The 107,509-nt window shown below is 45.3% G+C and overlaps 4 protein-coding genes and 2 non-coding genes across 7 annotated transcripts; 3 read left to right on the forward strand and 3 right to left on the reverse strand.

The window, feature by feature from the left end:
* Nucleotides 1-8,920: 8,920 nt before the first annotated feature.
* Nucleotides 8,921-26,042, reverse strand: UBR7 (ubiquitin protein ligase E3 component n-recognin 7). Its single transcript, XM_055418419.2, has 11 exons — nt 25,836-26,042; nt 23,801-23,934; nt 23,139-23,199; nt 22,330-22,425; nt 21,217-21,270; nt 20,740-20,845; nt 18,623-18,831; nt 18,299-18,448; nt 17,633-17,795; nt 16,003-16,064; nt 8,921-11,173 (listed from the first exon to the last, which is right to left on the reverse strand). Exons 1-11 carry the CDS (start codon nt 25,983-25,985, stop codon nt 11,081-11,083), a joined length of 1,278 nt encoding a protein of 425 aa, XP_055274394.2. The 5' UTR covers nt 25,986-26,042; the 3' UTR covers nt 8,921-11,080.
* A 142-nt stretch (nt 26,043-26,184) lies between these two features.
* On the forward strand, nt 26,185-107,289 carry GON7 (GON7 subunit of KEOPS complex). 2 transcript variants are annotated; one of them, XM_055418418.2, is made up of 2 exons: nt 26,185-26,447; nt 106,048-107,289. In XM_055418418.2, exons 1-2 carry the CDS (start codon nt 26,240-26,242, stop codon nt 106,095-106,097), a joined length of 258 nt encoding a protein of 85 aa, XP_055274393.2. In that variant the 5' UTR covers nt 26,185-26,239; the 3' UTR covers nt 106,098-107,289. The 2 variants fall into 2 exon arrangements, with proteins under 2 accessions (XP_055274393.2, XP_055274392.1); XM_055418417.2 differs by lacking the exon at nt 106,048-107,289 and adding an exon at nt 32,838-33,255.
* Nucleotides 45,117-46,817, reverse strand: LYSET (lysosomal enzyme trafficking factor). The gene is made up of 2 exons (XM_055418415.2): nt 46,353-46,817; nt 45,117-45,941 (listed from the first exon to the last, which is right to left on the reverse strand). Exons 1-2 carry the CDS (start codon nt 46,430-46,432, stop codon nt 45,530-45,532), a joined length of 492 nt encoding a protein of 163 aa, XP_055274390.1. The 5' UTR covers nt 46,433-46,817; the 3' UTR covers nt 45,117-45,529.
* Nucleotides 46,484-57,274, forward strand: LOC148774495 (uncharacterized). The gene is made up of 3 exons (XM_088829861.1): nt 46,484-46,596; nt 46,649-53,095; nt 53,487-57,274. The coding sequence occupies exons 1-2, from the start codon at nt 46,484-46,486 to the stop codon at nt 47,418-47,420; spliced, it is 885 nt and encodes a 294-aa protein (XP_088685987.1). The 3' UTR covers nt 47,421-53,095; nt 53,487-57,274.
* TRNAK-UUU (transfer RNA lysine (anticodon UUU)) lies at nt 81,088-81,160 on the forward strand. The gene has a single exon. It is a non-coding gene; the product is annotated as a tRNA-Lys (tRNA).
* LOC129550848 (U6 spliceosomal RNA) lies at nt 87,505-87,612 on the reverse strand. Its single transcript, XR_008684969.1, has one exon. It is a non-coding gene; the product is annotated as a U6 spliceosomal RNA (small nuclear RNA).
* Nucleotides 107,290-107,509: the final 220 nt, after the last annotated feature.

Genomic DNA, 107,509 nt, shown 5'->3' on the forward strand with positions numbered 1-107,509 from the left:
AACAAAAGTAACTTGCACAGGGGCCTCCAGAGGAATTTCAGCATTCAAAGCACGTGAACCCAGCACCTGGAATGAGTCTGCACCTGGAAGGGCTGTGCTGAGAGACACAGATACACCCCGAGATTCCCAGGCCTCCGAGTGCCAGACATCTGGCTTAGATTCAGACTCCAGGCGTTAATTAGTATTTTTCCGTTTGAAAGGGAAATGATGTCATGATCTAGAGCCTCGTTTTCTGGGAAAAAAAGAAAATGTAAAATAGAAAGCTTTCCAATTTGCGTTTTGTTAAATCACTAAAACTTTTGTTCATTTCAGTAATAAGTTCCATCCTAGCACTTCACCCTTTGTTCCTCACCATGGCAATTCTCACAATGTTTTATAACCATCTTAGGTTTAACGGTGGGGTATCAAGATAAAACCTAAAGTTCTGGAGGTGAGCTTCTTCAAATTATAAAACAGGAAATCGAATAAGTCAGCTTTCACTTCTGTTCTTGTGATTCGCCTGGAAAAGTGAGTCCAGGCCAGCTTCCCAAGCCGCTTCTAGCCTTAACCTCTGTTCAGTGCAGCAAGTGTTGAGTCCACTTTTCCCGGGGGACTGTGGAGCAGCAGACAGGATACCTATTCTCAGAAGCCTTAAAGTAGCTAGAGAGACAGCCGGAGCAGTACATCGCGACTGAGGGGAAAGCTGGCTTACCACAGGTAGGAATGGAAGGGAGGAGAAACACACTGAACTCAGTGCAAAGCACTTGATTATTTTTTCCTGTAATTAGTGATTTAGGTATTTGTTTTATTTAATTCTCTGTGAATCATATACTATTATTAGTGACTAGGAGAAGAGGGCAAGAGAGGATGAGATGGTTGAATAGCATCACCGACTCAATGGACATGAATCTGAGCAAACTCTAGCAGATAGTGAAGAACAGGGAAGCCTGGTGTGCTGCAGTCCATGGGGTCACAGAGAGGTGGACACGACTTGGCAACTGAACAGCAACACAAATGAGAAAACCAAAGCACAGAGATACTGAATGGTTTATCCAAGCTCACACAGCTAGTTCATTGGCAGAGCCTGAGTTCAAACCCCAGGCATTCTGGCTCCAGAGCCCAAGTTCTCAACCACGGTGTTGTACTGCACACCAGAAAGCACGGATTTGTGTCTTCAAACATTCACCCAATGAGCATCTTCTACCTGCCAGGCTCTGCTGGGCCCTGAGGTGACAGGAATAAACAAGACGGTCACAGTCCCAGCCGTGAGAATGTTAGGGTCTCAAGGGGAAAAAAAAACGGAGGATTAGAGAGGTAAGCCTGGGGTTCTGATTGGTGCCAGGACTGGGAAGCCTTCCAGGTGGAATCAAAGTGCAGGTGAAGGAAGAGTCCCGGGATGAGGAGGAGCCAGTTGCCAGCAGTTTCCAGGGCTGAGCACTGGGGAAGCCAGGGTTGGCCGACAGGTGGGTTGGCCCATCTTGTTAGCCCTTCCCAGACAGGCTGAGGATTTTGAAATTGATCCTCAAAGCAACAGGAAGTGCTGCAGCGTTTTCAACAGGGACATAAATGTAAGCAGATTGGTATGTTCCACATCACAGGACTGAGGAGCAGGTGTGGATCAGGAAACGAGACAGGAGGCTGGCGCAGCCTCCAGGGGAGAGCTTGAATAGGCAAAGAGCAGAGAGGAATATGGTTCGGGAGTAGTATCTGCAGGACTTGGGAGTTGCTTGGGTGTGGGGAGAGAGTGGGAGGAGTCAGGTCGAGGGGAAAAACCATGAGTGTAATGTTGATCGTGTTCACTTGGTGCTTCCATGTAAGCCGGGAACTCAGAAGCAAGGGCCACGCTGGAGGTGCTGTGGGCGTTTCCACATGTACGCATGCGTGTGTGCCAAGTCGCTTCAGCCGCTGTGACCCTATAGACCGTAACCCACCACATACTGGGTGGCAGTGAAAGCCTCAGGAGTAGATGGGGTGATGTAGGGGGATGGTTTAAATGAAAAGAAGGCCAACAGTGAACTTTGAGGAATTCCCACCTTTACAGGTCAGCTTGAGGGAGCTGCCGACCAAGGGCCGCCTACCAGGTACAGAAAAAACCAGTGTGGTTCTCAGAAGGGCAGGAGGGACTGTTCAAAACGGGTGAAACGTGATCTTCAGAATGAATGAAGTGAAAAGCCAAATACAAAACAGGGCATATGGACACCCCCAGTTGTGGAGAAGATGAGAAAAAGGAGCTGCAAGATAAATTTTATATTCATAAAAACGTCTGCGAAAACCCATGAGAACATCTGCAAGAGCTAGCCTCTGGAGAGGGGCACTGTAACCAATGGGGGGCCTAATTGCATGCTTTCTGTCCTGGTTGAATTTTTAAACTGCCTGCACGTGTTTTCTCAAGTTAACAGTTAAGAGAGGAAGGAGCAATTCCACCCCTCTCCCAAAGTTAACTTAGTGGTGGCTGCTGCTCAGAGATTTTTAGAAAATCAAGCTCATAAGATGACTGGGGTCAGCACCATGGAGAAGGTGAGTGAGCTTGGCAAGAGCAGTTGGGTGGCAGGATAGAGAGAGAAGCCAGGTGCGGTGGGTGGGAGTCCGCATGGGATGCGTGGAGACGGCCTGGGGGAGGCGCTGGGGCAGAGACGAGTGCAGAGAGGACAGAGGTGAGGCAGTGGCGAGGTGTCAGGGGCCACCGCCAACCCCCACGTGTCCGTCAGGAGAGGCAGTCACGCTCAGATGCAGCCCAACGGGGGTCTATCCCTCATGGAAGAGGAGGAGGCCAGCTCAGCATGGTTTGTGTTCTTAAAAGACTTAGTTCTTGGACTTTCCTGGTGGTCCAGTGGTTAGGATTCTGCAGTCTCAATGCCAAGGGCTGGGGTTCAAGCCCTGGTCAGGGAACTAAACCCACAAGCTGTGTAGCCTCCCCCCCAAAAGAAAACCTCTTAGTTTCTAATCACAGCTGCCTTCCCCAAGTATCAGCAATCATTCAGCAGTAGCAAAAGTTCATTTTCGAATCCCCTAGAGAACCCTGTGAAAGTGCCTGTCCTTAGTTACCAGAACCTGCCGTCTCCCACGTAACAGGACCAAAGCAGATGACTTGAGACCTGTGGTCATTTCCAGTACTGGTCTAGTACTGATGCTGAAGCTTAAGCTCCAATACTTTGGCTCCCTAATTCAAACAGCCAGCTCATTGGAAAAGACCCTAATGCTGGGAAAGACTGAGGTCAAGAGAAGAGGGTGGCAGAGGATGAGATGGTTGGATAGCATCACCAACTCACTGGACATGAACTTGGGCAAACTCCAGGAGATAGTGAGGGACAGGGAGTCCTGGCGTGCTGCAGTCAATGGGGTTGCAAAGCATCAGACACGACTTAACAACTGAACAAGCCTTGGTCATCTGTCCTAATGCCAGGAACACAAGAATTCCCCAGAAGGGACCGGCCTGCTCCCTGGACCCTCCCAGACCCTTGTCTCCATGTTTGCTCACCTGTCCGGGTTTGAGGGATGCTCCCTGCACAGAAAGGGTCTGCTCTCCATCCCCCACTAAGCCTGCATGAAATGTCCCAGCTCCAAACGCAGCTTACACTTGACAGGGAGAACAACACTGGCATCATGGGCGTCACCTTGGTCTTCGCCTCGACAACTCATCGGTGTGTCCCTCATCTGCACAACTCTGGCCCCTTTTTATTTGGCCTCTAAAACCCCCAGAGCTCACCATGCTGAACAGCCCAGACACGGCCCTGAGGCTTAAGACGTCCTCCTCTGAGGTCTGCCCCAGAGTGAGCCTCACATCTTGCAGAGCCTCGGATGTGGGGGCGTCACTTGTCTGTAAACTTAGGTGGACATCTGCAGCCACAGGGTGTACTAGTCCAGACATGCTTGTGACCACCGCTGGCTGGTGGGAGAGTGAGGAAGCCAAGGTGGGGATCGTCACCGGGGTGCCACCTCATCCACCTCAGCCTGTGTGTCCTCATCCTTAAATGGGGCCACAGTAGTTCACTGTCTGAGCTCTGTGTGGACTTCTCACATTTTGGCTCTTAATCCTTGAGTCATGCTGCACTGTCTTCCTGTTCTCGGGTGAAGAAGCTCTTCAATACCCCTGGCAGGCCCTCTGTGAGTGTCTGTGGGCAGCTCTTGCCTTTTGCACTCTCCTGCTGAAATCCCTCACCTTAAACATCCTCGATTTCTGGAACTTTCCAGCAGATGAACCAAATACCTCGCCACCCTCTGTGACTGAACTACAACCATTTGTTCTTATGTCTCCACGTCTGGACAGATCCACCCACCCTCTGGTCAGGGCAGGTGTGGGGCACCCCGAGAGGCCCGAGTGCCCTGGCTTCCCACCACCGCCCAAGGGGTTGCCAGTACTGTGCTCTTTGTAGCGCTGGGGTCAGCTCTCCCCCTGGACCTGCTGTTTCCCCTCTCCCGAGTCACTTGCACAGGCCCCTGGACTCCTCCCATGATCCAGCTCCCTCCCGGATTCCCACGGCCCTCCCCTGACCCCGTCCCCTGCCCTTCCTCTGCAGTGGCCTCCTTCCCACCGTCTCCTCACCTGGCCTTTTCCTCAGCTGAGGCCCAGCCCTCCTCCCACCCTGCAGGCCTCTCCTGGGAACACTTTGCACACCTAAGGGTCAGGGTGAGTGGTGTGTGGCCGCCCCCCTGTGTTGCACCCCGGCATCCCTGCAGCTCCCCCATCTGCCTGTCCCACCCTCAGCCTTGTGACTGTCACCCCATCCCTCCTGTCACACCCCGGGGCCTCAGCTAAGCCTCATGTTGGCCTCTCCACACAGGCCCAGCCATCAGCCTGGGGAGCAGCCGGGATCACCCCCAGCCGTCTGCTCTACCAGGAATCTGCCACCCACTCCACCACCCCGCCCTTGTCCCCAGAAAGGCTCCACCTTTGAAACCCTAACTCACTTCCTGCTCTCAGGCCACCGCGTCCCAGATGACCCCCCCAGCCTCCCGCTTCCTCTGGACCTCTGACCTCTTTACTCCCCTCTCCCCTGAACAGCCCAGCCTCCCTAGGCGTCGGCCTCCTCAACCTGCTCACCTTGTTTTCTGGCCAGATTCAACCCATAAATAATAGATATGTCCATCTCCTGGATCTGGAGCCAGCTCTGCGGGACAGCTGCAGACAGTCGTCCACCGCGGTCCCCACAGTCCGCAGGCTCCCGGCCACTTTCTGTCCTTGCCTCCTCTCACGGGTGCCGCCCTCCAGCTCGCTGCTCAACCTCAGGGGCAAAATAGGCTGCCCCCAGTTCCCTCATCTCTCCTCTGTGACACTTCTGGTGAGCAGAGGCACCTCTTACTCCCTCTAGGGTCACCGTCTGTCCCCAGCCTCTTGCTTGGGCACGCTGCGCTGGGCTTGTGTTTCTTGGAAGGCATAGGAACCCCTCCATGGAGTGGTTTAGACGCTGGAAGACAGTCCAGCCCTGTCGTGTAGTGAATTTACCAAAAGAAAACCCAGAAAAAAGAGTCAGGGACCTTCCTGCCTCAGGGCCAAACACAATAGATCGTGATTTAGGTAAAAGCTGTCAGCATCTTCCATCATGTCTGCCCCGAGATTCTTAACTGTTTCCAGTGCCCCAAAGTGAACGAGGCTGGACTGTGGAGTGAAATGAGCCAGGAGTCACCACTGATGAGCTGTGGACCCCCGGCTTCTCATCGCCTCAGTTTCCACATCTGTAAAATGGGGACAGGCAATCCTACTCTGTGGGCCACTGTGGGCAGGAGAAGGAGATCGCGTGCACAAGCGCATGCAGCCCACGGCCGTGCACCCAACAGCAGGGCAGGCAGCCCCACGTTCCTGCCCTTTAACCATAAGTCGGAAGGATGGACCCTGACCTCGAAAAAGTTACCGTTTAGTGGGGAGAACAGATACCAAGCAAATAAACCCACAAATATATCATTGCTGACCGGGATGCATGCTGTTACAAAGTAAAACAGCGATGTGAATATTAGCCACACGGCGGGGCCTCTCCATTTATAATAAAGAGGTCACAGAAGGGAGGTGAGGCCGGGCAGGAAAGAGAGAGTCCGTCACGGCAGCTGGGTGACCTGCTGAGGCGCCGAGAACAGAACCTGGGGGATGAAATCCGTGCTGGCTCTGCAGCCTTGCGAAGAAACTGGTGGGGAAGGTGCGTCTGTCGTTCCCATCAGGGCCTCTGTCCTCAGCTGCCGCCCCGTTCTATTCACAGCTCCAGGCCTGCCAGCCGGGGTGGGCTTTCCTGATGGGGTGGAGAGCCCCGTCCCACCGCGAGTGGGGTGCTGAGATCCCAACGTGGTCACCCCGCTGTGTGCCTCCGCGAGCCTCTTACCACCGGAATGGCCTGAGTGGCACTTGCAGCGCCGAGGATGTAAGGACAGCCAGCGCACGGACTCATCCCTCCAGACCCCAGCGGCCTTCCTCACTCCCCAAGCGCTGCTCGGGGTGGAAGGAAACAAAGAGGCGGGTCAGTTGTTGTGAGGGCTGATTTTCTGTGTCAACTTGACTGGGCAGTGGGGTGCCCAGACCTCTGGCTAAACATTATCGTGGTGCATTCTAGGAGAGCATTTGGCATCTGTACCTGTAGACTGAGTAACGCGGATGCCCCTCCCCGAGTGGTGGCATCATTCAATCCGTTGAAGGCCTGAATAGAACAAAACTGTGAGGAGAGGATTTACTCTTTGCCTGTTTGAGCTCAGACACTGGGACACTTACATCATCCTCCAGGACTGGGACACTTACAGCATCAGCTCCCCAGGTTCTCAGACCTTCAGGCTTGGACTGGAACCACCCCACTGGCTTTTCCTGGGTCTCCAGCTTACAGCTGGCAGATCACAATCACATGAATCAATTCCTTATTTTATAGACCTGGGGAGAGTCGGACACGACTGAAGTGACTTAGCAGCAGCAGGTAGAAAGGTAGGTGTGTATATCTCCTGCTGGTTCTGTTTCTCTGGAAAACCTAATACAGTTGTGTTGGCGTGTTTCTTAGTCGCTCAGTCCTGTCCGACTCTTTCGACGCCCCATGGACTGTAGCCCACCAGACTCCTCTGTCCATGGAATTCTCCAGGCCAGAATACTGCAGTGGGCTGCCATTCCCTTCTCCAGGGGAACTTCCCAACCTGGGATCAAACCCAAGTCTCTTGCACTGCAGGTGGATTCTTTACCAGCTGAACCACCAGGGGAAACTCAATACAGTTATAGAAAGTTTCACTTTGGCTCATTACAGCTCAGCTGCATCCAGAAGCCTGAGGCAGAGAGGCAAGAGAGGGAAGCCAGGAGGTGGGGATGTGAGTGAGAAAAACCGAGTAGCGTAAGGCCTCAGCCCACACAGGGGAAAGATGGCTGAAGAGAAACCCAGGTGGGAGTCTCCAGGTGGGGGGAGTTGAGACAAAGCTGAGCAGGGGCTGGAGAACACCAGGAACAACCTAGGAATCCCTGGGGAAAGACCAGAACAAAACATTGGATGGGAGGCTGATGGAAAAGTCCAGAAGTGTCCAAAAGGCACCAGCCCTAGGAGAGTAAGGGACAAGTGCCATGTGTGGTAGGGAGCACTCTGTCATGGGCTGTGCTCAGGAGAAGATGCTAGGGAACTACAGAGGTGTTCTTTGCTGCAGTGGAGTCCACGAGCTGCAGACCACAAGCTTCAGACCAGACTACTCCAGTGGCTGAGTGCCTGAATCACACCAAAGGCCTGGATTTTGACTCCTCTCTGCCTTCCAGGGTGTTGGCTTCCTCCCGAGTCTGGCCCCCCGGTGCTCACAGGATTTACGCCAGCAGCCAAGAGAGAAGAAAGGCCGAGTGCCCTCATGTCACCTGGCGCTGCCCCAAGAGCATGGAGGCACAGAGGCCAGGGGGCTGAGACCAGCACAGGACCCTGTCCCGAGAGGTGAGGCTGGGTGGCTTCTCAGGTCCCTTCATCCCAGGGCTCCTGTGACCCTAAGTATGGAGCACTCACCTAGTGCCCAGTGGTCCAGGGCACAAGTGAGGCACCAGTCTGGCTGCAGCCCGGATGCCCCCTTAGACCAAGGCTTGCGTCTGGTAGCTGCTTCAAGGTGGACTGACTGGGAGGCAGCCTCATTGGCTCCTGGGGGCTCTGCTGGGTTGATTTCCGTTTCCTGTGCTTCCCACATTCTCAGCACACACTCACCTTCTGTGGGAGCTGAACTAGGTCCCTGCCAAGGTCCGGTTATCACTTGGCTTGCTCTTTCAATTTTCTGCTGTTGCACTAGGGTCCTTTCAGGGAGCTGGGAGGTGCGCTGTTTTCCTGGCACGGACAGTTCTGTAATCCTGAGTGTCCGAGGAGAGCAGTTCCAGGCTACGGAGAGCACTTTATTCACTGCGCTTAGCTTATCACAGGTGATGACTGCAACTGTGAATCATTTCCAAGGAAGCAAGAGCTGGGGGAAGGCCACAAATGGGCCTCTTCACGGGCTTCTTGGTTTGGTCTCACATTTACTTTTGAAGTACTGGCTCCCATGGAGGTGGACCGCATCTCTCCCTTGGCCTGTGGGCTCCTGGCTCTCTCCCCTGTACAGAGCAAGACCTGAGCACGCTGTGATTCATCACAACCCCCACCCATCCCTTTGTTCTCTGGTCACCGGGATTTATGGACCCTATCTCCTCGGAGGCATTGTAAAGTGGGGTGTATATGTGTGTGTTCCTCAGAGGTGTTGCAAAGCTGTGTGTATATGTGTGCACGCTCCTCAGAGGTGTAAAGCCAGGTGTGTATATGCGTGTGCATCCATGTGTGAAGGAGCTCTGCTGGCAAGACCTGAGATCTGGGGGGGGTGTGTGTGTGTCCTGGGATCAGGCCACAGCGTGCTGGGGAGACAGGAGCCAGCCTCTCCGCTGGAACAGGCCCCAGGGCAGGTGGAGCTGCCACACTGGACTCGCACGGTTCCTGTTTCTGCAAACGGAGACCGTATACATTTAAATGTGACGAGAAACCATCTGAAAAGCCACTATTTTGAATTGATTTATTTAAATTTTTACAGAAACCTGATTAGAATTAAGTATGTAATTATAAGTCCAGTAACAATTCTACAAAAATGCACATACAATGCCAGAACTCCTTAAAAGTAACTAATATTGTATTCTTGTTTTGCATAAAACATGCATCAATATCAACTGCCACATGTTGGCCAAAATCAGTCTCTACAAGAAGAGACGGTCCAATACAGTCAATGAGAAAACTAGTTGTGAACAACAGGTTTAAAAAAGAAAGAGAGAGAGGTTTTCTGGTTAATGGGAGAGGAACAGTACCTTTCCTAAAACAAGCCCTTCAGCACTGGGGGTCTGTCATGCTACACAGTGATGCCAAGACTTGGTCCTGACCTGTCGTGAGGAAGGAAGGAAACTTCTGGTGGTAAAATCATATGCCTGAGATAATAGAGCCTTTCAGGCCATAATGGTACACAAATATTATCACCTTGCAGAGAGGGCTTCAAAATCCTCAGGCTCAGAACAGAGAGCTCCCAAGCTGGGGGCGGTGGCCCTCTCAGAGATGCCCGGAGCTCTGGCCCTGGCCACTTCAGGCTCCCACAAGGCCAGCTCAGAGCACACACGCCTCTCCTGTGGCCACGAGATCTTCCCGCTCCACACATCACTCTTCCTGGGGATCTGTAATTAGGAGGTCTGAGGCAGAAAAACATGAACTGTACTATTTCTTGAAGGCCTTTGCCTTCTGTAGGCCGAGTTTACCATACTCAGGGATCGGTGGGTACTTGTGACTGCTGGACACACAAAAAATACTGATATACACTTGTGGCCCCAAAGCCTCAAATGCTTATAGTCACACACCTCAAGTGTGTCATCTACCATCAGGAAACATCATGCTCCTCCAGAGGGAGAGAGCAACTGAGGGCTCTTGTTTATTGAAAGGTGTTTTCCACACAGACTGAGGGGCTTTAAAGACACTTCAAACCAACTGAAAGGACATCCCCTCAAATACGGGCTTTTATATAACATCCCATGAGGTTCTTCAAAAGATCTCAGTCACTGGGGACTCAGCTGCGGACTGACATTAGGGACAATACTTCAAGCTCATTGTCTGTGTGGCCTGGGGCCTTGTTTGGGATCTCTTCCAGTCTGCCTCTCCCAAAACAGGGCACTCGCTGTTCCTGCTCCTTACCAGTAGGCTAAGCCAGTATGTTTCTTCTTCAGCACAGATTTAAGGGGGAAATAATTTACTGGGGTTCTAATAACATTTTCTTAACAGAACAATATCAAAATAGGTCTATTTTTAATATATGCTTATGAATATCCCTGATAATATAAAGAAACTCGGAGGACTTTGTAAGCCACCAAGATTTCACAGGGTCATACCCGGTCTATTTTCTAGGCAGCAGAGAGGGACTAGTCTTGATATAATGGCAGATTTTCTCCAGGAAGCCCTGTGAGCACTACAGTACTGAAATTCTAATATTCTAGTGTCAGTAGATTTGTGAATGACATTTCCACTTTAAATTTATTAGTAAAATTTGTAACAAAGGTAGGCTTCCTCAATCCTGCCATCAGCCAACCTCCTTGCCTGTGACACACATCTAGAACCAAAAAGCTGCAGTCCTGGCTAACTCCGGAGGGTCAGCCTAGATGAAGCAAGCTCTGAGATCCCTTCTAGGCCATGACCAAACCTCAGAAAACAGGGCCAAGAGAAAGAAGCAGACCAGGCTTGAGGAAGCTTTGACCCAAGGCACCAGGATCAGAGGGTGAGGGGACCTGTGGAGCTGACAGGAGGGCTTCTGCAACGCTCCTCAAAGCAGGTCCTGGAAGACAGAGGCTGTGGCAGAGTAGACACACTTGGGAGTTAAAAGAACAAATCATTAGCGGGGGTAAAAAAGGATGAGTTTACTTTTTCAAAACCAAATCAAACTTCTTGAAACTTCTGAACAAATAACCCTGGCTAGACTGGGGTGGGGAGGAAGGGGCTCAAGTCTGTGGAATGAGTTGCATTTAGCTGAGTCAGAAAGAAGAATGCTGGTTGTGAAATCAGCATAAACACTGTGGATACTGTCGTTAAGGAGAGTAAAGGAAGCTCAACGCTGGAGGAGGAGACGGCCTCTTTTATTCCTGGAACAGGAAGTGGGTCTTCCTCGGCCTGGATAGAAGGCGCCGCGCTCCTCTCTAGCTGCAGTAATACTGCATCCCGTCCACTCTTCTTCTCTTTTTTGACTGAAATTCTTCAAAGAACTGCTGGATGTCCTCTCTCTTAACCACCTGTGGATGGAAAGCAAAGATCAGGAAAGGCAACCACATTACAGAAGAGCTGTAACAGTCACAGTCAAGTCCAACAACATGGGTGATGAGGGTTATTTTAGTGCCTAGTTATCCTTATCTCCGCTGTACAGACGAACTCATCCAGGCGCAGAGACCGGCTGGGTCACAGTCGCATAGTAGGCACACAGCACACTGGTGCTGAGTGTGGGTTCCACCGCCACCCTTGGGTTCCTCATTGAAATGAGATGAAAGGGGTACTTCCATGTGGTCCAGTAGGTTAGGGATCTGTCCTGCAGTGCAGGGGATGTGGGTTCAATCCCTGGCCGGGGAACTAAGACTCCACATACTGTCTGCCACTAGGCCCGAGCGTCCAGCCAAATAAATAATTTTTTTTTAAAGGGAGAGATGAAAGCAGTACCCATCTAACAGGACCATTTGAAGAGCAGACGAGATGTAATGCCTGTGAAAGCCCTGCCTGGCGCAGAGTAGGCTCTCCATGAATACTGTCAGCTGAAAAGAGAAGTGACAGAACCAGCATGAACACTGAGGGCCCCGAGGTCTCCGGAAGACACTGTGCTCCCTCGAGACATGGCTGTCCTGGGAATGTCCCTCAGTTCCGCACAAGCTCACCAGTAAACAAAGGTGGCTTTTTTGACACTTGTGCTTTCTCCTTTATACTGAAGAAAAAAAAAAAAAGAAACCCGAAAACTTCCCTCTTTCAGGAGTCCACAATTAAAGACATTTGCTAAATAAACAGAAAAATTAATTGGCAAAAACTATGGAAGTAGTACTCTCAGTCAATGGACTATCCATATTGTTAAACAATAACAATGAGAAATTTATCTTGAATTTTATTGGAAAAAGGATTAGAGCATCACACAAACGTGTTTATGATTATCAGCAAAATAGAACATTAAAAATAAGAAAATAAGGGGGAATATGGATTAAAAAAGTAAACCGGGGTGACCCTGAAGGAGTTCCTGCTTATTCCAAGAGGGAGTTTGTGCCACAATTGACAGGTTTGTTAATGTGGGTTTTATTTTTTATTATTTATTTATCAGGATCCTAGTTCCCCGACTGACCAGGGATTGACCAGGGGATAGAACCATGTCTCCTGCTTTCAGACAGGAGTCTTAACCACTGGACTGCCAGGGAAGTCCTGATGAGATGTTTAATTGCAAAGGCAGCACACTGTTAGCAACATGATGCTTAATTTTTTAACACATCCTTATTATCACGAGGAAATAAAGGCGGGGAATGGAGAGGGAAAGAGAGAAAGAAAGCTCTGGAATGCAGGGACCAAGAGGAGAAAGAGAAGGGAAAGAGAAGACAGACACTTGTGTGTAAAGTGAAAACCTCCCTCTCCTCCCTGCAGGAGTGAGGGTACAGACATCCCCAAGTGGCAAAGCCAAATGAATAACTCACTGGGGTAAGATACTGATTAATCCTTGAGAGAAGTTCGCATTTTGCCAGTATTCTGCCAGACTGGTAGCTGACACTGGCCTCACAGGCACTGAGAATAAGCTGGAGGTCAACCAGTGGGAGTGAGAACCCCTCACAGACTCGAGACGGAGATGGCCAACACACACTGAGATCACCGCAGCTCAGAGCTCTGAGCCACTGGGCTTGGGAATGTCCACCTACAAATGCTAACAGGATACTAGGGAGTTCCGATGTGAAGCCTCTGTCCCTAGCTTGGATCACAGACATTAAACACTGAAAGGCAATGCAAGGAAACCATTTCTCTGGCAAGAATATAGTAGGAGGAGACTTAAGAGCCCACGAACTATAAAGTGTGTCATTTTTAGTTTCCAGACATCCTCAAATGGTCACAGCCAACATAAAGAGTAGAAATGTTAAAGAATAAATGTTTATTAAGTCACTAAGTTGTGTCCAACTCTTCTGCGACCCCATGGACTGTAGCCCACCAGGTTCCTCTGTCCATGGGATTCTCCGGGCAAGAATACTGGAGTGGGTTGCCATTTCCTTCTCCAGGGGATCTTCCTGACTCAGGGATTGAACCTACAGTTACGATATTGGCAGGCCAGTTGTTTACTGCTGAGCCACCAGAGAAGCCCTAAAAATACTTGGGTCCAATAATAAATCATTTTATTGGTTTGTCTCAGAAAATGTGTCGTTTCTAAGTTTCTTTTTTAAGTCAGACACAAACATTAAATAAAGGGCAGGCCATTATTTGACAACATCTAGACCTTATTATGAAAAAGAAAAAAAAAAAGGAAACAAAAAATAGACCATATTATGGACAAATACAACCAAAGCAGACAAGCTTTATGACAACTTAAGGTGTTTGTTTGTAAAGATCTAGTGAATAATGTTGAAAACAAACAATAAAAAATATTTTTTCTTTCAAATCATCACATAGGATTTAAAAATTACCTCGGACTCATTAAGAATGGCTCCAGTGATAACCAAGATCCATATGTTGAAGACAGGTGTGAATACTCTGGATAAAATTGTTTCAAATGTGAAAAGCAAAAGACACCACACCTACTTTTTTCTTGTGTGTAATTTTAAGTGTGTGTGAAACAAACTCAATAATGAGCACAGCAACCACAAACTACACAGAAGCAGAGGCACAAGTGCACGCTCAGACACGCTGACTGACATAGCTGCAAGACCTGGAACGGCCACTAACAGTGCAGAGCTGAAAACAGTTACACCCGTGGACACTCGGAGTTCCAGTGAGAGAAGGCGGAGGCCGCATTAAGCAGAGGACAGCCTCTGCAACAGAAACGAGAATAACTGACAGTTAAGAGCTGCTGGGAAACAAAAGGACATCCACAGTGACAATGAGGAACGCTCTCTAAAAATGAGCAAACCATTTCAGAAGGCTCTTTACCCTCAGACTCCACAATTCATTCCGCCGCAAGGCAGCAGTGCCAGTTATCCAGGCAGCTACAAGTCCTTCCCATGTTTATGAGAAAGCGCTCAGCCTGCAAAGACTTCTCCCAAGAAAGCAATTCTCAGGGCACGTCGTGTCTGTCAGATCCAGGTCTGACTTCGTTAGTCTGTCTAGAGGTAGCAGAGCAGAACATTTACTGTCCAGAAGGACAACTGTAGGCCATGAAGAGAAAACTTAAGTTTTATTTTATATCTCCCTTTCGAAGATAGAAAGTATTTTAGAAAAAAATTCCATCATAAACACATAGGAGTAGTAAAGAGCTAGAAAGTATTTGAAAATTCATCTGGAGAACTGTTTTAAAAGATTAAACATTGTAGTGACTCCCCTAGTGGTCCAGTGGTTAAGAATTCGCCTTCCAATGCAGGGGAAGTGGGTTTGATCCCTGGTCAAGGAACTAGATCCACATGCCCACGTGGGCATCTAAGCCCACGTGCTGAAACTAGACAAAAGTTGCCCTGCTTCAACTAAAGACCTCGTATATCACAACTGAGACTGACAGAGCCAAATCAATAAATAAATGAATTAAAAAAAAAAAGATTACGCATTATAGAGTTAGTGTCGCTCTTAAAAGTTGTTAGACTCTCCTAAGCAGCAAGACAAATGTTTTAGCCCCCAATTATCAAGTTCTTTTATTCTAAACTATAGAACCCCAAATCACAGAAAAGAGGTCTGGCTTAAATTTTTTTCCTGACTGGTAATTTTTGCTTCCTCCTCCAAGAAATCCTGCTGGAAGATCAGGACTGGGAGAATCAGTATGGCCAATCCAATGGCCCCTCCTAAGCTACAACTGCTCTCTCAAGATCCTGGGTGACTGTTCCGTCCCTCATCTGGAGGCTTGGGCAAGTTCCTAATGTGGCCAGTCTGGTGGTGTTTCACTACTATTCGTTTCTCTTCCCTCTACCTGTATTACACTCTCAGTCATCTTTTTCATCAGAGAAAATGAACTATGGAAAATAGTATGGAGGCCCCTCAAAAAAAGAAACAGAACCACCATACGATCCAGTTAATTACTTCTAGGTATATATCCAGGTTTCCCTGGTGGCTTAAACAGTAAAGAATATGCCTGCGAAGCCTAAGACCTGGATTTGATACCTGGGTTGGGAAGATGCCCTGGAGAAGGGCATGGCAACCCACTCCAGTATTCTTGCCTGGAGAATCCCCAGGGACAGAGGAGCCTGGCCGGCTACAGTCCATGGGGTCACAAAGAGCTGGACACGACTGAAGCAACTCAGCACAGCACAGCACATAGGTATATATCCAAAGAAACCAAAACACTAATTCAAAAAGATACATGCACCCCAATGTTCACAGCAGCATCATTTGTAATAACCAAGATATGGAAGCAACCTAAGTGTCCATCAAGAGATGAATGGTTAAAGACGCTGTATGTATACACACACAGACAGACACACACACCATGGAATATTAGCTTTGAAAAGGAATGAAATTCTCCCATTTGCAACAACACAGATGGACCAAGAGGGTATTACTGTGTTTAGTGAAGTAAGTCAGAGAAAGACAAATACTACATGTTATCACTTATGTGTGGAATCTAAAAAATACAACAAAGAAATCAACAGAACAAAAGAGAAACACAATTACAGACGCAGAGATCAAACTAGTGGTCACCGGTGGGGAGAAGGACGGGAGGGGGCCAATCAGGGGAGGAGGCGCAGAGGCACAAAGCACAAAGCATAAAACAAGCCACAAGGGCACACTGGAAGCACAAGGGAATAGAGCTGATATTTTATGATGGTTTAAAAGGAGTATAATCTATAAAAATGTTGAATTATTATGCTGCACACTTGAAAGTAACACAAAACTGTAAATCAACTGCACTTCAAAAAAAAAGAAACTTCATTCAAAACATACAGGGCTATGATTAAAATTTGTTAACTCTACTTACTGTGCCTTCATCAGCAAATCTCTTGAGATAGTCTTTGAGCTCAGTCTTCAAGTCATTGTATTCTAAATCAAAACAACAAAGCAAAGGACATAAACTTTAGACAATCCATTTGCATTTAGGAAGAAAAGATTTCCTGACCATTAACATTTGAGTATGTTAATAGTTTAATCTACATTTTTCAAGTGAAATCTGCATAGCAATTTGTTCTCAATTTCTCCCCAATTCCCTTACTTTGACATCTGGGAACCCTTTTTCATTAAATAAACCCTCGAGGAACAGACACTCCCACTCCCAAAAAGACTTGTTTAGTTGCTATGTCTTATTCAACCCTTTGCAACCCCATGAACTATAGCATGGCAGGCTTCCCTGTCCTTCACTATCTCCTGGAGCTGGCTCAAACTCATATCCATTGAGTCAGTGATGCTATCCAATTATCTCATCCTCTGTTGCCCCCTCTCCTCCTGCCTTCAATCTTTCCCAGCATCAGGGTCTTTTCCAATGAGTCGGCTCTTCACATCAGCTGGCCAAAGTATTGGAGCTTCAGCTTCAGCATCAGCCCTCCCAGTGAATATTCAGGGTTGATTTCCTTTAGGATTGACTAGTTTGATCTCCTCACAGTCCAAGGGACTCTCAAATCTTCTCCAGCATCATGATTTGAAAGCATCAATTCTCTGGCACTCAGCCTGCTTTATGGTCCAACTCTCACATTCATATATGACTACTGGAAAAACCATAGTTTTGACTATACGGACCTTTGTCAGCAAAGTCTCCACTTTGAAATATGCTGTCTAGATTTGTCATAGCTTTTCTGCCAAGGAGCAAGCGTCTTTTAATCCTGTGGCTGCAGACACTGTCTGCAGTGATTTTGGAGCCCAAGAAAATAAAATCTGTTGCTACAGCTGAGAATTTTTTAAAAGGTTTCCCATCTGTCTGTAATTCTAGTGCTAAAGTATCTTGGAGTTGTCAAATATTAAGTTTTAAAACTCACTCACTTAACAATTTGTATTATATACATGGGAACTTCAGGGTTATATCCCTCAAGTTATAGCCTCTATCCCCAAAAAGCTTTTAGTCTAATAAAGGCAAAAGGAAATTAATCAAATAGTTACATATGCAAGACAGAAATAACCACTATCAAAAAAGGGGTACAAAAGTGGTGGCATCTGAGTAGAAACTGTCTAGGACAGAAATCACGAAGATAAGTTGGGCATGCTGGGGGAAAAATGTAAAAGCCTGCAATTAAGGGTTAGGGAATATTTTCCCCTCTAGTGGGTTTCCTGTGAACCACTGAAGCATCTCAAGAACTGTCAAAAAGATGGCATTTAATGTTCAATGAAAATTGTTTCAATGGATGGAAAAAGAAATTGATTTCCTTTTATTCTGTACTTATACATCTACTCTTAATCAAAATAGCATGTTACTCTCAAGCATGCAATTATTCTAGCATTTAACCCTGACTCAATGGAAATAGTAGCTAAATACTCAGCAATGTTACAATCAAGCAAGTATAAGTGACGCTTACTATACAATTCCAAATTTAAACCATTTTTAGTTGTCCTCCATCTATAAAATTTTTTTAATGGTGAAGAAAACTTCATGAACTTTATGAATTTTCACAAACAGTATTTACCACAAATGAGTTCCACTTGTTGGACTCTGTTCATGCTGTTAAGGGTGTCCATTAGAGGGTCTCTCCTGTCAGTTGCCTGATCAACCTTGCCTTTGTTTTCATAAGCCAGAACTGTGTCATATTCATCTGTCAGGAACAGGACATCTAGATCGCCATACATTTTCTTTAAAAAATAAAACCAGTTTCCCCATTAGAACTGAATGTCATTCTCAGAAAGTCGACCTCATGAGAATCACCAAAAATTTGTTTAAATTTTCTAATACCCAGAAAAACCTCAGTCTTTCAGCAGAGTTGCTTGAAGGATTTATTCTTTCTGCCCAAATTTCTCTTAGAAATCTCCCAACTTCCAGTGGATGCTGCATGTTCTAAGAGATTTTTATTTAAAAACCAACTTACTGTAATTTTCAAGAAATTTGTGTTTTCAAGTAATTCTATGATACAGAAAAGCTATTTTCCACTGAAATGAAGATAAGTAAATAAGAAGTAGTGCATCATTCCTAATTGCTTCCATAAACATTCAGACTGCAAACACTAATTCATAAATTTGCTTAACATAAAAAAAAACTTACATTCCCTATATCAATTTCATAAATAAACTTTCCAGGTGTTCTTATTTTAGGCATCTGTCCACAAAACACTTAAAGTTGAACAGGATCAGGTACTTACCATACAGTCTTCACAGGTACACAACTTGCTACGCCAGTTCAGGGGCCAATAGGTGGCAGTGTCTTTCTTTATAAACTGCTTAGCTTTAAGCTCCTGAAGTTTGCAGCCAGAGTGTGATTCTGTGTTGAGATGCTGATTCTGAAATGCTTTCTGAAATTAAGTTTCGAAGTGTGTATTTTAAACTATCATCGTTTTCAAAGTTTAGATTTTGTAAAAGGATTTCTTTTAGGCAAAACGTACAACTGAAATCCAAAGCTACATAGCTTACAGAATTAATTTTGCTTAAGTTTTATTTCTTTTACAGCTCAGATTTCATTTTGTTACCTGGAGATCAGATTCAGAACTAGAGCTGGTACATGGTTCGTTTGTCTGCTCTGCTTTAACTTCCTTCACAATAGCCTTTCCATGTTCTGGAACGTCCTCTTGGAGGGCATTATCGTGATGAGCTCCATTTTCAGTTTTGAGAACTTCTTGATCGCCTGCTCCATCAGCGTTCAGCACCAACCCACCATCTTCAGCAGTTACTCTGGTTACTGTATGTTCAATGAACACACACACACACACACACACACACACACACACCAGTGAGACAATGAAATCACTCAGTTTGATAAAAAAATACTTTAGAATCTGGAAAAGGAGAGAGTTAACCTTAATCTCTGGAAAAATGAGAAAGGAAATAACACTTGTTTAGGTTATGCCTGCCTATTCTTAAGTGTCAAATAACAGAAAGTTTAAAAATATCAATCACTGGTGGGAAGGGTGGGTTCAAAAGGGAAGGGATATATGTGGATCAGTGGTTAAGAGTCTGTCTGCCAATGTACGAGATACAGGAGATGCAGGTTTAATCCCTGGGTCAGGAAGGTCCCCTGGAGGAGGAAATGGCAACCCACCCCAATATTCTTGCCTGGAGAACCCCATGGACAGAGCCTGGCAGTGGGGTCACAAAGAGTCGGGCATGACTGAGCAACTGAGGACACACGCGTGTGCAACAGCCATTGTAGACGCACTCACGGCTGGTTCACTTCACTGAGCAGCAGAAATCGACACGACACTGTCAAGTAATTACACTCCAGTAAAAAAACAAAATGGGAACCAAGAACAGAAAAGAACCCATCCGGAAAAAAGAGCTAAAAAATATATATTAATCACTACTTAAACATTTTATATGTAAATGAGAAAGGAAAATACTATAGATGTTAAAGACCCAGGGACACCACAAGAAGCAAGAGGCAATAGGAAGAGATTTAGCTGCAAACACAGGAGAAGGGTAGTTTTGCAAAAACAACAGCTTTTCTTTATGCGAGGAGGAAATTAGAAAGGACGCTTGCAGAAACAGAAATGACAGAGCAGAGAAATGACAAGGGAACTCACACTGCAGGATGGCTTTTCAGTTTATTAGGAAATGAGGCCATCTGCTGACAGGGAAGGACATGAAGAAGGGGCAGAGGGGAAGGGTTAAGAAAATCCAGTGAATGAGAAAAAGATTCGGGTCCAGCAGAAAGTGAGACATAATTGAAAAGGATATGAACAGGCTGACTTGTGCTGATGTATGGTAGAAACCAACACAGTAATTATAAAGCAATTATCCTTCAATTAAAAATGAATAAAATTTTAAAACACCACACACAAAAGCATATGAACAGAAAGAGGACACACCAAGTACAAGAACTTTGAGACAAAACAAAAACATAGGATGCTGCTTGAGGTTTATATGGTAAAGTGTTCCCTAAAGGTGAGAAGGGCCAGAAATTATGAGGCCGGAACAACAGATACTATGAATTACTACCATTTAAAAAACAAACACATATAGCATTAAGAGTAAAATTAAGTATTTCATACTTAAGAACATTCATTACTAATTAGTGGTTTGGGGTCAATTTCTTAGAGTACAGTAAAAGCATTAGATGACAAACTGTCACCACCTCCTCCTCAACCAATAGCATGTCTTATATTTAAGAACAACTTGTTTGGGTTCTGTTATCTTTCAAAATCCCCTTAAAAACTGCTTTCTCCATTTTCTCCAATTCTTGTCTCATCCATATTCTGCATCATGCCATTGAAGTACAAATTGGTTCTTGGCAGTCTCCCAATCTATCTATAAGCACCTTGTGGAGAAGGAACAGATCTTATACTTTTTTCTATACATCAGAGTCCCTTAAAAATGGAACTCTGTTCTACATTATGTGGGAGGAGAGTTTGGGGAAGAACAGATACATGTATATGTGTGGCTGAGTCCCTTTGCTGTTCACCCGAAACTATCACAGCATTGTTGGTTAGCCACACCCCGATACAAAATAAAGCTTAAAAACAAACCACATAAAATAAAGTAAAATACACAGTGAAAGACATAGTAGCTAACACTTAGATACTGAACAAATTGTACTGATTTGTACTGTAGACCCAGGTTGGAGGGATGCCAACTCCACAGAGACTCTTACCTGCCAGCTGTGCAGCATAAGCCCACAAGAAAGAACAGCGCTTCATGCAAGCCTGGCACACCATCTCTTGGAAATCCCCACTCTCAGGAGGAATGGTGCCAAGATGCTGTGAACACAGAAAACCAAGTTATTTTCCTTGTGATAACCAAGTTGTCCAAAAAGTTCATTATTTTATAAAATATTGCAACAGTACATTGATCATATCTCTGCAATATTTTTTTAGAAGAGTAGTGATATTGTGAAATATAATTTAATTCCAAAAGACAAGATCTTTTTGGGACTTCCCTGGTGACCCAGTGGCTAAGACTCTGTGTTTCCAATGCCAAGGGCTTCGGCTCAGTCCCTGGTTAGGAAACTAGATTCCATATGCCACAACTCAGATCAGACTCAGCCAAATAAATAAATATTAAAAAAAAACAGACAAGATCTTTTCTTTTTGTAAAGACAATGGGTTTCAAAGGTCAAAGCTCTCCTTACCCTTCCATGGAACCAGTCTTCACAGACTACACACTGGATCATCTCATCTGGAATCTAACATAGAAAAGCAATTTGTTTGTTAATGATTACAGTGAATTCATGGGGTTCTCAAGACAAGAACACTGCCATTCCCTTCTCCAGGGAAGCCCGTTATGCTGCAGTCCATGGGGCTGCAAAGAGTCGGACATGACTGAGTGACTAAACTGACTGACAATGAACTCTGGAATTTCAAAGTAAATCTGGCACACATTAGAATCAGATATTAAATAATTCTCTACCAATTCTGTAAGGCCACTATCCACATGCAAAAAGTCAAGAAGACAGGGAGAAACAACGATTCAAGGGGTCAAAGAAGTTCTTTCTCCATGAACGGGGATTACAAAAGGACTACATTGAGATAAGCACTTTGTGAGTAATTATCAAAACTTTCATATCAGTTACTTACTATCTGATTCCCACAAAACTTTATGAATAAGTAATATATTTTCATTTCACACATAAACCCAGGACCAGGGCGGTAATGTGAATTGTAGCAAGTCACACAGTGAATTACAAAATTTTGCCTTTGTCAAAAGAAAAGGAAACTAGAAATTAAAGCAGATATTCACTCACTTATATGTGCACAGAAAAAGGTCTAAAGATATAGACACCAAAAGTGTTAACAGTGGCTATGTCTGGGAGGTAAGAAGGTACAGGAATGAGGAAGAATAAAAATTCTTTTAAAATTTTGCATACACCTCTAACTGAAGTTTTTAAGAGAATCCAGTTTGTGCACCCTATTTTCTTTCCTTAAGGGAATGAGAGAAGTTGAAGGTCATTTTCTGGAAAGTGTTCAGAGAAAAGGAGCAAACAGGCAGGCAAAGAGAGGGAAGAAGGAAAAAAGTTCTGGCCTTAATAAAGTCCTGTCCAATATTTCTCATGATGTAGAAAGAGAAAAATAGTTGGGTCCTGTACTACTTGTAGCTTCAGGTCAGAGTCACAAGAAGGGATAAATCTAGAATACTTTCACAATCCCCAAATCCCTGCTGAACAGCTAAAGGGCCAAATATGACAAGAGGCTGGGGAGTGAAGGCTGGAGATGACAGTCCTGCTGCTGACCTCCAAATCTCTTACCTCATCTTCAGGATCAGGGTAAGGTCTCTTGCAAACGCAGTACAATCCAAAAAAGTTGTCATTGTACTTATTGCCAGAATTTATCTTTGCTTTGTCCTGAAAGGTATTAATTTCAATATAAAACATGGCCTAACTTTATAATTCCATGCACCATGGATTTATGCATTCAATAAATTTGTGCACTAAGTATCTGTACCCCTTCCCTCCCCTGGAAGCTAGTCTTCAAAGTACAAGGGAAAAAATTCACCCTATAAAGTAATCCTTTCTCCAGGATACAAGGAAAAATTAAAATTTATTTTCTATACCTTCTTTGAAGGGGGGAAAGAGAGCACGATAACTTTACCAGTTATGATTGAATACTGTAAAGTCCCTTATTTTCTGTTTCATTTTTGTTATTTCACTGAAAGTTATTGTAGAAGATAGTCTTTATTATCCAAAAAGCAGTGAAAAACTTCAGTGCACATAACCCATGCTCATTATTGCCCAGTTTTATTTATTCAGTTTTAAAAGTCAAATCCTTTTCTTTAAAAAGCCTTAGAGCATGAGCACAATCAATACAACTAAACCGGAATCACTTTAGGGCACTATCCCCAAAACCTCTCATATTAATTACAATCTACAGGTAGGCTCTCAACAGGTTACTTAGTTTTCCAGCAAATAAAAAATGGGGTACAGTCTAATACTGATTTTCTCATTTGCAAAGAAGAAGCACAGAACTTCCTTTTTGAAAATTCTTGGTTTTTATCCCCTAGGACAAATACCAATCTTAGCTACTTTTCATGCATTTATCGTTTACTGTGCTTACTTACAGGAAATAATTTGCATTCCAAATTTTTAAACTTGCTGTTTCCACAATCACAACGAAAATTTCTGAAAGAAAGGAGGAAGAGCCAATTTTAAGTTTTCTTCTAAATCTAAAGACTACTCTTTACATTCATATCATAATCTCTTCCCTTTCAACTGGTTTCCAGGATCTAAAAATTGGACTTGGTTGTTGTTCATGTATCCAATCCGCAATTTTCCCAGGCACATTACAATAAAAGATTTAATAATTCTATAAATTAACATGTGTGTGCTGTGTGTCCAGTCGTGTCTGACTCTTCACAATCCCACGGACCGTAGCCCACCAGGCTCCCCTGTCCATGGTAATTCTCCAAGTAAGAATACTGGAGTGGATTGCCATTTCCTGCTCCAAGAAATTAACATGCATAAAGACAAATATCTGTATCTCACACACACACAGAAAACAGTGGCAGAACAGCAGGAGTAGTCTGAGTTTGCCCCTTAATTATATTTTAAAAGGTCCCCTGGAAAAACTGTTCTTTCCAACTATATTATATAAAACAGTTGCATTAAATTTTACCAGGGCACAACTACTTTGAATGCAAAAACATGATTAAGAAAAAAAGTGCAACTGGAAAAGAATCTAAACATTTGAAATGCATCCGGCATCAATCTCTGACCCTTTTACCTTTTTGTGTATAGCTCAAATAGTTTATGACTTCCATGACATTCGTAACTGCAAGCCAGGCAAATTCCTGCTGGTTCTTCTCCCTCTGGAGTGCAGGTACTGCAGGCATACAGTGCTTGTCTCTTTACTGAACCCTAAAAGACAGCCCCCAAATGGAAAAAGACAGAAAATTGATGAAACATTGGCAGAGTGACCTAATGCCCATACTATGATCTGAGAAATAACTGAAATCAGATTATCTGTGGTCAAGATCTTCCTGTAAAAGCCACTGAGACTAATAAAAAAGCATATGCAATAGAATACCAAAACACTGTTGCAGGTTTCATACACATGTTTCATGTAACTTTTTCTCAGAGTGATAGAAGCTAACATTTTCAGTCAGCTGTGAATAAGCCGGTCTGCTTAACTATTTTAACACATGAAAATACAGGAGAATGTGTGTAAGCTTATGTAAGGAATAATCATACTTTAATTCTGGAAAATGCTTGTGATTCCACCAAAAAGAAAACCAATGCATTCAATGAATCCCTTTGATTTTAAGATGTATGCTGACATATTTAGAGTTGAAGTGTCATGGTCTGAAATTTATTTTCAACTGGTTCAGGAAAAAAAAAAAGTATATTACAGTGAAGAAGTAAAAGATTAAACAAATGTGGTAAAATGTTAAAAAGTGAATATATGTGAAGGTACACAGGTGTTCATTAGTTTTTTTCATTTTAACTGTAGACTTTAAACGTTTCAAAATAAAAAGTTGAAAGGAAAGCAAATCCTGATAATGGCTGCCATCTTCTGGGAAGAAGGGAGTCCCAGGAAAGCTTCTGTGATGCTGGTAATGTTCTCTTTCTTGATCTGGGTGGTATGTACCTGAACGTGTTTTTGGTTTTGCTTTCCCAAGACTTATACATGATTTCTGCACTTTTCCACATATTTTACAACAATACAAAAAAAATTTTTAAGGAAGTCTGTTTTAAAAATCTAACTACGTTTCAAAAATAACTTATGAACAGGCTTTTTTTAAAAAAAGGCAAACAGAAAAAGTTGTTTCAGTGGCGACCAAAGGTTTTAAAATATCAGCCAACATTAAATACCTCTGATACCAGGTGTATTGAAAAAAAATCTAACCCCTTTGCAGTGTAAACTCAACTGGTCATTGATGACAACTGGTATTGTGATCTCAGGCCACACCACATAAAGACCCTACGTCTCTCTCCCCATCCTGCAATGTTCCACTCCAACGGCCTGGAAGGTAACCTTCTGTTTCCTATCAAACATCATCTCTCATTAGTTTTCTTCCACCCACCTTTCTCCATTTTTAAACCTAGAAACATAGGATGAGTCACCAAACACTACGTCACACCCCCTCCAGTCCCTGTTCCCACCATCTTCCGAATGCCATCTCTCCTCCCCTCCTTTCCTTTGCCAGTGCCACCAGCTGTTCGGGTTCCGGTTGATCCCCCTGGGGAGCCGACTGCAGACAGACGTGGTACTTGCTTCCTCTCGCCAAAAACCCAGCTAGCACTTGTCAAACTAAATTGCAGAGGAACCAGCTGTCCAGCAGTCCAGCCTACGCGGAGAGGTTTTCAAATCCAGAGCTCTCTCTCCTTTAACTCTGGTTTGACTCTCCCGTTTAGTACCCAGCAAATACTCTGAGGATGGGAAAAGTAGGGACAAAGATGCTCAGGATGTGAAAGGTCACGGGGTTGGTTTGATGAAAAGCGGCAGGGGCACCGAGAAGAGACGAGGAAGGAAGGAAAGAGCAGCTGCTCCGGAGCCAAAACCGGAGAAACGTCGGGGGCCGGACAGAGGAAAATCGAGAAAGGAGGGGCGTCCTGCTGGCCACAGGTTAGGAAGGGGGCTCAGGAGACTGCGGGAAACAGGGCACCTGGGCCTGGGATGGGGAAGCCTACGACCAACAGCTGCGCCGGACAACCACGGGGTGCTGGCCGCGGCCGGCGCGAAGACAGACGGTACGGCTGGTGGGGAAAGGGAGCTTCAGGGGAGCCCGGGGGAGGCGAGGCCCGGGCCGCGCGCCCACCTGCGAGTAGGAGCACTTCTCCGAGTCACTGCCGCCCAGGACGGCACAAGCCTCATTCTCCAGCTCCTCGTCCTCCTCAAGTACATCGACCAACGATACCACGGGCTCCAACTCCGACTGCCGCCCAGCTGCCTCCTCGGCCCCGGCCATCCTCAACTGTCACCCGGACCGCCGATCGGCCCCGGCGGAGGCGGGAAAAACGTCCGCGAGGGGCGGGGCCGGAGGAGGCGGGGCCTCTGGGCCAGGCACCAATCACAAAGGCGGGGAGCGAAGGAAGGGGGAGGGGCTACTTCCGACAAACGGAAGTCACGCCTCTCCCTTCTCCGCGCCTGCGTCCGCGGCGGGCTGGTTTCCGTTTCCGGTGGCGCCTCACTGTGGCGCGCTCCTGAAGCGTAGCGGTCGCTATGGAGCTGTTGGGCGAGTACATCGGACTGGAAGGGCAGCGACAGCAGCTACGGGTGCCCTGTGAGGCGCCGGGCGTCACCGACCCTTTCCAGAGCTTGTTGTCCGGTGTGGCTCAGATGCGGGACCTGGTGACTGAGCTCTTCGACTCTCAGGTACAGCAGAAAGCACAGGACCGGGTGACGGCGGCTCCCGACGAGGCCTTGGACGGTGAGCTCTGAGACAGTTCTGGGAGCGACAGGAGGGCGGGCAGGAGCGCTCGGAGTGGGGGAAATCTGCTCAGGGAACCCGTGTAGAGCGATAGATTTGGAGAAGGTGAGCCTCGGGGGAAGAATTCCAAATGAAAATTTTTAGCTATTTTTGCCATATTTGGGCTGTACCTGGACTCATTTAGCAGGACTGCTTTTCACAATTCTTTTTTCATTTATGTCACACAAAAAACGTACTGAACGCCTACGACCCTGTGCCGGTCACTGGGCTGAACTGTGGAGAAAGAATGAAGTGAATGCGACTCAGTTCCTGTTCTTGTGGAACTCTGTGGGAGGTTAGACAGACAGACATTCTCATTAAAGGCAGAAGGAATGACCCTAGGCTTCTCTGTAACTATTGCAACCCTAGGGAACCCAAGAAGGCTTCAGAGAGAGCGTGACTTCTAAGCTGGGCTTAGAAGGATGGAAAGGAATTTTCCCAGGCGTGAACTTACAGATATGTTTGGAAGACTGCCATCTATTACAGAATAGGAACAGGTTCTGAAGATTGGAGTAGATTTCAGATAAACAAGGCTTCACTGTTAGGGACTCCTTTCATTTCCCAGTGTGGTAGGTGCAGTTTGAAAGCAGAAAGGGAAAATTTAACTGTATTCTTAAGTCTTGTCTTGAATACCCTGAGCTGAAGAACCTAAGAACTAAATATTGGAATTAGGGCTTACTTCCCCTGTTGTTGTTGAGGTTCAGTTGCTCAGTTGTGTGCAACTCCATGGACTGTAGAACACCAGACTCCTCTGGCCTTCTCTGTCTCCCAGAGTTTGCTCAAATTCATGTACATTTAAACTGCAGTGCCATCCAGCCATCTCATCCTTTGTCTCCCCCTTCTCCTGCCCTGAATCTTTCCCAGCATCAGTCTTTTCCAGTGAGTCAGCTCTTTGCATCAGGTGGCCAAATTATTGGAGCTTCAGCATCAGTCCATCCAGTGAATATTCAGAGTTGATTTCCTTTAGGATTAACAGATTTCACCTCCTTGCCATCCAGGGGACCCTCAAGAGTCTTCTCCAGTACCACAGTTCAAAAGCATCAATTCTTCGGCACTCAGCCTTCTCTATGGACCAATTCTCACATCTGTACATGACTACTGGAAAAACCATAGCTTTGACTATACAGACCTTTGTTGTCAGAGTGCTGTCTCTGCTTTTTAATACACTGTCTAGGTTTGTCATAGCTTTCCTTCCAAGGATCAAGTGTCTTTTAATTTCATAGCTACAGTCACTGTCTCCTGTGATTTTGGAGCCCAAGAAAATAAAATCTGTCACTGCTTCCACTTTTTCCGCTTCTATTTGTCATGAAGTGATGGGACCAGATGCCATGATCTTTGTCTTTGAATGTTGAATTTTAAGCCAGCTTCTTCACTCTCCTCTTTCAGCTTCATCAAGAGACTCTAGTTCCTCTTCACTTTCTGCCATTAAGGTGGTATTATTTGTGTTATTGATATTTCTCCTGGCAGTCTTGATTGCAGCTTGTGCTTCATCCAGCTTGGAATAAGCAGAGTGACAATGTACAGCTTTGATGTACTCCTTTCCCAGTTTTGAACAAGTTTGTTGTTTCATGTCTAGCTCTAACTGTTGCTTCTTGACCCGCATACAGTTTTGGGATTGGAATAAAAACCGACCTTTTCCAGTCCTCTGGCCACTGCTGAGTTTTCCGAATATGCTGACATATCAAACAGCATCATCTTTTAAGATTTTAAATAGCTCAGCTGGAGTTCCGTCACCTCCGTTAGGTTTGTTCATAGTCCTAAGGTCCACTTGACTCCAGACTCCAGGATATCCAGCTCTAGGTGAGTGACCACACCATTGTGGTTATCCGTGTCATTAAGACCTTTCTTATGTAGTTCTTCTATGTAGTCTTGCCACCTCTTAATCTCTTCTGCTTCTGTTAGGTCCTTACCATTTCTGTCCTTTTATCATGCCCGTCTTTGCATGAAATGTTCCCTTGGTGTCTCCAGTTTTCTTGGAAAGATCTGTCTTTCCCATTCTATTATTTTCTGTTTCTTTGCATTGTTCATTAAGAAGGCCTTCTTATCTCTCCTTAATATTCTTTGGAACTCTGCATTCAGAAGGGTATATCTTTCTCTTTCTCTCTTGCTTTTCACTCCTCTTCTTTCCTCAGCTCTTTGTAAAGCCTCTTTGACAAGCACTTTACCTTCTTGCATTTCTTTTACTTTGTAATGGTTTTGGTCACTGCCTACTGCACAGTGTTACAAACCTCTATCCGTAGTTCTTCAGGCACTCTGTCTGCAGATCTAATCCCTTGAATCTATTTGTCACTTCCACTGTATAATCATAAGGGATTTTATTTAGGTCATACTTGAATGGCCTAGTGATTTTTCCCTACTTTCTTCCATTTAAGCATGAATTTTACAGTAAGGAGTTCATGATACGAGCCACAGTCCGCTCCAGATCATGACTATGTGGAGCTTCTCCATCTTAAGTTACAAAGAACATAATCAGTCTGATTTCAGTATTGACCATATAGTGATGTCCATGTGTAGAATCGTCTCTTGGGTAATTGGAAAAAGGTGTTTGCTACGACCAGCATGTTCTCTTGATAATACCCTTAACTTTTGCCCTGCTTCATTTTGTACTCCAAGGCCAAACTTGCCTGTTTCTCCAGGTATCTCTTGACTTCTGCTTTTGCATTCCAGTCCCCTATGATGAAAAGTACATCATTTTTGATATTAGTTCTAGAAGTTGTAGGTCTTCATACAACCAATCAACTTTAGCTTCTTCAGCATCAGTGGTTGAGACATGGACTTGGATTACTGTGGTGTTGACTGGTTTGCCTTGGAAATGAACTGAGATCATTCTGTCGTTTTTGAGATTGCACCCAAGTACTGCATTTCAGACTCTCTTGTTGACTATGAGGGCTACTTCATTTCTTTCCAAAGGATTCTTGACCACAGTAGTAGATATAATGGTCATCTGAATTAAATTTACCCCTTCCCATCCATTTTAGTTCACTGATCCTAGGATGTCGATGTTCACTCTTGTCATTTCTTACTTGACTGTGTCCAGTTTACCTTCCAGACATTCCTGGTTTCTATGCAGTATTGTTCTTTACAACATCAGACTTTATTTTCACCACCAGACACATCCACAGCTGAGCATCATTCCTGCTTTAGCCCAGCTGCTTCATTCTTTCTGGGGCTATTAGTAATTGTCCTCTGCTCTTCCCCAGTAGCATATTGGACACCTTCCAACCTGAGGGGCTCATCTTCTAGCATCATCTTTTTGCCTTTTCATACTGTCCATGGGGTTCTCTAGGCAAGAATACTGGAGTGAATTGGCATTTCCTTCTCCAGTGGACCATGTTTTATCAGAATTCTTCACTCTGACCCATTCATCTTGGGTGGTACTGTGCAGCATGGCTCACAGCTTCATTGAATAACTTAAGCCCCTTCACCATGACAAGGCTATGATCATGAAGGTGTAACTCCTCTGTAGAAGAGCTTAAACTGTACTGTACTTTCCTCTTTTTTCCATCTTGTTTACATCTTGATAGTGCCAGATAATGGGATGGAACCAACTCAGAGTATTATGTGAATTTCAGATAGTAAATTGTTTCCATTAGCATGAAGTCCTGGTTCTTGGCTCCAGAAGATCCTCTCTAAACCGCTGAAAATGCTGTCATTGGAATAAGGACAGGTATAGATGGAGCTATTTAAAAAATGGCTTGCTGGAAAAATAACTTCTACCTTTTCTGCTAATAGTGGGTCAGTAATATCTTCATATAAGAGGACATGCATTTGTATGTTTAACGAAGTCCCCAGAGAGTTTCAGTTTGAATTTCCTTTGTTGAAAGTGGTAGAGGGACTTCCCTAGTGGTCCACTGGTTAAGACTGTATGCTTCCACTGCAGGAAGCACGGGTTTGATCCCTGGTTGGGGAACTAAGATCCCTCATGCCCTGGTGCAGCCCAGGAAAAAAAAAAGTGTGATAGAGATTAAAATGATGAATTTTATCTTACATGAATCATATCTCAATTAACAAGTACAAAATTTTTTTTAAAAAAATTACAAAAGTGATAGAATGCAATACTAAGATGACAAATGGTGGTCATTTTCTGTGTACAGAAATATCGAGTCATGGTGTTGTACACCTGGTACTAACAGTGTTGTGAGCCAGTTATACTTCAGTTGAAAAAAAAGTCATCATCATGACCAAAAAAGACAATCCAGTTGCCAGGTGTGCAGAAAACTTGAAGAGACAGTGCTCCAAATAAGATACACAAATGGCCAATAAGCACATGAAAAGATGCTGAACATCACTGGCTTTTAGAGAAAGGCAAATCAAAGCCACAATGACATGGCGTGTCATACCCACCAGGAAGGCTATAATTACAAAGAAGAGTAACACGTGTTTAGACTAGGATGTGAAGAAATTGGAGCCCTTGTACGTTGCTGGTGGAAACGTAAAATGGGGTACCTTCTTTGGAAAACACTTTGATGGTTCCTCAGAAAAGTTAAATGTAAAATTATCGTTCGACCCAACAGTTCTAGTCCTAGAGATTCTTAGTTCCACTCTAAGTTCTTCCAAGACAGCTGGAAACATGTTCCCATAAAAACAAATGCACACGTGTTCATAGCCGCATTATTGATAATAGCTAAAAAGTAGAAATAACACAAATATCCATCATCTTATGAGTGGATATACAAAATGTGTATCCATACAGTGGAATATTCCTCAGCAACAAAAAGGAATGAAGTACTAATAAATGCTGCATAATGTAATTGAACTTTGAAAGCCTAAGTGAAAGAAGACAGACACAAAAGGCCATATATTTTGATTCATTTGTATGAAGTGTCCAGAACAGACAAAACTGAGGGGGTAAGAAAATAGATTTTTGTTACTCAGTTGCTCAGTCATGTCCAACTCTTTGTGACTCCTTGGACCGAAGCATGCCAGGCCTCCCTGTCCATCACCAACTCCTGGAGTTTTCTCAAACTCATGTCCATTGAGTCGATGATGCCATCCAACCATCTCATCCTCTGTCGTCCCCTTCTCCTCCTGCCTTCTATCTTTCCTAGCATCAGGGTCTTTTTCAACGAGTCAGCTCTTCTTATCAGGTGACCAGAGTATTAGGGGCCTAGCATCAGTCCTTCCAATGAATATTCAGGGTTGATTTCCTTTAGGATTGACTAGTTTGACCTCCGTGCAGTCCAAGGGACTCTCAAGAATCTTCTGCAACACCACAGTTGAAAAGGATCAATTCTTTTACACTCAGCCTTCTTTATAACTCTTAAATCCATATATGACTACTGGAAAAACCATCGCTTTGACTATATGGAACTTTGTTGTCAAAGTGATGTCTCTGCTTTTTAATATGCTGTCTAGGTTTGTCATAGCTTTCCTTCCAAGGAACAAGTATCTTTTAATTTCCTGATTTTGGAGCCCAAGAAAATAAAGTCTCAGTTTCCATTGTTTCCTCATCTATTTGCCATGAAGTGATGGGACCAGATGCCATGATCTTCTTTTTATTAATGTTGAGTTTTAAGCCAGCTTTTTCACTCTCCTATTTCACCTTCATCAAGAGGCTCTTTCGTTCCTCTTCTCTTTGTGCTGTAAGGGTGGTGTCATCTGCATATCTGAGGTTATTGATATTTCTCCCAGAAATCTTGATTCCAGCTTGTGCTTCATCCAGCCCAGCATTTCTCATGATACATTCTGCATATAAGTTAAATGAGGAAAGTAGATTAGTGGTCGCCAAGGGCTAAGGGGAATGGGAAGTGAAAGTGCAAGTCGCTCAGTCGTGTCTGACTCTTTGTGACCACATGGACTATACAGTCCATGAAATTCTCCAGTCCAGAATACTGGAGTGGGTACCCTTTCCCTTCTCCAGGGGATCTTCCCAACCCAGGGATCGAACCCAGGTCTCCTGCAATGCAGGTGGATTCTTTACCAACTGAGCCACAAGGAAATCCTAGGAATACTGGAGTGGGTAGCCTAACCCTTCTCCAGCAGATCTTCCCCACCCAGGAATGGGGAGTGACTGCTAATTGGTATGAGATTTCTTTCTTGGAAGATGAAATGTATTCTAGAATTAGTGGTGATGGTTTTATAACCTAGTGACTATTTAAATCAATAATCTGTACACATTGAAAGTGAATTTTTTGGTGTATGAGTTATGTCTCCAAAAAAATGTGATAGAAGGGAAAGGTTTTAAGCATCATAATTCCTGCAGTCTTTTTAACTGTACATATTGCTGATTTGATATGTGCATTGTTTTATTAATCCCTGAAGTAAAATGGTCTCATTATCAACCATTTTAGCTATCTATATTTCTTTCAACCACTGAACATATTGTCATACAACAAATATTTGTTTTAAAAGGTGATGATGAAGATGATTCAGAAGATGAAAATAACACTGATAACAGAACTAATTCAGATGGACCATCTGCAAAACGGCAAAAAACACCATCTTAACTAGCTTTTATGAAATTTAAAAGACTGCTACCATATTTTATTTACCACACACTGACGTTTAAGGAAGACTTGTGCTCTAATTTGGAAAGCGTTTGTTTTTTTCCACTGGGACAGTTTTGTCAAAGAGGAAATTTTTCTTCTGTTTTCATCAAAGAAAGACATAAGTGCATAGAAATGAATCCCTTTTCTTGGGTGAGAAGTCAGTTTCAGATCATGGAAATAAAGTACACATTTAATAATGTATAATATCCAGTAAGTTGGCAACTGAATTCTTACTTTATACTTTTTAAATACCCGTTGGATTAAATTGTGTGGTGTCTGCATGTTTTAGCTTCTGCCTCTGTTATAAAAATATATGTCAAGGTTTATGGACAATAACATTTCAAGGAACTGACATGAGCAAGTGATGAAAATGAGGTGTTAAATTTAAAAATGTCAGGTGCTTCCTGAGTAGTCAAGTGGCTAAGACTCTGCATTCCCAATGCAGGGGCCTGGGTTCCTTCCCTAGTCAGGGAACTAGATCCTGCATGCTACAGCTAGAGTTTGCATGCCACAGCTAAAGACCCGGCATGCCGAAATGAAGATGGAAGATTCTGCACACGCCACAACTAAGACCTGGTGTGGCCAAATAAATTTATTAGTTAATTTAAATTTAAGAATGTCAATTCCATGTAAGTAGAAGGAAAATGGGAATAGTGAGAAATACTGAAGGGAAGGAGAGCCCTTGAGAGAGACCCAAGAAAACCTTGAATCCACACCTGAACTCAATATACAGACTTCTGGAGATGATACCACTCAACAGATAGATGTTTTGCTGCTGCTGCTGCTAAGTCACTTCAGTCGTGTCCGACTCTGTGTGACCCCATAGACGGAAGCCCACAAGGCTCCCCTGTCCCTGGGATTCTCCAGGCAAGAACACTGGAGTGGGTTGCCATTTCCTTCTCTAGTGTGTGAAAGTGGAAAGTGAAAAGTGAAAGCAAAGTCGCTCAGTCGTGTCTGACCCTTAGGCGACCCCATGGACTGCAGCCTACCAGGCTCCTCCATCCATGGAATTTTCTAGGCAAGAGTACTGGAGTGGCTTGCCATTGCCTTCTCCGGATAGATGTTTTACTTACACCTTAAGAGAGTCCCATTGGGGTGTGCTTTTATGCTGGTAATATGCTGTTTATGTTAACACGGATATAAGTCTTTAGGTAAGCAACCTGTGTTGACTGTAACTTAAGATATTTCATGTCATTCTGTAGTCAGACTTTGATTTTGCTTAACAAGGAACTATCAGATCCTATGAATACATATATGTATATATTCCTAAAATGTGTGTGTATGTATTCTTTTTCTGCTTGTCAGAGGGACTAAGGTATTTTTCATTTACTACACATATAAATGTTTCATGATTCATTTTGATAGCTAAACTACAGAGAATAAAATCAAGTAACAGGTACCTATTGAAACACAAATAGTCACAGAATTTTAGAGTTGGACGTAACCTTACAGATTATATGATTTACTCAGAGATGCATTGAATCTTAGGTATTTTCCCTGAGTTACAGAACTTACTGGCAGAAGTGGGTTATATCAGTCAGTCAGTTCAGTCGCTCAGTCGTGTCCGACTCTCCGCGACCCCATGAATCACAGCACGCCAGGCCTCCCTGTCCATCACCAACTCCCGGAGTTCACTCAAACTCATGTCCATCGAGTCGGTGATGCCATCCAGCCATCTCATTCTCCGTCGTCCCCTTCTCCTCCCGCCCCCAACCTTTCCCAGCATCAGAGTCTTTTCCAGTGAGTCAACTCGTCGCATGAGGTGGCCAAAGTATTGCAGTTTCAGCTTTAGCATCAGTCCCTCCAATGAACATCCAGGATTGATCTCCTCTAGAATGGACTGGTTGGATCTCCTTGCAGTATAAGGGACTCTCAAGAGTCTTCTCCAACACCACAGTTCAAAAGCATCGATTCTTCGGCGATCAGCCTTCTTCACAGTCCAACTCTCACATCCATACATGACCACAGGAAAAACCATTGCCTTGACTAGACGGACCTTGGTTGGCAAAGTAATGTCTCTGCTTTTTAATATACTATCAAGGTTGGTCATAACTTTCCTTCCAAGGAGCAAGCGTCTTTTAATTTCATGGCTGCAATCAGCATCTGCAGTGATTTTGGAGCCCAAAAAAACGAAGTCTGACACTGTTTCCACTGTTTTTCCATCTATTTCCCATGAAGTGACGGGACCAGATGCCATGATCTTTGTTTTCTGAATGTTGAGCTTCAAGCCAACCTTTTCACTCTCCTCTTTCACTTTCATCAAGAGGCTTTTGAGTTCCTCTTCACTTTCTGCCATAAGGGTGGTGTCATCTGCATATCTGAGGTTATTGATATTTCTCCCGGCAATCTTGATTCCAGCTTGTGCTTCTTCCAGCCCAGCGCTCCTCATGATGTACTCTGCATATAAGTTAAATAAGCAAGGTGACAATATACAACCTTGACGTACACCTTTTCCTATTTGGAACCAGTCTGTTGTTCCATGTCCAGTTCTAACAGTTGCTTCCTGACCTGCATACAGGTTTCTCAAGAGGCAGGTCAGGTGGTCTGGGATTCCCATCTCTTTCAGAATGTTCCACAGTTTATTGTGATCGACACAGTCAAAGGCTTTGGCATAGTCAATAAAGCAGAAATAGATGTTTTTCTGAAACTCTCTTGCTTTCTCCATGATCCAGCGGATGTTGGCAATTTGATCTCTGGTGCCTCTGCCTTTTCTAAAACCTGCTTGAACATCTCGGAGTTCACGGTTTATATACTGCTGAAGCCTGGCTTGGAGAATACACAGCCTTTAAAAGATTACCATAGTACTTTCGCAGTTACACATTCTGAAATCTGTAGCTTACAAAGTACATGGTATTAAGGAAATTGAATTTACTCACCTTTTTATATGTTTAAAGTATTTTTTTACTGAGAACATCAGGCTTCTACCAAGTACTCTTATGTAATTAAAACAATACCAACTAGGAAAAGTTACAAATAGTCAGAAATTACCTTGTTTGTTTAGTTTGTGATATGTCTCTACTATTGGAACTACAGGTCAGTTACTGATTTACAATAATCTTTTATCTTTATACATTCCTTAAAAAAACTTGTGACTTCCCTGGTGATCCAGTGGTTAAGACTCCAAGCTCCCAGTGCACGGGGCCTGGTTTCAATCCCTGGTCAGGGAACTAGATACCACATGCTGCAACTAAATATCCGGAGTGCTGCAACTAAGACCCGGCACAGCCAAATTAAATAATTTTAAAAAAACAATGTAACCTGTAAAATTAATATAGTTAATAGTTTTAAAGTAATACCTGAACTTTGTTCCTGAACATTTTATCTCCTTTGTTTAGTAAATATGTTTATAAAGAAGAAATACCAAGATATTCATCCTTGTGGTCTGGTGTTTGGAGGTCTGGGTTATACGTCTGATGGATCTTTTTCTGATTCTAATACTGTCTTCATAAGTGAGCCACATGAATGACAAAAAAGGTTTTGAAGGTGTGAGGGACTAGTTTGAAGAACCAGTAGAAGAGAAATGCCTTGCTGATTTTCTAATCTGCTGCCCTTGAAAGGTAATAACAATAGCCACAGGCATACAGGACACAGTTAATGTCTGAAACAGCCCTGCAACTTTACTTTCATACAAGAAAGGCAACCCCACAGTCCTACCTAAAAATAAGCTTGAAGCTAGTAGACTGAGATAATCTTTTAAAATATGAAATACGAAGTTCTAAATGTGAAATACATGGGCATATACAAATAGATGTGTGTTCTAAAAGTAAGTGGAACTTATGTAGACCTGGGGCGAATTCATGTCAATGTACGACAAAACCAACCAGTATAATATTGTAAAATAATTTGCCTCCAATATAAAATAAATTAATTAAAAAAATAAAAAAAATAAAAATAAGTGCTTTGTGTCACATTAAGAAATACTTCAGTAAAGTTCTGTGACCAAGGACAAGAACTTTTACTCTTTTATAATAGGTTGTTGTTGCTTGGCTACAATATTAGTTAGGAAGTTTGAACATTTAAACATTTCCTCCAGCGGAACTTTCTTGGCTTCTGAGATGTTAGGCCTCACACTACATGTTTCTGTGGAGCCTAGCCCCCTGTACTGACTCCCTCATGTTATAAAGTGTACTTTATTAGAATTATTTCTTCAAGCTGCTCAATTTTTAAAAAACTTTTATTGAGAAGACTTGTAGTTTTTTAAGAAGACAGCGTTTATGTTTTCTTCCAAATGGGACAATCGGTTGGAGACATATGTGGCTCTTTAGTTTATTTTGTAGTCCTTTTATCTAGATCCTATTTAGCCTATTAAAGTTACACCTATTCCTCAGTAGAATTAATTCATTTTACAAATATAGTGTATCATTTTTTATACACTAACATACTACAATTAGTGATATGATGACATATAACATACTGCAGTGAGGCGCATACACAAAACATCCTGAAAACATAGGCTTTTTAACTCACTCTCAACCACTATGTTGTGATAAAATGATTACAGTAAATTCCTGTTTGAACTTACCCTGGTGGGCAGCTGAGCACCACAGTTAAAACTGTACTAGAGTTTGCAATTATGTAACTGTGGTAGTTAAAAAGAACATGTTCGGGGAAATTATGATCATTTTGTGATTTCATCTTGCATATTTAAGTATATAATAAGATTAGCATGTAGAATTATTAAAGAAATTGGAGGATATTTGTAAAATAACAAATGAGAAACAAGTTGGTTAGTTTTTGTGATAAAGTTGGGTTTTCTCACTACTTTGAACATAATTTCAGGTAGATTCAAGATTTTTAGTGTATAAAATAATATTAGAAAAAACACAAACTCACAGAAGTACTAAAAGAAAATGGACTGGGTTTTTTTTTTTTTAATAGTATCAGAGTGAGTAAGGATACCTAAACAAGACTTTTAGAAATCCACACACTGTGATAGAAAAGATTAATAAATACATTTATATGGTAATAAGCATTTCTGAACATTCTGTAAATGAGGTTAAAAGACAAAGTAGGGTAAAGTATTTAGTGTTTTCAACAGAAATGACCAAGAACTAATATGCCTTTTATAGCTCTCACGTGTACCAGTCAGAAAGACAATAGAAATTTCACTTCAAAGAAATGAAAATTAAAACCACAACACAGTATTATTTTTTTACTTTTCAGACCAAAAGCTCAAAAGTTTTGATGCAATATTCTTTGTTGCTTCACAGCATGTGGGCTCTTCCTAGATCAGGGATCAAACCCGTATCTCCTGCATCGACATACAGATTCTTTACCACTGAGCCACCAGGGAAGCCCCCCATGCTTTTTTTTAAAAAAATTTATTTATTTTAATTGGAGGCTAATTACTTTACAGTATAGTAGCGGTTTTTGCCATACATTGACGTGAATCAGCCATGGGTGTACATATTTACCCCATCCTAAACCCACCTCCTACCTCCCTCCCCATTCCATCTCTCAGGGTCATCCCAGTACACCGGCCCTGAGTATCCTGTCTCAGGCATCGATCCTGGAGTGGAGATCTGTTTCACATATGGTAATATACATGTTTCAATGCTATTCTGTCAAATCATCCCACCCTCACCTTCTCCCACAGAGTCCAGAAGTCTGTTCTTCACATCTGTGTCTATTTTGCTATCTTGCATGTAGGGTCATCGTTACCATCTTTCTAAATTCCATATATATGCGTTAATATACTGTATTGGTGTTTTTCTTTCTGACTTCACTCTGTATAGTAAACTCCAGTTTCATCCACCTCATTAGAACTGATTGAAATGCATTCTTTTTAATAGCTGAGTAATATTCCATTGTGTTTATGTATCACAGCTTTCTTATTCATTCATCTGCCGATGGACATCTAGGTTGCTTCCATGTCCTAGCTATTGTAAACAGTGCTGTGATGAACAATGGGGTACACGTGTCTCTTTCAATTCTGGTTTCCTTGGTGTGTATGCCAGGCAGTGGGATTGCTGGGTCGTATGCCCCCATGGTTTTTAAACAAGGGCAGTTCAGCCACATTAACAGCTTAAAACATTGTTGTGTAAATAATTCAGGCCAGAAATTAAGCAATCCAGGCTTAAGAATGTCCACATTTCCCATTTGACTACTGTTATGTCAGAAGGGGAATAGAGTTTCTAAAGAGGTTAGGAGAGCTGAGCTAAATACGAGATAGGGTAACTTTAATAAAAGAGGAGGTATTTCTAAAGCTGATGGGACTAGCTGTAACCCTCTATTGTTCAATTGTGTCTGACTCTTTCCAACCCCATGGACTGTAGCACGCCAGGCCTCCCTGTCCCTCACCATCTCCTGGAGTTTGCCAAAGTTGATGTCCATTGCATTGGTGAATTTATACAGTCCATTACAACTGTATAAAAAGCTGTAACCCTCTAGTGAGTGCATTATTCTCAAAGTATAAAAAGAATTTCCCAGTGTTACTGTAACTATTCCAGTTCTCAGGTGACCTTTGGGATCAGAATTGCTCTATTTAAAGACATGGTCCAGGAAACAGTGAATGCTAGACAGTAAGCCTCTATTTATATCTTTTAAAAAGTAGCAGCTCACATTGGAGCAGCACAAGGCTATTAGGTACAGTTTTAAATAGAAATTTACTCTCATGCCAAAATTCTGCTGGGAATAGAAGTAACTTCTAGAGGCACCATTACTAGTTTAAGTGAGTGTTTTTTAGGGCCAAGATATTGCCCCCTGATACCAGAGTACCAAAAGTGTACTCTGTAGCTTTAAGAGGTTGTCAAGATACTTGCTGCATTTGTTTGGTGGTTTAGGAAACCATTGTCTTCATGATTGTAATTTAAGAAATTCTAAGTGGTGACTCTGAAAACCTTGTTTGTGAATGTGGTCTTTGTTTTTCTTGCATCAGTAAGAAAAATCCCTAGACAGCCAACATCGCAAGAATCGTTGGCAAAACTAAATTGGGAGACTCATTTTAAATCTTGGCCTTGAAAAGAAATTATCCCCACATGCTGAAACCTGAAAGAGCTTAATAACCAAACTTACCTAGAACATGTGACACATTATGCTATGCACTTTGTTTTTGTTTGGAAAGTGTTAGTCCCTCAGTAGTGTCTGACTCTCTGCAACACCATAGACTGTAGCCTGCCAGGTTCCTCTGTCCATGGAATTCTCCAAGCAAGAATACTGGCATGGGAAGCCATTCCCTTCTTCAGGGGATCTTCCCGAGCCAGGGATTGAACCCAGGTCTCCTGCATTGCAGGCAGGTTCTTTACCATCTGAGCCACAAGGGAAATCCATGCACTCAATAACCTCTGGAGAGCGAAGTAGATTGTTTTGTAGCCTAGTGAGAGAGTTGTCGAGTGGCAGTAAAAATCATTCATGTAGTAAGTAATTACTAAGCACCTACTAGGTGCCAGGCACTGTTCTGGGCATAGGCTGCATGACATGAACAGACAAGTGCCTGCCCTTATGGAATTTAGATTCTGACAAAATGTGTAACATGTCATATGATGGGAAGTGCTCTGGAGAAAAGCAGGGGAGGCAGATGGTTGATTTTAAATAGGGTGGTCAGAGGCAGCCTCACTAAGCTGAGGGTTGAACAGAGGTCTAAAGAACATGATGGGGGTGGTCAGAGTCAGCCTCACTAAGCTGACGGTTGAACAGAGGTCTAAAGAACATGATGGAGCTGGTCAGAGCTAAGCACCCAAGCAGAAGCTACACCGAGCCCAGAGGCCCTGAAACATGTTTTTCTGGCTTGTTCTAGAATCAGCTCGAAGACCAGTGTGGGTGGCATGGAGCAAGGGATGGAGGGGGTAGTAGAAAATGAAGTTAGGAACCACTTAGAACTTTGTGTGCCATGTTAAGGACTTTGACTTTTATTCTGAAAAGGGAAACAGTAGAAGGATTTTTGAGAAGAGTAACATTTTTAAATGATCCCTCACCGCATGTTTTAAGTAGGTTAAATTGCAGGTGCCTGGTAAGATACCTTAGTAAATATCAGGTAGGTGGTTAGCTATTCAAGACTGGAGCTCAGGTTAGAAATTTGGGTTTTAAAGCCATGAGCCTGGATAAGATGACAGGGGAGTAGAAAAGAGAACGTGGGCATGCCATCTGTTAGAAATTGAGTAGGTGCCCCAAAGAGGAACTAGCAAAGGGCATAGGAAAAGCTAGTGAGGCAGAAGACTAATAGAAAAGTATCTAGAATTGGGCTATTTAGCCACATGTGGCTGTTGAATTAAAATGTAAAATTCAGTTCCTCAGTCACACTAGCCGCATCTCAAGGGCTCTTTTCCTGTGGCTTCTGTCTTTTGACAGGAACAGGACAGATAGAGGACATTTCCATCATCACTAAAATTCTATTGAGCAGTACTGTTCCAGAAGCCAACAGAAGAAAATACTTCAAGGACAAGGGAGTGTGTCCAAAAGTAATTTGAGGGGGAGTTCCCTGGTGGTCCAGTGGTTAGGATTCCATGCTTTCAGTGCCAAGCGTGTGGGTTCAGTCTCTGGTCAGGGAACCAAGATCCCCCAAGGAATGGCATGGCCAAAAAAAGTAATTTGAAGACTTGAGACTTGACCACTGGGTTTAGCTATATGTAAATGACTGGCAACCTGTTGACAAGAGAGTGACTTTGATAAGAGTCAGAGACAAAAACCGTCAAGAAGCGTATTCAGGATAAATTGGACAAATAGGAATCAGAAAATAAAGACTCATTCCCCACCATGAGCTTGCGCTGGCAGCTGTCTGCAGTCTACCTGGTGTGGTCCTGTCTACACTGACATCCCTGCCACTGAGGGTCCTGACATGCCCGGCCTGCAGCTCCCAGTGTCCTGTGCCCAGATCCATTCCAGACCACTACAGGAGCAGCTCAGGACCGTGGATGTTGCCACTTGGCTCCCCTCCTGCTTCCTGTTTGCTCCTGCCTGGGCCTGGACCTTGCCACACCTGGAGAATGACAAGAAGCAGGAGTCCTCTCCTTTATCTGTAACCTGACCACTCCCAGCCTGAACTGATCATGTCTACTGCATTCCTGGCTGGCCTCCCCTAGAACTTGGCCCTCAGTTACAAGGACCTTCTGCATCTGACCTTCATGACCTCTCTCCATGGCTGACATCCTGGGACCACACATATTAGTTTATAAGGCTCTGCTCAGTAGGGCCCCTTGTAACAAGTGTATTTAAACCTTGGGAAAAAAATATTTTGAAAAAGAATATATAGACATCTTTAAGATTTGCAGAATTCAAACAGCTGGCATGAGCTTACCATGAAATGTTTGTTAATGCTGTTCCAAAGAGAGCTCTCAATGAGTAAACAGTTGAGGCTTTATGGTGCATAAAAACCCCTGGCCCAAAAGAAATAAAACAACAACAGTCCAGCCCAGTGACTCTCAACCCTAACAGACTTGCTTGAAGAGCTCTCAAAACATGATTGCCTTGGCCCCTCTCTTGGGGATTGATAGCTGGGAAGGGACCCTGGCATTATTTATATGAGGAGTTTTGCACTTTATTTCCTTGAGTGATTCTAATATTCAGACACAGTTCAAGATCCACTCAGTGCCTTAGACCAGAATAAAAATATCAATGCATGATGATTCCCAACCATGGCCTAGAATTATGTAGAACATTATAAACGTATTGGAGAACTTATAAAGTATGGCACTTATTTGATGCAAAAATGAGTCATGTGGTATTGTGGTAACCTTTTCTGCCAGTGGTTTAGAGATTCAGAATGTTATCAACAGTAGATAATTTTAACAAAGACTTTAGCACAACTCATGGTGAACAAACATACACGTTTGATTAGTCTCTGGGTGCTGTCACTTCAGAGCACTTTATCTGATGATTCCACTTCCCCAAAGAAAAGCTTTTTAATTATGAAAGCTTTTTTTGAAGTAGAATCAAATTCTAAGAACTGTATTGTTTGTTATTTTTTTAATGACTTTATCTCTTTATTTTTGGCTGTGTAGGGTCTTCAGTTGCTGCATGGGCTTTTCTCTAGTTGCGGCAAACAGGCTACTCTCTAGGTGCAGTATGTGGGAGAGTTGCGGTGTGTGGGCTTCTCATCATGGTGGCTTCTCTTGTGGAGCACAGCCTCTAGGGTGCGTGGGCTTAGTAGTTGTGATTGCAGGCTCTAGAGGGGCCTTTGGCAAGTGCCTTAACTTTCATGGGACCGTTTCCTTCCCTCAGTCATGTCTGACTCTTTAAACATGACCCCATGGAAGCCAGGTTCCTCTGTTCATGGGATTTCCCAGTCAAGAACACTGGAGTGGGTTGCAATTTCCTTCTCCATGTAGTGTCTTTAAAACCAGAAAATGTCCCCAAATTCCCTGGCAGTCCAGTGGTTAGGACTCCATGCCCCTACTGTAGGGAACACAGGTTCAATCCCTGGTTGGGGAATGAAAATCCTGCATGGTGCTCTGCATGGCAAAAAAAAGGGGGAAAAAAGAAAAAGCGATGGACTGTTTACTTAGCAAATTCCAAAATACCAAAATTTTAAGTCTAAGAAAGTCTACCTCAATAAAATAAGGAATAAAGTAAATAAGGAATTACTACTTTACAAGACAAATAGCAAACTCACAAACAAAAAGTGATGGAAATAATGTTCATCTCTTCTTAAACAATTTCCAAACTAGCACTGCCTCAGGACAAATCAAATAAATAAAACAAGAAACTGTGCAGTGACTTTTCTTAAATTATGTCCTTTTTTTGATAAGCAGTATAGTAGAATGATATAGCTGGAGGTCTGAAGCCAGATATACTGGGTTCAAATCCTGGCTCTTCCACTAGCGGTGTGACTGACAGCAAGTATTAATTCTGTGTGCCTCAGGCTTCCGTGTTTTCCTTTTCTGTGAAGTGGTACTAGTACCAACACATACTTGCATCGTAGAACTCTCACGCAGCATGAATGTGTATATCTCAGGGATCTGTCTGCAGCCATGCATACTTTTAGTAAGTACTCAAAAGATGCAAGTGATTTGGTTACCTGACCCTTGTAAAAACACGTATTTCACACTGTTGCTTAATTTGAAGACTCAGTGTATTAGTGTCTTGTAGCAAAAAACATTTCAGTAACTAGACCTTTGGAAGTAGTAAAGGAGAGAAATGGACTACTGGAGAAGAATCTGACTGTGCCTCTCCTGAGTTACAAGGGCACCTGCTTTATCTTTCAAGCAAAAGCTTCCTATGGAATGCCCAGCCTTCCATTCTGGTCAAACCTGACTTGAAGCTGCTTGGAAACTTTCTGGTTTTCAGTAGCTCATACAAATTGAGAAAAACCTTTCTTAGTTCTTCTCCATTTATTAGCAAGGTTAGGCAGACAGTACCCAGTGCTGAAACGTCTGTCACCTGTGAGAAGCCCTACAGCTCAGGGATTAGGAATGAAGGCATCAGATGCCGGGTTAGGCTCTGGCTTTGCTTCTTGGCTGTGTGACCTTCGGCAAGTTACAGAACTTCAGCTCACTGTCATTATCTGTAAAATCTGGATAATAATAACTTATCTCATAGGGCTGTTGGAGGACTACATGAGTTGATTCATGTTAAAGCTCTTAGAATAGAGCCCAAGAGAAGCACAAAAAAATGTTATGATTCTTATTAAAAATCAGTGTAAAACATTTATCTGGTATTGATGACATAACTATAAAAATATATCTTGATCTCACCCAGAAAAAAAAAAGAAAAATTCCTAAAATCTAGTTTTCCATTTTTCAGTTATTTGTATTGTTACCAGACATGAGGTAGTGAGTACAAATGCAAAAGAGGCAGTACAGGGATCACATCTTCATGCAGTTAACCTATCGCCTGAAGACTAGACTTTAGGCAGAAAAGAAAATCAGAGGGATGGTGACTTGAGAGCATTGTTTAGGTAGCACACATCTGACAGGGATTGGACTATTTTCATTGAACACCTTGTTTCCATTTCTATGTGTTAGATTGCTCAGCTTTCAAATAGTCTTTTCCCAAGTAGTTTTTTTTTTAAAGTTGCATTAATAATTCTAGCTAATGAATAGCGCCCGTAGCATTACCAAAAGGAAGATCACATTTTGCTTCTCAAGACACCCATCACCTCAATAATTTCATACCAATTTCTCACAAGCTGATAGCAAACGAGCATAGTGCCTTAGCTACATTGGGATGAACTGGTGTTTTAGTTTGAAGAATTTTAAAACAAGCCAAGTAATTGTATAAAATTTAAATTTTATGACCATGTTTGGACCATTTTACATTAAGCACAATGGAAATGTTCATATTCATTTTTCCCCCAAAGGAAAATTTTCTGAGTTATCACTATGTTGCACAGTAAAATAAAAATATGAGTCCAGGTACTTATTCAAGTTTCTAAGGAATGCAAATAACAGATGAAATTTTACTCGTAAAATCTGAAGTCATCCACATGATTTTGTAGTACTGATTCTCAGTCTTTACCTAAAAATTCATTATTCAGATAAAGTTAGCCCCCTAGCCACATTCTTTAAAAAGCTTCTGCCCCACCACAACTTCCTGAGATCTGTGAAGAAACTGCAGTCTTGTGATCAGGCTCCATATCGTACTGGCAGTTTTGTACTTGTAAGGAAAAAACGATGACGGATTTTATGTGTCAATCAGTTGTAGTCTGCTGATCTGATTAGAAGCCTTGACAAATGCTTGGTGGCGATTGCATATAACTGCCAAGCATATGGGAATAATACAGTAGCCCACCGTTTTGGGGTCAGCTCTTGTACAAGAGTAAAGGAATAAAAACATCTGTAAGTAAGGTATCAGAAAAACAATTGTCCAGAACCAAAAAGGCAGGGAGAGTAACCGAGTTTTCAAGGAGTGTGTCCACGTGGTTCCTTCAAGGGGCTCTTCTGGGTGCTGTTGAATGTGTTCCAAGGCCAGCCTGTTGTAAGTCTCATTGATTTCAAAAACGTAGTAAAATGCTGCTGCACTTGCTAATAGATACAGTCCCACTCCGATCCATCCCATCCGCTGACGGAAATTCATCATTCTCCATGCTCTGTGCCTTCCAGTTAAAAACAACAACAGTTAGGGTCTAGTAATGCTGTCATGGCAACTATTCCAAATGTACTTAACTTTTTCCCCATAACATATTTGAGGTTTTAAAAAACTAAATTTGCATCTATTAAGAAATGTAAACAACTTGCAGGTTGTTTTAAGTAATAGATATAATAAAGTTTAATCATATATTGAGCATGCTTTTTGTTGAAGCCCACAGACAAATCACTATATCTGACTTAAACAGGTCCAGCACCCCGCCCCTTAAATTGTAATTAATTTCCCACGGAACATTTCACTGTTAACAGTTCAAATACTTTCTGATTTAACAGTATTGCTGCAGACATGAACGCTTGGTTTTTCAAGTCAAACCTATGTCGGAGCCCCCAAGTTAAGACAGTAACTCTTAAACACTTACAGTGGTCCCGAAAATCTTCCTGTTCCCACGGCAAGCGTTAAAGAGTCACTCAGTTCTGAATAATCGGGTGGCTTTGGCATTTCAGAGAAAAAGCCACCATAAGAAATCCCCCGGGGTCACCGGCTGGGAGAATGGTGAGCACGGCCAGCCTGGAGCAAAGACTAAGTGTGATTAAGCACAGCGTGACTGCAGCCGGTCACGCGGCGGGCTGGCCCCTGTCGCTGCTGCCCGAGCCCCAGCCGGTGTTGCTCGGCCCGGCCGGGAGGCTTCCCCCGACACGCGGGCCTTCCCTGCAGCTGGCCCCGCCCCCTGTCGCGCAGCAGGGACCGCCGGCCGCGACCAGGGCTGCGCAGGCGGCGCCAGACCCGGGCCTCTCCGCCGTGCAGCGCCGAAAGCCCAGCGCCGGGCAGCGGCCCCCGGCCGAGGCTGCAGAGCTGGGCAGGTCCCGGGCCTCACCTCCGGTCCGGGTTGGCCCGCCCGCCGTCCCGGATGCTGCCTCACTCGGGGCTTCCGGCTCGGGCCGGAAGCGCGCGTGCCCCGCCCCCGAGAGACCCGGCCGTGTCGGCGGCGTCCGGCCGCGGCACCGCCTCCTCCGGCGCGCTCCGGTCGGCTCCCGCTGGCTCGCTGGCTAAAGTGGAGGCGCGAGTCGGGGCAGACCCCCTTCTGGTGGGCGGCCGTGCGAGCCTGGCCGCTTCAGCCGTCCTCGAAGCTTCGCCCTGGTGCTTCGCTCGCGGCTCTGACCCCCCAGCTGCTCCGCCCCGCGGAAAGCCCCGCAGCGTCGGGCGGTCAGCTGCTCCCCCGGCGCGCCTCTGGTATCCCCCTCGGGTGCTCAGCGAGCGGAGGAGAGGCCGCCCCTCGCGTTCCTCGGGCCTGGCGGTCCGGGAAGCGTCGCGAGCAGGCCCTGGTGCTTCGGCTGCCGGCGATGGACTCACACCGACAGCTAGACCCGAGGCCCCGAGAGGCTCCGGTGACTGCTTGCCGCCGAGGGGCTGGCCGCAGACGCGGGTGCGCGGGCCTTCTCCGGGCTCGAGTCTCGGGTCATTCAGCGACACCTTCAAGCTGACCTGACTGCCTCGTCCTCGCAGCCCGTCGGAACTCCGGACGTTAACCAGACTTAACTCTGGTACGGCGGAGGAATACTGTGAATTGCGGTGGTGTCAATGGTGTGGGAAAAATGGGAATTTAAATCTGGTGTTTGGGGCACCATGACGCTGAGGCTCTTAGGAGACTGGTGTAGGGGGATGGACGTGAACTCGCCGTAAGCGCCGTTGGTTGCGGGCATCGCCCAGACCTGTCATGTGGCAGAAATCTATGAGCTGGTGTAGCCCCCTTGGGGAAGTGCCGACTCCTCGAGAGGATGTCCCGGAGGGATGAGATCAGGAATGTAGCCTTAATAGGACTTTCTGAGGAGACAAGTCTTGCTCTGGTCCCTAAGGAGATACCCGGAGGCGGGGGTGCCTGTAGAGTGATCATTAAGCCCCCGACCCAGATAGTGAATTTTTAAGCAGATTAAATGAACTCTTAGAGGGGGAGGGCGTGACACTGGGTAAGTTTACCAGAGCTCTTGCTACGGAAACGACCCTTTGATCTAGACTAGGATGTGATTCTCGGAGAAGGCAATGGCACCCCACTCCAGTACTCTTGCCTGGAAAATCCCATGGACGGAGGAGCCTGGTAGGCTGCAGTCCATGAGGTCGCTAAGAGTCGGACGCGACTGAGCGACTTCATTTTCACTTTTCACTTTCCTGCATCGGAGAAGGAAATGGCAACCCACTCCAGTGTTCTTGCCTGGAGAATCCCAGGGACGGGGGAGCCTGGTAGGAGGCCGTCTATGGGGTCACACAGAGTTGGACACGACTGAAGTGACTTAGCAGCAGTAGCAGGATGTGATTCTAGGAATGCAGGCCCTTTTGTTGGCACAGGCAGTCCATTAGGCTCTTCAGCCTGTTCTGCAACACCTGAAATACAAAAAACTGAAAGTTTTCTCAGGCAGTGATCCTCCAGAGCCAGAAGAAGAAGAGTTTGAATCCTGGCTGTTTCATACTACTCAAATGCTGAGGATATGAAAGACGTAAGATGTTGAAAAAATAAGGCGATTGCTAGAGAGCTTCAGAGACCCAGCATCCGGTGTCATTCTTGTTCTCCAGATAAACAATCTAATCACAACTCCTGATTGCCTGCAGGCTCTGGGAGTTGCAGGTCAAATACCTGACCACTTACCAGCAGGAGGGAGAAAATTATCTGCTTAGGTACTAAGGCTGGAGCCTTTACTCAAGAAACTGGTAGAGAGAGGAGACTTTGAGCCTGGAGCAGGTCTTTGCTGGAGCAGTCCACAGAACACCGTGAAGGCAGGCTTCTTAGAGTTACACTAATAAAGGATGAAGAGCAGCTGAAGAGGAGGAGGCTGCCCTCCTCCAGGCAGGACTTGAGGGACATTTCACCTGAATCGCGGGAAATCAGGAAGGGCTATCTGCAGTGAGCATAGCATGGAGGCAGAACAGTCTGAGTGCTCAGTGATAGACATTAACCTATCTTGTGCTGCCAAGTAACTGATGTTTGTACAGTGCTTAGTATAATCCTTTGTCATTTCTGTGCCCATGTAATGTCTCCTAAATGTCTCTAGTCATTGACTAGAAGGATGTAGTTCGGCACTGGTATTTCTATATTTATATTCACCCATGAGTTTGTTTTTTAATCACTCACAGTTGCACAGAAAGTTTCATCACTACACTGATGTGATACTCTGAGAGGACGTCCAGGCTTGGCTCAGGTGCACATGCTGATCAGGTCTCGTTCAGATGTCGGCTTGTGTGATAATAGGGGGCCAGCGTAGCTGTCCCATGTGATGATGCGTCATAGGTAGTTTTTAGGTGTGCATGTGTGTGTTAGTCACTCAGTCATGTCCGACTCTTTGCAACCCCATGGACTGTAGCCCTCCAGGCTCCCCTGTCCATGGAATTCTCCAGGCAAGAACATTCCCTTCTTCCCAATCTAGGGATTGAACTCGGGTTTCCAGCATTGCAGGCAGATTCTTTACCATCTGAGCGACCAAGGACGTCCACTTAGGTATGTCTGGCCCTATATTAATCATGAAGAGCATGAGCGGTGGTTTTTATTTTCTCTGTGAATAGGAATTTTATTGGTTCTATGCCATCAAAACAAGAGGCAGAATTCAACTCTGTGGTTGGCGAGTTTGCAGCTGCCATCTCTAACCCCAGATTTCTCATGTGTGTCATCAAAGCATCTAGTTGTGAATGTCATATTAATAGGTTGCATTCAATTATAGATTGAATCAATTATAGGTATGAATTTATAAAATAATGTGAATAAAATGACCTTGTAAACTATTTTGTTTATACCAAGTTTCCAAGAGTGATTTCACTTGAACAGAGTGTTCCAAAAGCATGAATCTGAAAGCCACTGAATTTGCAGTGTTAGTCCTTTGGGCAGTTAGTCCCTTGGACACTTTCCTCCTGGTGCCCAGGGGTAGGGAGTAGTTTTCAAACTGAGAATGCTGGTGGGACCTTCTCCTGAAGCACGATGGAGTGAATTGAGACTGCACGAATGAGTGCAAGTAGCAGGTCCCAAGGCATCACTGTGTTGAATCTGGAGGGTGAAGGAAAAACGGGATCATTGCACACCTCTGGGTGGCAGACTAGACTAAATGGTCCGTGTACTTCCTCACTTAATCCTTACAAAAATCTTGCAAAGTGGGGAAACAACTAGTTTCAGAATTCTGTCATCTGCCTTACTGCAAGACCTGTGTTCTTCCCACTGCCAAGAAAGAGGAACAGTCCTAAGGGTGTCTGGACCCAGCCTCACAAGGGAAGTCAGGTGGATTGTTAACAACATTTAATAATTAGTATGGACTACATCTTTCTTTTTTTAAAACGAACGAACATATTTATTTGGCTGTGACCGGTTTTAGTTGCAGCATGCAAAATCACTAGTTGTGGCACTCAGGATCTTGTTTTTAGTTGTGGCATGTGGGATCTAGTTCCCTGACTAGGCATTGAAGCCAGGCCCTCAGCAGTGAGAGCACCAGGAAAGTCCTTAGACAACATCTTTCTTAAGCACTGCTGCCAACTGGATGCTGTGATGAGTATGAGAACCTGTAAGACCAGTGGGCAGCAGGGGGTTGGATATGGGCTAGTGCTTTGGTCTCAAAATAAAAAGGGAGAAGGAAAGCATGAAGGCTGAGAATTGCTGAAAGATCACACTGAAAGTCTTTGATAAAAATACCCCCAAAGAACCAGTTTGGGGATGTACACTTCTGGGTTTAGATACAAAGTCATAGTATAATGTTTCTGTTATGAATAAATACCATGGTTTCATTCTTTATAAATTCACATGTGTTCCCCCTGCTGCTGCTGCTGCTAAGTCGCTTCAGTCGTGTCCGACTCTGTGCGACCCCATAGACGGAAGCCCACCAGGCTCCCCCGTCCCTGGGACTCTCCAGGCAAGAACACTGGAGTGGGCTGCCATTTCCTTCTCCATGTGTTCCCCCTACAGAAGGTTAAATACATGTCAAACCATCTCGTTGTACCTCCTTCCGTTCCGTTCCGTCGCTCAGTCGTGTCCGACTCTATGCGACCCCGTGGACTGTAGCCTACCAGGCTTCTCTGTCCATGGGATTCTCCAGGCAAGAGTACTGGAGTGGGTTACCGTTTCCTTCTCCAGGGGATCTTCCCGACCCAGGGATCGAACCCGGGTCTCCCGCATTGGAGGCAGACGCTTTAACCTCTGAGCCACCAGGGAAGCCCCTGTACCTCTTTAAATGTATGTAATTTTAACTTGTCAAATACAAGTGTGTAATAAAAGTGTGTTTGTCACTTAGTTATGTCCAACTCATTGTGACCCCATGGACTGTAGCCAACCAGACTCCTTTGTCCATGGAATTCTCCAGTTAAGAACATTGAAGAGGGTAGCCATTCCCTTCTTCAAAGGATCTTCCCGATCCGGGGATCAAACCCGATTCTTTACTATCTGAGCCACCAAGGAAGCCCAAAAGTGAGGAAAAAGAAGCTAAACAGGAGATGACACGTAGACTCCGGATAAAATCAGAGATGTAGCTCTGATCTTGTTTATATGCGTGTAGTCATTTGTCCGCCACCTTAGGAAGTGGTGTCAGCTGTGTTTTGCTGACAGCCATTGTGAATGTGTGCACACACAGGCGTTAATAAATGCTGCGCCCCTCCTGTATGGAGGCGTTGAGATGGAGGGGTTGACTGTGTACTTAAAGTTAGGTTATAAGCCCAGCCATGAAGATCTACCCAGAGTCAGTAACAATAGCTGACTTTGAACACTTGTGTGGACTAAGCACTGAACACCACTGAATGCATTTTGTCCTCCAACAATATTGAAAGCAAAGCTTTTTGTTTTCCCACTTTACAGATGAAAGAGAGGCAAAGAGAAATCAAGTACCTTGCCCAGGGTTTGCTAACCAATAAGTGGCAATGTCAGGATTTATACTGAGGCCATCTATTTCAAGTCCTTGATCTTAATCAACTGTGCGCTGCTTTGTTAAGTTTTGTGAAAAACATATCATCACTTCCTCTCTTTTACAGATGAGAGGATTGAGACTCAGTGACCAGGGGGTGGGGGAGGCACAAAATCTGCCTCCAGAGAGCTTTTCTTAAGGTGTTCTGACATATGCATCTGATAAACACTACATAGTTGGAAAAAAATGGCAGTCATGTTTAAGAAATCATGTGCAGTAATGAAGCAGATATTCTTTAAAAGCTATATTTCAAAAACGTGAACACCAAAATGCTAACCAACTGTGTCAAAATGATGAGATTATAAGGATAATTTAGGTTGCTTTTGTTTCCTAAATGGTTGTTTTTTACATGAAAAATAAATATGCAAAAAATGTTTCTGTGGAGCAAAAATCCGTTGGCGACAGGAGCCACCCTGAAAGAGCTTCCCCCTGGCGAAAGCCACAATTTGGGGAACAAACTGGATAGGGTAATATGGGGTTATAACCCAGAGTACCAAAGAAATATCCATGAGTTCATTGTACGTAAACGTGGGAGAAAAATCCATGTTTTCTTCAGAAGAATTTCAAATCATTTGTGTAACTATTACCCCCTTTAGGAGGTGGAATTTATTCCTGTCCCCTTTTAAATGTGGGCTGAATTTAGACATAGAATATGGAAAGGAAAAACAGGAACTTTTCAGTGAAGAAATGTGGCAAGGACTACCTTGCTCGGTCAAGGTTAATATCAGGGGTCAGTCACGTTGATGGCATATATCTTTGATAGGATGTAACGACAAGGGTGCTTCACATCCTCAGAACCCATAATCCAGTCTAGTCTGAGCAAAACACCCGGTTAATTCACACTGAGGGACGTTCTACAAAAGACCTGACCAACACTCCTCAGAACTGTCAAGATCGGGAAAAACAAGAAGAAACTGTCGAAGACCAAGGAGAGTAAGGAGACCCGGTAGCTAGATGCAGTGTGGTATTCTGGACAGGCTTTCGGGACAGACAAAGGGTCTCAGTGGAAGAGTGAAACCCGAATATGCTCTGGAGTGTCGTGACTAGTAACATAATCAAGGTTGGTTTCTTGGAGGTGACAAATTATCAGGGTAATGAAAGCTGTTAAAAGGAGAAACTGCGTGAGTATACACAAAGTCTCTGAACTGAGAAGGACAAATACCGTATGATATTGCTTATATGCAGAACCTTAAAAAGATACAAATGAACTTATTTACAAAACAGAAATAGACTCCAGGCTTCAGTTCAGTTCAGTTCAGTCGCTCAGTCGTGTCCGACTCTCCGCGACCCCATGAATCACAGCACGCCAGGCCTCCCTGTCCATCACCAACTCCCGGAGTACACTCAAACTCATGTCCACAGAGTCGGTGATGCCATCCAGCCATCTCATTCTCCGTCGTCCCCTTCTCCTCCCGCCCCCAACCTTTCCCAGCATCAGAGTCTTTTCCAGTGAGTCAACTCGTCTCATGAGGTGGCCAAAGTATTGGAGTTTCAGCTTTAGCATCAGTCCCTCCAATGAACATCCAGGATTGATCTCCTTTAGAATGGACTGGTTGGATCTCCTTGCAGTATAAGGGACTCTCAAAAGATACAAATGAACTTATTTACAAAACAGAAATAGACTCCAGGCTTAGAGAACCAATATTATGGTTACCAGAGGGGAAGGGTAGCAGGGAGAGATAGTTCGGGACTTTGGCTTTGACATAAACACACTGCTATATGTAAAATGAGTAGCTAACAAGGACCTACTGGATAGCACAAGGGGAAAAAAATATCTATAGCTAAAAGACATCAGCAGCTGTTTGGCTGCTCTAGAAATTAAAGAAACATAAATAAAAATGATGAATGTCTAAAAAGACAAGAAACAAATTCTCTTTACTATCTTTGTAACTCTTCTGAAAGTATTAAACCATTTTGAGATAAGTTGTCTGTTGAAATATATACATAGGTACTTACATATATACTCAAATAGATAACAAATGACCTGGGAATTAAGTCACTAGGGAGTGAGTAACTTGAGGGCGAGTCCTTCCCCAAAATGGTTATTCATCTACAAACCACCAGGTGGCGGTAAGGACTCAGGTTAGGCCTTGGCCAGGCCAAAGGAGGGAATGGGATTATTTCTTACATAAGTGGCATCATGCCTGCCTCCTTCAAAGACTGGAAAATTTCTCAAGGCTTTATGTGAAAAAATATTTAAATGCTCATTCTGGAACTGTGACTTCCTCTCTAGGCCCATGACCCTTCTAGAAATCTTTTTTTTTTTTTTATGTGAAGTATAATACTGGGGCTTCCCTGGTGGCTCAGCAGCAAAGAATCTGCCTGCAATGCAGGAGAAGCGGGTTTTAGTCCTGGATTGGGAAGATCCCCGGGAGAAGGAAATGGCAAAGGAAATGGCAACCCACTCCAGTGTTCTTGCCTGGAGAATTCCATGGTCAGAGGAGCCTAGTGGGCTGCAGTCCATGCGGTTGCAGAAAGAAATGGACAGGACTTAGCAACCAAGCAACAACAGCATAGTTGATTTACAATGTTCATTTCTGCTGCACAGCACAATGATTCAGAATTGCTGCTTTTGAACTGTGGTGTTGGAGAAGACTCTTGAGAGTCCCTTGGACTGCAAGGAGATTGAACCAGTTAGTCCGAAAGGATATCAGTCCTGAATATTCACTGGAAGGACTGATGTTGAAGCTGAAACTCCAATACTTTGGCCCCCTAATGCGAAGAACGGACTCCTTGGAAAAGACCCTGATGCTGGGAAAGACTGGAGGCAGGAGGAGAAGGGTATCCCCAGTGATGGTTGGATGGCATCACCGACTTGATGGACATGAGTTTGAGCAAGCTTCAGGAGGTAGTGAAGCACACCGGGAAGCCTGGGGTGCTACAGTCTATGGGGTCACGAAGAGTCAGACGTGACTGAGCGACTGAACTGCAATGGACTGACCAGGAATTGAACCTGACCAGGGCCACCTTGGTGAAAGCGCCAAGTCTCCTAACCACTGGACTGCCAGGGAACTCTCTGTCACAGGACACTGAATACAGTTCCCTGTGCTATACAGTAAGACCTTGTTGTTTCTAGAATCTCCTACATTGGCAAAGAGGCCTGGCCATGACAAATGGAATGATCCATCTGTACAGATAAAAAACATCTTCAGTGGGACTTCCTGGTGGGGCAGTGGCTATGACTCTGAACTCCCAATGCAGGGAGCCCAGGTCAGGGAACTAGATCCCACAAGCTACAACTAAAGAAACAGCATGCTACAAGGAAAATAAAAAATCCTGCATGCTGCAACTAAGACCTGGCACAAGCCGATTAAATAAATATTAAAAAAGAAAAAACATTCTTAATGATTCCTCTTCACTCCCAGTCAGAGCATTTCACAAATTGGAAAGTAGCTGGTTTCAGAGATCACTTTCTGAAAGTCTCTTAAAGAGAATGACATGTAGGCCAGCAGTACTAGCAGTACTAATGTTTAGCTGTCATAGGTTTCCCATACACTTTCCTGCCTCTGCTACCAGCAAACTGTACCGTGCTCTCAGAGGTCTTAGTTTTCTTATGTTCATGGCGTATGTTAGTTGCTCAGTCGTGTCCGACTCTTTGCAACCCCATGGACTGTGGCCTGCCAGCCTCCTCTGTCCATGGGAATTCTCCAGGCAAGAATACTGGATTGGGCTGCTTGCCCTCCTCCAGGATATCTTCCTGACTCAGGGATCGAACCCATGTCTCCTGCATTACAGGCGGATTCTTTACCGCTGAGTCACTGGGGAAGCCTAGTATGTTAAATAATTCAGTGTAAAATAGGGTAGTCAGGCTCTTAGTCACCACCCAGAGAGGTGGTTTGGAAGTTGGAAGGCTGGGGTCTAAAATAGAATATTGCCAGTGAGGCAAGGGCGCTCAGAGAATGTGACTGGTTTGCTCAAGAACACACACTAGTTAGTGTCAGAACCCAAACTTGAGCCCAAATCTGCGCCTGCTTCTCGTTTGCTCTATGACCTGAAGTAAAAGCGCTTAATTCCTCCGGACTTCAGTTTATTTTCCTACAAAAGCTGTGATCCCTTGGTTTAGTTGAATTCCTCCTGGACTTCAGTTTCAGTTCAGTTCAGTTCAGTTGCTCAGTCGTGTCCGACTCTCTGCAACCCCATGAATCACAGCACGCCAGGCCTCCCTGTCCATCACCAACTCCTGGAGTTCAAACTCATGTCCATAGAGTCGGTGATGCCATCCAGCCATCTCATTCTCTGTCGTCCCCTTCTCCTCCCGCCCCCAACCTTTCCCAGCATCGGAGTCTTTTCCAGTGAGTCAACTCATTGCATGAGGTGGCCAAAGTACTGGAGTTTCAGCTTTAGCATCAGTCCTTCCAATGAACACCCAGGATTGATCTCCTTTAGAATGGACTGGTTGGATCTCCTTGCAGTACAAGGGACTCTCAAGAGTCTTCTCCAGCAGCACAGTTCAAAAGCATCGATTCTTCGGCGATCAGCTTTCTTCACAGTCCAACTCTCACATCCATACATGACCACGGGAAAAACCATAGCCTTGACTAGACGGACCTTGGTTGGCAAAGTAATGTCTCTGCTTTTTAATATACTATCAAGGTTGGTCATAACTTTCCTTCCAAGGAGTAAGCATCTTTTAATTTCATGGCTGCAATCAGCATCCACAGTGATTTTGGAGCCCAAAAATAAAGTCTGACACTGTTTCCACTGTTTTTCCATCTATTTCCCATGAAGTGATGGGACCAGATGCCATGATCTTTGTTTTTTGAATGTTGAGCTTCAAGCCAACCTTTTCACTCTCCTCTTTCACTTTCATCAAGAGGCTTTTGAGTTCCTCTTCACTTTCTGCCATAAGGGTGGTGTCATCTGCATATCTGAGGTTATTGATATTTCTCCCAGCAATCTTGATTCCAGCTTGTGATTCTTTCAGCCCAGCATTCCTCATGATGTACTCTGCATATAAGTTAAATAAGCAGGGTGACAACCTTGACGTACTCCTTTTCCTATTTGGAACCAGTCCGTTGTTCCATGTCCAGTTCTAACTGTTGCTTCCTGACCTGCATACAGGTTTTTCAAGAGGCAGGTCAGGTGGTCTGGTATTCCCATCTCTTTCAGAATTTTCCACAGTTTGTTGTGATCCACACTGTCAAAGGCTTTGGCATAGTCAATGAAGCAGAAATAGATGTTTTTCTGGAACTCTCTTGCTTTCTCCATGATCCAGCGGATGTTGGCAATCTGATCTCTGGTGCCTCTGCCTTTTCTAAAACCTGCTTGAACATCTGGGAGTTCACGGTTCACATATTGTTGAAGCCTGGCTTGGAGAATTTTGAGCATGACTTTACTTTCCTACAAAAACTGTGATTCCTTGGTTTAGTTGCTAAATGGTATCTGACTCTTGCAACCCCATGGCCCAAAGCCCACCAGGCTCTTCTATTCATGGGCTTTCCCTGGCAAGAATACTGGAGTGGGTTGCCGTTTCCTTCTCCAGTTATATGATCCCTTATAACTCTAAAACGGTGTGACTCAAAAGACATTCTAATTATCTTTATTTGAATATCCTTAATGAATGAGATGGATGGATGGCATCACCAACTTGATGGACATGAGTTTGAGTGAACTCCGGGAGCTGGTGATGGACAGGGAGGCCTGGCGTGCTATGATTCATGGGGTCGCAAAGAGTCGGACACGACTGAGCGACTGAACTGAACTGAACTGAATGTAAAAAGTGTCTCTAAATTCTTAATTTAGACTTAATTTAGACTCTGCTGCTGCTGTTAATAAGTCACTTCAGTCGTGTCCGACTCTGTGCGACCCCATAAACAGCCTCCTACCAGGCTCCCTCATCCCTGGGATTCTCCAGGCAAGAACACTGGAGTGGGTTGCCATTTCCTTCTCCAGATTTAGACTCTAAATGCCTAATATTTGTCACTTAACATGTGTTCTCAAATATTATCAGGGTATCTTCTGATGAGTGTGCTAACTCCCTAACTAGATTCTATGTTTTCCCTGATATCAAGGTGCATTGTATTCTCAAATAGGCCCAACATGGTATTTCATACTTTGAAGGTTATAAATATTTCTTAATTAATCATAGTGCTATGATGTAATAATACATAATGATAAATTGTAATGTATATCAGTCAGTTCAGTCGCTCAGTCGTGTCCGACTCTCTGCGACCCCATGAATCACAGCACGCCAGGCCTCTCTGTCCATCACCAACTCCCGGAGTACACTCAAACTCATGTCCACAGAGTCGGTGATGCCATCCAGCCATCTCATTCTCTGTCGTCCCCTTCTCCTCCCGCCCCCAACCTTTCCCAGCATCAGAGTCTTTTCCAGTGAGTCAACTCATCGCATGAGGTGGCCAAAGTATTGCAGTTTCAGCTTTAGCATCAGTCCCTCGAATGAACATCCAGGATTGATCTCCTTTAGAATGGACTGGTTGGATCTCCTTGCAGTATAAGGGACTCTCAAGAGTCTTCTCCAACACCACAGTTCAAAAGCATCGATTCTTCAGCGATCAGCCTTCCTCACAGTCCAACTCTTACATCCATACATGACCACGGGAAAAACCATTGCCTTGACTAGACGGACCTTGGTTGGCAAAGTAATGTCTCTGCTTTTTAATATACTATCAAGGTTGGTCATAACTTTCCTTCCAAGGAGCAAGCATCTTTTAATTTCATGGCTGCAATCAGCATCTGCAGTGATTTTGGAGCCCAAAAATATAAAGTCTGACACTGTTTCCACTGTCTTTCCATCTATTTCCCATGAAGTGATGGGACCAGATGCCATGATCTTTGTTTTCTGAATGTTGAGCTTCAAGCCAACCTTTTCACTCTCCTCTTTCACTTTCATCAAGAGGCTTTTGAGTTCCTCTTCACTTTCTGCCATAAGGGTGGTGTCATCTGCATATCTGAGGTTATTGCTATTTCTCCCAGCAATCTTGATTCCAGCTTGTGCTTCTTCCAGCCCAGCGTTCCTCATGATGTACTCTGCATATAAGTTAAATAAGCAAGGTGACAATATACAACCTTGACGTACACATTTTCCTATTTGGAACCAGTCTGTTGTTCCATGTCCAGTTCTAACTGTTGCTTCCTGACCTGCATACAGGTTTCTCAAGAGGCAGGTCAGGTGGTCTGGGATTCCCATCTCTTTCAGAATGTTCCACAGTTTATTGTGATCCACACAGTCAAAGGCTTTGGCATAGTCAATGAAGCAGAAATAGATGTTTTTCTGGAACTCTCTTGCTTTCTCCATGATCCAGCGGATGTTGGCAATCTGATCTCTGGTGCCTCTGCCTTTTCTAAAACCTGCTTGAACATCTGGGAGTTCACGGTTCACATATTGTTGAAGCCTGGCTTGGAGAATTTTGAGCATGACTTTACTAGCGTGTGAGATGAGTGCAATTGTGCGGTAGTTTGAGCATTCTTTGGCATTGCCTTTCTTTGGGACTGGAATGAAGACTGACCTTTTCCAGTCCTGTGGCCACTGCTGAGTTTTCCATATCTGCTGGCATATTGAGTGCAGCACTTTCACAGCATCATCTTTCAAGACTTGAAATAGCTCAACTGGAATTCCATCACCTCCACTAGCTTTGTTAGTAGTGATGCTTTCTAAGGCCCACTTGACTTCACATTCCAAGATGTCTGGCTCTAGGTCAGTGATCACGTTATCGTGACTATCTTGCTCGTGAAGATCTTTTTTGTACAGTTCTTCTGTGTATTCCTGCCACCTCTTCTTAATATCTTCTGCTTCTGTTAGGTTCATACCATTTCTGTCCTTTATCGAGCCCATCTTTGCATGAAATGTTCCCTTGGAATCTCTGATTTTCTTGAAGAGGTCTCTTGTTTTTCCTATTCTGTTGTTTTCCTCTATTTCTTTGCATTGATCACTGAGGAAGTCTTTCTTATCTCTCCTTGCTATTCTTTGGAACTCTGCATTCAGATGCTTATATCTTTCCTTTTCTCCTTCGCTTTTCGCTTCTCTTCTTTTCACAGCTATTTGTAAGGCCTCCTCAGACAGCCATTTTGCTCTTTTGCATTTCTTTTCCACGGGGATAGTCTTGGTCCCTGTCTCCTGTACAATGTCACGAACCTCCGTCCAGAGTTCATCAGGCACTCCATCAATCAGATCTAGTCCCTTAAATCTATTTCTCACTTCCACTGTATAATCATAAGGGATTTGATTGAGGTCATATCTGAATGGTCTAGTGGTTTTCCCTACTTTCTTCAATTAATGATATATATAATGCTGTATAATAATTAATACGATGGCATTTATAATGTCATTTGTTAAACTCTTCCTATGTACCAGTCACAGGGCTTCCTTGGTGGCTCAGTATTAAAGAATCCGATGGCCAATGCAGGAGACACAGGTTCAGTCCCTGGGTCAGGAAGATCTCCTGGAAAAGGAAATAGCAACCCACTCCAGAATTCTTGCCTGGGAAATCCCATGGACAGAGGAGCCTGGCGGGCTGCATTGCATGGGGTCGTAGAGTCAGACATGACTTAGAGACTAAACAGCAAGAGTAACATCAGTGTGTCAGGCATTGGGCTAAAGGCTTTACATTTGTCACCTCATTTAATTCTGACCACAGCCCTTATTGGTGTATTTCTATGCTTAACTTCAAAGAAGGAAATAGGCCATTGGATAGGTAAAATGACTCACCTGGAGTCACACAACTGGAAGCTACCAAGATCTGTTTGTTCTAGAGCCAGGATCTTTTTTTTTTTTACCAGTTTTAACCTACAAAGAATGTTGGATCTTTGTACATTCTGTTTGAGAGGATCTGTAGAGCCAGGATCTTAACCACTGTGCCAGAGGGCCTCCGGAGTATCTTGGCTCTGAATGGAACTAGCACTACTTCAAGAGTAGATATGAGAACATGAATATAATCACTGGGAAAGCAGGTTCTGACCACATACCCTGAAGCCCTATCCATCACCACTCCCTGCTCCCTCCCTCCAAAATAAGTAATAATGCAACCAGCTTAGGCTGCAGCAGAGACAATAGTTAGCTACCAGCCAGCAACCACTTTACAGAACTGTGAACTTCAGGGGAAACCGAGCTTTTCTCTAGTCCCTGCAGGCGGTGGAGGTGGTAAATCTTGATTTAGTTTAAGATGATTCAGTCCTCCTTTCCAAACTGCTCTTTTCAGCCACGGGCAAGTAATGCAGTTCTATCCAGTGAAATTTGAGCAGCAGTTTTAAGTGTGACTCTGGTCCCTGAGTACTTCAAATCAGATTCGAGCTTCACCATTTTCTAACTCGATGGGTTTGGGCAAGTTTACTGACCCTTTCCTGGACTTCAGGTTCTTCGACTGAAAATGGGAATAATTGTGGCACTCACTCAGAGTCATTGTCAAGACTCATAATGCTATGTGCAGAGAACTATATCTGATGCATAGTAAGGGCTCAGCAAGCAGCTATTGTATTTGTTCTCCTTTGTGGCACAACTAATTGCCCCCAGATTTAGAGGCTGAAAACAGTTGATCGGTGGATGAAGAATCTGGGAGCGATTGGGAGGTTCTGGCTGTCTGACAGAGGTGTTGGTCAGGGCTGTGGTCGTTGCCTGGGAAGTCTTCCAGGCTCACCCATGCAGGCTTCATCACATAGCTGCCTGTGACACAGCAGCTGACGTTCACTATTTCCACAGAAGCAGGCGATTCAAAAGAGACAGCACCCAAGACGGAAGCCATGGTCTTTTTTTATGATTTTTATCTCCAAAGTGGCACCCTATTACTTCTGTCAAATTCTACTCATTAGAAGCAAGGTAGTAACTCTAGCCCATTTTCAAGGAGATGAGATGGCACAAAGGTGTGACTTCTAAGAAGTGAGACTACTGGGGGCCATCGTAGAGGGGGTGACAGCTCCTGGTTGGTTTCTGTGTTTGTTTGTTTTACAGAGTCTACACTTTTGTTACTTCTCCTTTATACCTTCCCTTTAAATGAGACAATTCCTCTATTAGATCCAGGTTAAAAAAAAAAAAAAGATCCTCCATGACATTGCTTGTCTCCAATTTAACTCTTTCATATATCAGAGTAATAAACAGATTTGTTCTTTGTCCCTTCTAAAACCTGCCACGGGTCCTCAGGTTTTACAACGAGCATGTGTTCAGCATTTTAGAGTTAAAAGCATAATTGCCTCCTTAGTCTCTTTCTACTCCAAGCAGTAAATACCAAGCTGCTTCCCTGTCTCTGATTTCCTTCTGATCTCACCTTCTTCCCTTTAGGGAGAAGCAATATCCTCCAGGGCCCCTAACACTCCCATCCTCCTGGGAGTGGAGAGGAGACTTTGACCAGCCAGCTCTGGCTTCTCAGAAACTATTCCTCCAGTATGCAGCGAAAGCACTTTTCTTTTTTGTCACAAGCAACAGGAGGGATCTTGGTTCCCCAACCAGGGATGTAACCCACACCCCTTTGCAATGGAAGCTCAGAGTCTTAACCACTGGACCACCAGGAAAGTCCAAAAAAAGCTTTTAAAATGTGCATTCTTTTGTGGTTAGGGATAAATTGGTAGATCGGAACTGACATATACACACTACCATATATAAAATAGATAACTAATAACAACCTACTGTATAGCACAGGGAACTCTACTCAGCACTATGTGATGATGATTATGGGATAAGAATATAAAAAGGAATGGAGGGACTTTCCTGGCGGCCCAGTGGTTAAGACTCCACGTTTCCGCTGGAGGAGGCACAGGTTGACCCTGGTCAGGGAACTAAGAGCAAGTAGCATGCCCAGGGGTGTGGCCAAAAAAAAGAAAAAGAGAGAGAAGTAATATTATTTTAAAGAGTGGACATATGTATAACTGATTCACTTTGTTGCATACCTGAAACTAGCACAACATTGTAAATCAACTGTGCTCCAATAAAAACTAATTTAAAAATAGTAAAATGTGCATTCCTTTAATGAATTCCATTTATAGAAATGTATCCTAAGATACTAAGAATGGCCACAAAGAATGGTTTTCCATTGCAATAATTTTTAATCATTGTAAAAAAAATTGGAAACTAAATGCACCAATAAAAAGTCATGTGCATGTCTGCGTGCTCTGTAGCTTCAGTCGTGTCTGGCTCTTTGTGACCCCATGGACTGCAGCCTGCCAGGCTCCTCTGTCCATGGGGATTCTCCAGGCAAGAATACTGGAGTGGGTTCTCGTTTCCTCCTTCAGGGGATCTTCCTGACCCAGGGATCGAACCCATGGCTCTTATGTCTCCTGCATTGGCAGGTGGGTTCTTTACTATTAGCACCAAGTTGAGTACATTAAGCCATGTGCAAAGGGCTATAGAATCCGCAGTGATTAAAACAAAATCGTACTGGGTGAAGCCATATGCAATTGTTTTTGTAGTTCAAAACTGGTTAAATTTTGGTAATTCATATGGTTCAGCCAAACAGAAGAATATGTTTTGATATACAAATAGATTTACAGCCTACTGAGTGAAAAAAAGTTGAGTACCACAGTATTTATGGAACGATCTCATTTTTGTGTTGACAAACACACACAAATATATTTGTAAAGAAAAAAATGTGGCAAAGCACACATCAAAATGTTAACAGTAGTTGTCTTTGGGTGGCAGAATTATCCTTGTTCCAAAAATGAAGTTTCTGCTTTTTTCCAATCAATACTTCCTATTGGTGTAATGTTTGCTGCTGCAGCGTCACTTCAGTCGTGTCCGACTCTGTGTGACCCCACAGACAGAAGCCCACCAGGCTCCCCCGTCCCTGGGATTCTCCAGGCAAGAACACTGGAGTGGGTTGCCATTTCCTTCTCCAATGTGTGAAAGTGAAAAGTGAAAGTGAAGTCGCTCAGTCGTGTCCGACCCTTAGCGACCCCACGGACTGCAGCCTACCAGGCTCCTCCATCCGTGGGATTTTCTAGGCAAGAGTACTGGAGTGGCTTGCCATTGCCTTCTCCGATATAGTCACTTACAGATTCGTAAATGCTCAAAAAAGCATAAGATGCTAAACTCCAAGAGGCCAACCCTACAATCTTATTTTTCATAGTAATGGGTAATGCATTAAGCACAGCAGAAGCTAAATAGCTTTTCCGCAGGGAGCGGATGTGCCAGGCCCAGTCGGCAGGAGTGGTCTTCCCGTGCAGGGATGGCCAAGCCTTGGATGCTCCAAGGACAGGCTTCTTCTCTAAGTGACTGCTTCCGGTTTGGGAAAGCAGAGAGACAGAAGAAATGTGCATGTCCCCCAGGACTTCTGTACCGCGTTTGCTCTCTCTTCTTCCAGCCATAGTCCGGGTTTTGCTTGGGGATTCTCTCCGCCATAGCTTAGCCATAGTCTAGGGGTGGATGCGTGACCCAGACTTGAACTAAGCAGCGAGTCACATTCGTGCAAGGTGAGCACGTGACCTGAGAGAAGCCGCGGAAAGATGAACCCCAGCTCCTCAGCGCCCTCTGCCGGCCTTTCTGTTGAAGTTTTCTTTATCCTTTATTTTAACAAATTTTAAAATGGACGCATAGTTGGCGGCGGGTCTTCCCTGGTAGCTCAGTTGGTAAAGAATTCCCCTGCAATGCAGGAGACCCCAGTGTGATTCCTGGGTTGGGTAGCCGCTGGAGGAGGGCATGGCATGCCTAGAAAATCCCCATGGACAGAGGAACCTGGTGGACTACAGTCCATGGGGGCGCAAAGACGCGACTGAGCAACTAAGCACAGCACACAGCTGTCGGCTCAGTGGTCAAGAACTCGCTTACCAACGCAAGTTCAATCCCTGGGTGGGGAAGATCCCCTGGAAAAGGGAACGAATGGCTACCCACTCCAGTATTCTTGCCTAGGAAATCCAATGGACAGAGGAGCCTGGCGGGCTGCAGTCCATGCAGTCACAGAAGAATCGGACACTGAGCAAGTAAAACAAGTAAAACAATAGATGGTCGATTTACAGTGTTGTGCCTGTTGAATTTTAAATTCCGTTATATCGCATTACTTTCTTCTCACTCACCCATACTGTGTGATTATTCCACTTTTATTCATTTTCTATTCTTATTCCATGACTGTATTACTTTTACTACAATGATCTATTCCTGCCTAATTAATCACCTCGAAACCTAGTGATTTGAAACAATAAAGATCCCATATTATCTTTCTCAGTTTCCTTGGGACAGGAACTCAGACAGGGCTGAACTTGTCTCTTTTACATGATGTCTGGGGCCTTGGCAGAAAGACCCTGAGGCTGGGACCTAGAGTCATCTGAAGTCTCATCATGCTCTTGTCTGGCCAGTGACACTGAGGTCAGCTCAGGGACCCACGGGCAAGTGGTGGCTGGTATCTGCCAGTACACAGCATTTTGCCTGCCAGGCCTTTCCAGGTGCGCTTCCTCGAAATGGGAATCAGAACCCCAGACAAGACCACATACGACCCTTGGTTGTTATGCCTCTGAAGTCTCTCTATTTTTAAAAAATTCTTTTAAAAATATTTATTTTAATTGAAAGGTGATTGCAATATTGTGATGGTTTTTGCCATATATCAACATGAAGCTTCTGAATTTTCTTAATTAAAGTACCCCCTCCCTTTTCTCCATGCTATGGCCTTGTTGAATCTCCAATGTTGGAAAGACACGTAAGAAACACTTTTATATTCCCCAGACTATTTCAGCATGGCTTGTAGAGAGTCTAACGGGTGGCACTAGTCTTTGCTAGAAAGGCTGCAGACATGACTTGGAGTCTAGCAGAGTCATCTTAGGTCATCCTCAGATGTCAGACTGCAGCCCTTGACGTTTCATCCCCACAGCAACCCCCGCACTCTGAAATACAGACTTTTGATAGAGACATGTTTTCCTCCCAGACTTTTGAGTAACCCTATCCATGCAAAGTTATCTTTGGATCAAATGAGATCCAGGAGAAGGCAGGGACCCAAAATACCGAATTCTTTCTGCAGGGGCCATGGTGCCCAGGGGACGCCCTGCGACACTCCCTTAAGCTGACATGCAAAGTGCTTCTAAAGCAAAAAGATATTGTTTCAGAATATTACTGAGGTAAGTATGAGAAAAGGGGATTCACCTTTGGTGGGAAGCCTTGTACCTCCTTCCTGTATAAGGATTTGCCCACCGCATTCCCTGAAAGCTCAGTTACTAAAGAATCCTTCTGTAATGCAGGAGACTCTGGTTTGATTACTGGGTCAGGAAGATCCACTGGAGAAGGAATAGGTTACCCACTCCAGTATTCTTGGGCTTCCCTTGTGGCTCAGTTGGTAAAGAATCCGCCCGCAATGTGGGAGACCTGAGTTCGATCCCTGGATTGGGAAGATCCCTGGGTTGGGAAGCTCCCCTGGAGAAGGGAAAGGCTACCCACTACAATATTCTGGTCTGGAGAATTCCATGGACTGTATAGTCCACGGGGTCACAAAGAGTCCGACATGACTGAGCGACTTTCACTTAGTTTCCTAGGACAGCTGGACCAATATCCTAAAACAACAGAAACGGATTCTCTCACAGTCTGGAGGCAAAAAGTCAAAAGCAAGGAGTCTGTACTGCCAGCTCTCTGAAGACTCCAGAGAAGGATCAGTTGCATGCCGTTCTCTCTCTTTTTTAAAAAAATAATTGCATTTATTTTTGGTTGTGCTGGGTCTTTGCTGCTGTGCGGGCTTTCTCTGGTTTTGCAAAGTGAGGGCTACTGTCTAGTTGTGGTGCTTGGGCTTCTCACTGCAGTGGCTTCTCTTGCTGGGCAGCACGGGCTCTAGGGTGCAGGGGCTTCAGTAGTTGCCATTCTCAGGCCCAGAGCATTGGCTCGGTAGGTGTGGTTTAGTTGGGCTTAGTTGCTCCGCAGCTTGTGGGATCTTCCCAGACCAGGAATCGAACCTGTGTCTCCTGTGGATTCTTTACCACTGAGCCACCAGGGAAGCCCCATGCCTCTCTTTAGCTTCTGGTGGTGTCCAGCAATCTTCAGCGGCCCTTGCTTGTAGACACATCACCCAATCTCTGCCTCTGCCATCATGTGGTCTTCCCTCCATACATTTCTCAGTTTTCTTTTCTTAACACCGGTCATTGGATTAGGGCCCACCCTAATCCAGTATGACCTTATTCTAACCAAGCACATCTTCTTGTTGTTCAGTCACTAAGTCATGTCCAACTCTTTGCAACCCCATGGACTGCAACACGCCAGGCTTCCCCGTCCTTCAGTATCTCCCCGAATTTGCTCAAACTCATGTCCATTGAGTTGATGATGCCTTCCAACCATCTCATCCTCTGTCGCCCCCTTTTCCTTTATATCTGCAAAATCGCTATTTCAAGTAAGGTCACATTCTGTGGTTCCAGGTGAACATGAATCCTGGGAAGACCCTATTCAGTTCAGAGCCCTGACCCTGAGTATGATTAGAACGCAAAAGACACGGAACCCGCCCACTTTTAGAGAGTGTGAGAACACCTGATACGCACTTTCCCTGTCCTCCTGTCAGATACACATAAGTGTGTGACCTGGGCTTTGCCGTGGACACCCCCACAGAGGACTTTGTATCTGGAGCTGGAGTTCTTTTGTAAAGAATTACAGGAAGGGAGATTCTTCTAGCTGGTCATGTGTATTTGTCAGCTTCTATAGGTAACAAATATTGGGCTTCCCAGGTGGCTCAGTGGTAAAGAATCCACCTGCCAATACAGGAGATGCAGATTTGATCCCTAGGTTGGGAAGATCCCCTGGAGGAGGAAATGGCAACCCACTCCAGTATTCTTGCCTGGGAAATTCCATGGACAGAGGGCCCTGGTGGGCTACAGTCCATGGGATCAAAAAGAGTTGAACATGACTGAACGAGTGAGCAAGCACAAAGGCACTGGTAACAAGTATCAGTGCTTAGTCCCTCAGTCATGTCCGACCTTTTGTGACTCCATGGACTGTAGCCCACCAGGCTCCTCTGTCCATGGGGAGTCTCCAGGCAAGAATACTGGAGTGGGTTGCCATGCCCTCCTCCATGGGTAGGGGATCTTCCTAGCCCAGGGATCAAACCCAGGTCTCCTGCATTGCAGGCAGATTCTTTACTGTCTGAGCCACCAGGAAAGCCTCAACAAGTACCACCTCCACCCAACTAATCTCAGTGGTTTCCAACAGTCCCAAACATGGGTTTCTCATTCATGATTCTGTGGCTGGACTGTTGGTAGACTGTGCCTTGACTGGTTTCTCCTGGGAGCCCACGGGCTGGGCTCCAAGATGTTTGCTGGGATCAGAAGTACTCCATGTTTTTCCAGAGCTTGGGCTGGAGGAACAGCAGCTCCCTGGAGTAGGCTCTTCTTATACAAGAAGGCAGGAGCTCAAGAGCAGGGCAGAAACACTGCTCAGAAAGGGCACAACTTTCAGTCAACTTTCCCAAATTCCATGTGTCAGTGCAGATCACACAACCAAACCCCAAACCAGCAGGGCAGGCAGGCATAGGGTGGAAGAGGGGTGAAGGGATTCTTCCTGGAAAATAACAGAAGTGGACTTCCCTGGTGGTACAGTGGATGAGAATCCGCCTGCCAATGCTGGGGACACGGGTTCAGTTCCTGGTCTGGGAAGATTCCACATGCCACAGAGCAACTAAGCCTGTGTACAACTGCTGAGAATCTGCCTGCAATGCAGGAGACCCGGGTTCGATCCCTGAGTAGGGAGGATCCCCTGGAAAAGGGCATGGCAATCCACTCCAGTACTCTTGCCTGGAGAATCCCATGGACAGAGGAGCCTGGTGGGCTACAATCCGTGGGGTTGCAGAGTCGGACACGACTAAGCGACTAACACTTCACTTTCACCACAACTACTGCCCTGTGGGCTGCAGCTGCGTAGCCTGCGTGCTGAGCTTCTAAAATTCATGTGCCCGAAGTCTGTGCTCCATAACAATGAGAAGCCTGCGTACTGCAACCAAGGAGTAGCCCCCTGCTCTCTACAAGCAGAGGAAGTCTGCATGAAGCAATGAAGACCCAGCACAACCAAAAAGAGAAAATAACAGAATCCGCCACACCAGGGCAGCAACATAAGGTGCTCGATGGCAGCGGTGTCCTTTCTGGTCTCGTTCTGGGCTGTGATCCTGCCAGGATTTCTGGACCAATTTCTAATTTCAGTTCTCAAGCCAGTTCTGTAAGCCTCTGGTCGGTTCCTTTTCCGTTTCAATCAGTGGCTTCTGTGGCTTGTGGCCCCTCCCTGGCCTTAAACATGGCTTGGTGGTCACCAGTCTAGTGTTTCTCAGTCCCAAGCCCACCCATCTGCCCGCTCTGGGGATGGAACTCTGAAAACCACATTGCAGACCTTGCCAGCTGACTTTCTGGTGGGGCCAGCCCATCTAGAGAAAGGCTGGCAGGGAGGAAGAGAGGAGGGATATCTTTCCTACTGCTTGAAGCCCTTGTCCGAGTTGTCTTGGAACTGCAGTTTGTCCCAGCCTCAAGATTACTCCAACATCTCCGAGCCTGCTCCCTTGTGTCCTGTGCTGTGTTCCAGCAGTGGTGGGGCAGTGCCTCCTCCTGGGGGGTGTTTTCTGACGAAGTTTATTGGTGCTTGGATCATGTCTAATCATTGCTCCAGGTTGCAAGCCTCCACTCGAGTTTGTCATGTCCCAACTAAGTATAGCCCTGGACCTTCTTCCAAGCCCTGCCTCTGGGTGGCCAGGCATGCCGTTGGGGCCTCCAGAGTCCTGGAGCATTTCAAGGAGGCATCGGCAGTGCATAGTCATCAGGGACAGAACACAGTCCTGTGGCACTGCTGGGCGTTGTCCCTGCCGGGAACCTGATCAGTCCTGCGTGCAGACCACAGAGGCGTCTGTATCCAGAACCTCCCAGGAGAAGCTGGTGAGGTTCCAGCAAGGCCCCAGGGACTCAACAGGGCTTCACACGCAGCCCTACCCACTTAATCCCTTTGCACAAAAGCCCTAGTCTCTCTCCCTTTCCTGGTAGAGCCTTGATGGGCCAATAAAACTGGACACTAAATCATTACCCACTGAAAAACTAGTTTCCCTTGCCCTGAGGGCTGGAAGGACTCATTCTTCATGTACTACTGGAAATGGAAGGGAAATATTCAGAAATATTTGCCCCGAGGGGATGTGCTTGGGGTGGGGGTGGGGGGAGACTCCCTTCCTAGACTGTGTTGAATACTTCCAAAGCAGGGAAGAAAAACAAAACTGTTAAATTTTCCTATTTAGAAAGTTCATATGCTGCCCCAGCTTTTAAACGAAAATAAACTTAAAAATAGAAACAAAAAGTCATGAACTTCAAATTAACATTAAATCAATGTGATGGATGATGTTTTACCAACACTAGATTACTGTGAATCACTGGTGTGTGGTTTACTGGGAGAAAGATGTTTTTAACTTGACTTTTTTTTTGGATAATGAACCATTATTTGAGTCACTGACATTTTCACTGTCAATTTTTTTTATTTTGAAAAATAAACTCCTTTTTAACCACCTATCAATTATTTTAATGAGTCAATTTAATTGTGCACTCTGCCAAATATAATCAGAAAATATTTTTTAAAGTATTTAATGAGATTGTTTTATTGTTTTTACCACATTTAACTGTTAATGCATATTGTTGCAAGTTCGTTGAGAAGAAGATGAAAGCTGCAAAGTCCATCATCTTGTAAGACCACACAATTCTCTTGCCATCTTTCTCTCTTTGAACTCTGGTGAAGCATTTGTCTTCAGTGATATAACACACTGATTCATCTGCCATGAACATGACCTTAATCCAAATGGAAAAGCAGGTTTAATATGGTGAAGTGGCAGTTGGTTCTGGTGTGGTCATCTAGGCGATCCAAAAGTGGAAACAGAACATTCAAAACTTTTGGTAGAACTCATAAACCCCCAGGAATATGCCTATGGACCCCAGGTTGAGAAGCACCACCCAGAATTCCATAGGGGAAAGAAAACAGGGATTGCTCAGTGGCTATGTGCATGGGCCCAGGAGATTCTCTCTGCTGACCAGCAGAAACAGCTTGGGAAGCGCCCAGTAGGTGGAAGGATGTGGGGGTGAGTTTCCAGCCACATGTGCAGACACCTCCTATACGTCTGAGGAGGAGGCAGCTTCCTCCAGAAAGCCCGATGCAATCCTGGCCAGAGTAACGTTCCTTGTGGAAGTAAATGACATAAGATACATAATTGCCTTTCCACTGTCCTTCCTTGAAACTTGAGCTGTAAATTTCCCCAAGAAGGCTGAAATGAGTATGGTCTGAAAAAAAAAGAAGGAAAATAAACAGTAAATAATAAAGACTGCTTTGATTCTCCATGACCAATACTTTCCAGAGTGAGAGGCAAACACATATGGTGGATTTTCTGGTTCAGCTCCGGTCTGTTCTTCTTTCTATGAAGTGTCCTCCCAGGAATTCCCCGGCGGTCCAGTGGTTATGACTCTGCATTCACTGCCAAGTTCCTCTGGTTGAGGAGCTAAGATCCCATAAGTCATACAGCCAAAAAAAAAAAAAAATTGAAAAATACTTCTCCTTGATTAGAAAAGTCAGATTCATCATAAAAAAATCTGGAAAACACAATAAAGTGGATAGGAATCAAATTTCTACAGCTCAGAGATAATCATCACCAACTTAAAAAAATTTTGCTTTACTTGAAGTACAGTTGATTTACAATATTGTGTTAATTTCTGGTGTACAGCCAAGTGATACAGTTATGTATAAGTATATCTTCTTTTTTGGATTCTTTTCCATTACAATTTATTGCAAGGTATTGAATATACTTCCCTGTAATATACAGTAGATCCTGTTGTTCATCTGTTTTACGTATAGTAGTTTGTATCTGCTAATCCCAAACTCCTAAGTCATCCCTCCCCTGTCCTTTTCCCCTTTGATAACTATAAGTTTGTTTTCTATGTCTGTGAGTCTGTTTCTGTTTATCAGATAAGTTCATTTGTATAATTTTTTAGAATTCGCATACAGGTGTGATATCATATGATATCTGTCTTTCTCTGCGTGACTTGCCTCACTTAATATGATCATCTCTAGGTCCATCCGTGTTGTGGCAAATGGTATTATTTCATTCTTTTTTATGGCTGAGTAATCGTCCATTATAGGGCTTCCCAGGTGGCTCAGTGGTAAAGAATCCACCTGCCAGTGCAGGAGACACAGATTTGATCCCTGATTGGGAAGATCCCCTGGAAAAGGGAATGGCTACCCACTCCGGTATTCTTGCCTGGAGAATCTCATGGACAGAAGAGCCTGGCGGGCTATAGTTCATGGGGTCGCAAAGCGTCGGACACAACTGAGCACGCCTGCAGGCACATATATATATTATATATATCTCACATTTTCTTTTTATCTGCTCAGTTGTCAGTGGACATTTAGGTTGCTACCATTTCCATGTCTTGGCTATTGTAAATAGTACTGCAAATGAACACCAGGGTGCGTGTATCTTTTAAAATTAAAGTTTTCTCTAGATATGGGCCCAGGAGCGGGATTGCTGGGTAATTTGGTAACTCGAGTTTTAGTTTTCTGAGGAATATCAATACTCTTTTCCACAGCGGCTGTACCCAGTTACCTTCCCACCAACAGTATAAGAGCGTTCCCTTTTCTCCACACCCTCTCCAGCATTTATTACTTATAGACTTTTTGATGATGGTCATTCTGTTTGGAGGTGATACCTCATTGTAGTTTTGATTTGCATTTCTCTAATAATTAGTGAATGTTGAGCATCTTTTCATGTGCCTATTGGATGTCTTCTTCAGAGAAATGTCTACTTAAGTCTTCTGCCCATTTTTCCATTGGGTTGTTTGCTTTGTTGTTGCTGAGGCGTTTGTATATTTTGGAAAATAGGCCCTTGTCGCATCATTTGCAAATATTTTTTCCCCGTCTATAGGTTGTCTTTTCATTTTATTTATTGTTTCCTTTGCTGTGCTAAAGCTTTTATGTTGAATTAGATTCCATTTGTTTATTTATTTTATTTCTTATTGCCTTGGGAGACTGACCTAAGAGAACATTGCTATGACTTATGTCAGAAAGTGTCTTGCCTATGTTTTCTTCTAGGAGTTTTATGGTATTATCTTTAAGTCTTTAAGCCATTTTGAATTTGTGTGTGTGTGTATGGTGTGAGGGAGTGTTCTAACTTTATTGATTTACGTGTGGGATGTCCAGCTTTCCCCATACCGCTTGCTAAAGACACTGTCTCTTTTGCATTTTATATTCTTGCCTCCTTTGTTGACGATTAGTTCACCATCTGTGTGCGGATACCACTAACTTTCCAAAGTGTGTTCCTCCACTTCTTTGCGATATAAATTTCCTTTCCTAGAATATAGTTATAAATCATACCATGAGTCCCATTCGATAGAACGTCCCCCTACCCCCACCAAGCACTGTTATGACATAAGCATTTCTCCCATGATTCACTAGGAAAGCACTCACATTTGAAAATATATTTTGGAGATTCTGTCTTCATCAGTTCACTGCGTAAATGCCAAAAAATGTTTTCATTGAGAAATAATCATAATCTCACAAGAAGCTGAAAAATAGCACAGAGCGTTCCATGTGCCCTTCACTAGCTTCCCCTAATGGTGACATCTTATGTAACTACCAGACGATATCAGGAAATACACTGACACTGGTACAAATCTACAGAACTTATTCAGATTTAACCAGTTTTTTTCATGTGCATGTTATTACCTCAATTTTATTTGACAGATAGAGAAAAACAAGACTTCAGGTTGGTTTAGCGTCTTCTCGAGCTGCCCTGCTCCTGAAACTGGCATATAAACCTAGGTCTGTCTGATTAGAAGTTTGCATATTTCTAACTTATTCTGAGGAGTAGAAGGAGCATCATGAGACAAATAATTTTTAGCAGCTGAAACACTGAAAACTTAAACAGTATCTCAGAATTGGTCTTAGTAACAAGGAGATCCAGGCTTGGTTCTACCACTAACTATGATACTGGGAAAACTAAATTTCTATTGGCTTCAGGGTTCTGGTCATGAGCTGTTGTAAGACAGACATGATGCCCACAGAAGGACAAGTGTATCAAACACACACACACACAAACACATACACACACACACACACAGTTATTTTAATCCCTAAACATAGTTCAGTTCAGTCGCTCAGTCGTGTCCGACTCTTTGTGACCCCATGAATCACAGCACGCCAGGCCTCCCTGTCCATCACCAACTCCCAGAGTTCACTCAAACTCATGTCCATCGAGTCGGTGATGCCATCCAGCCATCTCATTCTCTGTCGTCCCCTTCTCCTCCTGCCCCCAATCCCTCCCAGCATCAGAGTCTTTTCCAGTGAGTCAACTCATCGCATGAGGTGGCCAAAGTATTGGAGTTTCAGCTTCAGCATCAGCCATTCCAATGAACACCCAGGATTGATCTCCCTTAGAATGGACTGGTTGGATCTCCTTTCAGTACAAGGGACTCTCAAGAGTCTTCTCTAAACATAGTAGCCCTCCTAAAAATGTTCTGGATGGAAAAACTTTAATAGAAACTCCTGAGTCTGGAGTTAAAAGGTTTAAGTAAATTGATTATAGTACGGCTACATTTGATGTGAATTCTGATTGTGGAAATCTGAAATAATGGAAGAATATGAATAAAGCCTGATTCTATGCCCCATAATAGAAATACAGAATCCCACCCAATTAAAATATTAATATTACCCAAGAATCCCTTCATTTCAAACCTGATGGGACTGGAGGTTGTACACCATTCATGACTTGGCCACAGGGTGGCGCCACTTCAATGGGTAAACAAACCCATGGTCTGGGTTAACAGTGCAGAAACCACAGCGGTGTGTGCGGGTATATTGGGACTTTGGGTTCAAGTGGTCTTAAAAGGGTTGAAGCTGAACAATACATTGATGCTGTAATCGCTTTTGTGGAAAGGTTAGCTGAGATAGATGGCTATGAAGAAGGCCAGTCACTGTGTGTGCGTGCATGCGTGCTAAATCGCTTCGGTCATGTCCGACTCCTTTCATCCCCATGGACTGTATCCTGCCAGTCTCCTCTGTCCACGGGATTCTCCAGGCAACGATACCGGAGTGGGTAGCCATTCCCTTCTCCAGGGGATCTTCCTGACCCAGAGATTGAACCCGCGTGTCTTATGTCTCCTGAATTGGCAGGCAGGTACCACTAGCGCCACCTGGGAAGCCCCAATTCATGTGCCAGCATTCTGCACGATAACAGAAATGGTGCAGAGAGCGAAGGTCCAATGAAAGCACAAGACTACAAAGGCTGTAAAATTTGTTTTCTGATAATCATGCCCCCAACTTTAGAATGACTTATCGGAGAAGGCAATGGCAAGCCACTCCAGTACTCTTGCCTGGAAAATCCCATGGACGGAGGAGCCTGGTAGGCTGCAGTCCATGGGGTTGCTACGAGTCAGACACGACTGAGCGACTTCACTTTCACTTTTCACTTTCACACATTGGAGAAGGAAATGGCAACCCACTCCAGTGTTCTTGCCTGGAGAATCCCAGGGACGGGGGAGCCTGGTTGGCTGTCGTCTACGGGGTCACACAGAGTCGGACACGACTGAAGTGACTTAGCAGCAGCAGCAGCAGCATGTGGGAAAATAATTCTTAGAGTACTGAGTGTTAAATGATGTGAGTTTTTAGAAACCCATCATTCTTAGGGAATGTGATAGTTCAGATTCTAATACCTAAGTGTGGATCAGCTCAGCTAGAAGGGAAGTTCTGACATACAAGTCTGTCCCAGAAAACCTAATTCCCTTTAAGATACAAGAGAAGAAGCAAGGAACTCCAGTGGTTGGGACTCTGTGCTTCTAATGCAGGGGGCATGGGTTTGATTCCTGATTGGGGAACTAAGATCTTGAAAGCCGCAAAACCAAAAGAAAAACAAAAAGCCTAAAAACCGTAAGAGAAGAAACAGGTTTTAGCTCCATTTTGTGCTCGGTTGGGCTTATCCCCTCCCTCTACCTGGTTCTGTTTCCCACCCACCCGTCCACCTCCACGAGAGACCTTTTGCCAGTGTCTTCTCCTTACTTCAATAATGAGGAAACTGAGGCTCAGAGAGGTTAAGTAATTTCCCGAAGACCTCACAGCTGGCAATCAGTAGAGCTGGAATTTGAACCTAAGTCAGGTGATATCGAAGCCTGCTTTGCTCCTGCGCTTGCGCTTGCTCTGTTACCTCCACCGACAAAAATTCAGCAGGAGGAAACAGCTGTCTGTCTGTGATGGAGGTGGAGGGAAAGTATTTCTCAGTAAGATATTGCTCTTTCGTAATGTATTTCAATGTGCCAAGCGTCCTTGGACGGAATGATTTTGACGACTGTTTAGGTGGAAGCGGTCACTCCTTTTCTCCAGACGTAATGCCACCATCTGTAATTATCATAGCAGTGGTATGTCTGTCAGCAAACCTCTCGGTCACTTGCGAGATTTTATTTTAGTTAAGTCAGCAGCCTTTTAGTTTCCTGGAGTCAAGGAGAGGTTGATGTAGGCGGGGCAGAAAGGGTAGAAGATTGTGACACAGCAGCAAGGGCTGAAACTGCAAATGCGTCCCCACTCTTTGGGAAACTGTAATGTTATTTTTTTCCATCCATTCACCAAACACAGATAAGGAAAGAGAAAGCATGAGACCCTGGATAATTTACTCATTGCCTGATCACAGGCCAGCACCTGCCTTATAAAAACAGCATCATTCTGAAAGTGGGGTGGCTGTGTTCCTGATTGAACTGAAAGTAGAAATGCAATTGATTCTCCTAAGTATGATTATAGGGGATGTACATAACACGTTTTTCTTCTCAAAATGCTTTTACATCTGTTATCTTAATTTATCTCTGCACAACATCCTTGCCTTGAACAAACTTATTACAGCACTTATCACCCTGCAGTTAATGTTTAGTGTATACGTCCGTCTCTTGCTGGTTTATGACGTTCTTCAGGGCAGAGACCCTGCCAGATTTATGCATCTAAATAGCTCGAGCACTTGGCAAAGTATTAGTTAGGGCTTGTGCGTGCTCAGTCGCATCCGACTCTTTGTGACCCCATACACTGTAGCAGGCCAGGCTCCTCTGTCCATGGAATTTTCCAGGCAAGAATACTGGAGTGAGTTGCATTTCCTCCTCCAGTGACTCTTCCCAACCCAGAGATCGAGAACCTGCATCTGCTGCATTGGCACGCAGATTCTTTACCACTGAGCCATCTGGGTTAGGGCTTGTTTCACTGCAAAAGATAGAAACACTCTGGATTCAATTGAAGTAAAAGGGGGGCTTTGTTTCAAGGCCCCCCAGGGTAGGTGTACAACCACTGCTTGGCCTAGCAGGAATCAGGCTTTCTGGCTAGTCCTCATCTCTTGCCTCAGTAACAGCTCCTCTTTGAAGAAGTACCTTTCACACCTTCCTGGTTCCCTGGCTGAGAACCTGGCTGCCAGCATCTCCCGAGTGGCGGTGTAACTTGTCCAGTCCTGAACAAAGAGCCCTATCACTGTGTCCCAACTTCGCCAGTCTCCAGGAGTCAAGACTCTCATTGGTCCAGCCTTGGCGAAGTGTTCACCTCTAGCCCAATCAACTGCAGCTAGAGGGGTGTGGTCCGATCTAGGAAGGAGATGGTTGGCAGGGTAAGGCACCTGGTAGCGACAGAAAGGAACAAGGCACAGTTTCCTGAAAAAAAAAAAAGAAACAGTAGGGGGCCTCGTCTGGGTATACACTTGATGCTCTATAAATGCTTACAGATCTGCCTGGCTCTAAACGTGGCGGAACGCTGCGCTTCTTTTAGGTCCTCAAGCCTGCGGAGCTATTTTTGGACGCCGGGCTTCCATGGCTCTTTCTCACCACCATGGTGGCCTCGCTAACTTCAGCTCCTCCTTTGGATCTAGATTCGGGTTCGCAGCTTCTTCATTAGATGGCCTTTCCTGACCCCACCCAGAATATCCTGCTCTATTTCTTTAGAACACTCGACACCTTGCAGTGACTTGTTTAATTCCTGCCCCCCCACCCCCAAGACTGTAAGTTCCAGTGTTCCCAGAGGTCCCAATAGCTCCTGGCCCAATGGACAGCCCTGCAACTTGGAAGTGGGGGCAGCAGGGGCGTTCATGCCCTATTGTTAAGCAACCCTCTGACCAATGGGCGGTGGGCGAAGTGAATAAAGCCTTGCCCTTTTACCCTCTACGGACCGTCCTGAGATGAGATCTGTGTGGCTTTGGAGAGGATGGCCCTGGAAGATTAAGTACCCTCATGCCGACAGTGTTTCCTCCTCACCCACCTCTCCTGCGGAGGGACAAGGATTTCCACTCTCTGGAATTTCGCTCCCTTTTGAACTAGTAGCCAAAGCCTTCTCCTCAGGCTCTGCTTTCTGGGGAACACAAGCTACCTTGCTAACTCTAACTGGCATACATGAAAAAATTAAGTGCAGTGGCCTTTGTTTAGCACAGTGCTTAAACAAGGTTTCCGAAATCCCACCCACTCCATCCCTGCTGCTGCTGCTGCTAAGTCTCATCAGTCGTGTCCGACTCTGTGTGACCCCACAGACAGCAGCCCACCAGGCTCTGCCGTCTCTGGGATTCTCCAGGCAAGAACACTGGAGTGGGTTGCCATTTCCTCCTCCAATGCGTGAAAGTGAAGTCGCTCAGTCGCGTCCGACTCTTAGCGACCGCATGGACTGCAGCCCACCAGGCTCCTCCGGCCATGGGATTTTCCAGGCAAGAGTATTGGAGTGGGGTGCCATTGCCTTCTCCATGCTCCATCCCTAGGCCCTGCTTTTCTCCATTTTAGTTGTCTTTTTTTTTCTCCTTTTGGCCACGCAACATGGATCTTAGTTCCCCTACAAAGGGATGGAACCTGTGCCCCCTGCAGTGGAAGCTCAGTGTCCTAACCACTGGACTGCCAGGGAACTCCTTAGTTTTCTGCTTATTCAAGATTTCTCTGAATGGAGGCAAGGTTGCCACCTGCAGCTCCTGCTTGTTCTCATGCATAAGAGTGTTTCTCTTACCTCCTGGCTTCAGGCTGAGTCCGGAGTTGACCCTCATGGTCTGGGATGGGCCCAGGTAGGGTCACATGTTTTCCTCTGACCCAGTTACTGTGGTGGGTAAGGACCAAGATCCTTCTCTGGGTATCCTCTCCTTTTAAGTTTCAGGAGCAGTGATAACGTGGCAGAAGGGGCAAGATAAGGCCCATAAAATACCATCTGGGCTGTGGCATTGGAGAGGGGAGTACCACAGACGCAGATGGCAAGGAGTCTATGACCCACCCGCTTCCCCACCCAAGGGAGGAGGAGAGGAGATCTGGGTGATCAGGTCCCCAAGCAGTCAGGACGGGAGGCCAGAGCTGGGGTGGACAGGCTCACTTCTGCAACTGGCTCACCCCAGAGCAGCCTCTGCTGTCAGGACCCTTGAATATAGCTCAGGCTCCCCCCAACCATGAGGTCCAAGCTGGCACTGGTCATCTGTATCCTCCACAGCAGCATCAGGGCCTGTCTGCTCTAAAACTCTCAGATTGGAGGCTTCCTAGGGACCCAGACATACCTCCACCTAGGGCTGAGTTCATGCAGGGTTGTAGACCCCAGGTAGAAGCAGCCTGATAGTTTCTCTTTCACTGCAAGCTTTCAGCCAGGTAAACCCTCCCCTTCCCCTTGGGGAGACACCGTCCTAGAGAAGTCACCTTCTAGAGGTCAGCCAGGACTTTCCAGACACCAGGCCAGAGGCTCCCTCTGGGCTGTCTGCTCAGTCATGGGGTCACCATCCTCCACCATGAGAGCCTTCTGGGCCTCAGTGCTGTGTCTCTTGACACTCTTATTCCCACTGCGATACAGTGTCAGCAGCCCCATGAGACCTGGGGCCCTGTGGAGTTGGTTCTCAGCCCCTGGTACCTGCTGAGAAGTGTCAACACGCATGGAGCGCTTACCACCCCAGGATCCATCTAAGAACTTCATGATTATGGATTCATTTCACCCTTATGGGAAGACCCTGAGAACAATGTATATTGACCGTGACTGGAAGCCAATCTGAAAGAATAGATCAGTAAATGGCAACCCACTCCAGTGTTCTTGCCTGGAGAATCCCAGGGACAGGGGAGCCTGGTGGGCTTCCGTCTATGGGGTCACACAGAGTCAGACATGACTGAAGTGACTTAGCAGCAGCAGCAGCAGCAGCAGCAAAAGACATGTTGGTGACCTTTAGGCCAATGTGAACTGAGGATTAGATGATGTAAAGAATTATTGTTACTTTTGTGAGATATGATAATAATGTTGTGGTTCCTGGAGGAGAAAAAAGTCATTTTTTTGTCATAACAAATCACTTAGAGGTGAAATTTGATGATGTCTATGCTTTACTTTAAAAATTCAATGAGATGACAATTAAGTGAAACAAATATGGCAAAATATTAAAGACTTAAATCTGGGATAGTAGTATATATATGGGTGTTTATTATACTTATCTCTACTTTTCTGTACATTTGAACATTTTATAATAAAAAACAAAAACTTGGGGTACTTCCCTAATGGCCCAGTGGTTCAGAATCTGCCTTCCAATGCAGGGGATGTGGGTTGGATCCCTGGGCAGGAAACTGAGTTCCCACATGCCGAGGGCGGGGCACATGAATCAGCGAACCGCAGTGAAAGATCCTGTGTGCTGCAACTAAAACCTGAAGTGGCAAAATAAATAAGTATTAAAATGCTTTTTAAAATAGGAGGTAATTAGTAATCCCATTTTACGGATGAGAAGGCTGAGGCATGGAGCAGTCGGGTAGAGAATGGCTGAGCTGGAATTAAGCCCCGCCTCACACACGCTGTTTCTCAACACACCGGGGCATGCTCATGTTTGATAAATATTTGTTACAACAGTGGTCTTTAGGGTTTGAGTTGTTCCACCTCAGATGTGTTCCTGGGATACATGTTCTACTTTGGGTCCCAGTTCACACACCCAGAGCTTTCCAAGTGGCCTCTAGATTGACTAGGCTCCTACCGAACTCCTAGTCTCCTAACAGTTTTCCACAGGGCAGCCAGAGGGACTTTTCTGGACTGTAGCCTGCCAGGCTCCTTTGTCCATGGAATCTCCCAGGCAAGAATACTGGAGTGGGTAGCTATTCCCTTCTCCAGGGGATCTTCCTGACCTAGGGATTGAACCTAGGTCTCCTGCATTGCAGGTAGATTCCTTACCGTCTGAGCCACCAGGGAAGTCCCCCAATTTTTTGTTTTTTATTATAAAATGTTCAAATGTACAGAAAAGTAGAGAGAAGAGTGCAATGAGCACCTATATATCCATTCTTCTCTGGATATGCAATACCTGTGTATCCATACTTCCATGGATACAGAATAATGCACACAATTTAAAATTCAAATAATGCCATGAAAAAAATTCAAAGAAAATGCAGTAAAAAATGATTCTCCCTGGGAATTCCTTCATAGTCCAGTGGTTAGGACTCAGCACTTTTACTGCAGGGGATCCAGGCTCAATCCCTGGTGGGGGAATTGATATCCCACAAGCCACATGGCACGGCCAAAAAAAAACAAGCTGATTCTCCCTGCCATTCAGCCACTGGCTTCCTGCATGGAGGCCAGCACTCTACCTAGTATCCTTTCAGAGCCAGTCTAAGTGTCAAGAAGCAAATAGGAACAGGGAAGGAAAGGCAAGACCTTCTTATGCTCCATCCCCTACCCTACCTACTTCTAACCAGAGGAGCTCCGTTTTACCTTTTTTATGGCTTGGCCTCTTCTATAAGATTTTATTTGAAGAAGGGGTTCCTAGTGCTAAAAAAAAGGTTGGAAGTCACTGGCTAAACTGACACAGCAGCCCTTCCCCCGCCTGGTCCACCTTTACAGCCAATGGGCCCCCCTCCCAGCCAACTCACGTTCAACCACACCAAGCGACTGTCCCCCATTCATGCCCTGTAGGCTTTCTTGTCTACCGCTTTGCACACGGCATTGCCGGAATGATTTTGTCTCTGCTTGGTGAGTTCATCCTTTAAGATCCACCTCAGATATCACCTCCTGCTTTAGTCTGTCACCTCAGTCATGTCCGACTCTGTGAAACCCCATGGACTGTGGCCCTCCAGGCTCCTCTGTTCATGAGATTATCCAGGCAAGAATAGTGGAGTGGGTTGCCATGCCCTCCTCCAGGGGATCTTCCTGACCCAGGGATGGAACATGCGTCTCTTATGTCTCCTGCATTGGCTGGCAGAGTCTTTATCACCTGAGCTACCAGGAAAGTCCGGTCATCTATCACGTTGTACCAAATCACCCTAAAACTTTGTAGCTCAAAACAATAAGTATTTATTATCTCCCTCCATTTGTGAGGGTCGGATCTGAGAGTGGCTTAACTGGGTGGTTCTGGCTCAGGGACTCTCTCTCAGGGTAGTCAAGCTGTTGACAGGGCTGCGTCTCCACTGAGGGCCTGACTACCTACCACACTTGCCTGGCTGTTAGCAGACAGCCATGGGTCCTGGGTCCTTTCCTCGGGACTGCTCATGACCTACCAGCTGGCTTCCTCCCAAGCGAGTGGTTCAAGAAAGCAAGACACAGGGGACCCAGCATGGAAGCCACAATCTTCCATAACCTGTGCTCGGAAGTTTCCTATCATTACCTCTACTTTATTCTGTTGGTCACACAGACCAACCCCAATGCTGTGTGGGAGGGAGCTACAGGGGTGTGTGAATATCAGAAAGCGTGGCTCACTGGGGCCGTCTCGGAGGCTGCCGGCCTCAGCTCTCCCACGTGATCCTTGGGGGGCTGGCACTTTGAATAGCCTTCTGTGAAGCTTGTGTTGTGGATGGTGGCGCTAGTGGTAAAGAACCCGCCTGCCAATCCAGGACATGTAAGCGATGCGGGTTTGATCCCTGGCTCTAGAGGATCCTCTGAAGGAGGCCATGGCAACCTGCTCCACTGTTCTTGCCTGGAGAATCCCATGGACAGAGCAGCCTGGAGGGCTACAGTCCATGGGGTCACAAAGAGTTGGACACGACTGAAGCAACATGACACGCACACACCAGTCTCACTCCCAGATAGCAAACACTTGGGGGACAGTTACTAAACCTTATTTATCTTCCCCTTCCTTTTTAGGCCCACATATTCTCTAACATAGAAGACACATTCAAAAAATGTCAAATTAATCCTGAAGGCATGCATAGGTGAAGAAATGAAGGAATTAGTAACTCTCTGGGTGGATAATTCAAAAGACTAGAGGAGAGGGCATGAACATTTGATTAATTTCCCCCATTTTCTGCCACAAGATACATAAGATGTTGGTTGCTTGGAGCTTGCTTTCTTTTCCTCTGGTTACTTCTCCTTCCCCAATACCTTATGGTTACAGCATCAGAGGGCTTGCTCAACGTCTTGGTCTAACAACGGTTCTGCCTCCCATCACAGCTGATTGGATCAGGGCCAAGCACCTGACCCAAGATGGGCCAATGGGCTCCAAGGAACTTGAAATGGGACTAAGAGAGGCCAAGCTTCAGTCTGGCTGCTTCCTTGCCAAGAGGGTCCTGGAAATCTGGAAACGGTTGGCAGTAGCAGTTCTTTGATCCATGGACTGGGGAGCAGAGAAACCCAGACTCCCCCAATAGGAGAGTGAGAAGGAAGAGAGAGGGGAAGGGTAGCCGAGTTTACAAAAGCCCACAGTTCCTGCTTCCTGTCCGATCTGAACCTGGCTGCAGCTCCAGCTTGATCCCCATGAGACACATGTATATATTTTAAATTTGTATACGCTTTTAAAGGTTACTTTCTATTTGCAGGTATTACAAGATATTGGCTGTTGTCCCTGTGTTACAAATACATCCTTGGGCCTATCTTATACCCAATGCTCTCCTGCCCCTAGATTGCCCTCCCCGACTCGGATTCGTATAATAAATGGGGCTCAAGCAATGCTGTGCTGGAGCTGGTTCACACTGGCTCCTGAAAGCTAATTGTACATCTTTGTCCATGGGAGCACCTGGGGAGCTTGACATAGACCACAGCGCAATAGTCACACCTTAGAAATCAGAAGATGCTACAAATAGTATCCCCCAGTGATAAAAACTGGTTATTAAATATTAACAAGCACATCACTGGGTTTAAGATAATTCCAGGGGGCTTCTGTAAGGTACAGCCCAAACAGCCTTTCTGACTAAAGCCTCTGCTGGACAAGCTCCTTCTCAGGCTCTGTGGCCCAATGCATCTCCCGTGAGAAGCCTCCTCTGGTGTTTGTGGCAAGCTGGTTCTCTGTGTATTCCCAGAGGCTAGGAGACGCTGTGAGACTATCCAGAACTCTGAGGGCTACGTGACATAGGCCAGGCATGAGACAGACACCCCACCTAGGCAATAATCGCCTATTGCCCTTGGAGTGAAGTCCAGGCTCCCCAGCAAGGCCGACTGTTCCTCTGAGCCGTGGCCCTTGCCCTCCTCACCTCCATCCCCACCCCATCACCACGCCCTGGCCTCCTCAGCTTTCTCAGCCTCTAGCCTAGAGTCTCTACCCCATGAGCTGTCAGCCATTTGGAGAATATGATAAAGATCACAGACCTTCGCTTGAAGGAAGCACGCATACTGACACACAAAGATTTGCCTGTAGTTTCAGGGGCTCCATGGCCCAAACAACTTCTTTCCCTTTTAAAAAAATTTTATGTAGTTCTTTCTTTATTCTTGGCAATGCTGGGTCTGTATCGCTGCACAGATTGTTTCTACTTTTGGGCAGTGAGGGCCACTCTCTAGCTGTGGTGCTCAGGCTTCTCTCGTTGCAGAGCACAGGCTCTAAGGTGCAAAGCTTCAGTAGTTGCAGCTCTTAAACTCTAGAGCGCAGGCTCAGTAGTTGTGGCCCATGTGACCCCTTACATGGGGTCATCCCAGATCCAAGGATCGAACCCATGTCTCCTGCATTCGCAGGCATATTCTTTACCACTGAGCCCCTGGGAAAGCCCCTTTTCTCTGAAGCCTCTCCTGACTACACCCCACATGCCCCACTTTACCCCAAACATAGCTCTGTGTCAGCACCTTCAGTGCTCTTAAACTAATATTTATGTTTTAAAAAATATTTATTTATTTGCCTGTGCTTTGTCCTATCTGTGGCACACAGGATCTTTGATCTTCGTTGCTATATGAGAACTCTTACTTGTGGCTTGTGGGATCTAGTTCCCTGGGCAGGGATCAAACCCCGGCCCCCCACATTGGGAGTACAGAGTTTTAACCACTAGGCCAACCACCAGGGAAGTCCCACTTATATTTAACTTTGAGTCTTGTGCTTCACTGGCTGCTGCTCAGGGAAGCATCTGTCCCTGTCTTATTTAGAGTACATGAGTGACCGGGGGATGCCTGAGGTGTGTCCTGACACTGAGTTCTAATCATGAGATCAAGGTGTTGCTCCAGACACAGCCCCCTGCCTAAGCACAAACGTGTGTCCTTTGAGGCTGGCGTCAACACTGCTAAAGGGAGTCGATGCCAACCAGAGTCAGGCCAAAGCACAGGTGGAGGGTGGAAATCAGGCGTCTCTATGGCCGGTGTATTCCCAGCAACCAGGGGTCTGGGGGCGTGCCTCGGGCAAAGGAAGAGCACCTCAAGTGTGGTACCACGGGAAGAGCCTGAACTCTGGGTCTCAGACATCTGCGATCAGATTCTAGCTCTGTCACTCGTGGCTTTTGGCCGTGAGCAGGTCACTTGGTCTCTCTGAGCCTGTTTTCCCACCTGTCAAACCCTGCTTGACTGACTCACTGCTACGATGAAAAGAGATGGTCTGTTGTAGGTTGTGCCCGGGACGCAGGAGTGGGTCAATGAAAGTTAGTGTCCCCCTTCCCTGTATTTCTCTCATGGTGGTCATATGTGATAGGAATCAACTCTGTTAACTAAAGCCAAACGAGGAATTTATTTGTAAGAGTGGCAGAGACTGCTCACTCTTCCCCAGTTTCTATTATCCCTTTCTCACATGGTAAAGTAATTTTTAGCTAGGAACATAGTTGCTTGGCTGAATACTACATTTTCTCCCCCAACCTCCCCTGCAGATTGGCATGACCTGGTGAGAGTATTCTCTGGAGGCTGTGATGTGACCAGAAGTGATTTGTACAATTTCTCGGTCATGTTCTTAAAGGGAGGACACATACTCACCTTTTTCCTCATTTCTTCTGTCCTTATGGCTGGAACAGGGATGTGCTAGTAGGAGGCAGGGCAGCCATACTGACCCATGAGGTAGCAGCTGAGTGTTGAGGATGCAGAGAAAAAAGACAGAAAGAGCCTGGGTTCCTAATGAGTTATTGGAGGGACGCACTGTACCAGCTCAAACTTTTAAGGGCAAGAGAATTAAACTGCTATTTGTTCAGCCATTGTCAATTTTTGGGTTTTGTTATAGCAGCCAAACCTGTACATTATCTAATACTCAGTACCTTAGACTGTATACCCCTAAAATTCGTATGTTAAATGCTAACTCCAATATGGTGGCATTTGGAGGTGGGGCCTTTGGGAGGTGATTAGATCATGAGGACAGAGCTTTCATGAATGGGATTAGTGTCCTTATAAAACAGACCTCAGAGAGCTCCCTTGCCCCTTCCATCACGTGAGAAAACAGTAAGAAGACAGAAAGTAGGTTCCTGCTAGAAAGAGAACCAGCCAGAACCTGGATCTTGGACTTCCCAACCTCCAAAACTGTGAGACATAAATTTCTGTTGTTTACAGGACACTCAGTCTATGGTGATTTTGTCTTAGCGGTCAAATAGACTAAGATACTTAGTAAACCATAAGGAACTCATGGTGTCCAAAAAAGAGCCAGACAAATGTTTACATTGTTTTGACTTTAACTATTGTCGAAGAATTGATGCTTTTGAACTGTGGTGCTGGAGAAGACTCTTGAGAGTCCCTTGGACTGCAAGGAGATCCAACCAGTCCATTCTAAAGGAGATCAATCCTGGGTGTTCATTGGAAGGACTGATGCTAAAGCTGAAACTGCAATACTTTGGCCACCTCATGCGACGAGTTGACTCACTGGAAAAGACTCTGATGCTGGCAAGGATTTGGGGGGCGGGAGGAGAAGGGGACGACAGAGAGTGAGATGGCTGGATGGCATCACTGACTCGATGGACATGAGTTTGAGTGAACTCCGGGAATTGGTGATGGACAGGGAGGCCTGGCGTGCTGTGATTCATGGGGTCGCAGAGAGTCGGACACGACTGAGCGACTGAATTGAACTGAACTGAGTGTCAGTTTGACAGTTCTCTTTGTGTGACTACTCAGCTGACTCTTGTGCTCCTTTGATACAAACTCATCATCCTGTTTGTTTTTAGTGTATCCTAATATTTGGCTTCCCTGGTGGCTCAGAGGTTAAAGCGTCTGCCTCCAATGCGGGAGACCTGGGTTCGATCCCTGGGTCGGGAAGATCCCCTGGAGAGGGAAATGGTAACCCACTCCAGTATTCTTACCTGGAGAATCCCATGGACGGAGAAGCCTGGTAGGCTACAGTCCATGGGGTCGCAAAGAGTCGGACACGACTGAGTGACAGAACGGAACGGAACATTTGGCGCAAGATATTCCCGGCTCTCCTTGTAATTTCCATGCCTTAGCCTTGGACCTGTTCATTTGAATGATGGTTTCAGTGGCTTAGTGGGGAACGGTGGTTCGAAACCACGACCTAGGTGCTAGGTATGCTTATTGGCACCAAGCTGACGCTGCTTCCTGGCTTCCTGGCAGACCCAACTAGGCAGTATACATGCATGTATGTGTGTGGGGGCCTGTATAGGTTAATACACACATCTAATGCCAACCCTTCCATCTATACATCTTTTTAAAAACTATGAGTTCACACTAGCATTTCTAAATCCAGCTCAACACTCAGAATTTAGTCCTTCCTTCTTTTATTTCCTTTTTTGCATGTGGAATGCTTCCTGAGCTGTCATGTCATCCTTGCGCAGGGGCCATGCTCATTTCCTCTATATTGTTGCACCGTTGGTGCATGTGTGCTGAAGCGAGCACGCCCTCCTTTCCAACAGAACGTTGCTCTCTTCTTGGGTGGTGAGCAACTGGGTCCCCTTATCTTCCCTCTGTTTCCGTGTTTGCCTGCTCCCCTGCCTGTACCAATTCCTTGACCACTAGAACTCCCAGGCACTGCCATGTTCTCAGCGTTACCAAGGGAAAGGGTGCACATCTTAAGATATTACCAATCCCACACTCCCCATCAAATAGCCTCCTTGGTACAATTTGGGCTCCCGTTTAGCTTGCTTATAGGTACTTATTTCCCAGGTGGCACTAGTGGTAAAGAACCCACCTGCCAATGCAGGAGACATAAGATACTCAGATTCGATCCCTGGAGGAAGAAACCCTGGAGGAGGAAATGGCAACCCACTCCAGCATTCTTACTTGGGGAATCCCATGGACAGGGGAGTCCGGCAAGCTACAGTCCATGGGGTCACAAAAAGTCAGTGTGGCTGAAACAACCTAGCGTGCACACACGCACACACAAACACACGCACACACACACAGGTACAGAACAAAGTGATCTCTAGGCCACAGGGAAGCTGAGATTGGATTTGCCTTCTGCTTGAAGAAAGAAGGTGCTCATCAAACGGAGTGGACTGCAGGACGCCTTTGAAGGAGGACACTGGAAGCACAAAGCTGGGATGCTTCTCTAGCCTGAGCCCTACTGAGCAGCCGGGCGCTCAGGTAGCTGCTCTTCAAGAGCATCCAGCTAACGCCCTTCTCATCTTCTGATCCCGTCCTCAAGTACCATCGCCACCACGCAAACAGCATCCCTACCAGGTATCACGCTGGCAGCTTTGTGTGTGTTATTTCTTTTCAGTCCTCACAGTAATATTAGGGGGAGGTGCCATAATGGTCCATATTTTACAGATGAGGATAAGTCTTAGAAAAGTGAGTGAACCTGCCCAAGGTCACGTGGCAAGCCTCAAGGTCATTACTTGAGCCCTTGAAGTCCAGCTCTGCCAGTTCCACTATCCTGCTCTGAGCCCTTGACCTCCCACTTCAGTCTTCTCGTGACCTCCTCCTGTCATTCTGACGCTGCCCGTGCCCTAGCTAGTTCTAGCTTTGTCCAGGAAATTGAGTCCTGGGTGCACAAAAGCTGTCAGTGCCAAGCTTTAAAAAAAAATACCACTGTGTGATATTTAACACGTGCCTCCCCAAATATGTAGCATACATGTGCACGTGTGCTAAGCCGCTTTCGTCGTGTCTGACTCTTTGCGACCCCATGGACTGTAGCCTGCAAGGCCCCTCTGTCCATGGGCTTCTCCAGACAAGAATACAGGAGTGGGTTGGCATGCCCTCCTCCAGGGGATCTTCCTGCATCGGTAGGTGGGTTCTTTACCACTAGCACCGCCTGGGAAGCCCGATGTAACCTGCATGGGTAGGTCATAAAACAGTAATAAAAGAATCCCCATGCCCACAAACCTGCTGTCAGCTTACACATACACTAACAAATGCTTTTTAATTAGGCTTAATCTTTTATATTTTTAGCGAGCCTTTGTGTTTTCAAAATGCAAAACCTTTTTCAATTTAATCTCCTCACTGCAAAGCTGCACATCCCCTGTGGATTAGCTGGCTCCCTCCCTCTGTCATCTTTTCTCTGAGGGGTGAGCCCTTGGCTGCTGTGTGTGTGTGTTTCAATCACATTTCTGACAACAAGTCCTATGGGTCTTGTCCAGCTTTACTTTCAGATACATCACAAATCTGACCACCTCTAACCTCCTTCCCTAATCCAAGCCACGGGCAAGGCTGGATCTGCCAGTAACCTCTTAGCTACTGTTCATCAGGCAATCACAGTGAGCTATTTTTTTAAAAAAGGAATCAGATTATGTCCCTTTCCTGCTTGGTCCTGGCCCCTGGGACATGTCTGCCTGCCGGCTCAATCCTGAGTGCTCGCACTGACCTAGGGATAGGGTCAGAGCAATTGTCTTTGCCAAGGCTCACAAGGCTCACTTCCATGGGTTCCTCTTCATCCCCCCCCCACCCCTGCTACTGTGATATCTGCACACCCTGTTCCTTCTGCCTGGAACACTTTTCCTCAGATATGCTCAAGGCTCCTTCCTTCCTCCTATAGGGCCGCTGCTCACTGGCATCTTTGCTTCCTTTGATCACTTTTTTTTTTTTTTGCTGAACGGTATGTGAGATCTTAGTTCCCTGACCAGGGGTTGAACCTGCACCCACTGCCCAGTCTTGACCACTGGACCACCAGGAAGTCCCGCCTTTCATCACATTTTATAAGTATAAGATAAATTCATAGAAAATAAAACCTACCTCTTGGACTTCAAGGAGATTCAACCAGTTCATTCTAAAGGAGATCAGTCCTGGGTGTTCATTAGAAGGACTGATGCTAAAGCTGAAACTCCAATACTTCGGCCACCTCATGCGACGAGTTGACTCACTGGAAAAGAGTCTGATGCTGGGCGGGATTGGGGGTGGGAGGAGACGGGTATGACAGAGGATGAGATGACTGGATGGCATCACCGACTCTGTGGACCTGAGTTTGAGTGAACTCCGGGAGTTGGTGATGGACAGGGAGGCCTGGCGTGCTGTGATTCATGGGATCGCAAAGAGTCGGACACAACTGAGTGACTGAACTGAACTGAACTGAAGCACATACTTGGAGAAGGCAATGGCAACCCACTCCAGTACTCTTGCCTGGGAAATCCCATGGCCGGAGGAGCCTGGTAGGCTACAGTCCATGGGGTCAAGAAGAGTCGGACACGACTGAGTGGCTTCACTTTCACTTTTCACTTTCATGCACTGGAGAGGGAAATGGCAACCCACTCCAGTATTCTGGCCTGGAGAATCCCAGGGACGGGGGCCTGGTGGGTTGCTGTCTATGGGGTCGCACAGAGTCGAACACAACTGACGTGACATAGCAGCAGCAGCAAGCACATATGTTAAAAAATTTAATAGGATGTACTATAATGTAAAGGAGAAATAAAAAAATTAATCTTTTATCATTTAATATGTATTTTAACAAGTAGATCTTCTGGCAGCTTTCTGCACTTATACCTAGAGTTCTTATAAGTGTGACAACCACAAAGATGCAATGTATTGACTCAAATTCCACAGAGATGTGATTTCTTAAGACAGTGAATAATTCTTGGTGGAGTCCCGAGCAAGACAAAGTGTAACCTTCTCTCTGTGTATTAAATACATGGTTCTTGAATTCCTGAAGATGCAGTGAGTGATAAATCTGTGTACAAAATACGTTCTGCTTATTTATAAAACCATTTTAGGTTCTAGGCTCACATAATTGTAAGCAGAGTTTTCAGCTACACAGATGTCTGCTGGGACACTCCAGAGTTGCACAAAGGAAGTCAGCTTTCAACCTCTCGTTCCATCATTTATCTTGTGCACTTCAGGATGTCTGACGTGCCTGCTTGTTGTTCAGCTGCTAAGTCGTGTCTGACTCTGTGAGGCCACTAACTGCAGCACTCCAGGCTTCCCTGTCTCTCACTAACTCCCAGAGTTTGCTCAGACTCACGTCCATTGAGTCGGTGATGCCATCCCACCCTCTTACCCTCTGTCCACCCCCGGCTCCTGCCCTCAGTCTTTCCCAGCATCAGGGTCTTTTCCAAGGAGTCCGTTCTTCACGTCAGGTGGCCAAAATATTGGAGCTTCAGCATCAGTCCTTCCAATGAATATTCAGGGTTGATTTCCTTTACAACTGTCTGGTTTGATCTCCTTGCTGTCGAAGGGACTCTCAAGAGTCCTCTCCACCATCACAGCTCAAAAGTATCAATTCTTCGGCGCTCAGCCTTCTTTATGGTCCAACTCTCACATCCATACATGACTACTGGAAAAACCATAGCTTTGACTCTATGGACCTTTGTGGGCAAAGTGATGTCTCTGCTTTCTAATACACTGTCTAGGTTTGTCATGCCTTTCCTTCCAAGGATCAAGTGTCTTAATTTTATGACTGCAGTCACTGTCACCATGATTTTGGAGTCCAAACAAAGAAAATATGTCATTGCTTCCACTTTTCCTCCATTTGCCATGAAGTGATGGGACTGGATGTCATGATCTTGGTTTTTTTAAACACTAATTTTATGTATTTATTTCTATTTTTGGATGTTCTGGGTCTTTGTTGCTATGAGGGCTTCTCTCTAGTTGTGGACAGTGGGGGGGGCTACTTTCTAGTTGCGACGCACGGGCTTCTCACTGCGGTGGCTTCTCTTGTTGCAGAGTATAGGCTCTGGAGTGTGCGGCTGCAGTAGTTGCAGATTGCAGGCTCTAGAGCTCAGGCTCAGTAGTTCTGGTGCATGGGCTTTGTTGCTCTGAGACATGTGGGATCTTCCTGGGTCAGGGATCGAACCTGTGTCTCCTGCATTGGCTGGTGAATTCTTTTTTGCTGAGCTACCAGGGAAGCCCGATAATGTTGAGCTTCAAGCCAACTTTTTCACTCTCCTCTTTCACCCTCATCAAGAGGCTCTTCAGTTCCTCTTTGCTTTCTGCCATCAGAGTGGTATCATCTGCATATCTGAGGTTGTTGATATTTCTCCCGGCAATCTCGATTCCAGCTTGTGCTTCATCCAGCCCGGTATTTCACATGATGTACTCTGCATGTAAGTTAAATAAGCAGGGTGACAATATACAGCCTTGACGTACTCCTTTCCCAATCTTGAACCAGTCCATTGTTCCATGTCCGGTTCTAACTGTTGCTTCTTGACCTGCATACAGGTTTCTCAGGAGACAGGTCAGGTGGTATGGTACTCCCATCTCTTTAAGGATTTTCCACAGTTTGTTGTGATCCACACAGTCAAATGTTTTAGTGTAGTCAATGAAGTAGATGTTTTTCTGGAACTCCCTTGTTCTCTCCATGATCCGGTGAATGTTGGTGAGCCTGCACTGGCCCGCTAAACAGCTGGTGTGCAAGCTGCCCACTCCCCCATTGTGACAGGCAGAAAAAGCCCGGGAAACTGTCAAAATGTCCACTAGGTGGAGCTACAATCCAGGGTGAGACCCATAGGTGGGCCCCCACCCCCCACCCCACCCCTGCCCCCGCCGCCCCACCATTTTGGTTTTTCCTCTCCGCAGGCACCACTCCCTTATCTTGCACAGTGGTCTACATTTTTTGTCTGTGTCTGAGACTAGGGTAGGAGCTGCAGGAGGGCAGGGCTTGTGTTTTTTGACGCTGCATCCCCAATGCCCAGAGCAGCGCGTGGCACGTGGAGGGCACTCAGGGAGGGAGTGGATACATGAGTGCTGCCCCAGACCACTCTAATTTCCATCTCTGGAACTCGACATGAAAGTGAGTACAGAATCGTCTCAGGAGGGAGGCTGGGCAAGGTGTTACACATCCACCAACGCAAGGCCTGGGTTTTGAAAACCAGGCACTTGCTGCCCACACGCAGAACTGCCAGGCTGTATTGTTCATTCACTTTGTGTCCAACTCTTTGCGACCCCATGGACTGCAGCACGCCAGGCTCCCCTGCCCTTCACCATCTCCCGGAGCTTGCTCAGATTCACGTCCATTGAATCAGTGATGTTATCTAGCCATCTGATCTTCTGCTGCCCACTTCTCCTCTTGCCCTCCTCAGGCTGTGTACCCCTCCTGATACACTCTGGGCAGGGCTGCGTGTGTGGCAGCCAAGAGGAGTCTCGTTTAGGGGCCAGAGATCCAGGTTCAAGGTGTTGTTTGGCCACCCACTTGCTGTGTGACATTGAGCAGGCCACTTGGCCTCAGCCCCTTTATCTATCAAAAGAAGTGGTGGAATCAGTCAAAAAAGCTAATTTGATGCAAGGCCAGGTAAACAGACATATTATTGTCTGTCTCAAGGCAAGAGATTTCGACTCTGCCTTGAGGCAGCCAGGAGGACCCCGGTGGGCCAGGAGAGCCTGGAGCAAATTCTAAGAGAACATCCAGCAAGGGTGTGATGACCATCCGCTCCCCTCTGAAGGGCATTCAGAGCACAGAGTCCTGTTGGGTGTCCCAGCGGTGCCTGGTACTCTTCACCAGGGGTCAAGGTCTGGAGGGGAGGCTGATGTCCACACTGCAGTAGTCAGGAGAGGGGCCTCCTCATGGTGACCTCTGTCTTAGGTTAAAGATGAAAACTTGTAAAGAGGGAGTCAGAGGCTGGGTACTAAAGACAGAAGGCTTTCTGGAAGTTGGGGTGTGGATGTAATATGAAAGTGAAAGTTGCTCAGCTGTGTCTGACTCTTTGTGACCCCATGGACTATACAGGATTCATGGACTCTACAGAATTCTCCCGGCCAGAATACTGGGGTGGGTAGCCTTTCCCTTCTCCAGGGGATCTTTCCAATCCAGGAATCAAACCAGGGAAGCCCAGATGGAACATGGGCACTGTGAATGAGCAATCAGCAGGAAAGGGGTCCAGAGAGCTTCTGGTCGATTTTTAGAGTATTTTCATACCAACATGTTGGAGAGACGGTCCCTGACTTGTCTTTAAGCTTGGACAACCCCCTCCCGTGGCCCCTGACTGTCTGCTCTTAAGGCTAAACTTCTCCGTTTCCTCTTTTCTCTGGCCACCAGGCCTTGAAAATCCATGAGAGGCTTTCCTCAAGGACAGCGTGGAAGAAGCTGCTCTGATCTAGTCCATCAGCCCTTCTGGGGCCAGGCCTGCCTGGATATTTCTGGCTCTCCCAAAAGAAAACAAGCTCTTGCCCACTAATATAAGCAGGCAAAATCTTTACCCAACAAAACAAACAAACCCAGTTCCTCTAGGCCATGCCCAGCCTTCCTAATATGGCATCCGGGATAGGACCCTTGGCATCCGATCAACATGGATAGTCCCACTCCCAGGAGGAAAAAAGGAACTAACCCCAGGTGGCAGATAAAGGTCACATTCACACTGGGTTGGCTTCCAAGGCTGGGTGGGCTCTTCACGGGTAGGGTTAAATATACGTGGATAAGATACAGGAGGCTGAGTTAAATTTGAATCTCAACTACAAACACTTTTTTAAAAGTATGGACTGCCCTGGTGGTACAGATGATAAGAATTCACCTGCCAGTGTAGGGGACACAGGTTTGATCCGTGGTCTGGGAAGATCCCACGTGCTGCAGAGCTATTTAGCCCGTGTACCAGGACTGCTGAGCCCAGAACTGCAACTACTGAAGCCTAAAAGCCTAGAGCCTGTGCTCCGCAACAAGAGAAGCCATCACAATAAGAAGGCCTCACGCCACCATGAAGAGTAGCCCCATTTGCCACAGCTAGAGAAAGCCCACACGCAGCAATGAAGACCCAGCGCCACCAAGAGTAAAATAATAATAAAGGTCCTTTGGGACATACTTATACCAAACACTTCTCCATTGTTTATCAGAGATTCTAATTTAATTGGCTTCCAGTATTTTTATTTGCTGGATCCGGCAACATTTGGGGGCTGCATGTAAATACAATGAAGAAGAAAACTGGGGTCTGACTGGTGTCTTTAAAAAAAAAAACAACACCAAAAACATTTTGTACTGGGATATAGCCAATTAACAATGTTGCGATAATTTCAGGTGAACAGAGAAGGGACTCAGCCATACATATACACGCTCAGGCGTGTCCGACTCTTTGCTACTCTGTGGACTATACAGTCCATGCAATTCTCCAGGCCAGAATACTGTAGCCTTTCCCTTCTCCAGGGGATCTTCCCAACTCAGGGATCAAGTCCAGGTTTCTCACATTGCAGGCGGATTCTTTACCAGCTGAGCCACAAGGGAAGCCCATACATGTATCCATTCTCCCCCAAACTCTCCTCCCACCCAAGCTGGCACATAACATTGAGCAGAGTTCCATGTGCTATACAATGAGTTTTTGTTGGTTATCCATTTTAAATGTAGCAGTGTGTCCATGATCTTCCCAAAGTCCTTAACTATCTCTTCCTGTCAGCAACCATGAGTTCATAAGTCTGAGAGTCTCTTTCTGTTCTGTAAGTTTATTTGTAATGGAAGGAGCCCCTGTCAAAGAAGGACTTCGTGCAGGTAACTCTGAGAATTAGTATCTGATGTCATTTACATAGGAAAACTCAGCCTCTTTGCACTAAAAATAGCTTTCACCATTTTAAAAGCTACCCTGCAAGTTTGAAGTCAGTTTCAGCCTTTGGGAAATATGTTTGACTTTTTGTTACTGAAGGAGTTTGAACTCGTCATTGCCCTCTGAGGAGTCATTTCCAAGGACAAAATCATAAGTAAGCTTTAGGGATCCAGCACTATCTATAATAATTGTAACATGTTCATCGCAGTGCTATACGTAAGAGAATTGCCAAATCCTCCCAGAAAGATTGAAAACCAGAGAATAACTCAGGTCCAATATCCGGGGACCAGTTATGTGAGTTGATGGTCTGGTTACTAGACAATTAGGCAGTAATCGAAAGCAATGCTTATTAAAGCTGTTACAACAAAGAGGGTGCTTAAAAGCTGATGGTGAGAGGCGCCAAAACAGAACATGAAATTAAAATAAAATCTTGTTGCTAAGGTATTAGGATTTTTTATAGGATTTATAGGATTGCTAATTTGTTAGTGATTGTTAGGTAATTTTTTCTTCCATAGTTTCTTTTTTCTAAAGGCCCTTTAAAGAGTGTGTATTCATTTTATCTCATCAAAAAAGACCCTGATGCTGGGGAAGGCAGGAGGAGAAGGGGATGACAGAGGATGGTATCACTGACTCAATGGACATGAATTTAAGCAAGCTCCAGGAGATGGTGAAGGACAGGGAAGCCTGGCGTGCTGCAGTCCATGGGGTCACAAAGAACTGAACATGACTGAGCGACTGAACAGCAACAACAATTCATTTTATCATTAAAACAAAACAAAACTGAATAGTCTTCCAGGATCCTCCCTGTCTTCCCAGATAGACAGGCAGAATCCAGAATCTAGCCAGGGTTATCTCACAAAGGTCTACACTGTGATTCTCTTGTCTTTCCTCCCTACCTTCCGATAAATCAGAAGTACTTAAGAAATGCCTCTGGGACACAGCCCTGCAAACAGAGTAGTTGGAATATTGAGCTGAGAACACATAAAGGGTGCCCTTGAGGGTCTTAACAGCCACACTGTTATGTAGCACCTGCTAATTAACCCCTAGATTCGCCTCCTCCAGAATGCCCGCCAGGATAGCCTCTTCTTATACTCTCGCAAGGCTCTACGGCCTCACCTGATTTCCCAGGTGAAGATCATGAGCTTCTTAAGGTCAAAGACTGTGTCTCTTTCTTCTGACTCCCTAGAGCGTGTAATTGGCCTCAAGATAGGTGTGAGTAGGGCTTCCCAGGTGGCGCTAGTGGTAAAGAACCTGCCTGAGATGCGAGTTCAATCCCTGGGCCAGGAAGATCCCCTAGAGGAGGGCATGGCAATCCACTCCAGTATTCTTGCCTGGAGAATCCCTTGGACAGAGGAGCCTGGTGGGCTATGGTCCACAGAGTCACAAATAGTTGGACACAACTGAAGCAACTTAGCAGCAGCATATGTGTGCTAAATGAATGTTTCCTGAGAAGACTCTTGAGAGTCCCTTATACTGCAAGGAGATCCAACCAGTCCATTCTAAAGGAGCTCAATCCTGGGTGTTCATTGGAGGGACTGATGGCTAAAGCTGAAACTGCAATACTTTGGCCACCTTATGCGACAAGTTGACTCACTGGAAAAGACTCTGATGCTAGGAAAGGTTGGGGGCGGGAGGAGAAGGGGACGACAGAGAATGAGATGGCTGGATGGCATCACTGACTCTGTGGACATGAGTTTGTGTGTACTTCGGGGGTTGGTGATGGACAGGGAGGCCTGGCGTGCTGTGATTCATGGGGTCGCGGAGAGTCGGACACGACTGAGCGACTGAACTGAACTGAACTGACATCCTACAAACGCATGGAAATGACTTGGAGCGTACTTCACCCTCTTGTTTGTCATTTTGATTTTCTTAGCTGCTTGCCTCTTCCAGGCCTGGTCGAGCCTCCACTTGCTACCTATCCATATATGAGAAAGGTTAAGACTTCCTTTTGTTGTAAATGTTTTTATGGCCTGACACATCTGAACACTCAGTGCATTTTCGTTCGTTTGCTTGAATTGATCCACCAGAAATCTCAGACGATTAGTTTATTGTTATATGACCCTATAAAAGCAACTTTATACATGCTCGAATTTAGCAATTTTGGGGATAAAAACAGTGCTTGTTTAAGTATAAGAAAGTGGAGAATTTATAAACTGCGTAACCGTTTAGAGCAGGGGTCAGCAAACCTTTTCTGGAAAAGGCCAGGTGTAAACGTTTTTGGCTTTGCTGGCCATGCGGTCTCTGTCACAATCACTCAACTCCATTGTTGCAAGAAGGCAGGCACGGACAAGACAGGAAAGAGTGGGTGTGCCAAGAAACCTTGATGTGTGCAGGCTGAGATCTGAATTCGGTGTCATTTTCACATGTCATGAGCTCTTCTTTGGCTTTCTCCCTCCCCGCCCCCTACCAAACATTTAAAAATGGAAGAACCGTTCTCAGCTTATGGGCTGTACAAAGACCAGTGGTGGGTTTACTGCATGGGCCCTGAGTTCAGCTCCAGCTTCATCAGTCACTTACGCTTACCTTTTTCCTTTTTTTTTCCTCTTTTTAAGTTATTTATTTTTAATTGAAGGATAATTACAATATTGTATTGGTTTCTGCCATACATCAGCATGGGTCAGTCATAGGTATACATATGTCTCCTCCCTCGTGAGCCTCCCTCCCACCTCCCACCCTCACCTTTAAAAAAAATATTTTATTTGGTTGCATCTGGTCTTCACTGTGGCATGCAAACTCTTAGTTGAGGCATGTGGGATGTAGTTCCCTGACCAGGGATTGAACCTGGGCCCCCTGCACTGGGAGCTCAGAATCTTAGTGGACCACCAGTGGACCACCCTACACTGACCTCAGGGCAATTTCTTAAACTTTCCAGTGCTCACCTTCCTTGGGTGTAAAATGGGAGAAAATAAATGTGAACCTAGCATAGGATTGTGATGAAGGTGGACTGTGATTCCGCCTGCACCCTGTAGGAGCCTATAAGCACATGCTTGGTAGCTGTTGTCCTTTTAAACTGTAAAGAATACCTGCTTTAAACTGGTAACTGTACCTGATTATAAAGAATGATGCTAATATTGTGATCCATGTCTTTCCCGTATTTTGGTAGTGCTCAGTCCCCACATGCATCCAAATATTTGGAAGAAGACGCTTTCTCTGTCTCTCTCCCTGCCTCTCAGGAAGATTCATATTTCTGGCATTTCTTTATGTTGGTCTTAGAGGCAGATGATTTTAAAAGTATACTCTTCATTTCAGGACTTCCCTGGTGGCCCAGTGGTTAAGAATCTGCCTTGCAGTGCAGAGGATGTAGGTTCGATCCCTTGTCAGGGAACTAGGATCCCATGTGCCGTAGGGCAGCTAAGCCCATGAGCCCCAGGACCACAACTAGAGAACCTGGGCACCGGGACCAAAGATCCTGCATGATGAAACGAAGATCCTACGTGCAGCAGCTAAGATCGATGCAGCCAAACATGTGTATCAATTAATACTTAAAAAATGAAAGCATACTCTTCGTGTCATTGCGTAGTGTCACCCACGCTCGGTGCTGCTCATTTACTTTTCGGTCTCACTCTCTCTCCATGTTCCTGCCTCCCTCATCAAGAATTCTGATCCATTGGTTTGGGGTGGGGAACAGACAGAGGTATTTGATTTTAAAAGCTCCTCAGTGATTCTAAGTGCAGCCAGGGACCCGCTGGTCTGCATTTTATTACAGTTTCTAATGTCTTGCTCCTCAGCATCAGGGGCTAGACCTCCCGTGTCTCAGGCACCACCGCAGGCCCCCGAACCAGAACACACACTTGAACAAGATTCCGGGAGATCATCGGCTCAGTTATTAATAAGTTAAGAAGCACACAGCTCTTGCGTCGTGCGTATCTGTCTCCCTTTAAGTAACTGATGTATACTTGCAAGTGGTGTCTGAGGCTCCATGCTGTAGACGGATTTGTGTTCTAGATCCGAGGTGGGGCTGGGAAAACGTCAACTGCTGAGGCACATGGGTTTTGCGCTTGTTTATTTTTTTCCTTTTTAAATCTTGGTTTCTCGTAAAGCGAGGTCCCTTTGTCGTCCTCTGTCTGGCAGAGTGCAGGGGGCGGGACTGTGCCAGGAAAAGCAATTTAGGACCCAAGAGGCCACCAGGGGCCTCTTTCCCCATGACCCCAGAGGGTGGACGTCACCAGGGCACATGGGGCTCTTAAGGGTGGGCTGTTGGTGGCATTTCTTAATATAGTTAGTCAATAGCTGTGTTTTCTAAGTGCCACAGAGGACTGAAAGAATGTCACTTAAATGTCTGGTGTGGAGGTTACTGATGACTTTGAGAGGGACATTTCCCAGGCCTTGGAAGGAGAACAGATGTCACAGAAGGGGCCATCGTGGAGACAGATCCCTGTGCTCAGGCCTGGTCACTGCTTTTTCACCACTTTGGCTCTGGGCACGAGCAGAGAGCTGGCATCACCCAAGGAGACTTTGACCTTGCAGTCCTTGGAACTTGGCCTTGCTCAGGCCAGAGGAACAGCTGAATGCTGCTGGCTTTCTCCCCTTTCCTCGGTTTATTGGCCTGTACAAAGGGCACGTTGCTGCAGCCAGCCGCGTTGCAAAACTCGATAGTATAGCCTTGTTTCTCTGGGCACTTCCTTCCTTCTTTCCACCTGAGGTCTTGAGAAGAGGGTCCCTGTCCCAGACCTCCCTGCCTCTTCCCAGGGAAACAGGGAATGGGGGGAGAGTGCAGCAGGAGGCAGCAGGTCCCACTCTGCCCTTACCCTGTGAACTTCAGCTAAGCATTTTGCCCATCCGAGTCCTCATTCAGTATGAAAATGGGGAGAACACATCCCTCTTTGCAGGTGGCTATAGAAGTCTGTAAAGCAATGTATTGAAGAGTTCCTTGGGGACTTCCCTGGTGGCTAAAAATCTGCCTTGTAATGCAGGGGATGAGGGTTTGATCCCTGGTTAGGGAACTAAGATCCTACATGCCGTGGAGCAACTAAGCTGGCGTGTAGCAACTACTGAGCTGGCAAGCCACAACTTGCCGGGTTCTGCAATGAAATATCCCACATGCCGCAAGAAACTAAGACTTGATGCAGCCAAATAAATATATAATTTTTTAAAAAATTTCTTTGAAAACCAGGTTCATGGTCTCAGTAGCTGTGTATAGTCGAAATGAGCATCTCTTAGATTGAATCATCTCTCTCCTACTAGACCTGCGATGCCAGTTTAAATCTCTTCCATACCACTTTTTTTTCCTGGGAATGAAAGCTAACTTTAGAGTCTGATCAGTTCTGCAATCTTCAAGGAAATCAGCTCAGGCAAGATTACTTATTGGTGTTAAAACTATTAGGAAGTCTATCAGAAAGGGAACGGACAGCACAATTGTGGCATATTCATCTGATGAAATAAGACAATCATGGGGAAAAACCTTGATACCCATAACAATATGCGTGCATCTCGCAGACAGTGTTGAGTGAAAGAGTTCATATTAAAAGGTGCTACTTACACGAAATGCAAGTATATCAAGATTGCTGGGAGAAATATCAATAACCTCGGGCATAAGATATGCAGATGACACCACCCTTATGGCAGAAAGTGAAGAGAAACTAAAGAGCCTCTTGATGAAAGTGAAAGAGGAGAGTGAAAAAGTTGGCTTAAAGCTCAACATTCAGAAAACTAAGATCATGGCATCTGGTCCCATCACTTCATAGCAAATAGATGGGGAAACAGTGGAAACAGTGTCAGACTTTATTTTTCTGGGCTCCAAAATCACTGCAGATGGTGACTGCAGCCATTAAATTAAAACACGCTTACTTCTTGGAAGGAAAGTTATGACCAACCTAGACAGCATATTGAAAAGCAGAGACATTACTTTGCCAACAAAGGTCCGTCTTGTCAAGGCTATGGTTTTTCCAGTGGTCATGTATGGATGTGAGAGTTGGATAAGGAAAGCTGATCGCAGAAGAATTGATGCTTTTTAACTGGGGTGTTGGAGAAGACTCTTGAGAGTCCCTCGGACTGCAAGGAGATCCAACCAGTCCATCCTAAAGGAGATCAATCCTGGGTGTTCATTGGAAGGACTGATGTTGAAGCTGAAACTCCAATACTTTGGCCGCTGGATGTGAAGAACTGACTCATTTGAAAAGACCTTGATGCTGGGAAAGATTGAAGGCAGGAGGAGAAGGGGATGACAGAGGATGAGTTGGCTGGATGGCATCACTGACTCGATGGACATGAGTTTGGGTGGACTCCAGGAGTTGGTGATGGACAGGGAGGTCTGGTGTGCTGCGGTTCATGGGGTCACAAAGAGTCGGACACGACTGAGCGACTGAACTGATACAAAGTACAGAAGGGGCAAAACTCAGCTGTGTGAAGAAAGTCAGAAGGGTTTTCCTTTGCTTGGAGGCTATTATCTGGGAGGGGACATGAATGGGATCCTGCTGGGGAACTAGGAATGTCCTGAGTCTTCATTAGAGTTGTGATTATGTGAGTGGAAACGTAGGTAAATATCTTAGCACAACAGGAACTTAATGCACTTTCTGGTAAACGTAACGCTCTCTATTTTGTAATTTAGTCGAAAGCTTTTAACGAATCTTATCAAGACTTTAGATCTAACTTCTGGTTTCCGAGAAATGTAGGGACAGATGGACGAGCTAAATGGTACTGCGAGGAAGGCTGGCCCTTCTGCAGTACAATCAACGCAATATCTTTCTCGAGGGTAGTTAGTTGAGGTCAGAAGAACTCAAGAGACATCATGACCAATGGCCTTGGTCTGGATCATGGTTTGGAGAAACCAGTTGTAAAGGAAACTTTCAGAGGCACATGCTGTGTGCTGTGTTTAGTTGTTCAGTCGTGTCTGACTCTTTGCGACCTCATGGATTGTAGCCCATCAGTTTCCTCTGTCCATGGGGATTCTCCAGGCTAGAATACTAGAGTGGGTTGCCATGACCTCCTCCAGGGGATCTTCCCAACCCAGGGATCGAACCCAGGTCTCCTGCATTGCAAGTGGATTCTTTACCATCTGAGCCACCTGGGAAGCCTGCTTTATAGTATACAATTGATTAAAATATCAATATCTGTTGAAATTTATTCTAAAAGAAAAATCTGTTAAATTTTTGATAGAGATTACAGTTTACCTTCTATGGAAATTGTAACAATTCAACTCATTCCCATAGAGGCACATCAGTTCAGTTCAGCCACTCAGTCATGTCCGACTCTTTGCGACCCCATGAACCGCAGCATGCCAGGCCTCCCTGTCCATCACCAACTCCTGGAGTCCACCCAAATCCATGTCCATTGAACTGGTGATGCCATCCAACCATCTCATCCTCTGTCGTCCCCTTTTCCTCCTGCCTTCAATCTTTCCCGGCATCAGGGTCTTTTCAAATGAGTCAGCTCTTTGCATAAGGTTGCCAAAGTATTGGAGTTTCAGCTTCAACATCAGTCCTTCCAATGAACACCCAGGACTGATCTCCTTTAGGATGGACTGGTTGGATCTCCTTGCAGTTCAAGAGACTCTCAAGAGTCTTCTCCAACACTACAGTTCAAAAGCATCAATTCTTCGGTGCTCAGCTCTCTTTATAGTCCAACTCTCACATCCATACATGACCACTGGAAAAACCATAGCCTTGACTAGACGGACCTTTGTTGGCAAAGTAATGTCTCTGCTTCTTAATATATTGTCTAGATATGGATCAAGTTTTTGATGTCCTTAAGGAATTTTTTTCCTGGTTTTGTTTTTCATGTTTTAAAATATGATAATGCTAATTTGGTTCTACTGGAAAATGTTATTTTCAAAAGATTTTTGTTTTGTTCAGCCACTCAGTCATGTGACTCTTTGCCACCCCATGGACTGTAGCACGCCAGGCTTCCCTGTCCTTCTCTACCTCCTGGAGTTTGCTCCAACTCATGTCCATTGAGTCAGTGATGCCATCCAACCATCTTATCCTATATAACCCCCTTCTCCTCCTGCCCTCAATCTTTCCCAGCATCAGATCTTTTCCAATGAGCAGGCTCTTCACATCAGGTGACCAAAGTATTGGAGCTTCAGCTTCAGTCCTTCCAATGAATATTCAGGGTTGATTTCCTTTAGGATTGACTGGTTTGATCTCCTTGCTGTCCAAGGGACTCTCAAGAATCTTCTACAGCACTATAGTTCGAAAGATGTTCACTGGCAAAAAATTAGGATTCATTTTCAGGTTGGTGAAGACAAGTCAACCCATAGGACCACCTTGGAAGTTTCCCTTTCTGTAAATAAACCTTTCAACAAGGAAATGGACATTTACTGGACTTCTGTTGTATGCCAGCACTTTATGCATTTTCTCATTTCATAATAGCCATGTGTTTTTCCTTTTTATAATTGTTTAGTGGAAAAGTAATATAAATTTTAAAAAAAGCAATATAGATTTGATGAAAAATATTTTAATCGTTAGTTCCTCTTCCAAAAGGCAGCCACTGTTAATTGTTTCTTGTGTATCTTTTCAGAAACGAAGTGTTCTTTGTTCACACAAGTATCTCTATGAATATGTGGTCCCCTATATCAGTGATGTATTATACCTGGGTGCTTTGACTTAACATATCTGAGAGACTCTTACGTATTTGCTCGTATGAAGGCCACTGATGGTCTCCCTGTGGTCAGATCCAAAGCCACCTGTCAGTCCCTCCCTGACCCCATGACTTCCAGGGCTGGAACTCTCCTGGGTTTCCTCCCACCTCCTCAGCTCTTTCTCTGGCTCCTTCACACCTCCGTGACCTCTGAACGTCATACTACTGGCCGCATCCTTGAACTTTTCTCTGCCTACACTCACACCCTGGATGATCTCATCTGGGCTTGATATCACCCCTATACTGACAACTCCCGATTTTATATCTCTAGCCCGAGTCATTCCCTGAACCCCAGATTTCTTATCAAATTGCCTGCTTGAATCGCCATCAGCTGTTTGACCAATGACTCAAACGGAAACAGTCCAAAATGGAACTCCTGGCTTAAGCCCCTGCCTCTTCACCTCCTATCATCTTCCCCACTTCAACTCCATTTTTTCCCAGTTGTTCAGACCCCAAATCTCAGACATCCACGAGTTCTTTCTTGCTGTCAAAGCCCATCTCCCACCCACTAGCAAATCCCATTGACTCTTCCTTTAAGCAATATCCGATCAATTCTCACAATCTTCGCTGCTACCTGGGTCTGAACCACCATCAGTCATTACCTAGATTATTGCAATAGAACCCTAACTGGTCCTTCTGTCCTCTAGCCTTGCTCCCCCGCCCAGGCTCTCCTCCATACAGCAGCATAGTAGTCCTGGTTAAGCAAGATGAGGTCCTGTATTCCCCCGAGGAATCCTGTCTCTCTGGCAGTAAAAGGCAATGCCTTTGCAGTGGTCCAGGAGCCCCATGTGATCTCTTTGTGGACTCGCCACCTGTTCCTCCTCCATTGCTTCTTCTGCTCCAGCCTGCCTAGCCTCCTGACTGCCCCTTGTCAACACCAAGGCTGTCTTAGACTACTGGCTGTTCCTCTGCTTGAGAGCTCTTACCTCAGATATTTGCATGGATTTACTTGCTCACCTTTGTCACATTTTTGCTAAATGTGACCCTCCAGTGGGATTTACTGTGACTAGTGGATTAAGATGGTGATCTGTCATTTCCCATCTTCCTTGTATGCTTTATTATTAATTTTCTGTAGCATGCGTCACTTCCTAACATAGTAGGTCATTTATAAGAATAGAAGCTCCACAAGGACAGGTGGGAGTTGGGGGTAGGGCATCCATCTGCCTCCCACTTTTGCCCTGTGTTCATCATTGCAGTATCCCTAATGCCTAGAATAGTTCCCGACACATAGTAGATGCTTCATGAATATTTACTGAGTGAATGATGGAACAGATATCATTCTATTTGATTGTTCAAATGGCCTCAGGAGTCCACTATATGGATGATGTAATGACAACACAGTGGTGGCTGATATTCACAAGGCATATCTGATAAGGTCCTTCATGAATTCAGACTCATTCATACTTCTCACCAACCTTGCGAGCTAGGTTTGATCATCACTTCCACTTAACAGATGATGAAACTGAGGTTTAGACAGTTTTATTGTCTATTCCCCCAGTCCCACAGATAATACATGATCATGCCATTCTGGCTGTCTTGAACTAGCACATTTAATTTCTGTGCCAGACTGTTGCAGAATGGGTTTACTTAACCAGTTTCCTACAAATGGACACCATCTTTTGTTTCTCAGATGAGGCAAGCAAAGCTCAGAGAGGTTAAGAAGCTTGCACAAGGTCATACAGCTAGAATCCAAGTCCATCAGTTGAATCCTGGGTTGGAACTCTCAATCACTACACCGTCTCACCTCCCAAAGTCGCCTTCTCCCTAAGGAAAAGGATTGGGGTTAGGAGGGCAGTCCTACAAGCATATTCAATAGCAAAGATATCACTTTGCTGGCAAAAGTCTGCATAGTCAAAGTTATGTTTTTTCTAGGGGTCATGATCGGTTGTGAGAGATGGACCATTAAGAAGGCTGGGTGCTGAAGAGTTGATGCTTTCGAACTGTGGTGCTGGAGAAGACTCTTGAGAGTCTTCTCAAGGAGATTGAACAAGTCAAGTCTAAAGGAAATCGACCCTGAATATTCATTGGAAGGACTGAAGCTGAAACTCCAATACTTTGGCCACCTGATGTGAAGAGCTGACTCATTGGAAAGACCGTGATGCTGAGAAAGATTGAGGGCAAGAGGAGAAGGGGACGACAGAGGATGAGATGGTTGGATGGCATCACTGACTCAATGGACATGAGTTGGAGCAAACTCTGGGAGATGAAGGACAGGGGAGACTGGCGTGCTGCCATCCATGTGGTCTCAAAGAGTCAGACATGATGGAACGACTGAACAACAGCAAGGGTGGTGGCCAGCTTCTGCCTCTTGGCAGTCTTCTCCCCAAGGCCGTCTTCTGCAGTTCCTCTCCTAGCTCGGAAATCCTCTCCCACCTCTGGAATCCTCTCCCTGATGGCCCTAGGCCATGAACATACACTGCTGCTGCTGCTGCTAAGTCGCTTCAGTCGTGTCCGACTCTGTGCAACCCCATAGACGGCAGCCCACCAGGCTCCCCCATCCCTGGGATTCTCCAGGCAAGAACACTGGAGTGGGTTGCCATTTCCTTCTCCAATGCATGAAAGTGAAAATGGAAAGTGAAGTCGCTCAGTCATGTCTGACTCTTAGCGATCCCTTGGACTGCAGCCTACCAGGCTCCTCTGTCCATGGGATTTTCCAAGCAAGTGTACAGGAGTGGGTTGCCATTGAGAGCCCATTTAATCTCTCTCATTGGCTTGTCTGCCTCCCCAAGGGAATGTAAATGATTCTAGGCTTCCATTCCGGAGTCTCCCACCTCAGAGAGGTCAGGGACCATCTGGAGGGCCTTACCCGATGTTCATTTAGTCATGTTTATTGAGCACATCTGCGTAGGGCACTGTTGGAGGCAGTTTGACTTCCTTTAGAATCCAGAAAGCACCAGCCAGTATTATCTACCGCTGTGTTATGGGAATAATGGCGAGCAGAGAAAAACAGTCCCTGCCCTCAAGGGGCCCACATTAGTCAAGCACTCCACTCAAAGGGGCAGCTGGATGGCTGAGGTGCCAGGAAGGGACACCTGGGCTGAAAGCTGCTGGGTGAGTTAATAAGCAAAGAGAGGGAAGAACATTGCAGAAAAAAACGACTGCATGTCTAAAGGCTCCAGGGACTGCAGGGACCAGAAGAGGCCAGGGTGGTAGGGGAAGGGTGAGAGGAAGGTGGTGGGAGATGAGGGTGGGAGGTCTTGACCACCTCAGGGAGTTTTGATTTTATCCCAAGCACAGTGGGAAGTCAGCCGGGTGGGGTAGGGGGAGGGCAGTTAGGAGCCTGATTGGACTGATCAAATCTGACTTGCCGTCTGAAGTCTCTCCTGGCTGAAGT

The sequence above is a fragment of the Moschus berezovskii genome, chromosome 21 (genome assembly GCF_049115385.1).
Source record: "Moschus berezovskii isolate FMDL1 chromosome 21, NW_MosBer_1.0, whole genome shotgun sequence".
Taxonomy (NCBI): domain Eukaryota; kingdom Metazoa; phylum Chordata; class Mammalia; order Artiodactyla; family Moschidae; genus Moschus; species Moschus berezovskii.

Excerpts from the sequence above, each read along its gene's own strand:
- UBR7 (XM_055418419.2), bottom strand. The coding sequence starts at position 25,985 with ATGGCCGGGGCCGAGGAGGCAGCTGGGCGGCAGTCGGAGTTGGAGCCC. Across the intron at positions 16,065-17,632 it reads ACAAGTGGAACTCATTTGTG|AATACAATGACTTGAAGACT; the intron begins GTAAATACTGTT and ends GTTTTGATTTAG. Across the intron at positions 11,174-16,002 it reads GATTTGCTGATGAAGGCACA|GTGGTTAAGAGAGAGGACAT; the intron begins GTAAGTAGAGTT and ends TTCCATCCACAG.
- GON7 (XM_055418417.2), top strand. The coding sequence starts at position 26,240 with ATGGAGCTGTTGGGCGAGTACATCGGACTGGAAGGGCAGCGACAGCAG. Across the intron at positions 26,448-32,837 it reads TCCCGACGAGGCCTTGGACG|GTGATGATGAAGATGATTCA; the intron begins GTGAGCTCTGAG and ends TTGTTTTAAAAG.
- LYSET (XM_055418415.2), bottom strand. The coding sequence starts at position 46,432 with ATGCCAAAGCCACCCGATTATTCAGAACTGAGTGACTCTTTAACGCTT. Across the intron at positions 45,942-46,352 it reads GGAAGATTTTCGGGACCACT|GCACAGAGCATGGAGAATGA; the intron begins GTAAGTGTTTAA and ends TTTAACTGGAAG.
- LOC148774495 (XM_088829861.1), top strand. The coding sequence starts at position 46,484 with ATGGTGAGCACGGCCAGCCTGGAGCAAAGACTAAGTGTGATTAAGCAC. Across the intron at positions 46,597-46,648 it reads CTGCCCGAGCCCCAGCCGGT|CTGGCCCCGCCCCCTGTCGC; the intron begins GTTGCTCGGCCC and ends CCTTCCCTGCAG.